Source organism: Setaria italica, chromosome III, assembly GCF_000263155.2.
Source record: "Setaria italica strain Yugu1 chromosome III, Setaria_italica_v2.0, whole genome shotgun sequence".
Lineage (NCBI taxonomy): Eukaryota > Viridiplantae > Streptophyta > Magnoliopsida > Poales > Poaceae > Setaria > Setaria italica.
Window position 1 is genome coordinate 13,998,003 of NC_028452.1, and position 119,096 is coordinate 14,117,098.

The following is a 119,096-nucleotide window of genomic DNA, read 5'->3' on the forward strand; positions in this document are numbered from 1 at the left end:
GTTATTTTTTAGCACGCGTCACATCGAATGTTTAGATACTAATTAGGAGTATTAAAACGTAATCTATTTACAAAACCCATTACATGAATGGAGGCTAAACACAAGACGAATCTATTAAGCCTAATTAGTTCATGATTTGACAATGTGTTGCTAAAGTAAACATTTGCTAATGATGGATTAATTAGGCTTAATAGATTCGTCTCGCCGTTTAGCCTCCACTTATGTAATGGGTTTTGTAAATAGTCTACGTTTAATACTCCTAATTAGTGTCTAAACATTCGATGTGACACGTGCTAAAAATAAGCAAAGGGAACCAAACGTCCCCTAAAAAGGTGTTTTCTCCATCATCCAGATTCCATTCTTTAATTATACAACCACCACAAAGATGTAACTGACACCTTACAACCCATCTCTCCATGTTCTTTTTTTAAGCCAACGCTGGATTTATCACTCTTCCGTAGCTGATCCATTGCCTGGTACCTCTTCCATTTCAAATCGTAGGTCGTTTTAGCTTTTCTACATTCATAGATATAATTATGCACCTAGACATACACTGTATCTACGTGCATAGAAAAAATATACTTAGAAAAAGTTAAAATGATCTACAATTTGGAAATGGATGGAATATATAGCAAGAAGGTATGCATATGCAATTTAACTTCAACCAAAGGTGAAGGTCAATGTTTAGTTGAGAGTTATTGTCTCGGAATCAAAATTACCGAGTTCACGTTGAATGTTTCGAAACTCAAGTAGAAACCGTTTGATCTCGGGACTCAAAACTCCAAATTAACTTTTTATTAGAAAAATAACCATGTATTTTACTCAAACGCCAGTGGGGTGATGGTTGCATTGCTTGACAGCAATTGTTACAGTACCGTCAAGAAATATGCTTGTGTAGTCGATTAACAGCTAGGTACCGTATCAGTATCGCTGACCCGGGAAATCAAGCATGCCACTCAGCCCATCCTGCCGATGCATGACCGGCGGTCGCTCCAGGACGCCAGCGTGAGACAGCAGCGCCCAGAGCTGCGTCATGAACTCGCCGCCCGCGCCGAGCATCTCGGCGTGGATGTCCACGTTGTCCGACGGCGCGAGGAACAGCAGGAACTCCGTCCAGAACTCCGCCAGCACCTCCCACCGCCGCGCGTCGGAGGGCACGGCCCACTTGAGCTGCCCCCACAGCACCGCCGCCCGCTCGATCACGGTGGCGCTCCCTGCACTCTCGTACGTGCCGCCCTCCTGCACGCACGGCAGCTCTGCCGCCTCGATCTGCTCGAGCCTGTGCAGTATGTCGCTCGCCGTCGTGCAGCCGTCGAAGTGGTCCCCCGCCTGCTGCACCGCCGAGTCGAAGATCTGCTCGGCGTTGTTGCTCGGGTCGGGCAGCATCTCCGGCACGAAAGCCACCAGGTAGGCGCAGTAGTTGGACAGCATCGTCGCGGTGAGCCTGTGATGCTCGTCGCCGGCGGTGGCCCGGCCAGCCGGGCGGCCGCCGTCGTAATACCACTCGCAGGCCGTGGTCACGACGTGCCACGCCAGGATCTGGTCGGTGAGCCTGGGGAGCCTGCACGCCCACGCCAGGCGCGGCAGCAGATGATGCTTCCGCAGGGCCCTGACGCCGTTGCTGAGCTGGCAGTGGCTATGCTTCAGCGAGAGGAGCACGGCTCGCCTCACCTCGGGCGGCAGCGGCTTCCTCCGGCCCCGCTTCTGGCCCTGCCGCCGCGGCTCCACCAGGTAGAGCGTCAGCCACGAGAGCAGGTTCCATGGCCGGTGGCGGAACCGCTTCAGGAGCACGTACTGGCCGGCCTTCTCCTCCCAGTACCGGGTCGTCGGCGGCGTGATGCTCTCCTTCCACCAGAGGTGGCTCCGCCGCCGCTTCGACCACGGCCGGCCGTCGCGCACGCACCGGTACACCGTCTTGACGTACCTCCAGTTGGAGGAGAAGCCGGCCACCGCCTGGAACACCTCGAGCCCCGCGGTGATCACGACGACGAGCACCGTGACGGCGCGGTCGAGGTCGCGCACGCCGAGGTGGGGGCGGTGGTAGCCGGGGCCCAGCGTGCCGAAGAAGGCCGTCCACATGGTCAGCCCCGCCACGGCGACGGCGACGCAGATGTACGTCCTGGCCCCCAACAGCACGATGTTCCGGGTGTAGAAGAAGTCGTAGAGGAAGGCGAGCTCCGCCTCGACGACGCGGAACGCGGCGTCGGGGCCGGTGGCGCCGGCGTGGATGAGCCCGATCAGGACAAGGTCGCGCGCCTTGTCGGAGCCGGCCTCCGCGGGAACGTACCCGTAGAACCGCCGCTTCAGCAGCTTGAACAGGGCGAACGCGAGGCAGAAGTCCCTGGCCCTGTCCTTCTCGAAATCGCTGTACGGCTGCTCATCGATCCACCGGTACACCTGGTCGATCGTGACGACCGACATGTCGGTGCTCTGGGAGAGCATGTTATCCCGGGCGTGGCGGACGCCGTCGTGGACGACGGGCTCCATGACCTCCTCGCCGTGGAAGATGTACCTGTACCCTCGCATGGTGGCGGGGTCAGGCGGCTGATCGTCGCCGGAGGTGGAGTCCTCTTCGACGGCCATGTAGTCGGCGACGACCTTGACGGACATGTCGGGGCGGCTGGTCTCGATCATCTCGGCGATCTTGGCGGCCGTCTTGAGCACGTTGAGCGCCCAGAACGCCCAGATGGCGGCCCGGTAGCTGGCGTTGCGGCCGGTGGCGTTGGCGATGAGCCAGAGCACGAGGCCCGTCTGGAGGACGTGCTGCAGCAGCAGCTTCTTGCGCTGGTCGACGTCGCGGCGGCTGTGCACGGGCGCCGAGTAGGCGCTCGCCTGGATGAGGAGCAGCGCGGCCGCCCAGAGCACGAACGCCTCGCCACGGAAGGGCCCGTCCTGGATGATCCCGACGGCGTAGGAGACCACGACGTAGGACATGGAGTAGGCCATCCACATGGCGCCGCGGAGCAGCTTGTCGCTGCTCCGGCGGTTCGCCGAGCCATAGAGCACCAGGACGGCGAGGATCAGCGCGCTCAGGAGCACCACCACCTCCAGCCGAAGCAGGCTTCCCTGCACCGTGCTCAGGCTCTCCCTGATGCCACGTATGGCTGCGCGGCTCACTTCCATGGCGAACTCTAGCCGACTGGCTGATCTTCTTGAAATGGCGGAAGCAGATCATGGAAACTGAAAGCCTTGATCCATGAAGGAAGAAGACGAAAGGGGATTGAAGCAAAAACAAGGAAGAAAAGAAAAGGAATGGAATTGGTGTCCACACCATTTGCAAGATGCTAACATGGCTTCTTTGTGGGTTGTGGCCTTAAGAGGGCTTGTGGCGGTGGCACTCGATGCAAGATAAGAATCTCCCCCAAAGTTTCAAGAAACATTTGGCAGAAACCTTTCTTCCCTCAGAAACCTGTCAGATACCAAAAACAGATCGAATACATTCTTTTTCGAAATGGATTCTTTTTCAAGGTTGTCAGCAGCTGGTAAATTTGCCTATGCACTTTGCTGTTAGAGCGGTGGGGAGAAGCTCCAAAGCTTGGACCGATGAAGCGGTGCCAGGTGAAGAAAAGGATAAATCCCAATCACCAACGTTTGGAGATGAACGTGCAAAAAAGCAGATACCCATTCTCAAAACCAGCACCATGATTTTGTAAAGCTAAAAACTTGAGTGCTCAGGGAGAGCAAGCATACTGTACTGGCATGAGAAGACATGACTGCAATTACCATCGCATTTTCAGAAATCTGAAAGCCCATAATAACCAGCGCGTTGTGGCTAAACAAAAACTTCAGTGGCTGATAGGCAAATACCTCAAAAACTAGATGACTACAATAGTCAAACAATTTCCAAGATTCTGACGCTGATTTACCATTCTAGCATCTCAGCTGAAAGACGAGACAGCTGAAAGACGAGACATGATAGGCAAAGCACAAGCTTGGATCAAGCTGCATAAAGAGTAGGATAGGAGTCAATACTACATACGAGTACATCATAGAGGCACTAGTTCTCTCTGAGTTGAAGCGTCTTCTTATTTAGGCAAATACTTCATTATAACATCACTGGTCTACTGGGCCATATGGAGCTCAAGCTTCACGGCCAGCTCATCCTTTGCTGCACCGACAACCCTGTCCTTGACTTCGCCCTCCTTCATGAACAGGAAGGTTGGCATGGCCTCAACACTGAATTGCTCAGCAATGGCCTGCTTCGAAAATTGACCTTGTTAGGAAAGCAGACAACTGAAGAAACAAGTAAATTGTATTATGTTAATCTGCAACGAATGATAGCAGTTCTACGACCTTCATTTCATCAACATCGACCTTCAGGAAAACAACATTTGAGTTCTTCTTGGCCATCTCAGCGAAAATTGGAGCGATGGTGCGGCATGGCGGGCACCATGATGCGGTAAAGTCGATCACTACCTATTGTTAAGAAAAGTATATTAGCATGCATTTAACTAAAGCGTGTTAATATGGTTTGAGAAGTGATAACACCATTGCTATTCAACATTAAGAAAGGCCTACCTGATTTTGCATTACAAACTGAGATTATTTGTTACGTAATGAGGCAAAATGAGCAATCTGGCCAAATTCTTTATTAAACAGTATACAAGTCTCCTCCGATATCATGGTTTAGCGTTCTTAAGACTTTAACATGCTCGGTTTTACTATACAACTTGAACACGTTATGATATGAGTATAAACAATTCAATCGCGGTAGAATTTAAGCATTAGAAAATCAAGGGATGATTTCACACAAGCGCATGCTTTCATCTCAAAGGGAGTAACAAATGTATCTCTTGTAGATTATAAAACAGTAAAGTACCAATCTGAACTTCTAGAGCAACACGACACATAAAAAATGTTGAAGCAGTTGTAAAAGAAGCTATGGCATATTGCCATCTGCACATCAACCATATTATAAAACACTAATAGGATATAAGTTACAAAACATGAATTTGAAGCTGAAACTGGGATCAGCCATCAATGCAGCAGCCAAAATGCTTTTTTCATTTAAAGAAAAGCAATGAAGGACGCAGCACAATAACCTCAAACAAGAGGGCAACACCCACAAAAGATATTCTGTTGCAGTATCTGCTACTATTTGACTATTTCCATATCTGCTGCTGCCCTACCATCTGCTGTCATCACATTTTCCACCTACCGGAACCATCGAGGTTCGGATTAATAATATTCTAAAATAGAACACGCTATTCCAGGGATAAACTCATCTTTATGGTATAAATAATCCCTAACTCCACAACAAAATAGGGAAATAAAAAAACCCCAAAAGTGCTTCTCAAATCATCCAAACAACTAGATTACGGAGAGACTTTAGCCCAAAAGTACAGGTGGAAACAGCCCCAGCTAAACCCTAGGGTTCGAAATTTTACAGATCGGCATAAACCAAGACAATCCAGTCGGAATACACAATCTACCCAGCACGGATTCTAACATGAACAGAGGTACGGACTGATCCAGCATAATTTCTCGCGGCAACAGAAAAAAGAAAGAAAGAAGAAACAGGTACCAGCTTGTTTTTGCTGATGGCCTCCTCGATCTGGATGCTCCACTCGTCCAGGCTGTGGATCGCAATCACAGAGCCCTCCGCCGGTCCCACCGGTGGCGGCGCCGGCGCCGGCGCCGCCTCAGCACCCGAAGACGCCATCTCTGTCTCGCGCGTACCGCTTGTGTTTCTAACGCGAGGGGTGGACACACTGGACGGACGCGGTTGTTCTGTCTCCCTCTCGGCTTCTCCTCCTCGGCTCGCGTTCCGATAGATATTTGCCCATTAGGGGAATCGAATTTATCCTTTGGGGGCCACATGACGAATATGCCCTTGCGCGCAGAGGGAATTACGATCAGAGGCTCCGTCCAGGCTAGTACGTTCCGAAGACTCCCGGGGCGTCTAACGCTGTCCGATCAGGAACGAACGGTTGGGTGGGCGTGCTCAGGCCAAGCGGCATCATTTTGGATTTTTCAGTGGCACAAGCGTCAGACGAGATGACTCGGTCGGTGCTCGTCGGCTTTGATCAGGCAGCCAGGCTGCTGTTTATAGCCTACGATCATTGGCGTGTTTCCTAGCTGCTTTTTGGATCGTTTGCACACTCGTTGCCGAAAAATAAATCATAAATTAAAAAAATATCTCCGATCTTAATGGAGTAATGCATATATTTTAAACGTGATATATTCAAGAATAAAAATAAAATGAGCTCGTCGTTAGCATTTCTCAGTTCTCGTGGCTGCTAATTTCGTCGGTCCTCACTTTTGCACAGTCGTAGTTGCGAAGACTAAATGGTAAGCAAATATGTAATGGAAAAGTTTATATGACATTGGATATTTGGATGTTGATTGAACCCTTGTTCTGCGACTGTAAATCACCCTAAGGTCCCGTTTGGATCATTGGAATTGAATTCCATCCTAATAATCATAATTTAGACACAAATTAATTAAGCTAATATAATTGTATGTGGAATATAGTTGTATATTATAGTTGGTGATATGGGAGAGATACTTATATGCTGCACTTCTACTATAGAGAAGCGAGTCTAAGAGCGTGCTATAAGAATTGAATTCCATTCTAATAACCATAATCTATAGAATCAATTTCCATCTCCCACCCCATGAATTTAAGATAGGCTTATATCTAAACTTTGGAAAGTTGTGAAATGCTACATTCCAACATAAATTAGCCTACTCCATTAAATAGATTCCAATTCCTTCAAAATGAAGGGACCCAAACGAGGCCTAAAAGGAATCATGCCATACTGAACTTTCCAAATCCATAGACGGAAGCAAAAGCATCGGACGAGGAAAATTTAAATGAGTAGAGAATATGTTCTTTTCGAAAGAGTAGACAATATCTTCATAGGATGGATGTGGCATGGCGGAGTTTTTGAATGAGGTGTTGTTTTAATCCACGTGGTTTACGAATTGGATACTAATGCAAATAGTTCATGATATGAAATTCTCACATTCAGCTAGATTAATTTTTACGATAAATGGGACTCTCTTATCTGAGATTCCGTATTGGCACTTTGGTTTACTAAACGCTTTAACATTTTTTTGGGGGAAAATTCGCATGTTTGGTCTGCGTTTACAAGTGAACCGTTTATATCGTTATAAAAATCCTATCCTGCTTATGAATTTCTGTAGCATAACTCGACAGGCAGATGGAGTGCCCTGCCTCTGCAGTCACAAGCAGCAGCGCACTTTCAAACTAAGTGAAGTACTGACAAAAGGCGTACTGAAATTCAACAGAGACAAGGTAATAATCAGACAATTACATCTCTTCAGTCTTCAATTTCATAGCCTTTCCTGAATACAGGGGAATGAACTCAAATGCAGCCTCCAAACTAAGGCCAAAAATTATCTCTTATAAACCGAAACTACATGTGTATTTGACCCTGCCCGGCGATCAGAAGAGGTACTTGGACAGCACGTACTTGGGGGCAGGCCTCCTGTCCCCGAGCCAGTGCTGCATGTGCACGCCGATGGCGTCCAGGTGCTGCCCGCTCCGGCCGTGGAATCCCACCACCTTCCCCTCCGTCATCGCCGACGAGAAGTAGGCGCCGAACTCATCGCCGAATGGCCCGTACTTGCCCCGGTTGGTGACGAACGTCAGCGACCTCAGGACCCGGGGCCCGTCCTCCCTGCTCGTGTTGTAGTAGCCGTACACGCACGTCAGCACCTCGTGAGGGTAGTCCAGCTTCACCTGCAAAACGCATTCAGAGAAAACGATGTCATGCTACTGAGAAATGTGGCAGCAAGCACTGATCATGTCATGCCTTCGCAAGACCGATGGATGGACAGAGCGTGCTAGGAACTTGATATGGCACTCACCCTGTGGGTTATGTGGCCGCTGTTCCCATGCCTTGCAGACCAGACGGAGTAGCCACTCCGGTCATACTCGACCTGAATCGACCCGATGAAAGCGCCTCTCATAATGTAGATTTGTTTCACCCCGGTGTAGACGCCGTCATCCCATGGCCGGCCTCCCTCCCCGCCCCATGGCCCTGGTCCCATTGGAACCGGTTCTTTCACCATGCCATAAGCAACCTGCAGAGTGGTTCAAATGCCTCGGTCATTGTCTGTTTCAGCTATCTCATCTGCAGAAATGCTGCTGATGGTTCAGTACTTTTTCAAGAACGTGATTCGGAGTTCATGCTTGCAAGAATTTTAGTTACCTCGTCGTTTGTATATGTATTACTCTGCGCTTGAGCAAGCATGTTGTAATGCAGTGATGGACTAGTAGGGGTCGTCGGTCTGCTAACAAATCGCTGTGGTGCTACCTTGCCTTCCTGGACATGAACTCCAATGCCATCGATGTACCACCCCTCCCTGCCATGAAATCCTACTATCCTTCCATTGGTAAAACTTGTGGAGAAGTATGTCCCACTCTCATCCCCATACGGTCCGTATGTTCGCTTGTTTGTGTGGAATGTGAGCGATCTGACCACAGTTGGGCCCATGATTATTGCTGAATCCAAGAACCCGGTTATATGAGTTAACACCTCTGACGGGAAATCGAATACTATCTGCAAGACAAAAGTTTCAGATCACCCAAACTTAATAAACGTTACTGTTCAGCGAAGAACCGGTACTGCAGTCACATTTACCTTGTCAGGTGGAACACCTCCACTGAATCCATGCTTGTTACCCCATACTGCCTGCCCATTTCGATCATACAGCACCTTCATAGAAGAAATTCCCACTGCACGTGTCAAATTAATCTGCCACACACCGGTGTAAACACCATCGTCAAAGATGGTGCCACCACTTCCACCCCAGGGACCATAAGTGTGAGTGCTGTTCATGGCTGCAGCTCCTTTATCTCCATAGTAACTAGGGAAAGAAACCATCTGCAAGGTGAATTTCACTATTTCAGAATTTAATGGTTGTACAATTATCAGGCACATAGCGAATGGGCATCATAATGCAAATATGGTAGGCTAGTTTGCCAAACCTTGTTCCAGACAGCTCCATCACTGTAGTCCGGTGATGGGTTTACATACTGCTGCTTAGGTTCATTGCTAGCATAAACAGCATAGCTGTCGCCTCTATCTCGCACAGCAAGGACCATGTCAGCTCCAGTATCATCCCCAGTGAAGCTGTATCCATTTCTAATGTGTTCACTTGGGAGGCTTCTGGGTGTGGCGGGAGAATTCAATGGATTTGGAAAATGCACTTGCTTCAGATAGAAGCCTATTGAGTTGAGATATGACCCAGACCTTCCATGAAATCCAATGATCTTCCCACTGCTCACTGGAAGTGAGAAAGGCGTCCCATCTTCGGTGCCAAAAGGTCCATACTTTGAACTGTTGCTCTGAAATGTCAGTGACCTTATGATCACTGGAGTCCCACAGACTGATCCATAGTGTCCACTTACAGACACAAGGGCTTCATCTGGAAAATCTAGCTTCACCTGCAGATTATATAAAACATAAAGAATTTTGTTAAACATAAGACCTAAGGACTTCAGCATCAATGAAGAAGAACTTGTCTGAACTAGAATAATGATCAAATTAGGCTTGCAGAGCATAATTTTGGTGGACCTTCAGTAAACCAGTTAACAAAACGGCAAACAAATTTCAAGTAAAGTTCATCGATATTCAAAACTTTATACGGATGTTTATACCTTTAAGAATTAATACCACCAATCAAAGAGATCTCTAGTAGGGTCCTTTTGCAATCAAACTAGAAAAACTACAAATGCTTCAGTGAGGGTTCAGTAAACCACACCTTATCTGCTTGGGAGCTTCCATCAGTACCCCCGTGAGTCTCTGACCAAACTGATCTTCCTTTCAGATCATACTCAATCCTTATAGAGTCAATAGCTGCACCATGGGTGATCACAATCTGGCGTATTGTCGAGTACACACCATCATCCCAAGGATATCCTCCTGTCCCTCCCCAAGGCCCAACCACTATGGGGCTCTTCCCGTTAATGGCTTTGATACTCTAGTAGACATAAATCAGGAAACTTTTGTTAGAACATGATAACTGAAGTTGAATGGTACAACCTCTACGATATATCATGAAACCATTACGTTTTCAACTTTTCAATTCGTTACCAGTGAAGCAAAAATATAGTTATGACGAACCTTTCCAGGGAAGGAAAAAGTAGCAACGAATGCAAGTCATTTTCCAGATTCTAAGATTTCTAAGAAACTCAATTGGTCCAAAAGTGTCCAATTCCAAAATTGGCAAATGAAAACACCAAATGTTTTGTCATGTGCTGTGATCCCTATTCTGCCCAATTGTAGGATGGCATTTCTGAAGGTTCTATGCATGCTTAGAAGTTGATTAACTCATTGTTGACACGCACACATATGCTCATGGAAGCAAACACAGAAATATGCTCACACAAGCTCATGAATAAACAAAAGAATGTACCATTTTTTGTTGCACAAATAGGCTCAAACACTTGAGAGTAAGAGAACTGAGCTTATGCCTTCTACTACTGCCCACCTGCTACTGCGTTGTGGGCTTATTAAGACAAGAAGAAGCACACACCTGCCAATTTATAGGATGACTAGAGCAAAGGATGCCAAGGCCGAACCACACTGGCCACAAACAGGTGCCAGCGTTAACGGTAGAGGAGACCTGAAAGCAACCAAGGGAACTCGATTCTCTGACCTACTGGAGCCAATTCACGCACAAAGGAAGCATGGCCGTGATGCGATTATCAGTCTTTTTTCCAGCCTCTCGTATTCGCCTTTTACTGATCTCCGATACCAGGCCACACCGACCTTGCATGATTCCCTGCAAAACTAGCGATGGGAAATTAAAGAAGCCACATATTTTATGACATCAATCCTGTAATAGAATGCGTTATTCTGCGTGCTGCGTCTGTGGGTGTGCGGTGGAACTCAACTAGCAGAAATTTAACTTGTTGGGTTCTTGATTCCAACTTCGAGAAGGGGGTCGTTTCCTTGCACTTTTTCACTGGGCTCTTGACTTCGTTTCAAGCAGTGGACGCACTGACTAAATGGAAATCAATTTCCTGAACCCCAGTTCTGCATCATGAAATTTCATCAATCTGAACAGAAAGTAGAAAAAAAAAGAAAAGAAAAGGAAACGATAGAAAAGGTTACTCAATCCATCCGGCAATGTGCTTCTCGTTTGCTTCACCTCTCGAAGCGCCGCGGAGTTCCATGCCGTATCGGCCACGAGCGCCGCCCACGCGAAAACGAATTTGGCGGGGAGCACGTTTTCCGCCATACCTGACCTTTATGAACTGGAGTGCACCGCACCCGACTCGTGTGCGCGTTGGCGGTGGGGGAATCGCGGGGAAGACTGGAAGAGGCAGCGAACCACCACCACCAGCGCGCGCGCGCGCGCCGCTCCCCCGAAGCGAAGCGTCGGACGCGACGCCTGACGTGACCGAATCGGGGAGGGTCGCGTCACTCGTTTCACGCTCACCGCCGCACCACGCCACCACCGTCGGCCTCTCAGGTTCGCGGCTGGGCGGGCGGGTTCGCAGCGTTTGGCGCCACCAGCGGCGGCGTATCGAGATCGGAATAAATATATCTCCCCACGGGAGAATGCGATGCCTGCGGCCGCCGCCGCGTCGGCGGCGTCGGTGCGGGCGCGGGAGCGGGCGTGTGGCGTGGAGCAAAACGACGCGGGGGGCTTGGCATCATGGCATGGTTCCTCACTTCCCCTTGCTTCCGCTGATTCCCTTCCCGGCTGCCGGCTTCCCCAACTAGGCAACGAAACTGGAGAAGTGAGGAGACCCATGGCGTCAAAACCATGGTCTGTTTGGGGTTTGAGCTTTGAATTTTACACGATTTTCACGTGAATTTCAGCGTTGCTAATGGATTACAGCATGTAGCTGGGAGATGGATCCCTCGGGGCTTGGGAGGTGTCAAGTGATGCTCAGCGACCGCCAACCGCGGTTGGAGTTGCACAGGTTAGAGAATCCTTTCTCAAGAGTATCTGATTTTAATAAGTTTCCAAGATTCCCACAAGTGATACAGACTTGGCCTATATGCGGACACCAAAGAAAACAGATCATCAACAGGAGCAGCTCGATGTATGGCATAAGCTCCTAGTATTACACAACAATTCCATTTGCTGACGTTTTTCCTCATGATGCATCCTTGTACAACATAACCACAAAGCATCGGGCAAGTACTATTTCTTTATTTATCTGGTCACCAAACTGCGGTATAAATAATCCACGCAGGGGCTCTCTAAATTCATAGGCTAATACAAGTCTGACATGTACAAATCGTGGAATTTCACACCAGAGTATGGTTCACCAATACAGAGCAAATCTGGGCATCTCAGTGCAACCCAGCGGGTGTAGTGTAGAGAAAGAGCATACGGGAATATGGAAGGGCACCTGAAGAAGCCAGCATAGCCTAGACCTACTGCTCGCACAAGAGCTTGCTTGAATCTGTAAATTGTTGGAGTCAGCATATGTGAATGATTAGGATCCATTAAGATACGAATGTCAAAGATATCAATGCTACCTAAATAAAAGCAAGTTTACTTAATCTTTACCTTCCATCCATAATGACTCTATGTTCATTGATCCATCAGTTCCAACAAACCATTCCAAGAGGGAACTTTAGAGAAAGACTGCTTCTTCTTGATTCCTTCAATACCAGAAAAGTTACCATTGGCCTGACATAGTAACAGGTCATTTTCAGTTACAATGTCAATTTCTACAATGTTTTAAATGATTATGCATGGTAAAACAACAAGTATCATAACTGAAAATGAAAGGTGATAAAATAAAGATCCGAACTAACTTAGAAAGATTAGAACAAACGATAACTCAGAGTCGGGTCAGGCCCCAATCACAAGCATGGTAAAAGTTCAAAAAAACTCCGCAAATATCTAGCATACTTACCCTGAGGCACTGGGCACGAACTGTATCGCAAATAGGATAATCATGAGGGCAGCAGTAACGGTTGTCCTTGCAGCAAATTGCATTGTCCAGTCCGCAGCAGCTCCAAGAAAGGCACAAGCCCAAGACGCGCCACGAGCAACAACAGGTGGATCCTTCAGGACAGTAGGTAAGCAGATTGCATTTGGTTGGGCCAGGGCCTGGTGAAGGAGGAGGATTCGGGCTTGTTTTGGTTGGAAATGATGGCATCATGTTTATACCGCAGATACCACTGGAAGCACCAGTGTTTCGATGCATATGCATGTAGCCCTTCATTCCCCACCTTTCACCCCAAGAATTTTTCACAATCCAGTAATCCTTGCCACCTTCGGAACCATAACCCACGATTAACACAGCATGATCAAGAGATGTCGGACATGGACCATCAAAGATACCCTGCATAAGAATATTAGAAGGAAAGTACAATAAATGGTTACTGTTATGCAACACATGTTAGTGAGAGGGGAACCAAATGCTGCCTCTGTACCTGAGAGTATAGCTGAAATGCTCGTGCACTGCCACATATTCCTACACTAACTGGTTGCTGGGCAACAGCCTGGAGCAACAAGTTTTCTTTGTTTGAAGGGACATCAGAGTAACCATCAATTGTCACAACCCGCCTTTTCAGCTGTGATATAAGTAAATGTAACACATGAACATGGCATGGTAAAAGGCATCCAAACAATTTGTGAGGGTAATTTTTTACAACCCCACGTTACCTTGTTCTTGTTACATGTTCCGTCTGCTTGACGATAGGGATAATCATCCTCCGTATCAATTCCACCATTTTTAATCACAAACTTAAAAGCATAATCCATGAGGCCACCACCACAGCCGTTATTATATGACCTGTCACAGTCAATTAGTTCCTGTTCAGAAAGGCTGACCAGTGAGCCCGTCTTGATTTTGTTTATTCCTTCTATAGCACCTGTAGCTGAAAAGCTCCAACAAGCTCCTGAAAAACAAAAGAGACACAATTACTTGCAGAACCAGTGCAATTAGTGATTGGAAATTGGTAGTAAACTGGCATCTTCAACAGAAGGAAACAAAACCTTTTCTCTTTGAGGCAGTCAGGAAGGGAAACCCTACTTTCCAATCATAAAATAAAACCAGTAAATGCTGAAACAAAAACTAGATACAAGGTAGATTATGCAGAAACAGACCAATTTGTGCCAAGCATCACTCCTACTTGTCTGATCCTACTTCTCCCTACATTGTAGAATAAGATCTGAGAAGGTTCTTACAGGGCTCCCATCAGTCGTCTATATTTGCGCTTCCCAATTTTTACCCCAGGCACTCTAACATATCCTAACTTAGAACACTGAATTACTGGAAACATGAGCATTGGTACTTTAGAGAATCTTATGAATACCAAAAAGACCAAATGCGCTCTGAAAACAAAACACACACATCTATTTCAACAACAAGAAAATCCATCGATATAAGCAGTTCTTTAGTGCAAACACCATAAATAGCCACAAGACCTATTGAAGTTCAGTTTAACATCTCATTGGGCCACGATGAAGAATCTCGTATGATTTTTTTTAGCGCGATCTCATACGAAACTAGAGGTGTGACTCTTGATCTCGGATTCACAGAGGGTTAGTTTCAGTTCTGCAGTTCCATCCCAAGCATAGCAAAGCTTGCCGGCTAACTTTGAAACTTGTAGTTGGTACATCGCAACAATCCTATACGCTTAAGGCTAGCTGGTGTTACCTCACTAAGCACAGAAAAGTTTCTGTGCTTCTACAGGATGTGAAAGACCAAAGTTGTGACCGAATTCACCATAGGCAAGCGAACTTTCCGTACTTCTAACTGATCAATTATGCGTAGTGTTTCACTGCACCTAATGACAGAATCGGCTTGCATCAGCATCGACTCCCTTTTACTGTTCAGCTCAGATTCTAGGAATCGAATCTGACTAGCATTAGGAATGGCCATATAGATATTTAACTCACTATGTTAGTGTTAGTACTTCGTTCAACAGTATCCGCAATCGAGCAATAAATCTGACGTGAATAACAGATGGGTTTTGGGAACAGCAATCCAAGCGTAGAGAGGCAGATCGAGGCAGGTTCGCTCACCGCAGCTGCCCTGGTTCTTGACCTTGGTGACGGCCCCTTTCTTCCTCCAGTCGACCGCGTCGGGCACCGCGGCGACGCCGCCGTCGAGTCCCCCGAACACGGGCGCGCCGGCGCTCCGGAGCGTCGCCCCGACCCGCCCGACCGCGAGGCGGCCGAGGCGCGCGGCGCGGAACTCCTCGTGCGTGAGGTCCGCGAAGGCGTTGAGCGCGAGCGTGTAGGACGGGGGCGACCCGCCGACGGCGTTGGCGCGGGCGTTGTGCGCCGCGACGAAGGCCGCGTTGTCCGCGAACACGGCGAGCCGCGCGGCGCGCTCCTCGGGCGTGGCGTAGGCCTTGCCGTGCTCCGCGCACCACGCGTCGAACAGCGCCTCGTGTGCCGACAGGCCCCCGCCAGCGGCGGCTGCTGCCGCGAGCAGCAGCAGCAGCAGGGGGAGGAGGAGGCAGGAGGTGGAGGGCATTTTCGCGATACCCCCTTTCACCTCTGGTTGGGTCCGGGTCAGAGCAGAGTCGAGAGGCGGAGTTTAAGTAGGGTTTGGGGGTTTGGCGAGGATATGGATTGGAACCGGAGAAGGGTGGAGAAGAGAAGGCGGCGGCGAGATCGTCTTGACGAAGACGAAGAAGACTAGCGACAAGGACGGCGAGACTGCGCGAGCGAGCAGTGTGATAGACGTGGGGGGAGGAACACGGGGGCGGGTAGGTTGGGGAACCGCCTCTGTTCGTCTGGGGCCTGCATCAGGCCACGCAGTTCGGTTTCATCGATGGAAAATCGAAATTGGACGGACTCTGCGGACTCGTTCCGAAGAACAAAAATTCCGGTTTCGTGCGAGCAATGCTGTGCCTCAGTGCCTGCGTGACCGTTGAATTTCCTGCCAGAAAAGATCGTGACGGGTTTCTTCCGATCCCAGGTGTCGGTTCCTCCTGTTCCTTCTCTTCCTCTTGCAAAGTGGATGCGGCTCATTGCTCGATAGGTTTAAGTTTACCAAGGAAGGAAAATCGCGGCTAGGCCAGGTGTTTCGGGGTGTTGCTAACAAGGCATGGTCGAGAAAGACCGCGCTGATCGGGCGCTGATCACGCAAAGTGTGGCTTGCGGTGCTCTGGGTGTGAGTTGATCGACGCGCGATGGAACTAAGGGAACACAAGCAATTACGGAGTGCTGACAGGGGCCTTGTGCGTAGGGAGGTAGAGACATCAGACATGTGCGTGCTTGCAGTTGCAGCGGCAGAGTGGAGCACAAGACAGGCCTCGCTGGAAATGGATTGCGCGTCGGCCAGTATCTCGGAAGCATTCCGGTAGCTCTCCAGCCTTCATGGCGTCGGTACAAAGATCTGCGTCTAGTTTTATCACCAAGGAAGCATTGCTTGTAAACAATGGAATATCAAAATTGAAATGACTTACATGAGTAGAAATGGCAAGCCAGCGTGCATGATCAAGAGACATGGTTTTATGTCGGTCTCACCAGGTGGAAGCTTGCAAACAAGTCATGGAATATTCAAGTCTGAATCAAGAATAAGTAGTTGGAGATATGGATTTCAAATGTGTATTGATTATTGATGTCAAAGCAGGACTAAACTCAAAGTGTCAAGGTTTGATGAAGTCAATGCAAGCAAGTGATTAAACAATGAGGGACTAAACGAAGATTGGGCAAGCGACGGTTTGAGCCATGGATTCTTTACTAGGGTGAAGGGGGTATTACTGGGGGGATTTCAAAGGATCAAATTAAGTCTTAGTGAGTGAAGTGACGCAACACATCAAATATGTGTTGAAGGATATAATGGAGTGGCTTAAGGATTGGAGAATATGGTAGTCTTGATTACATTATGTGAAAGACCCTAAGTCACTAGCTTAAGGTGGATATGCTTAAGAGAAAAGAAATGGTTGGAATCCTTGTGAAGTGACATTGAAGAAGAATTCCAATTGTAGAAGTGATGACAAGCTCGAGTAGTTGATATTGTGGTTAATATTTGATATTTAGTATACATATGATGTAGGATGTAACTATGATAACTTTGTCTATGTCTCGGTGCTCAAGTGATATAATCAAGTGCTTACACGAGAGAGACACGTAAACACATCACGAGCATGGGGTTCTTGAGATACTAAGTTTCTTCCAGGCCTGGAGCCTCTATCTAGGACAAGAGGTTGGATTCCTCTAGGTAGGGTTCTCTATCCTGGATCTCCCTTCCAGGCATAGAACTTTTGTCTAGGCCTGGAGGTCGGATTCCTCGAGGCTAGGTTCTCTATCCCTGTTGTTCTCTTGGCCAGAACCTTCAGGGTTTTGTGCATCTTTGGGTCCATTTTGAACACTGTATGTTGGAGGTCCGGAACCTCTAGGGTTTCATGCTTCTTTAAGTTGGGTCATTTTTTAATGTTGTACTGTTGGATGCTGGAACCTTCATGGTCCGCTGTGAATCATGATAGTACATAACAGTTGGATTTTAGCTCGTGTATTGATACCCCCTCACCCTCTCACCCCTTCATTCATTTGTAGCTATAGTAAAAACGAAGAACACTCTTACACGGCCAAAATTGCTCTACCCTCTCTGCATTTGCTTGAGATTTGAGAAGAAAAGTGATGTGGGTTGAGAGATTGGATTGAGTGAAGGTGAGCAAAACTCATCCTTCAGCACTTGAGTTCATAAGTTCATAGCAAGAGATAATTGAAGCATTTGTTACCCTTGGGATTCAATGCCCTAGACAGCTAGGCTACGGATGGCAACGGGTAGGGTAGGGTACGGGTAAAGCATTTACCCACCCGTTAGCATAACCACTTATCTCTATTATACCCGTACCCACCAAACGTAACGGGTAAAAATTCTTACTCGTGCCCATGCCCACCGGGTATTGAACACAAACATGTCAATGAGTTCATATCCAAGAGTACAACAATAATTTGATAGCTAAATAAGTCTCAAACTTCACAATCGCACACATAATGACATAAATAAGCCTGAAATTCTCAACTCTCAAACTATCACACATAAGATCAACACAACCCTTTTCTAGCTTGCCGAGATTCACAACTATTTACGTGACTATGCAAGTGCTTGGTGGAGGTAGGACAACAGGAGACGGGCGGGGGACTGGAGGACTGGTGGCTGCTGAGGAAGTGAGGAACGAGGTCATGAGGATAAGGTTAGGACTTAGGTAACTGGTGGTGTGCTCAGGTTTATATGGGCTTCAACCAAATATTTGTATGGGCTTCTTTAATCCGGGTACCTGTTGGGTACCCCTAGGTAAAATTCCATACCCGTACCCTTACCCCTGAGTAGAATTTCATACCCGTACCCTTACCCATCGGGGTAGGGTACCTGCGGGTACCATACCCATGGGTAAAACTGCCATCCCTAAGCTAGGCGTCGCTCGATGAGCACCCGTGAAAGCATCTAGGCTCCTAATTTGGGTTTTGGTAAATAATGACAACGTTTGTGGACTAACAATTTCATTGGAGATATGCGTATAGGTTAGTCCCGGAGATGAATTGATCTTCAATGGATAGTGTGGTTATAGCTTGGATGAATTCGCATTGGAAAGCTCAAGGTAAAGGTATATGGTAGGGCTTTTCTATTTTACCGGTCAAGAGGTGCTTAGTGGATGATAATTGACCGGGTTAATAGGCTAGATAGCCATACTATCAATAGGGGTCAATTTCATTTGCTTGACAGTTCTATAGCGCCACTTTGCTAAAATAATTGCATTGTATGCATATGGGTTAGTCTCGTTTGGAAAGGTTAGAACGACGGTAAAATATATTTTGGAAAATGGCTAACGCGTTGTGTATAGCTGATGTTGATGGCAGTTAACACGTCAAGTTACGAACCGCAAGCACACGGATCATCGTAGCTTTTCCCTTAGAGTATTCCATCCAAGGTTATCAATCCGTGGATCGGCAGCAAACTAACTAGGGTTTTCCATCTAATCTAACGGATCTATCCTAACATAAAGCATAGATTGCATATTAAGGGTTATCTTGATGTAAAGAGGGATCATAAACACACAAGTTGATCTCATCCACACACACACACACGCACATATAAGATGACACCACCAAAGATAACAAGAGCCTATCGTCTTCTAGTTGTAGTTCTAGCTAGCAAGCACACCATGCATCTCATCGAAAGTAATCTTTAAACTACTACCTCCGGTCAACCTCCCAGAAACCCCCACCTTACACGGAAGAAGACCCCATCACGTTCCCTCCTATTAGCGCAGGCAGTTTACGGGCACGGACATAGATGGGCCTCGATGTCGTTGAGGTTTTATTATAATTAATTTATATTTATACTAATAAAGCACAAGTAGCATTATAGAAACACCTTTAACCAAGGTGGCGGCACACACCAAGTCCTCGATGGACACGTACAAGAGCAACTTACTCCAACATGCGTCGCCACACACAGAGAAGCGAAGGAGACATGTTTGTAGTCCTGATGTCAAGGACGTCGACACCGATGAGCTCTCCGACGGCACGATGATGCCGGAGTAGGCCTCTTTGCTTAGCGCAGAGATTGGGGTAAGGACAAGATGCTTCAATGAAGAACATCTCCGACGAGGTGTGTTGTTGAAGAAGAGTAGTGTTAGAGAGCATGAGGTAGATTCGATGGATCCCCGCAGTGGCTAGTATTGAACCGAACCGATGACAACAGACCACCAGAGTCATGAAGTAGAACTTGGTCTACTGATGGAAGAACCGCTACTTGGAAGTAGACAGCGGAGGTGGGGTGTCTTTTTTTCTGAATCGAGGTGGCGCGTCTTGATGAACTCCATTTGATGGGAGTTAGAAAGTATTTCGATGTTTGGTTGATACCTCTTGTGATGGTAATGATATCCGGTACTACCTCTTGTGATGGTAATGATATGGGTTTGTCCCGCGTTGCATACCTTTTTTTTCTGTGGGAGGGGGGGTAAGGAGAGCCATATAAGATTCCTCATTGCATGATTAGGGAGTTCCCACAATTTACCTTGAATATGTGCATTTGGCATTTAAAGCCAAATTTTGAAATTTGTTCAATGCACAAATTTAGGGGGAGCTCAATATATCATTGGATTCAAAATCTTTTTTTATCAATCTTTTGTAAGCTTTTTGTTGTCATTGATCACAAAAAAGGAAAATTGATAAAGAAATTGAAGGACTAATGAACTTGTTGAGTTTTGGCAAGGCATTTATTGTAAATAACGAAGAAAAAATCATATCAAATGAAGTATGCAAAAGTAAAGAAATGAGAAGCAAATATTAAATTAGAGAAAAGAGACAAAGATGCAAGTGCAAATTGTATTTATTGGTTGTTTGCTTGCATAATCAAAGCATAGTGATAATTGCATGAAGATCTATCAAGATATATACAACATTGAGAAAAGATGATCGATGGCTTAGTAGTTCAAGAAAAAGTTAATGTGGAAGCATGATAAGTTGATCGCTAAACAATATGAAGGCTTTGGAGTTCCCCATGTTAGAATAAAAGCAATTCGCGGAAGCTTAACAAGATCATATTAGCACAAAATGGTTCAACTGAAATAAAATAATCTTTTATGTGTGCATGGCACAGCTTGTCCATTCATATGCAAAATCACCTTGCGCCATGTTTGCTCCTTGCATCTCAAAGATTTCTCTTCTCTCTTCCTTCCTACTTTGCTTGCCCTCTTGATGATTAGAGAACCACTCTCATGTGTATACTGTCATTGCTTTGTTGTAATTTTTATCGGGTCAGTCCAGTACCTTCACCACTCATAGGCACATGAATTTATACACCCACAACCTGGATGCTCAAACGTCACAGCTCACAAGCTAACGCATGGCTTTTCAACTTCGTTTGAGTGGAGAGGTAAGCCATTGTCAAGTCATTAGTTTAAGATCCTGTTTGGATCCCAACTAAACTTTAGCCTGCTAAAATCTAGAACTAAAGTTTAGCTAGCTAAAAAATAGCTAGAATGTGTTTGGACCCCAGCTAAACTTTAGTTGGAGAGGTATTTCTCTATCCTACCCCTTCCTCCCACCTCCCATCAATCTTCTCTCTCCCTTATCCTCCTTCAGTCATCCTGCTCCACGCCTCCACCATAGTCTCCTTCATCGCACGGGTCGAGCGTCGGCGGCCGCGGCCGTGGCCAGAGCTCACGCAGGTGAGCGTGTCGGCGACCGGAGCACAACGCAGGCGGAGCAACGGTGGGCGCGAGGAGGGAGGGGTGGCGGTCGGCCCAAGCCACCCATCCCAGCGAAGCTGCTCCGCCCCTTCTCAGATGTGCGGGTGGCGTAGGAGGAGCTCGCCCATGGAGGCCTCGCCGGGAGTGGGATGCGGCGGCGTGGGGAAGAGGGAGGGGTGGTGGCCGGCCCAGGCTGCCCGTCCCGGCGAAGCTTCCCCGTCCCTCCCTAGATGCGCGGGTGGCATAGTAGGGGCTCGCCCGCAGCTTCCTCGCTGGGAGTGGGATGCGGCGGTGCGGGGAGGAGGGAGGGGTGCGGCGCGGTGAAGGAGAGGAGCATGCGGCGCTCGGCAAGAAAAAGGGGAAAGGGAGGGAGACCGACGAGAGGGAGATGACCGAGTTTTTTATTTTTTAGCCCTTTTTCAAAAGATTCTCACAAATAGGCCCCTAGAGGAAATATTTCGGAAAATAGACCCTGAGCTTGGTGCCAGCATTGGTAGTGCCAAGCATACACGCCTCGGTGCCAGAGCCGCTGACGCCTAGATCCTTGCGCAGGTGATGACCTGGATGCTGACATGGCGAGGCTTGCGCCACCCATCCTGGTGCCGAGCTTGGCACCATAGAGCTTTTTAACATGTACACCCGCCTCCTTCCTGCCCGAGCCTCTTCTTTCTCCTCCCTCTCGGTTTTTCTACCTCCCCATTTAGCCATACATCACAAATCGGCCTATGGGATCTTGGAAACTTTGATTTGCTCCGTGGATCTTCAAGAGCAAGGTATCCTCACTCCTTCATAGTTTTTTTTCATGTCGATTCGGTATATAATAGTCGGATGTTTTAACTTAGGGTTTCACGCAACCGTAGGATGTCAAGGCATGGAAAAGCTAGGAAACCAAGGTAACCTCAGCAATGCACGTTATCATGTTATGGGTTCATTGTTCTGGAACGAATTGGAAACCCTAGGTGTAGGTTTAATGTTAATTGCTTTCGGTTCTTACAACGAAAATAACTAAATTGTAGTTATGGCCGGATGACCAGAAATGCCTTCGACCCATTGCCTCTGCCTAGTGGTGTTCTGCCCATGTGCTTTTGCGGCGATCCTTGCAAGGTAGCCAAGTCCGATGCAGAGGACACGTACAAATTTCAACACGAATTGCACCCAAGTTTTAGTGCGAAGCAAATTATTACAAACCAAAGTACATGCAAACATAAATGCAATATCCATTACATGAGCTTCCTCTTCAACACATCCACCACTCCAAGTCTGCAAACCTTCTCCCCCTTTGCCATCAAGTACGAAAAGAGGCTAGTCATCCTGTGACCCCGGTGGAGGAGGATAATAAGGTTGATGAAGATAGAACTCAGGGGGAGGTGCCGGAGCTGGAAATATGCTATAGAAATGATCATTGAAACACGAGAAGCTGGATGACAAAGTATTGAAGTCATTCTAAAGTTTATGCTGCCACTCCTCAACCTCCGGTGGAGGAGGATAATAAGGTTGATGAAGATAGAACTCAGGGGGAGGTGCCGGAGGTGGAAATATGCTATAGAAATGATCATTGAAACTCGAGAAGCTGGATGACAAAGTATTGAAGTCATTCTAAAGTTTATGCTGCCGCTCCTCAACCTGCTGACGCTGCTCAGTTATGTCTAAGTCACCGAATCTAGCGTCCAAGGTCTCAATATCACTGTGTAGACCCTCCTGAACGTGTTGCAGTCTAGTCATGATGGGTGCATACATAGTAGAGTGGATATGGTGTCCAAAAGCCACAAAATGGTTATCAATTTGCTAATGCACATTCTGTTGCATATTCTGAAAGTTTGTCACCATTTGCTGCCCAAATGCCTCAAGGTGTGAACTGAGCCCCTGCTGCATATGCTGAAAGTTTTCATTCATGTTATGCTGCATGGTGGTGAAGTAAGGGTCAAAATAACCAGCTGGAGGTACCCACTATGGCTGCATTGGGGGAGAAGGAGGAGGCATAGCCTGAGCATCATCACCTTGAGGTGGAGCCTCTCCCATGTATCCCATGTCTCCCTCATCTTAAACTCCTCCCACATTCGGGAAAGGAGTCAAGTCCCTTTCAAGAAAAACTTTATCATTCTTATAAGGCTTGAAGGGAGTGTGAACCACCTCATAATTTTAACACTATTGGAGCCACGAAATCCATCTCCACAGTGCACTTGCGCAGCAACTGGGGGCACATCCACATTGTAAGGAATGTCTCCGGCAACATAAGTAGAAATTTGGAGAAAGAAGGAAAAAAATGGATGTAATGAAGGGGGGTTGCTCCCAATAAGCGTGCGGATAAGACACTCGGATGATTCTGTGTCAACAGGATCTCATGAGGAAGATCTGCCACAGCATCAAGAGTCAGACAAGCATCTCCAACTACCTCATTGGGGGCAAATTCAGCATCAGGAACCGTAGGTGCAACCTCCACATCGATAACAGGTTCCGGGACAGGAGGGTGACCCATTGGTGGGGAAGACCGGCGAGGGATGGGATCAACTAACGTCTGACGCACAACCACGTCCAAAGTTTGGAAGTGGCACTTCATAACCGATCTCAAATACTTCTCCCACTGCTCTGCACACCGAATTAGGATCATCTTCCTTAGAAGGTTGGGAGGGGTACCTAGGTGAAGTACACCCTCCACTACGATGCCATCATCTCCATGGCAATGTAGCTCCTCCCGAGCCCTTGTAACCAACTCACAAAATGAAGACTTCTCATCGAATAACACAGCCACGCTTTGCATTTCAACAAGCTCAACATATCCATAATGATCACTTTCCACGGTACCTCCATGATAGATGCTAACTAGGTTGTCCATCTAGTCCGTACACATAACGACGCACAACTCATTTAGTAAAAGATAAATGAAGCATACTAAATACAAGATCTCTTGTATGAAATAACTAACTACCAAATTCACTATCAAATTCACTACTAACTACTAAGTACTACTAACTAACTATGTAACTATGTATATAACTATTTAACTAACTACCATACTAACTATATAACTTTGTAAAGAAAATTACATACGAAGAAAATTCTTTCTAACTATTCTATCTAACTATCTATCCAACTATTCTATCTATCTAAATTCTACCTATTCTATCTAAATTATATCTATCTAAATTATATCTACATATCTAAATTGTATCTAACTATCCTATATTACCTTGTAGGGGATGGTCGCGGGGAGGCGCGTGGACCCGCGGCGGGCGGGCGGGTGGGCTCGCGCGGGGAGGACCGTCGGGAGGGCGTAGGGAGCGGCGGGCGGGCCTGCGCGGGGAGGACCGTCGGGCAGCCGCGGGGACGAGCAGTGGGAGGGTGGGGAGAAGCGGCGGGCCGGCTGGGAAATTGTGCAATGCGAAACAGAGAAAGGAAACCTCCCGTGCTTGTGTAACCTAGCTTGGCGCCACCCAACCTTGGCGCCAAGATCTATGGCGCCAAGCTTAGCGCCAGCCTCACCATGTCAGCATCCAGGTCATCACCTGCGCAAGGATCTAGGCGCCAGTGGCTCTGGCGCTGAGGCGTGTATGCTTGGCGCCACCAATGCTGGCGTCAAGCTCAGGGTCCATTTTCCGAAATATTTCCTCTAGGAGCCTATTTGTGAGAATCTTTTGAAAAAAAGGCTAAAAACAAAAAAGTCGGGGGAGACGGACAATGAGTTAATGCTGCTTTCTCAACTTTTAGCAAATTTTAGCAACTTTTGGCTAGCTAAAGGCTAAATCACTTTTTGGCTCCAACTAAGATTTAGCTAAGTTTTAGCGGACCCTGTTTAGATTCATAGCAGCTAAATTTTAGCAACTAAAGTTTAGTCGAGGGATCCAAACAGGTTTAAGCAACGCATGCATGATCCTTAGCGCTGCTATCACGTTGCTTTACTGACCTACCAACGTATGCACGAGCAAATTCCTGTGCGAGCTAGATACATTTCACATGCCCAAATATTCTGCATGTTTCTAACCATAGCCATCCGTGTATAACAGTAACACACATTCCTTTTATACGTGCTAACAATTGACCTTTGGGTCTAAAGATAATGCACGTACAAATTTATTTGAAGGGAGAGGAGGGGGTATTGCAACCCAATAATTCTTATTCCTTTAGCCTAGCAACCATCACACAGAGGCCTTCTAATACAGGAATTATATCCTTAGTTACATGGACCACATTTTCATTAATATAATTTAACACCCCAAGAAGTTGCCCAAGGTTGTTTTCAATCATGTAAAGAGAGAGCCGAACAAGACTGCCCATGAGCTTGCTAGTTTAGCTAATAAATGACTACATCACTGTGCGGTAAATTCCGGGGCCTCCTAATGGGCGCGCCAAGAGCCCAAGCAGCCAACGATCCCCGACAACTGTCCAGTCCCTCCGAACTTTTCTTTTTTTTAGAAAGTTTTGAATTCCACAACTTTCTATTTTTAAAATATTATAATTTATACATATAACTTTAACTCATAACTTGTTCCTGACAAAATTCTTGCAGAATAATTCGTTAGAATAACATTTATAGCATACACAACTTATACATATAATTTTTACATACAACTTTTAAAGGACAATTTCGAATTTTCATTTTTAAAAAGTTATAACTTATATACACAACTTATGATATAATTTTTTTTACAACTTGTTAATTGTAGCATAATTTTCATGCAATACATAGTTTATGCGTATAATATTTGCCACAACTTCTACAAGAACGCTTTTAGACATTTTATGCACGTAACTTGTACACAAACACTATAAATTAGTATTAATGGTATGAAAAAATGATTGAATAGAAAGGGAAAAAAGAAAAGAAAAACTCACGCACACCTGCGTGCCTGCCGAATCTCCCGCACGGGGCCCATCGCGCACTCGCGCCGCGGACCGGCGGACGCATCGCGCGCCAGCACCGCTCGCAACGAGCGCGTGCTGGTTCAGCTTCGCGGTAAATTCCCATCCCGCGTTCAACAGCTGGTTGACCAGGATTCTAACTCTACAAACATTTAATAAAGCTTTCTTTATTTGCAAAAAGGAGGTCAAGTTGTGCCATTTGTCATTTTGAGATGTGTGCACGGCTGAAATAGTAAAAAGTTGAGCGCGGAGTACGTCAATTACAAGGACAGACCATTTTGTTTTATTGGAAGCGGGCCACAAAAACGCGCTCAATCAGACTATTCATGTTGTTCTTGTCCTGAAAACAGAGCAGCGGTAGATTTAAGAAGAGTGCAAGAACAGTACTACAGGGCTACAGGCTCCAGCTCACATTTCATGGGCCACGTGGAAATTTAGTTACAGCCGTACGTGGCGTGGTGAATCTGTACGAAAACCACAGGTTCAGTTTGTTTCAGTTGTACAACAAACAAGTTCTTCACGTGTAATCTCCAGGACTAACAATATTGGCTAAGGACTTCAAACATCTTTGCCCCAAAGTGATACTTCTTATTGACACAATCATCAAGGTCCACTTCCATGGTCGGCAACTGATGTCCAGCAGATTTTGAAAGAGTGCAAGATCTACAGCTCGTCCTAAGCATGAAACAAACAATTTATAACGTCAGATACCTCTTTCTTGTATAACTTTGGGCGTTCCAGAATACGAAATGACGATGCTTTGCAACTTACATGGTAGTCGTAGTGCCTATGACGCTGCAAACGAAGAGGACAGAAAGAATATGTCAGCATATGGTTGATAGATAAAGCACTCTACCATATTACTGACACTGACTATGCAGCTATGAACACTTGGCACACAGTTCCGCTAAATTTATTCACTGGAGTGATGAAGTCTAAAATTCTTCACTGGTGTGCCAGCCATGTCTATTATTGCCTTATTATTCGTGCAATCATTTATATTGCCTATCTACAGGGAAGCAAGGACCTACACTCCTACAGCCTGAAACCTTTGGCAGATAATCCTTAAGAAGGCCATGGATAAATTAACAAATACTGAACCACAAACCAAGAGAAGAAGAGCCTATATGACAAGAAGGATCCAGTATATGGCAAAGGGAAGAAATGTACCTTGTATCTATCCCTGAAACGGTCCCTGCCACGGTCCCTATCCCTTTCTCGCCTTCGTCTCTCCCCTTCCTCTCGCGCCCGCCGTGCTTCCTGTGAAAAAGCAACACCGGCTAACTCCGCTCAGGCTCACATTCAGAATTGTTAACAGACAATGGCAACCAGAGTAGGAAGAGGATCAGATTCCATGCTAATTAACCTCTTCTTCTCTAGCCTTCCTCTTCTTTTCAGCTCCTTCAAAGGCCTCCTTTTCAGCCTGCAGTACAGAAATAAAATGAGAACAGTGTTCCCAGGGGGGAGACAGCATGGATCACATGTCGTGTGCCTACCTCCTTATTTGCAGCAAAAGTTTCGTCTACAACATGTCTTGCATAGTCGGGATCATCGCAAATCAAAATGTTGTCAAAAACAGAACCAGCTTTGACCTGTATATCATGGTAGTAGTAAGTTCATATAGGAATCGTGTCATTTGAACAACCAAGGATTGTGATGAGGGTACACGTCTTTGACCAACTACGATATTTGGTACCTGCCAGACTTCAATCCCCACATACTGCAAAGGTTTCAGAACGTATAGGTCTGGGTCATCCTCAAACTCTGCAAAAAGATAGTTCAATTAATTTGGGATCGAGCATGCAAGATTCAGTTCAAAGTCAGATATGCAGTAAAATTACTGTCAGGAGGAGTACATAAAACTGTTATGTGACAAACGGTAGACATAATCTACAAGGCAATATGTAAAGGGCATTACTATCACAAGGTGGAAGATTTGATATATGTCTCTCACCTGGATTGTCAATCCATGGGGTCTTCCACTTTCCTTTGTAGTTAGGATTCTTAATTTTCTGAGAGCAGAAATGCATGAGTACATAACTATTCAAAGAAATAAAAGGTTATGTGAAGGTAACTAGTCAAGAAATAAACCTTCCGCTTCCATGGTCCCTTGTATTCTGGATTAGGTATCATTCTGGGCTTCCATATACCATTGTCGTCATCATCCCATGATTCAGGCTGATTTAGCATAAAAGATAAGTATCATCATCTTGTGTTTGTTTAGTGATGGATGTCTAGAAATTATTGCCACCCACTAGTGAATCATGAAGAGTGACTAGAATGTTTGAAAAGAAAGCAGTAGTTAAAAGCTTGAAAGAGTAAAAATCGAACATTTTTCTATCCTCATTTGTCTCATAATATAAATTGTAAAGGTGTATCATTTGCATACTGATATTCGAATAAGTGCTCTGAAGCATGAAAGTGCCAGTTAAATTGTTAAAACTGAAACGGATTTATATATTTTTAAAAAAAATCAGAACTCAAGTCATGTATACCTTTTTGTCCTTTGGATCAGGTATCTCTTTAGGAATTGAATCATATCCCTGGTCAGCGCAAGTAAAAAGGTTATAGAGAATTATTGATCAAGATAAGTTTAAGACAGGAAATATGACAAAACATACCTCTGGCTTAACTTGATCAGGATCTTCAATATATTCCCTGTCATCCCAATCTTTTGGCTGAAAGAAACAAATGTATGAGGAAAGGCACGTTCAAAATTACTGTATGACAATGCTTTTAACATGCCAGAAAATCCCAAACCTTTTTTGCATTAACATCTTTGATCCTACGAGGAGGAAGGATATCCCAGTCAGTGTACATGCTCCCGAATTCTCTCTCCCGGTTATCAATAAGGAGGCTATAAGTGGCATCAGGTCTGAGAATAAATGTGTAAAAATGTGTCAACTTGTCTGCTTCACATTTTAGCTCTTTCTTGATAGGGTAGTTTTGCCCTTGGTATGAAAGTATGAGATGAAGCTTCTTTTTCTGGTCCCCACATATATCAGGCCCAAACATGAAGCTGCATAGTAAACATCAAGACAGTCAGCAGAAGATAAGACAGACCGAGCAATTACTAACAGTTCAATAGGAAGGCAATGAGGACCCTGTACATTAGTCCCTAGATCATTTCATGGCATGTCCTGCCTAGGCTAGCCTCAAAGTTTTAGATTATCCTCCAACCAATTTTCAGCTGGTACTTGCCAGTAAAGATATTTTCATGATGCTCATTGTCTTTTTGAAGAAAAAAACAGTTTATGTTATGAGATTGAAGCAGGCTAAAACAGTATTTTAATAATTATTGGTAAAGACTGCCCTTGACAACTGTGATAAATTTCAACAGATGACCAAGTTACCATTGGTGATTCTCTAGGCATATACACAAGCTCCTAATGTGGGACCACTACCAGGCTTTACTGAAATTTTTGTTCTGCTTTGAGTTTGAGGTGAAACTGAAAGGTTACAGCTATAGAGTTCATGGATAGACAAAAACACATTTAATATCTGTAATCTTGAATATTCTATGAAGGAACATCATAAACGAAGTGAATTTTTAGGCAAAAAATAGTGAGCAAATTGACCTGTAAGGAGTGTCGCCCCCAAATTTCTTCTGGTTGAGATAGCCAGACATAAGTTTGATGTAAGCACCACCACATTCAATATCCTGCTCAATCTTTAGAGAGTACTGGATCACCAATGTTCGGTTCTTGTTACTAAATTCCGGGAATTTTGCTGATATAGCAAAATGTCTGGCATCCCCAGTTGTCTGTATACCTGAAAAGTGGTTGAAGAATGCAAATAATCATATGATGCATGTATCAAACCATGACAAAACATGGCTATATCTTTTTTTGGTTTAAAAGGTGAGATAATCGATAGAGTATGTTCAAATCTTGAAATGCTCCTATCTCTTTTTTGAAATGTTCATGACAAAATAAAAACAGGGACCAAATGAAACTGGTACAGGCTGAACTCCTGTGATTGAAGTTTTCTATTAAAAAAATGCTAGAAATAACATGAATAGACCCAGGGCGTACCTAGCTGGAAACTGAGTGTTAAAAATACCCACTGTCACTATCAAGTAATAGAACTTCTCTTTGTAAAATACAAAATACTTCAACAAATAAAGGGGGTCATAAGCCCCTTACTACACATAACATAGGTCCACCCATGAATAGACCCTCACCTTTATCATCAGGATCTCCAGAATAGGTTCCCGCTGTGTGGCGGAACGTTCCAGCTTGTCCTTGGCTCTTCTTCCAATCCGATTTCACCCAACGGTGCTCCCACCCATCTGAATGTTACCATTTTGCACAATTTATTAGGCACAAACAAAAAAAAATGCGCCTAAGGACAAGAGATTTGAGCATAGGGGCATCAAATACTGATAAGCCCTTGGATTGCACAAGACATCTCATCAACAGAACCGTAAGTTAACTCACACTCTATCAGGCCCTGTTCTTTGACTCCTGGAGGTTGGAATCTCTCTAGATTAAATTGACACAACTACCAATATAACTCCTGGAGGTTGGAATCTCTCTAGCATACCAAAAGGCACAACTACCAATAACAATCTCTCTAGATTAAATTGACCACTTTTGAAAGCAAAACCATAGGAAAAATAGACGACTCTCTGGACCAACGAGCTGGGATTCTGAATCTCTCGGTGTCAGCAGTAACTGGCGACAGTGACACCAAACTAAACGATCGGATAGCATAAACGAACAACAAATTAACCAGGCACAGTCGCAGTGCCATCGAATCGCCCCCCGAGGACAACCGCCGACACCGAATCGAGCACGCCAATTAGCTAAACCGGAAACAAAATCAACCCGGGTGCAGGCACAGCACAGTACCATCGAATCGCTCCTCGAAGAAGATCTCGCCGGAGGCGAGGAGGAGCAACGACGCGAGGACCAGCGCGCGGTGGAGGAAGGCGCGGCCCATCGCCCCGCCCTCAGCAGCCGCCGCTCACCCCGAGCACCCCACCTGAACGGCAGCGAGCTTTCCCACCACTCCCGGTGGGCAACTGGGAACCGCGAAGGGAATATTTGTAACGCGAACGGGACCGAGAAGGGGCTTAGGTTCACAGTTTATTCACGTAAATGCCACTACCTGCCGCGCCATCTTGCCAAGGGGAATGGCATTCTTGTGGTTATCGTGAAAGGGCGGGCCAGGTTGCTAAAGAGTGGGGAGGTCACTCGCTGGTGGAGACCGGCAGTGCGAAGGCCGGTCCGGTCTTCCGTGGCGGACCGGCCATGTGGGACAGCGACGCGGGCAGGCGACGACGTTGACTTTGTCAAAGTCCACCGTGGACCGCGACTTCCCATCCGAGCTGTGGGCCCCGGAGACCGAGCTGCCGGGTGCCGGCCACTGAGCACGACGTTAACCGCTGAGCCTCGTCATCGGATAGCCATGCAGCGAATCGCCGCTCGCCGGAGCTGCGGCGGCCGCCAGTACCCAGTAGGAGGCCGCCATGTCACCGGGACGACGTGTTGTTGCCAGTGCCACGCTGCATGCTTCACGGCGGAAGAACCATTTTTTGGTCGTCGCGGCTTCAAGTGTCACTCGGACTTAAAAAGATGGTGCACGGTATATTCAGTGGTTGATGTGCTAGTGTTAAGTTCGTCAGAAGTCACGAGTATTTGGCGAATGGAATTGAAAATTGCACGTATGACAAATCACCTGTGATGCCATGCGACAGCTGCATCAACTACCTCAGGTTGTTGTTGGTCAACGGGCACATGGAAATATAAAACTTACAGGTGTTGAACTATAAGAAATTTGATATACAAGTATGTATCCTCTCATGCTTGCTGTTGGGTTTTCTCAAATTCCCCGTTTGCCGATCCTAGGTCTGTTTGGATCCAAATGCTAATGGGTGAAAATGTTAAAATTTAGCATCTTTATGCATTGGCTTATCCAAACAGAAGGGTTAATAGGAGAGCTAAACTTTAGCCCACCCTAAAAAGGTGCAAAAAGCATTAGCTGGTGGGGTAGAGCTAATGGGTACTAATGGCTTGTGAAAGAGAAAAAGGGGAAGGTGAGGATATAAAGGGTAAAAGTGACATTTCATGAATTTTAACTCTATCCATTAGCCATGTCTCCAGCTAATGGGTGGAAGTGTTAAACTAAACTTTAGCAATAGCACAAACAGGCCTCTAATTTGATTTTTTGACAACATGAAGCTACTGCTGTTCATTTCCAAGGGCCAAGGCCATCAAGATCTAGTGGTCTGATCTAATTGACCCCCTAGTCCATAAGCAAAACAATTAGCATTAAACCTGATAAGTGATAACTGCTCTTCTCATATCACATAAGTAGTGGTGCAGCTAGCAAAACATTCCGCAGTAGAAAACAATCAAGGATGTATGGACATGATTCACGAGAAATGAGAATAACATGAGAATCCATTGGAACATCAAATGGAGGCTCACCAGCCATCATATTACTTTCACATAACATTTGTCTCGATCACAGCATTTCTTTAAAACACTCAGAAGTCACCTACAGAAGCTAAATCGAAGGTAGATTGGCAAATCTTTGAAGCAACCAGCGTCGGAACCATAGTCACGATTTCCAAGGCTTAAACCTCCTGCACGCTCAAGCCTGCCAAAAGAAGAGTTAAAAAATCAGTATCTTGCAAAGTGGCCGGGAAATTTCACATCCATGTTTCAACTTGAAACAAAATAAAAATGGGGATACATGGAGGCAGATGCACTGATGCGCACAATAGAACCAAATTTCTGATCTAATCCTTGTCTAATACTTCTTAGCAGAGGGCCTGTCGGGTAGAACAAAATCAAAGAAAGCATGTACAACCTAAGATTTAACTAAACACTCTGTTTAAAGGGGCATGATCAATCATGGAGCACAAAGGCATAATCAGTAGTAGTGACATGAATTCCTACATCACTCCAACAAAGTAAGCTGACATTCACAGGAACCAATGATATTGCAAGGGGGTCTTCTGAGTTATGACTATTGAGGCAAAGAACAGAGGAGCTTTCAGCTAAAAGACCTGAGCAACAACCAGAGTCAATTAGCACGTAAAATAATAGAAATTAAACAGCTCGTGCAAAGTTCATATGATGCGCGCATGTAAAATCTAATGGTTCTCAAATGATGTTCACAATAAACTACATGCGCAACAAAACCAGTAACATGGTCAGAAGTCAGAAATCTGACAGAATGGCTTGCTATTCTGTGAAAAGGTCACTTGTGTAAGCCATGAAACAAAATGTCAATTCCACTAACCCTGGAGACATCTAGATACACACCATGCAGATCAAAATGGGTTTAGCCAATGCCAAATACATAGTGCGATACATACCAGGAGGGAGAGACTGCTTCAGCTTGTTGGCCTTCTCAGTGTCGAACACACACAGTGTGTAGAGGTACTTGGAGCAGCGAACCTTGAACTTGACGGCATCCTTGCTCCTCTTGATCCTCACAGAGCGGGCATCCTTCCTCCTCGCTGTCAGAAGGAAATCCTTGATCTCATGGATTTGCTTCGGCTACCAGCAAAACTAAAAGGTCAGAACCCACCACTTACGACAAAACAAATTACCATTTCTGATCAGCATCACGACATAACTATCATGTAAGAAACTAACCTTTAGGCTAAGCACTTTACTATTAGAATCTAAATTAAAGTTATCCCCAACAGCGTTTACTCAATGGCATTATAAAATTAAATTAATTAAAGGATAAATACCGCAATTCAGTGTATAGCTCCTGTAATAAATTATATAATTCCAAAGTTTAACATTCGGATCTCATAATCGCCTCACTTTTCTTGGGAAGTATTAACTCAATAACAGTTTTGAGTCGCACATAGTTCACTACTGAATTTGATTCCAGCTACACACAGAACCGAAAGATATGTACACGAAGCGCTACAAGCCAGTTAGATCTGAAGATAAGGTATCCGCTTACACAGATAAAAAGCAAATCGACTGTACACTAGTTAAACAGCATGAACAACGAAGGCGTAAAAATTTCGCCCTCTGAATCCTAAAAGATGCTCAGTTCGTCGACCTACCCCCTTGGAGGGCATGAGATACAGTTGGAGTTGGGGAAGGGCATGAGATACAGTTGGAGTTGGGGAGGAGCGGAAATTACCATGATGGCTGCGCTTGAGAGAGGCCACGAACCCTGCAGTCGCAAACCCTAGCTATGCGCAGACGAGACAACGGCGGCGGCAGTGGAGACGTGCTTGGTTTTGTAGCAGCAAGGCGGACACCCTGGCTTTTGTGGGCCGTACATATAGGCCCAGCATTACAAAATTACAACGGCCCAAAGTAGAAATAACGGCCCACCTCTGTCCTGTGGAGGCTTCAGCCTTCAGAAGTAGAGGAATGCTCAACTGAAAATCATATGCAAGAGAAGAACCTAAAAATTAAAATTGATCACATATTCCCTCAGAAAATATCTACCACTTCTGTTCGTTAAAATTGGATCATAGCAAAAATCGTCAGCTTAGTTAATGAAAACCTTTAGATTTCTGTTTTTGGTAAAGCTTGACACATCACCAAAGCATACTCATCGACTATATCAGTGATCATGCTTTTTAAATCAAGGCCCAGCTTATTTTTCGTTCATGCTGTGTGGAGGCAGCTTGATGCCCGAGAGTTACGAGACTGCTAAGTCTCCGAAAGAGAAGAAAAAAGAAACTGACCATATTAATTTGTCCAAAGAGAAGAGGATCAGAGCACAGTCATTGAATCAAAAATGTTCCTTCCAATTTATATCATATCAGATGAATGAAACGAATACAGAGCAAAGCAATACATTTGCCTTTGCGCTTTGTTACATGATCTGTAACAAACAGTTGGAACGATCCCCAATCCGCAAATAAACAAAAAAAAAACTCTCGTTCATGATTTCTGCTTTAGTATCTCCCCAGTCTTCAGGCTCTGCAATGCTGGATCGGAGCAGAATCGGACATGGTAAGTTTGGTAACCTGATCGGCTTCCTCGGCGCCATCGTCGTCGAGCCGGAGCGCAAAGGCAAGCGCGAGCGCGGCCCACTCGAGGACGAAGATGGCGGTGCCAAGCCCGCCGACGAGCTTGAGGATGATCTCACCGTCCTCCTCCCGGACGTAGGAGCGCAGCTCGGCGAGGAAGTCGGCGGTGCGGGTGAAGGCGAGCAGTGCGGCGGCGCCCTGGAAGATGGCGGTGAGGACGGCCCCCGCGGTGTGCGCGGCGTGCGCGCGGCCGGCGCCCGCGCCGCCGTCCGTGAAGGAGCCCGAGCACCCCGCGGCGCCGAAGACGGCGGTGAGCGCGTGGAGGAAGAGGAGGAGCAGGCCGCACGGGGACGGCGCGAGACGGAGCGAGAGCGTGAGGAAGATGCACGCCGACGCGGCGCCCAGCAGCGTGTAGTTGCACAGCAGGAACGCCTTGTGTGCCGCGCGTCCGCCGCCGCACGCCATCGATCACCTCGCGCTTCTGTCGCCGGCTGCTTTCTTGGGTCGGATCGCGATCGGCCACTGCGAGAGAGCAGAGAGATCGAGAGGCAGGGGAGGGAGGGGCGCGAGGGATGGAGTGGATCGGAGAGTGAGGAGGCGAGCATTAATAGAGCGGCGCGCGGCGGGAAGGAGGCTTGGCGACCGTTGGTCGGCGTGGGGTTAACGGCTAGTGCCGGGGAGGAGCCTGTCCGCCTGGCAGTCGCGTGCAACGGAAGCGAAGGGGGGCAACTGGGCAAGGGAGAGAGATCTTGAGAGGCCTTGAGTGCTGATGGGCCTAGAGAGAAAGTACAAGGCCCAACAGGCTGGTCAGGTCAGCCCAGAACAGCCCATGTGCCGGCTTAAGGCAGGCGGCTCCGTGCGCTGCGCCGCCGTTCTCTTCGACGCCGCCTCTCTGTCTGGCCTTTGCCTGGCGCGATTCCTCTCCTCCTGAACAAAATCGGGGCGGCGCGGGGTTTCTAGGGTTTAGTGGCCGGGTGCCGTACTGCCGTGCTGTCAGGTAGCCTCCTCTACTCGTCTTCAGCTTGTTCTCCGCGGCGGCGGCGGCTTGGAGCGGAGCGGAGCGAGAAGATGGTGGCGGCGATTAGGGTGCCCAAGACCAAGCGCGCCAGGCGGGAGCTCCTCAAGCACGCGCCCAAGCTCGTAAGCTTTCATTCTCTGCCCCTCCTCCCACCCCCGTTCTCCTGCGGCTCGCGGCGTGCTGTCGAGGGGCGGGGCCGTATCCAGAGGACTTCTGCAGAATGAGCGCCGCTCAGGGGTTTCACCAAATTAGGCCCCCGCCCTTTTTTTTTTTCCAAATCGTGCAGATTAGTGGTGGCATTCCAGTGAGATATGGCATCAGAGAGTAAACTTAGAAATCTCTCGAGAGAATAGGGATAGCTTCAGAGTTCAGACATAAACTACTATCAGTTCGTAATACCCATCGATGAGGGTGTATATTTCTGCTAATACTTATGTTGTCCGGATATACCTCATCTGATTCATAAAACTTGTGTATGGCAAGCCTCCACACTATGTGGTGCGGCCCTGCTCCTCGCCGTGGGCTGCCACCAGATGACCAAAACCCCTCGCCCTTGTTGTGCGTCCCTCCCCTAACCGGCCGCGCCACTCACCGACACAATTAATGGCTTCCGCAGGCACACTCTTGTCTGCAGGGTGCCCTCACAAGGATGACCGCTGGCTCGATGTGTCGCAAAGACATGATTCAATGTTTGTATTTGGCTCTTCAAAAAAAGATTTGTTGCTACTGGATACTACTAGGGCACCATGTCCTATCAACCACTGCCACGAAACATTGTGGTTGCTCTGCTGCTGCCCTGATGGGTCAGTGTGCAGGGAACCATCTTAGAACAAACAGCACCGATAAGGCAATATTGGGATAACCTTCGGCAATTCTTGTGTTCTGCTCATATCCTGTCTTTACCTTCCTGTATTCTTGTTATCTGTTGCCAGCAATGTAGCTCTATATAATTTAGCAAATCTAGCAGTGGGTCGGCTAACTGGAAAAAGGTGTGAGCTTTTGGTAGAGTGTGCAATTGACTATTCTTTATGCTGAAAATCATGTGGAATTCTTTATGTTAGGTTGCTGCTATAGGTATTAGGAGGTCCTCCATATTTCGAACCTTGTATACTAATAAGACACTGAAAATGGAAATAGCACATATGTTTCTTTGTGACTGAATCTCATATCTGGCTTCTGCTGAAATTTTGACAGGTTGAGACCGGCAAGAAGACGCTGATCCTCCATGGTACCAAGACTAGTGCTGTGTTGAACTCTGTGTTGTCCGATATTTACCACCTGAAGCGTGATAATGCTGTGAAGTACACCAAGAAGAATGACAACATCAGGCCTTTTGAAAGTGGTGGAGAATCTTCTCTGGAGTTTTTCTCCCTCAAGACAGACTGCAGCCTTATAGTGGTGAGTGACATCATTCCGACTAGTTCGTAGTTTGTTATTTGGTGCTCAGTGTGAAAGTTAATGGTTTCCATTGCAAAATGATGTCATACTGTATTTGCTGATGCTGTAAATAATTCATGGTGTGGAGTAGAAGTAGAATAATCTAATGAGCTACACAATGAATTTCTGACAACCTCTGAGAAATCTATATGAAAAAGAGTATGCCATTTTCTATTTCTGTTTTAATGTTCGAGTCTATGTTTTCATATCTTGAACGTGGTGATTTGATGATTTGTCTTAAGCTGACTCCATTGTTTCCAATTGTATTTTGAAATTGTGCTGCAGTATGGTTCTCATTCAAAAAAGAGGCCCAACAATCTGATTTTGGGAAGAACGTATGACCATCACATATATGACCTTGTTGAAGTAGGAGTTGAGAACTACAAATCGATGGAATCTTATGTTTATGATAAGAAGCTGGCACCAAAACTTGGATCAAAGCCTTTCTTTGCCTTCATAGGAGAACACTTTGAGAGCTCTGAGCTGAAGCATTTGAAAGAAGTGCTGCTTGATCTTTTTAGAGGAGAGGTGATCCATTTGTTAATATAACCTGGTATGCAGGACATGGATATTGTCTTGAGCTTCATAATAAACTGTTGCTGTTAAATGCAGGTTGTAGAGAACTTAAACCTTGCGGGTGTAGATCGGATGTATGTGTGCACAGCAATCTCTCCTACTACTGTCTACATGATGCATTGTGCTCTCCGCCTAAAAAGATCAGGCACATCTATTCCTAGAATGGAGCTGGTTGAAGTTGGACCTTCAATGGATCTGGTGGTTAGGAGGCACAGGCTTCCAGTTGAAAGCTTGAAGAAAGAAGCTATGAAGACTGCTGAACATGCTAAGAAGGTATATCTGAATCACTGTTATCTTGTATTGGATATTGCTCGTGAACTTTGGTTCCATTAGCCTTGAACAACCACTGGCCCTTTGTGTTACATTCTCACTGAAATCTTCCTGAGTCACTATCATGAACCTTCTTGCAGGTGAAAAATGTCACCAAGGATCCAGTGCAGGGCAGGTTGGGCAAGGTCTACATGCCAGACCAACAGGTCTGTATCGATTTTTTATTTTTGAACAATAAAAAAGGTCGAGATTGCTTTTGACATGATAACCTGATTCATGGTTTTTACTGAATTCAGGTTGGAAAGTTGACCTTATCGAACGACATTAAGGGACTGAAGAGGGAGCGCCGCGAGGCCAAGAAAAACAAGGAGCACTCAAAGAAGCAAAAGGTCAACCCTGAGTAAAGAACACATAGGTTTGTTTTTTGTCTTGGGTACTGGTCAGACTAAGGACTTCTGCTTGTAACTGTTGCAAGCTGCTGTGTTAGCCAAGTGTAAGCCACTTGCTGTTAGATTGGGTGGTAAATAGTTTAGTGCCATCTTTGTAGGCTAAAGACCTTGGTGGTGACTAGCACAACATTATTGTGCACCAACTCGTTATGCCAGACATAAGCATGGAAATTTTGAGCAATGTTATGTTACAGTCATTCTTACATTTGCTAAGCCCTGATTTCACTGATCTGTGATGATGGATGAGTTTTGCTCTCACGAAATGGATTACATTTCTATCCATGTGGCTGTGAACCTGAAGCTGCTAATGCACAGTTGCGATGGAATCATATTGCCACGCAATCAGTTCTTGCACATGGTCCGGAGTCGTTCAGCAAAATAAAATTTTCAACTAGTAACAAAGCTTTCAATACATCGTATCTCTCTCTGAGGAAGTTCTCAAGCGGGCACGATCTGACTCAAGCGCGGTGCAAGTTGACTTGTATCTAATACCTACTATTGGAACTTGGATCTGAAAACTGTAGATCGGTTTTATTGTTTTTCGCAGGTCCAGGCCTGTTAGATCGATCCTTGTCAACGCCATAACTTTAATAAAAAAAAAGTGTGTGTTGGTGGTAGCCACATCTTATCATTCGGTCGTGTAAATAAAAGATTGTGAGGTAATTCCTTTTAGAAAAAAATGCAAATGTTAACTGAAGTTGTTATTGTTGGTGGTAAACTGGCAACTTTGCACCCAACATAAAAGAAGAGATGACTACATATTTTTGTTTTAACATCAAGTGGGAGTAAACATTTGCTTGTATTTAATTGCCAGGTTCGATACAGCTTTACTCTCTACAATGTTTTGTTTAGCCCTGTTGGGTCGTCAGTGAGCGGAGGGCCATTACTTGTAAAAAAAAAAACTTCTTTTCATAACAGAAAGCCAGCCAAGTTTTCATTGAAAATTCTATGCATTGTTCTTCAGACCAGTTCTCCATACCACTATAACTAGTGCGTATCTTCCCTTGGTTTTCTTCACCGTTGTAGGCTCTAGTTTTGCACCCATGGACCTCACACTTCTCCCCGTCGTCTTCTTCATCCTCTCTTGTCTACTCTCTGACGTGAGCTCTGCCCCATCACGCAACATCACCTCCATGTTTACCCTCGGAGACTCCCACATTGACACCGGCAACGCTCTCATCATGGCGGCTCCGGTGATCCCTGTGTGGATCGACAAGCCCCCTTACGGCGAGACTTTCTTCGGTCACCCCTCCGGCCGCTTCAGCGACGGGAGAGTCATCACCGATTTCATCGGTGAGTAATTCAGCAAAATCTCATTCATTTGCATTGACTATACCACGGTTACTACTTATGTGAAACCTAACCGTCTGACAGTCTGAGCATCACATGCCACGGTTACTACTTGCAGCTGAGACGCTTGGCCTCCCGTTCCTCCCGGCCTACCTGGCCAGCAGCCCGAACGACGTCTCCCAACAAGGCGTGAACTTGGCCGTCGGCGGCGCGACGGCGATCGAGGTCGCCTTCTTCGAGACGAACGGCCTGGTCCCGTTCAAGCTCCTCAACAACTCGCTGGACGTGCAGCTGGGCTGGTTCGAGCAGATCAAGCCATCGGTTTGCGACAACGGCGCATTGGATTGTCTTGGCAAGGCGCTCTTCTTCGTTGGGGAGCTCGGGGTGAACGACTACAACTTCATCTGGATGGCGGGGAAGACCGATGACCAAGTCAAGACGTACGTGCCCAAAGTCGTTGACACCATTTCCATGGCCGTGGAGGTACACCCAATACAATGGTGCAGTAGTACTCCTCTATTCTACCACCATTCCTTCTAGTTTTGGTTGATGAAATTACTCTATTTGACACCACAACAGAGGCTGATCAACGAAGGGGCAGTTTACATCGTGGTGCCGGGCAACCCGCCGACGGGGTGCTCGCCGGCCATCCTCACCTTCCGGTTGAGCCCCAACAAGACGGAGTACGACCACATCGGGTGCCTGCGCGACGTGAACGCCGTCGCCAGGTACCACAACCTGCTGCTCCGCGCGGCCGTGGGCAGCCTCAGGGGCAGGTACCCGCACGCCAGGATCGTCTTCGCCGACTTCTACGACCCCATCATCAGGATCCTCGAGAACCCCGGCCAATTCGGTAACTCTCCTCCGATCCCCTGACTGGCATGTGCGACTGAGGTGTCTGAAATGTGCCGTGCAGGCTTCGCCGGTGACGCTCTGAAGGCGTGCTGCGGCACCGGCGGCGCCTACAACTGGGACCCCAGCGCCTTCTGCGGCATGCCCGGGGTGGCGGCGTGCGAGAACCCGGCGGCGTACGTGAGCTGGGACGGGGTGCACTACACGGAGGCCACCAACCGCTACGTCGCCGAGGGGTGGCTCCGCGGCCCTTACGCTGATCCGCCGATACTCAGCGCTCTTCAGCCGAGACCACACTGATCGTGTGGAAGCTTGCGAATGAGGTTGATGCGAGTGGCAGTTGATTTGTTTATTCGGGTTGGCCCAGTCACCCAATTCAGATGGATGAAAAATGAAAAATCGACGATAACCAAATTATAGATCATTTTGACCTTTCTAGATGCATAGATATTATTATGCATGATATGGGTATATATAAGTACGTAACAAAATCTATGAATCTGATAAATTCAAAACGGAGGGAGTAGCAGTTAGCTGCACAAAAGTTTAACAAATTTCCTGACATTCACTAGCCCATGCATGTTGCTGAGATGCACTCCGTTGCACCCTTTCTTTAGAACACCTAATTAAACACAAGGTGTCAGGCCACCGAAAGCATCGTCGTTCCGTGTTCAGGCCTGTGTCACTATCGGCGCGTACGCTCACACAGGATACCCCCGGTCACTTCTGCGAACGAAACAGCGCGCGCCCCCATCCATCACCCCCAGCTTCCAGTTAGCTCTACTCCGGCCTCCCCGCTCTCGCTTGCTAGGTTTTGTGTGTTTGTAGGAATGGGCGTGCATACGACCTACCGTGTGTTTGGCAAAACTAGCCCGTCCCTGCCGAGCCCGCGTGAGACACGAGATCGTCCTATTTCTTCACAGCAGGGCGCAAAACAAAAACGTGACCCATCCATAATTTGCGTGTTTCATTTCATGGCAAATCAAAAGCAGATTCATTCATATGTTTATTAACTTATTTTATCGGTAAGCTTTCTTGAATGCATCAATGGTTGACGGTTCCGGCCCGGCTGGAAGCTAGTGCTTGATAGTAGCTCTCAGAATGGGCGGATCAGCGTAGGGCCCCTGGAGCCAGCCCTCGGCGACGTACTGGTTCACGGCCTCCGTGAAGTGCACCCCGTCCCAGCTCACGTACGCCGACGGGTCCCGGCACGCCGCCACCCCGGGCATGCCGCACACGGCGCTGGCGTTCCAGTTGTAGTCGCCGCCGGTTCCGCAGCACGCCTTCAGAACGTCGCTGACGACTCCTGCAGCCACCCACATTGCAAAATCATTGTTTCAAGCTACTCATCGGCCATTGTTATTGTGCTCGGTGCTCACACACAGTTAACGCCACCGATCGATGCTTACCGAATTGGTCGGGGTTTTCGAGGATCCTGCGGATCGGTGTGTAGAAGTCGGCGAAGATGATGGTGGCGTGGGGGTGCTTGGCCCTGAGACCAACGACGGCCCGACGGAGCAGCGCGTTGTGGTACCTGACCACGTCGTTGACGTCGCGGAGGCAGCCGATGCGGTCGTAGTCGGCCGCGTTGGGACTCTGGCGCAGGGTGAGGATGGCCGGCGAGCACCCGATCGGCGGGTTCCCCGGCACCACCACGTACGCCGCGCCATTGTTGTTGATGAGCCTCTGCAACCAAGGAAATCTCTCAGCCGATGATCCGCGAGGTAGAAGATGATGAACTCATGGAACGGCGCGGCGTCCGTGAACACCGTACCGAGAACAGGAATGACCTCCACGGCCGAGGCGATGGTCCTGACAACTTTCGGCACGTACGACCGCACCTCGGCCTCGGTCTTGTTCGCCGAGAAGATGAAGGCGTAGTCGTTGACTCCAAACTCCCCGACGATGAAAAGTGATTTGCCGAAACAGCCCCCCGATCCTTGTGCAGCTATCAACGATAATCAGTTTCGTAGCTGTCAACCTCAGTAAACTCTTGTCAGGAAGAGACACGGTGGTCAGTAGCTACCTTCCGTGGCGTTGTTGCAGAGCGACGACCTGAGCTCCTCGAACCAGCCCAGCTGCACGTCCAGCGAGTTGTTGAGGAGCTTGAACGGGACCAGGCCGTTCCTCTCGAAGAAGCCGACGTCGATCGCCGTCGCGCCACCGACGGCGAAGTTTACGCCTTGCGCGATGTCGGAGCTGTTCGACAGGGAAGCTGGGAGGAACGGGAGGCCAAACTCCTCGGCGAAGAAATCTATGGTGACCCTGCCATCGCTGGTGCGCCCGGTGGGGCGGCCGAAGAAGGTCATGCCGTAGGGAGGCTTGTCGATCCACACGGGAATGACGGGAGTCGCCATGATGACGAAGTTGCCGGTGTCGATGTACGAGTCCCCAAAGGCGAACATCGAGGTGAAGTTGGCTGATGATGATGATGAGAAAGAGTTCGCACCGGAGACACGGGCCAGGATGAGGAAGGTGAGGGAGAAGAGAAGCTTCAGCTCCGCCATGGCTGCCACGACCTTGAAGAGAGACGAGACAAGATCCGAACCCACATGATGGCCGGCTATTCATATGAATTGGTAAGTTTGGTCAACTGATCAAGCAGGCAAGGTTGCTTGCTCAAGGCATTCTGTTGCCAAGGATGGAAGTGTGTTAGCGCTGCCGAAAAACAGGAGGCTGATTGCGATTGGTCCAGAGCTCACGATGGCGGTGTAAGGCGTGGGTTTTGACTCTGCTTTCGCCGCCCACAAGCAGTTGTGCTCGAGGTCGAACCATGTGCGTCTTAGGCCGTACTCATTTGGGACCTTCATTAGTTAACTAAATGCCAAATGTCAACGACGTGGCCAGGTACAACTTGCTGCTCCGCGCGGCCTCAGGCAACGCAGCCTGAAATCTGCGATGTGCAGACGTCGTCGCTGACGCTCTGAAAGTGAAGGATTGCTGCGCACCCAGCGGCGCCTACAACTTGGACCCCCAGCCACGGCGTCTTCTCCGCACGCGCGGGGTGGCCGCTCGCAAGGGTCGTCGGCGCACATGTGCTTGGACGGGGACACCACTTCATTCACGGAGACACGGAGACCAGCGACCAGTACCATTCCGGCCCTTGCGCTTATCAGCCGAGGCCTACAACCACGCCGGCCTCACAATTTCTCACGGCTGGTACCACAGCAACAAGCTTAAAAACATCTCCGCGAAAGGCGAACAGGCTCCTCGATTACTGCCACGTGCCACTGCCAGTGCTAAGAAAGGCGAGCAGATTCTAGCTAGGCCACACTGTTTAGGGTTCGAGCAAGCATCGCAAAGGAGCTAGCAGACGCTACGGTTAGAAAGAAACATCTAGTCCACGAGCTCAAACCGCACGGTACACCACTACTTACATCGTCGCGCCAACAAGGGGCGCAGATTTATTGCACGGCGCGCTTACCATCCACCACTGCCGGCGTCACCACCCTTGTTGCTGTTCCATGCATTATCCGCAGCTTTGTCCCAGGAACTGCCACCACCTCCCCCTCCTTGGCTGCCGCTCTCCTCGCCACCTTTCCCCCATGGGCCATCATCATCTTTCTTGGGGGCACCTTCTGAACCACCTCCCCAAGAAGACTTCTCTGCAGCTGCTCCTCCAGACGAATTCCATCTATCTCCATTGCTCTTTCCCCAGGAACCTCCGCCTCCAGCTCCACCACTAGTTGCACCCCATGTGCTAGACTTGTTAACATCACTGCTTGGCTGCCCCAGGATAGAGGGAGATGATCTGTTCTGGCTCCAGGAGTTGTTTGCATCACTCTTTCCTGCCTGGTCTCCACCAGACGTATTCTGCGCTTCCCAGCTGGGCTTGCTTTTCGCAAAACCTTGACCCCCTTCGCCACTTCCTTTGTTTGCATTCCAGTTGGAAGACCAGCCACCTCCTTGACCCCCTTCACCGCTTCCTTTGTTGCCATTCCAGTTGGAAGACCAGCCACCTCCTTGCCCCCCTTCACCGCTTCCATTGTTACCATTCCAGTTTCTGTAACCACCACGGCCACCATTTCCCCTGCCAGAGCCCCAACTGCCACCATCTGCTGACCCAAAGTTGCTGTTACCTTGGTTACGATCACCTCGCCCATAGCAACCTCGGCCTCTTCCTCTGCCAGCATCCAAATCCCTCCTGTTCCATGGCTGTTCAGACCTTTCGCCACCTGATTCATCGTTTCTGTTGCCTCCATTCCACGAGGATCCACCATCCCCAAAATTCCTCCCTCTACCTCTGCCTCGATATCCACGTCCAAATCCACCCCTACTGTTTCCACCATTATCATCACCAAACCTTGGCTTGCTCCACGTGTTTTCCTGGTCTCCCAAAGAGAAATTTGGTTTGCTCCAAGACGATTCCTGATTCCCATCGGAGGAGCCAGCACCCCAGCTATCAATCTTGATATTATCATTACCTCCTTTACTACTCCAGGGATCATCAGCCTTTTCCTCAGATGGGGTGCCCTTTGCCGTAGTGCTCCGGCTACCATTGTTGTCATCAGAACCCACAGTAGAAGGCACCTTGCTTGCCCAAGGATCAGTTTCTTGTTCTTTACCTAAATACAAAAAATAAATAATATAACCTTATCAAGAGACCCAGAAATTATGACTCTGTTGTTCAAATCAAAATGACAAGCAAAGTGCCAATATGCACAGTGTAGTTAATCCCTTGAGTACCTTTGTTTGACCCAATCTTATTTGCCCAGGAATCATTTTGACTTTCTTCACCTACACACAGCAGTGCGAATAAGATCTAAGTACGTCGACAATTGAGTAGAATAAGAATTTTGTTTGGCTTCAACACCGCATTCCCCACTTACCCCCATCGCTGCAGGAGTCTTTTGTCTTGGTGTTCCAGCCACCACTGCTATCCTCAGCACCAGCAGAAGTCATCTTGCTTGCCCAAGTATCGTTCCGTTGTTCTTTGCCTGCAAGTGTAAAACATAATAAAAATAAGCCTAAAGCACAGTAGAAAGCTACAGCTCAAAACACCGAACCGAGGAAGAAAATATGCATGTCTCTGGTTGCTTCTTAATCACCTTCAGTAGAAGCCACCTTGCTTGCCCAAGGATCATCTTGTTCACCTACACACAGAAGTTAAACAAATAAATGTTCTGTAGCATATAATGGACCGCAATAATTAGCATTATTCAATTATAATACTGACAGCTCTCAGCCTGAGGGTCAGTTTGTGGACACCTGGAGCATTAATGGGATGTTTGGTTTGAGGAACCACCTAATCTAGAATGGAATGGTTCATCATGGGGTCATCCCATGAATTTTGTGGGATGAAACCACTACTCACTGTTAAGCTAACCATATGCTTCCAAGGGATGAGGCGGTGCTGGATTAGCAAGCCTATTCCATTCCCCAAACCAATAAAAATGCAAGGAGCAAGAAGGTGATGGTTCACCCCATTTCCTCGACCAAGCTTCCCATAAGCAAAGCAAGATATTTTGTGTTGTTGTTGCCATTTAGACATTGAATAGCGCTTGAAATTTTGAACAGGAAACTAGAGCTAGAAATTAAACAGGTTACTGACCTACAGACGTTTTGTTATCCTCTGAACTATTCCAAGTGGACGGTTTATTTTCACCATATGACTTTGTGCCTCCACTGCTACTCCAGGGCTGGTTACTTGGTGGATTTGTGGCATTCCAGTTATCTCCACCCCAAGAACCTTTATTAGATGTATCTTTATTCCAATCAGAAGAACCTCCGTTTCCCCATTTTTGTCCATCAGCACCATCATTTTCCCTTCCAATCCCGGAATTGCTTCTATCGCCGTTTCTCCAACCATTGTCTCTTCCTCTCCCTCGCCCTCCATATTGCCCCCTCCCTCCTCTTCCCCTTCCCCAGTATCCACCAGAATCTCCAACTTCATTGTCTACATTACTATCAGACCTCCAAGAGGGCCTTCCAGCATTGTCGCCACCCCATGGGCTCTTCCAACTTCCTTGATCAGTTGTGCCATCGGAATCTCCAGATTCACCCCTACCCCTCCCTCGTCCTCGCACAAATCCACGTCCACCTCCGAAGCTTCCATGCCTGCTCCAGCTGTTATTCTGGTCATCTGCCCTAGTTTCCTCTCCCTTGTTCCAGCTTGATGAACCACCGCCGCCAAAAGATTTCGGTTTATCCCAATCACCCAAACCAGCTTGATCTGAAGCTCCTTTTCCTTTGCCCCAACCTCCCTCCTGTGCTTCAGCAACGACAGATGATTTATTCCAGTTAGCAGCAGATGTATCCCAACCTCCTGCACCACCGTTTTTGTCAGAGGATCTAGCCTCATTCAAGCCACCTGCTCCATCACCATTACTGTCCTTTGACTTGCCCCAGGTACCATCCTCAGTGGCAGGCAAAGCAGTATCCCAACCCCCATTGTTGCCCTCAGCTTTAGAAAAATTATCTTTTCCTTGGCCTTCATTTGAATTGCCCAAAGGTTGCCCCCATCCTTGACTGACACCCTCCAACTTATTGTCTGGAGGCATTGTAGCCTTGTCCCAGCTATCTGTTCCTTCCATATCTACTGCTTTAACCTTGTTTCCCCATGGGTCTGCGTCACCTCCAGTTCCCATGTCTGCCACCCTGCAAGCCTCTCCCCAGTTGTCACTCTTTTCACACTCCTTATTGACTGATGTTCGATCCCAAGAGCTGCCAGCAGCATCAGATCCACCAACCCCAGCTTGTTTATCCCACACCTTGCCACTGGAACTTTCCTTTTGAGTGGTACCAGTGTTCAATACTCGAAAAGCTGAAGATGTTGTATTCTTAGCCCATGGATCAGAATCACCATCAGCAGGAGCCACCACTTTCTTACCCCATGGATCCGAATCACCATCAGCAGGAGCCACCACTTTCTTACCCCATGGATCCGAATCACCATCAGAAGGAGCCATCACTTTCTTACCCCATGGATCAGAATCACCATCAGCGGGAGCCACCACTTTCTTACCCCATGGATCGGAATCACCATCAGCAGGAACCACCACTTTCTTACCCCATGGATCGGAATCACCATCAGCAGGAGCCACCACTTTCTTACCCCACGGATCGGAATCACCATCACCAGAAGGCACCACTTTATTACCCCATGGATCAGAATCACTATCGGTTTTCTTACCCCATGGATCAGATTCACCTCCAGCAGAACTTTTCTTACACCATGGATCACTTTCTGATTCTCCACCTGAAAATGCAAACATTCACACTCAGCAAAACTGTAATAACCTCAACACTGATAAATGAACAAACCGATATCATAAACATAAATAAGGATAATAACACCTCGTGTGCCAGCTAAAAAAACAAGTTTATTTTACAAATATTATCATCACAAGAGCCATATTCTATTACCATCTTTTCTGGTTAATGTGGCTCTTGCTGGCTTTCATCTCCAACCTACCTAACTTGTTTGGGACTAAAGCCTTTGTTGTTGTTGTTTACTAGAAACCTGTACTATCAGTGTAAGATAGGAAACTACAGCTGCTTCATAGAATGCAGAAATGAAGAGATGCAATAACCAGCTATTCAACACTGCATGCGAAAAAAGAAAAGATGCAACAATCACCTATTTCAACAAGTTGTGAGCAACCAACTAAACCAACCCCGCAAAAAACAGAAAAAAATATAAACCACATAAGAGATGCACCATTCAGAAAACAAAATAAAAGGCTTGTGGTAAATGTTGATTATATGCCATGACCCTTTTCATCCTCCCAGACCAGTCCAACTCTCAGCAAATTAATGGGCTTGTTGCACTGCTCCTAGTGGCACAGTCAACTAAAGCCACCATTTGCAGATTTCACATAACCAAGCATTTGAACAGATTAAATAAATCAATGCATCTGCCCTATAAAAAGATAATGTGGAAATAAAATTGTGATCAAGAAACAAAAAATGATAATGAAGATCCAAGATGTGAGTAAAGAGACTACAAACTATGTCAACAGAACAACTATTACCTGCATTCTGGGCTGGTAAGGTGGAACTTGAAAAGGGTTGCCATGAGTCACTGCGGCACATCAAACAATTTGGTAAATATAAGGATACGTGCAAACAATAAATTAGTTAAGAGCATCTATTCCTCCAAGTGATGCTCTACATGAGCAAATAGAAATGAGACAGATAATTTAGCATCTTTGTTCTCTACAGAAATTTGGACCAGGCACAAGCAAGAAATTAACAGGGAAATGAGAAGGCAGTGCAAAAGGCAAAATAACTGATACATCAGTAACATCAGAAAGCCCATAAGGAAATATATCTTAAATAATTCATACCACGTGCCACACGAAGACAATCCTTTCTTAACCATGTGAAATCAAGGTAAGACTAAATAAGTACTCCCTCCGTTTTTATTTATAAGGTGCGCACGCATATCAAGATTCAAACTTTGCAATCTTTGACTAATAATTTGACTATTATTTTTTTATTTTTATAATGCAAACTTTATATGGTTGGATTCGTATTCAAATATACTCTACAATGATTATAAGTTTATAACCATAAACAATATAATATAAGATAAATGAATGGTCAAAGTGTTATTTGGAAGACCGTGCCAAGTCATACCGCGCCTTATAAATATAGATGGAGGGAGTATAAAACAAAAGAAATTCAGCTCTACTCACCTTTCAGATGTCATGTAAAACTCCGACCACCAAACAAAGTTGTGATTAAAGGTTACTCCCTCCATTCCAAAATGTAGGCCGTTTTGGCTTTTTTAGATACATAGATTTTGCTATGTATCTAGACATAACCCTATATTTAGGTGCATAGCAAAATCTATGTATCTAGAAAACCCAAAATGACCAACATTTTGGAACAGAGGGAGTACTGTACATCGTTTGTCTTTTTTATGTGCACCTTTCATGAACTAGAACACTAGCAGCATGTGCAGGTACAACAACAGTAGAGATAAGTGAGGAAGCTAATTATTAGCTGTTAAGGAGGACATGTATTGGGTAAAGGGAAGTTCAATAAAGTTCAGGCAGCGTTAGGAAAATAATCAGTATGAAAAGGAAGATGGCGTGCAACCGGTCCAAGACAGCTAGGTGGTATAATCAGCTAGCATAACAGGAAACATGTGATAAGCTGAGACCATGTTAATGTGTAAGTATGGATTAAAATTCTAGTCATGACAGCATTCTCAGGCATCAAAACCCGGCTGTATTATAAATGGATGTCATAATCTAACACCTCTAGTTGCTTTCACGTCCTCTCTAGTTCTGTCATCCCAGAAGCCCAGCCGATATCTATTTCTCTCGTCATGATCACCAATTCCAATAAATCCACGCTGGCTATCTTCGCATGGTATAATGGTAGTTATCCAAATGCGAACCAAGGTTTACAATAGCAGCTCAAAAGGAAGATCAAGGATTGTCAATATTATGTTGTTATGCATTAGACGAGTGCTTTGCTAAACAAAATGCTCCAAATGGTAAAGGATGCTAATATACAAAATTAGGCCACTGCTCCCTTTCAAGGGATGGTGTATTTGTCTTCTTTGGAAGTGAATGGCAGAGCTCATGATTATCTACCAAAAGAAATATCCCAAAAGATTAATATGTCACAGCGCCCTCTCTCTGGTCAAAATTTGTTACTCATCATGCTAAATATATGAAAAGATTGCTAATAGAAGACAATAAAAGGAAAATGACACAGCAACACATAAGGCTACATGCATAATTAGGTTTTCAAGGATTCAACTTGATGGTTGGTGCCCATTTCTAGAAAAAAAAACATCAACAGCAATCCATCTGGTACAGCATGCAATGTTAGATTGAACTTGTCTTTGGTTTTTTTTACAGTTGGTATATGTGCAGTAGCAAGTCCTCCACAGTTAGATTTGGTGGGTGGTAGAGGGTGGATATTCCAAGAAAAAAGAGGATTCTAGATGTAGGAGAAACGAAACATAATAAAATCAAGTCCAAGCTTAGCAATTATGGGTAACCAACAAACTACTCAATTGGATAGGAAGCTGAAAAGGTGAAAAGAATAAAACGAACCTGCCAAAAGATGGCAACCCATTGTCCCATGAAGCCTTGTCTGCTTCTGAACCTAAATTAAGAATAAATGTAAATAAAAATCCCAAAATCTATAGCATCATGCCAGCAGTAAAGAGAACCAAAACTATAATCTTGAACATATGAACATCCTAATTAAGCTTTCCATCAAAAGAAAGTAATTCATTCCTCAACGGAGCAGATGGCTCAGCAGGCAAGCAGCAAAATATTTAGGGGAACATAATTTTTCCCCGTTTACACTGTAGAGACTGATCCAACCAAGTAGGACCCACAACTGTACATATGAAGTATAAGGCTCACACTTACCAAAGAAAGATGTATCTTGACTTCCAAAATTACCAGCTGGAGCACCAGACGAGTTATCCCTGTATGTCATGTAACATACTGAGAAGTTAACAAGAAAGTAATATTATACTGTGATATTATACTGCAATATAGTGAGAAGCTAACATAACGATGATGCAGTTGCATTACACACAACAAAGAAAAGAGAACTAAATCATGCTTCAGTTGCTTACCCCCTGTTAGCTGGGACTGAAAGAAACTCAGCTTGCACTGCACACAACACAGAGGTAAGTCATTACCCAAAGAACAGCTCCAACGATATGCTAAGCTAACTAACCTGTAACAATCTTCAGTAGGGAATCTAGCTTAACAGTCACATCATTTCGAAATATCTTGACTACTCGACAGAGATAGCCCTTCAAAGGGCCCTTCCTAATGCGTAGCATCTGCCCGATAGAGAAAAGTTGTTCTCTGGTGCTCCTGTAAGGCCTCTCAGCTGCATTTTGAAGGAAATCAGAACAATAAACTTGCATTCAGGTAACATAACATAAGAAATCAATAAACACTTACTGTCCCGATGCTCATTTTGCTCATAAGGCTCAGAAAACATGGGAATTGGATTGTCCTGATATATAGAAAGCAAAGTGACACAATGAACATCTCCAATTCATTGACAAGTGGATGCATGTATATACGTACCAAGTTTTCAGTAGTAGAGCTTTCCTTCCGTTTCTTCACATTTTCACATGATCCACATTGAGCACAGAAAAAACCACAGTTCTCGCTTTCACTTTCATTATAAATAAACAGTGTGCCCATGTACAAGTGTTTAACGACACCTTGCTTACCCTGCAAATATATTAATCTATCAACATGTGTGCTAAATGGAAGAAAACACTCTTGTATAACTCCAAAAACACTTATGTTGGAAGTAGAAAGCATGCTATACATTACTGTAATAATAGTGCCATGCATCAAAAATCAGTACAATATAGCAGTACTGATACTACCACGACCAATACTCAGCGCAAGTATCTATGCCAGGTTTTCAAAAAGATTTCAAATGAATTGATTCCTTGATATAAAAACAAAAAAACATGAATTCCAATAGCGCTTGCAAAATGAGAGACAAATAACAGATTACTGTTAGATTGATAGTTAAGTTTCACCTGAAATGGTCCTTCCAGAACATTAACAGTGTCGTTAATAGATATTATCTTCTTCTGACGATCAACAGCTGTAAACATTTTGTCCACACAGCCTTTCTTAATGTCCTGCTTTTTTACTGTCACGGCAGATCCTTCAGGACCACCCTTTAATATCTACACAGAACTAATTCTTCTTAGCCCAAAACAAGGATGTAAAAATGAAGAGTGATTTAAGTTTATTACCCGAAGACCATCTTTCTCAATAGCAATGATTACACCAAAATCTTTTCGCCTGTTCATTATGAAATAAAATATAAGGATGGTATCTGATAGTTAATGGACAATGATTATAACCATACAGCACAGGCTCACCCAAAGAGTACAAGATCATGGAGGTTGAATTCATCATTATCATCATAATTTTCAGTCGAAGTTGAAGCTTTTGATGCTTTGGAAGATTTCGTTTTTGAAGATGGTGACTTAATACCTCGTTCTGCGGGAAGGTTCCTTTTCTTAGGGCCATAGATGCTGGAGACCCAATCCAAGTCATCAGCAGAAGCTCTATTGATTGGACTAGAAGAGAACTTCAGAAGTTCAGTCTCCGTTGGTTGTATCCCCCAGTAAATCAAAGAACTAAGTGCAACCCTTTTATATAGAAAACCATCTTTGAACATCAAACCATCAAGTACTTCAAAAACTTCACCAGTCTGACGATCACGCTTCATTTCAATATGAGGCCTGAAGAACCTACATGACAAATGAGATTATGGAAACAGGGTCAAAGACTAGTTAAAAGTAGTATAAGAAGTTTATCTCATGCGGGACAAGGGAACATCAGATGTAGACGGAAGTCATTACTCTAGTTCTTGGGAGCTGATCAACCGTGGAGCAGGAACTACTGCTTCTTTTAGCGAAATTGCACCACCCTGCAAATACCAAAGTATAACATAAGTTATTAAGCATTCAACAATCAGGCTGTTTCAGTAAAAAGAATGGAAACAGGCAACATCCCCAGAGTTTCAGACATAAATCATCCAGGTTATAAATATATATTAGATCGACTGTAGAAAACATAATATTTGTGTATCTAGTTTCTATGACAAAGATGTGGCTCACAGATTGACACAAAAGCCCCCAGATACTTAAATATACATCCTACTTAAATCATGGCGAGGAACAGAAGAAATTTGAGTAGTTTGGATCAATAAAGAAAGGAATTCAGTTCAACAGTCATTTTTACTGCCAAGTATAAGAGTTTTACATATTTTCTCGAAATAGCATGGAGGTCAACTCTGGGTATGATTTTTATCAGTACTCTTTTCCGTCCATCATCCTCGCTAACAACCTAAAGAGTCACAAGTAGATAGTAATGTAAGAACAAAGAAAATAGAAAATATTTAGAGGGCAGATGCCCACAGAAAGAGAAGCCACAAACAAATTATACCATACCTGTGCTAGATCACCTTTATAGTTTCCATTCTTCATGCGGACCCATGTACCACGGGAAATTTCAAATGGTTTTGTACGGCTTGATAACAAGCTAGGAACTTCAGCTGCAGGAACAGAAATAATTCTGCTTGCATACACACTACAAAACCCTTTGCATGCCTGTAATAAGAGATGCCGATATGGACCGCAAGTCATTTTACAGCCAAAATACAAGCATACATGTAGAGAGATAATAAAATGGAATGAAAGATTCTCTTGACTATTATAAACAGTTTTTAAAAAAAATCAATACAAAGTTCTTCTTTTTCCCAAACTTCCAAGGTATGAATTAGTAAAATTGGAGTGCATGGGAAATGGGAAAAACAAACAAGCAAATAGATGTCACATGCAAAAACTATCAGCGTTTTACAACTCTGATATTACATCCTATATTACAAAACCAGTTGTAGCATAATAAACATAGTGCACTACATGTCGCCCAGCATGTCCTTGCCAACATGAATGCATCTTTCCTCTTGCAGTTCAAGGAACAAATTATGTACCTCTGTAACATCACAGGCCTTCTCCGCTTCAACAAAAACAAACCCTCTTACATGATCCAGTGCAAATGCTGTGATAATTGGCACTTTGGTACCAATTTTTTGCAGATCAACAAACTTCTGCATGAAGCAGAAAGCCATTTGGCGCTCACGCCCGACCTGGAAAGAAGTTAAACAAATCAGCATCTAGCCAACAAATGCTAGTTAAGCAATGTCAAATCAAGTTTTTGTTAATCACAAACCATGCATTTAACCCTCCAAATAGTAGGCTCTTTGAGTGCACCATCCATGGGGAAAATGTCATCATCTTCTCTAGAAAAGTTGCGATCAGCAGCATATCTCACACCATTACTGTATCGTTTCCTGATGAATTCCTCAAGTTCATCGCCGCTAAGCTCCTCTTCCTTTACAAGAAAAGGAAGAGGGTGTGACCTTTCAGCTCTTTTGCTACTGAGATTTTGTGCATGTTCCCCACCGGTAAAGAAACCTGCAGTTGCCATAAACAAGATCACATGAGCAGATGAGCCCAATCCCAACAATCACCAGACAACAAACCTTCAGATAAACTTATACGCAAAGAGTGGGTTAAAATTGACATTGGTGCAAAAGTGCTTACAGAACACACAAACATAGAACATCCAGATAATTGCTACAACATTAGGTCAAGATCCAGATAATTGCTTCACCATTAGGTCAAGATCCAGATATAATTGCTAACAACATTAGGTCAACGTGCAACTAATTTGCTGGAAGGCATCTAACCAGCTAATGACATTGAAAAGATAAAAAAAAAGAATAAAACTCAAGATCGCACATAGAAAAATAAAACAGCAAAAATGGAACAGGCAAACATAACAATCAACTTATAATCTCAATCAAGAAATAATCTTATATCTGAACTACACAATAAAACGACACAAAAGAGCTCATAGATGACTGATTCTGGATATCACATACTTGTAGCTTCTTGACTTCTTTTTTTTCATAAAAGGTACAAACAAAAGACATTGTTGTTGATGTAAAACAGGAAAATCACATACAGGAGCAATTCATTTTGTGCAAAACGTGTTCTGGTAAAAAAAAACTCCAAATATTCTGAATGCTAGTACACACTAAATGCATTTCATCACTGCAGGGGTGTATTGTGACCACATAAAAACAGAACTTTTGGGTAGCAAAGGTCACTCATCACACTTTGCTGAAGGGCAAATTTCCAAACCAAAAACTAGCAAAGGCATCCCAGTTCCCTAACGGGCTCCCAAGCCATCGTTTCAGTATTTCTATTAGCCAGGGATTGTTTGATCCTCGTACAGATTCCTGTCGTTAAGAAGGGGAAAACCCTCCAAAAAAAAAACCCAATCGACACAAATATCAAACCTAGGTATCACCCAGAGAGAGAGGGGTGAGGGAAGAGAAAATATATCCCCAAATAATCGACCCAGAAAATCCACATTGCGCAGAACTAAAGCCCCAGATCGATCCCCCCAACCGAACCAATCCACGCCCCACGCACGACGCTAGCCTCATCTCGGGAACCACGCCGATTCCGACTCACCGTCATCGGGGTCGGAAGCCTCCTCCTCCGACTCGAGCACATCTTCCTCCTCATAGTCGTCGTCTACGCCAGCCGCATCGTCAACGAACTGCTGGACTCCAGCGCGGCGGCGGCGCTTCGCCGCGGAGGACGACGAGGGCCCCGCCCTCGCGTAGCCGTAGCCGTAGCCGTTCCGCCGCTTCCCGCCGGACCCGGATGCGCTGCCGGCGTCAGGGCCAGGGGGGTCGGCCGCCACCTGCTTGCCCTTCCCCTTCACCGCCATGGCGGAGGGAGCAGCGAGTGGAGGAGTGGGGAATGGAAGACGACGTGACTTGCCCGAGGAGGCGGAAGGCTTTAACCACTCACGGCCAGGCCACCTTCCGTTTCCGAGGAGCGGCGTTTGCATATGCCCCCCTAGAGTGACATGAAATTGTTTATTTTCTTGTAGACGTGTTAAGTCTTGGTCACTGGTCAAGTGGTCAGGGCTACGAGCATGCGACCAGTGAGAGAGTTGTCAGGTGTGTGTCAGTGTGCGGCAGCGGCATGCGTTGGGGCGGGGGTGAGAATTGGCGTCTTTTTAAGGGTGCAATTTACAAAGGTGGGAGCGAGCTGGGCCGAACCACAGCTGGACGGAAATGTGATGGGCTGGAATCACTGTAATTATTCATTTTCGGGTTAGTCAAGAAATTGAATGTTGAATCGGTGGAGAAGAAGTGCCTATTTTGTCTTCTTGGACTATTGCACAAATCTAATATTCGCGTGTACGCATGTAGCCATGTAGGTGAACCTCCACGTCTGTACTCGGTTTCAAAAAAAAAATCTAATTTTCCCTACTACGCTATCCAACCATCCAAAACTCGCATGCAACATGCTCCTTTTAAATAGTTTTAGGCTTAATTTTGCTACCAGTTCTTTCTTCCCTTCTCTGGTGATTGCATACCATCCAACACCTTCATCCTACCGTTACATGTTGCTCCGGTACTCCCTCCATCTCAAATTGTAGATGTTTTAATTTTTCTAATGTATAATTTTTACTATGCACTTAGATATAGTGTATGTCTAGATGTATAATGATATCTATGAACTTAGAAAAGTTAAAATAACCTGCAATTTGAAACGGAGGAAGTACCGGTATCGCTCCACCACAGGTAGTACCGCACTCGTCGTCCTACCCATAAACCAAGTTGACTTGCTAGTTGCTACGGGGGAGCTTCCCTGTAAAGCGAGAAGCATGTACCATGAATTCTCTAATATGGGCTCCCTGTAAAGCCAGAAGCACGTGCCATGAATTCTCTAATATGGAGGAGTAAAGTTAGAGGAGCATTATAACTATAACTTTGGATGATTTTTGGCCGCTCCATCGATGGTGGCTCAGAGCACACACCATAGCAATGTAGCTAGAGTACATATGCTATAATGGAACCTGTGCGTCACAACTCCTACAATGATTAAAGTTAGGAGCACTATTCACTAGACACAAAAATCGGTGACTTCCCTTCACGAAGTTAGAGAATCCATGATGGTAAGTCCGTGCGACTTCGATACGTCTATTCCTTTCTCTAACCACATAATTTTTTTTGGTTAAAATTGGGGAAGGGACCTCGCTTGTCTACAAGGTGACTTGTGGCATCCCACGTAACAAAAATTGATTGTCACGACACCAGTGGCAAGTAGAATTTGCTTTTTATTTACATGTCAATGTAGCGATTTTGAATTATTCCATTTTCTTTGCTTCCACTTCAGACCATCTCTAACAGATTGTATATATCTTTCCCAATACCAATAACCTATCATTTGGGAGATTTTGAGATGGGATTAGCCTCCAACAAATTGCCAATCGTTTCTCCAATACCAAATTTTTTTTGGCAACCACGAAAAATGAAACTCCTCTACTCTCTCTACTCTTGATGTAGGAGAATGCAACACTCTCCCCTAACGACAGTTGACCACGGCGTGCGGAAATTTCTATTTTTGCACCAACGACGTTGCTTGGCCATGCAGGACGCCGTCTAGGATAGCTGCACACCCTAAACCCGTCCGAGAGAGAGATCCATGAGCTACCTACCTTTGCCACCGGCGTGCCATGGCCGGTTTGAAGAGCTCCAATGGCTCCCCGTCGCCGCTGCCGAGCTGCCTGCCTGCCTGCCTTCGCCGCGGCGCCATGGAGCTCGAGATCCTCCTGGGGGGATGCTAGCCTTCTCTTGGGGTGGATCTGAGGTGGGAGGAAGGGGAGTGCTGAGAATCGCTGAGATCGGGAGGAGGTAGGGGCAGCGTCACCTCGCGTGCGCCACGACTCGGATGCCGCGCACAATCGAGAGATGGGTCGGGAGGGGATCACGGAACCACAAGAAATGGGGTCGGGAGGAAGTAAAAAGGAAAAAAATAAAGAGACTAGTGACATGCGGGTTCCACCTGTCAAAGAAGGATATTGGAGATTGATTTTTGGTAGTCCACTACACTACAGTAGCGACCTCCAATAACGCAAAAAACAGCTAATGGGGAGGGAGAGAAAAAATATTTTCAAATTTACTCCTCAAACTTTTGATTTTAGCTATCTCTCAACCATCCAAACTTATACTAGAAATTTAAGTGGGAATTGGGATCTGGGGCTAGGGATTTGGGGGTTTTGCGGTTGGTTACCTCCATGGAGGAAACTTCAGGGCGGCTGGCCGGCCAGTGGTGGAGGCGGGAGAGACGGCGACGGAGCGAAGGCAACGAGGGCGCCACCGGAGCCGTGTGGCGGGGGGCCACTAGTGGGCGGTGGAGGTGGCGGGTGCGTTTAGATCTAATGGGTTAGTGTTGGGTGGAGGAGGAGGGTGTCGGCAAAGGAGTTGTTAGCAATGGAGTTGTGTGTCAGGTCATCCGGTGTCGGAGGAAGACAAAACGAGAGGAATAATAAATATGAGTGAGGATCTGAGCAGTTGGATTTAGATCTAACGGTTTCAAAAGGTTGTCGAAGAAAAAACAAATCTTCAGAGGAGATACTTCCAAATAGTTTTATAATACTCTCTCTGTTCCAAATTGTAAGTCGTTTTGTCCTTTTTAAGTGCATAATTTTTCTATGCATTTAGATATAGTGTATGTTTAAATGTATAATAATATTTGTGAATCTAGAAAAGTTAAAACCCATCTATAATTTGGAACGGAGGAAGTAGGAGATAAGCAGTCTCCTCTATTGCTCTTAACCCGCTCCAAAGACGCCTTCTTTTTTTTTTACCATGTTGTAGTTGAATCCTATTAATCCCAGCAGTTCCCCAGACCAGCATGACAGACACACCGTTTTGCTTTCGAGTTTCGACCAAAATCCCGCAACCGCCTCAGTCGCCCCGCCAAGCAAAACCTCCACCGCGTTCCCCTTGCCTTCGCACACCACCCGGTTCTTGGATCCTTTGATCGCTCCTCCGCGCGGCAGCAATGGAGTTCTTCGAGAACGCGCGCTCGGTGCGGCTCAAGAGCCACCTCGGCACGTACCTCTGCGCCGCCGACGACGCGGAGGCCGTCTCCCACGGCTACCGCCGCAACTCCCGCGGCACGGTCTGGACCGTGGAGCCCGTCGGCGACGAGTACGTCCGCCTCCAGGGCCAGCGGGGGCTCTACCTCGGCGCCGACGATCCCGCCGCGGCGCTCGACGCAGCCACGCCCAGCTGCGGGGTCGTCCAGGGCCTGCCGTCCACGCCCAACGACAGCGCCTTCCTCTGGACGCCACGCCGGGAGTTGGGGGAGCGCGGCGCCGGGTGCCTCACGCTTTCCGGGCCACTCGGCCGCCTCCTCCGCGCCAGCTTCGGGGAGACGCCGCGGGACAACGCCGTCACCCTCGACTTCGAGGTCGGACAGGAGGAGAGCACGTGGGTGGTCGAGGTTGTCCCGGCGGAGCAGGCGGCGCCGCCGCCGCCGCCCTGCCGCGCCCAGTCCTGCGACGCTCGGCTGGAGGCGGCCACGGCGATGTTGGACACCGCGTCCAGCGCCTTCGTCAGGTTATACTCCGCCAAGGTATTCGAACAGAAGCGTGATCCTGATTGCTTGCTTCGTTCTTTTCTTGATCTCGCGCTTCCGGTTCTGCCATTGTTTCCATGCGTATTCCCGTTCGTTGATTTCTTCGAGAACGAATTCATCTTGTTGAGTTGCTAAGATTGGTTTCCTGCATAATTACCAGCTAGTTCGTCCAATTAATTTCTTGGGGGCAAAACGAATGCTAACTTCATTGGTTCTTGGATCTTGGGTAATTGAAGCTTGTAAATTTCTTGGGAAAACGGGGGCAGTAATGCAATTATCCCAAACTTATATTGCTCTTGTTCATTCTGTTTCTGAATGAGTTGCATTCTTCTGAATTGGTGTCGTTGAACAGCAACTTGTCATTTCAGCATGGCGATCTTGAGATATCTGGATTTGCATCCAAAGGCTGAGAAACGCGTAATGGTTTTACAGGAATCGAGAACCAAGCTTGAGGAGCCGCCATCGATCGAGGAGCCCCTGCACATGCCGTCGCGGCGCACCATCTTCCACAACACGGCCAGGGAGGACGGCGGAGTGGACGACTTCGACGAGGGGACCTGGAGGTACTTCACGTTCGACGAGCAGAGCCTCGCCGCGCTGCACCGCAGGCTGCAAGAGGAGACCAAGCACAAGGACTTCGTCGTCTGCCGCCGGAGCTGCGGCGCCGCGCCGAGGCTGTTTCCCGTCGTCCTGGACCTGCCCCCCGGCAACAACGAGATGGAGTTTGTACTGGTCTTGGTGCCATCTAGAGGTACTACTACTGCTACTGGGCTCTTGGCATTCCTAGGCTGTTGCCAAACCTTCTGTTCTTGTTTGGTTTCTGAACATATTCTGGGCATTTGCGGAACGATTACTAATGCCGTTCATCACCTGTAATTACAGCGGCAAATGATCTTCAGTGGCCACAGGACGTGAACTGGTGTCATTGCATCAAGGATATGGAGTAATTCGGCAGTTCGGCATAATAAGAACTGAACATTTTTGTACTGTGTAGCCTCTAGAGTTGTTCATAACTGAAACTGAACGTTCTTGTCTCTGAAATTTCAATCACCTAGGGAAGCTCATCTTGGCTTCGTTCTCTTGTTCTCGACACTGTAACGAACGTGTAAATAGCTTGAAACAGACTAGCAGAAAGGTATATGATTTTCTTTTTGAGGTGAATCGTGTGCAGTAATGACCTTGGAGTTTCGTTTATTACCAGCTTTTGTGAGTTGCTCTCTTAGTCAGTTTACCATAGACTGTGTTATGTGCTTTGTTTCTGCATTTTTTGATGCAGTGATGCTAATGTGTCTGTCTCGTCCCATTTAGCATTGCCTTCTGCAATTGCAGTTTAGACATGCTGGAAGGCGAGTCATTTCAGTTCTCATTTCAAGAAGTCAAGAAGCATCAGCTCACAAACCACCAATTGCATATCCCTTACAATTTCGCAACATGCTTCAAAGGAATCTGAACCATGCAGTTTACAACACGAATAAAAACCATGCTACTCCTGAAGGGAACGCTTTGCATCAACCCCAGCTATATGATATCTATCTGTTCTCTATTTCTCACTGTAACAACCACATGTCCACAGCACCCCCCATATATGCACAAAATCTTCCAGGATGGCCTTGACACATTAAAGATAAAAAACCATGCAGAATAATGTATTAACAAGCTATTTGGTCCCTGAAAGTGGCTATCTCCTCAAATACAGGCAGCCGCCTTGATCTGAACGGTGTCCACTCATTCATCACAAGGTCTAGTCTCTCCATGATCTCTTCATGGACACTTAGGCCAACATCGAATGGTGATGAAACACAATTAATTAGATTGAGTTCGTGGAGAAGCTGCTCGGCACGGGCCACCACCTTTTCATCTTCCGATCCAGATCCATAGATTCTGCGTAGCCGAACATCCTCGAGTGCTTGTCTTGCCTCTTCATGCCTACCCTGCTTAATCAGGCACAGCCCAAGGTTGCACGCCCTGTTAGCATCAGGCTCAATAGTTTGTGCCTTGCGGTAAACCAACTCAGCGGCTTCGAAGTTGTTCTGCTGCATGTAAGCCCAACCAAGATTTCCCTGTAACATATACCAGGGAAAAATTTCAGTAAGTTGTCTGTAACTGAAAACTTCATCAACGGACAAATTATCAATCAGTAGGAGCAACATAAGGAGCATTAACCCATACCAAAATGCGAGATGTCTCCTGCTGGATTGAGACCTGGAACTTCTTGCCATGGGACCGTGCTTTCTTCGTTGCTTTCCCATTGAAGGCCTCACCAAGGTATATCATCTTCAGCTTCTGTTTCAGAAGCTCAATTTGTTCCTCAACTTTCCCACATTTCTGAAAGATGTGACGACATCACATTAGAATGCTGGAATCCTTGACCACTTGAGCAATATGTGCAGCAGCAAAGTGTACCTTGTACAGATCGATGAGTAGGTTGTCGAGGGACTCCTGAGCTTGCTTGGAGCAGAGGTGCCTGAAGGATCTGATGGCCTCGATCGCCTCCTCAGAGCGATCCTGCTGCTTCATCACCACGGCCATGTCCTTCAGGGCACTGTCCACCCTATCACCGGAGTTGATCGCCTTCCAGAACCACACAATTGCCAAATCCGGTTGCTTCTCCACAAGCTGATTCATGCATGAAAGTCATTTCACACAATTAGCTAAAGGGATTGTTGGGAACACTACATCAAAGTCTTGCAATAACACTAGCAAGCACAACTTAAGCTGTCTGTAATTAAGTGTTCTAAGTACTTAGATACTAATCGATCATGAAGCATATTATTTATTGGATCAGAATCACTCATCCTGCCAGTTGGACCACTCTCAATTCCTGGTAACCATGTGCCCCAAGCCCAATATAGTACATACGATGATTCATTGAACATCATCTAAGAGACCAAAGTAGAGTTCGAATAAGAACAGTCACAATCAATTTCCATATCAAGCCAAGGAAATCTTGCCAACAAAGTTGCGAACATACGATATTTAGTTTCAACTGACAAACAAAAAAAATGCAAAAAAAAAAAACATCTACTTTTAGGATTATCCAAAAAAGAGAGAGCTACGAACGCATGGGGATGGTTTACGTCAAAACCAGCGTCTAGTGCAAAGGTGAAATGGCTTGGAGAGGATTTGGAGGCGGCCCAATACAATGAAAAATTGAAAAGATGTTTGATTTGACGCACAAATGAACGCTCATGTACTGATGTACATATGCAGACATGACTAGCTACATGAGCAGATGAGCTACTTTTGCTAACTTGCTATGGCCAATTCAGAAAATTGTTGCAATCTGCTCGAGAAAGGATGGGGAGATTTGGCACGAGGAGAGAAAGATGGTAACCTGGAGGTGCTTCGCTCTGACGTACGGGCTGTCACCGGCGGGCACCTTGTGGACGACATGGAAGAGATCCTTCTTCTCCCCGCCAACACCACCTCTCCTCTTGGAAGAAGCCATGGCGGAGCACTCTAGACGGAGGCTGGCTTGGCGAGAGGGGAGGGGAGAGGTCGAGAGGAGGTGGGCGATGAGAACGATCAGAGCCCACGGATAGGCGGTTAGTTTTCGCGGTTTGCGGGATCTGGGGGCAAAGAGGGGGGCCGGAGGAAGATGACGAGGGAGGTGGAGTGAACCTGGACGGGATGGCGTCCGGGTTCCTGGGCGGGGATTGGATGGGGACATGGCGCCCATCCAGCGCGGCTGGTGGGGTTGACGTGTCAGGATCCGAGCCCGGCGCAATGACGTGTGCTCGCGGCGCCTTGAAAGAGAGGCCGAGTTGGCGAGTTGTGACGGACAAGACGGGTCAGTCTTTTATCACACATGAGCATTGAACACGTCCAGTTGCGTTGCGATTTGCTACCTGCAAATCTAGATTTCTTTATCCATTTCCTTTTACAGTTTTACACCCATATTTATAAGTTACTCCGTCTATACTAAATCGTAGATCGTTTTATCGTTTCTAAATTCATGGTGTTTACTGTACACGTGGATATACAGTATGTATATATGCATAATAAAAACTATGTATCTATAAATATTAAAATGATCTATGATTTAGGACTATGCTCAATTCTTTCAGCATGAGGCTGGTCGTATAGTATTCTTTTATAATCTATTTTTGTCATCTCAACTTTTCTTCGTCAACTAGCAAAATTGCCTATGTGCTTGAATTGCACAATAAAAACCATGTGCGCATCAGTGCATGCAAATGACAAAAACACGTAGACAAGTACTATAACATGCAAATGAAGTGAGATGGCGAGTAAATTCCTAATAATAAAACTTAGGGCATAGATGATGCAATCAGGCTCGGAAGAGAAATATGTCCTATTTTTGGGTTCATGAATAAACCCACTTGCATTTCTAATGGTGGTTAGCAGATGAACCGTCACCATCAACTCGGATGTTTTCGCTATAATTAGTAGAGATAATTAGACATGTTCCCCATTGCCGGTGGGCTCTTTCGTCACTATCAGAGCAAGCAAACTGGACGTTAAGGGCTCCTTTGAAACAAAGGGTGTAAAAATGCAGGAATAGGAGAAGTAGGATAGGAATGCAGATGAAAAACGGAGGATTCGAAAACGCAGGAATTCTATGGGGATTATTTGTTTGGATGAGTTATAGGAAAAGTACAAGAACATAGAACCTGAAAGAGAATGATAAAGTACAATAGTTAATCATTATCCGCAGATAAATTACGTGTAGGCCAATTGGAAGAAAAAAAAATCGGAACAGCTATGTAGGCACTGCCTCCTTTGGATGGAGGAAAAACATAGGATTCTAGTTCCTATGGATTTGGTTCCTATAGGTTCATAGGAATGGATTATAGGAAAACTAAAGGAAAAATTCCTTTCCCTTTGATTTCATAGGAAAACCATAGGAAAAAAAATCCACTCAAACCTCTTTGAAAATTTCCTACGCACAAGGAACGAGGACAAGCAAGAGATAAATGGCTGCATGTGGTGGGCACTGGTCACTTGTGCCTAATCATAGAATGCCACATTAATTAATTGAAATTTGCTCTTAAGATTCCTTTAAATCTTCCTGCACCATCCAAACATCCTAACCTTCTACAATTCCTATAGGTTTAATTCCTTTGTTTTTGCATATGCATTCCTATCCTATTCCTATATTTTTCTTATCCCATGTTTTTGAATGTTCCAAAGGAGGTTCCTCGGCGACTCAGCAGTCGTGGTTCATCCAGTCCTCCGGATGCATTCGTTGCCGATATTATATTGAGGTGGTGCTCTGTTCTATACTCTAAATCCTCTTCATCAGTGTATGCTAATGATGAAGGGATGCCTTGATTAGAGGGTGTTTGATAGCTAAAATTTAGCACATACCTCCCAAACACCCCCTTAGACGATCCTACGCGAGCTAGAGAAAAAAAAAGAGATTGAAGTGGATGTTTCCATTCCTGTGAAATTCCTCCAAAATCTGCACTATAGGAAAATTTCCTCTTCTTTTCCTAGGTTTCAATCCTGCATACCAAAGGACTGTACAATACCCATGCCTATGGATCGCTGATTCCTGAGTTTTTCCGATGAAAATCCTCCGTTCCAGAGGAGGCCTTAGTTCGATCCAGCTACAGAAGACCAAACTGGGCCAGGACAGATTGAGCTAAAAAATTCTAGGCAAAGGCTGAGCCCAACGTGAAACATTATTTCTTTTTTTTCGCAAAAAATAAACGAACAGTCTAAGGCCTTAGTGCCAACCTCTACTAGTTGGGCCTGGCATACCTTTTGGGCTCGAAGTAAACCAGCCTTTTTCTCGGTCCAGCCTGACCGCTCGACCCGCAAAATACGCCACGTAAGATGAATTGTTCCTCGGAATTTCTATATAGGCAAAACATGGATGGCCGTTTCAGGTGGCTTGTGTTATTGGGGCAGCCGTTCTGTGAGTGCGAAGTCAGACGACAGCGTTGACTGCTTTGGGATCATCAGCTCGTCTACCACCTTGGTGATCATCTTGCCCCGGAAATATGGCTGACACATTCAGAACACAGTATTTATACGTCAATTCCGACGTCTTTTTTTTTTTGATAATAATGAATTCCGACGTCTTCAGTTGTCCTGTACAAAACCCTTGCGTGATCCTAATTCCACCTGTATTGAATTACTAATCCAATATGGAGTTTTATTTCTTCTGACTCTTATTCTTGAAATTTGGCTCAACTATTTGTACCTCTAGACAATTTCATACAAAAAAATTCAACTAAAAAAATTATAGATCTCGTTAAAACCTACTCCCCCGTCCTAAAATACTATCCGCTTTGGCCTTTCTCGATATATAACTTTTGATATGTATTTAGACGTAGTATGCATCTCATCTGCTAAAACGAATTGTAACTTGGGACGGATGGAGGGAGTATTCTATTATCTCATCTTACAAAATTTGTTTAAAAAATATCCCCAGAGGGTATATACGGGTGCACACCGTACGAGTGAGTTCTTTAACAAAAGATTGGAATAACCCCCATCATCATCTCAAAGTGCGTAGAGCAACAAAGGAAAAGACACCCAGCTGATTCGTAGACGGATCACATGCATCTGCCAGGATATACGCGCCTTTCCAAAGGATCTCTACATCTCCATCAAGACCATCATCCATGCACGACACGGGTTAAAGACGGCCGTATTTGACCGCCGGCCCTTTGCGGCGAGATACATCATATGGGTATCCCGGCGGGTATCCTCCCCAAAGGCTGTGAAAGAAGGAAAGTGCAGGGGCTCTTTTGGAAAAATCTCTCGGAACAAGAGAAAAAAAAAGCACCTGCCACGTACACGCTCAAACAATCAAACGCCATGGCTAAAGCGGGCAAGCCCTTCTGCCTTCTCGTGGTGGCATCATGCATGCGCTGGCCTTCCGGTCTCCATGACCGGCCGCCGGCCGGGCCTGTTGAAAGATGAAAGAGGCAGTGCACCAATGGAAGATTTTATTTTATTCTATTTTTCCTAAAGAAGGATGATAACATACTGTAATGCCGTAGTGATGCAGTGCGAACAACATAAACATGCTGTTCCCTTTTTAAGTATTGATTTACTGATGTAGTAGCAGCTTTGAAACTTGTCTTGACTGTAATGATTTGAGCAGGATGTGCTCTAGTAAGGCGTTTGCACGTGCTGGCTGATGCAATGCAAAACGGGTTAGTCCATTAACCTTAAAAAAACTGCTAACGTACACCTTGAGATAAAAGGAATGGTAAAAACTATTCTTCTGATTGATTGTAGCTAAATCTATCAGGTGATAATTGATGAATATAAAAAGGCAGCCTAGACTACGGTGGATTAGCATATATTTAGGCATTTACTGATACAAGTGCAATTAAATAAAACCAAAACGAATTACAGTGTGTGAGCCGAGACAAAATGCGAGGAGAAATTAAATAAGGAAAGATCTTCTAGCCATTGTGTGATTGAAGGGAAAACGTCATGTGATTCTTTTTCGCTATTGTATCGTTAAGAATTCGATTTCAGCATTCTGAGAAGATAGTGATGGAGATTACTGATGCTAGATCTACAATATATATTAGACATTTTATGTAAAACCGTGTTGGTTTCTTAACGAATCCAGAGAAGTCCCGCTTCCTAATGTGTTGGGATGGCAAATTCCTCTCCAACCAACTTGGGAGCTTTGATCCAATTGGCACAAAGCAGTATGCCTTCTAATTACTTGTCAGCAAGCTAAAGATGCGTCCATCAATCAAAAAAGAGAAAGGAAGGTGAAGAAGTGAAATGATTGTGTGCAAGTACAAATATTACTTGAGAATTCAGTAACTCCTGTATGAACTCATGTGCTTGAATTTTTTTATTTTAATCCTTTTTAATCTAAAATCTATTCTATACTGTAAAGATCGAAAACAATTGAAAATCTTTCTCATCCAAATCGAGACCATCGTACCTTTCGTGGCAGACCCACCTGTCATGTATTTGAGAAACAGGATAGGGTGACCCATGAAAACTGAACGAAGGAAATTATTTCTGCCGTTTTTGGCTGTTTTTTGTCACCACGATGCCCCACGTACCCGCCTGTACCCACCCGACCTCGCCTCGCGTCCCTCCGTGGAATCAGCCAATAATTAATCAAACACTAGTCCATCAACCCGTGCTCCCGCACGGGCTAATATTTTTTAGAAGCTATTGTATTTAAAATTATTTAGAAATTAAACTCTAGCTAATAATCAAAGTTGTTTACCTACTACTCTCTTATTTTTCAATACTTCAACATAATACTTATATAGATATGTATCTATTTTTGTCCAGTTGCGATTGATTTTTAACTAATAATTACTCAATGCACTTTTTCATCCATATTCATATTTTTTCCATTTTGTATCACACCTCCAATCCTTCATACATTATGTTTAGCATACAAATTAATATTTTTCATCGATTCCTAACATACATGTATAAATGGTCTAAATGGTGGCACTCATCATGGGTATATACTTTAACTTAGTATTTTATATTAACAATGATATAAATATGTAATTTAAAATTATATATTAATTTACTTTTTAACATTTATGTATGATGCACATGAAGATAATTAGAATAAGATTTAGGTGTTTACTTTAGGTTATTTTTAATAATGACATACGTGGATAACATAGATAAAATTTTAGAATGATATTTTAAGTTATGCTTTATAATGATGTGTATTAGTAAATTGGATGAAGGTTATGGGGTTACTTTAGATTATTTTTTATAATAGCAGAGCTCGGTGATTGAAATATAGGTTTAGAGCTCATTTTTGAATATTTTTCACAATAATAGTGGTGGGTAACTTTTTAGAAAATATAATAGATCAATGGCTATGATTATTAGAGTTTACAGGATTGGTGTGTGATGTTTTTAATTTTTATGAGAATTTGTCTCTTTTTTCTAGCTTGTCTCGTGGGAACTAATGCGAAGCCTCCAATGGAAAAAAATGAGACTACATTGCTAAAAAACTATTACCATGAGCTAGCTCTCATTGGTTAAATATTCGAACACACAATGCTTATGTAGATATATACTTAATATCTTCATCCAATTGTGATAGATTTTAGTTAGCAATTACTCTATAATATTTTCATCCACATTTATAATCTTTAACTTTTCACTTTGCATCGCAGATATGCGCTTGAATTTGTTTAATGAACCTTAAGTTTGAGATACAATTTTAGCATAGAAATCTATATTCTCATCACTTTATATCCTTATAAATGGTGACACACATCATATATAGACCTTAATTATTATATCGTATACCAATAGTGCAAGATATAGACGATTTAGAATCATATATTGCTGTATATTTTTAATTAAGGTTATTTGATTCAAACGTAGAGTTACCTCATGTTATTTTTAATAATTCCATATGTGGGTAATATAGATGCAAATTTAAGGGGTTTAAATTTTTTAAGTAATAGTGGTAGGCAATTCAGTTGCAAATTAGGGGGTTATTTTAAATATTGTTTATAATGGCAGAAGTGGGTAATTTTGATGAAGATTAGGGGGTTACTTTAGTTTATTTTATATAATAGCAGAGGTGGGTAATTTATATATAGATTTAAGGGGTTACTTTAGGCTATTTTCATAATGGCATAGGTGGGTAATTTTTTAGAAAACGTAATAGATCCAGTGGCTATGATGATTTGAATGTTTGTGAGAATTTCTAGGATTTCTCTCTTTTTCTAGAGTGTCCACCTAGGAATCCTAGGTGGCTTCACCTGGAGGCTTCAAAAGGAGCCTCCAATTAGTAATAGTAAGATTGCCAAGTGTTTATACCCTGGAATTTGCCATGTTACTTTCTGTATGCTTACGTGGCAATCCATGACAGTGAGATGAAGAAGTGCACGTCGATCAAATTATACATAAAGGAAAAGAAACCGATTTTAGATGTTGGTGTGACGCGCCTACATGGCATGACACGTGGGACGTATGACTAAATTGAGCGGCACAAAGAAGTATAGGGACTGAAACGGTCGTTTTTGGTAGTTGAAGGATGATACTAAGCCGTGTTGAGTGTTTGACGACGAGAACAGCTATTCCGTCTAATACTAACCTTTCTCGTTTTCATTAATGAAGCAAATGAAGGTCTTGTCTGATGTGCTGATAGTTATATCTTTACGGGGATTAATATGAAGGGTAGATATTCAACATTAGTTTGGATTAATAAATGATAGGAACCGTGCCTGACAATCTACAATGAAAGATAATCTACAGTATGAATGTTTTGTTCAGCACCCCCAATTGTCCGAAGGCCACACTATATGTTGTACGACACACATCATCTGAATCTTTTCATTAGACTCAATATGAACATAGCACAAGAAATAAATCTATAAGGCTTCTTCAACACACGTGCGTGCTGCACGTGCATTTTACTAGTATTAAAAAAAGTCCAAATCAAATTAATATTCCGAGAAGTAGCCCTTTTGATCGCACCGGTCGCGGCAAGGTATGTGACACGACCATGTTCCTCTGCCGCTCAGAAATCGAGCAATCAAATCAAAGCCAACAAAAGAAGAAGAAGATGGTATTCTTTTTTTGGGGGGGAAATAGGATGACGGAAATGAAGTGGCAATGATCTCACAGTTCTCATCGGAAAACCTGCACGAAACTCGACAAGAATCTAGTAGACTCCGCCAGCTCGCAATGCGGGACGCCATGTGGGCACACACACACTGCCACACTGGAGTACTGGACAGGAGAGAGATAGAGAGAGACCAGAGGCGTCCGCGCGGCCATGTCGAACGGGAAAGAGTCGAAGCGAAGAGAAGCGGCCGTGGGGCATGTCTGGGGGCCCCGCCAGCTTCCAAAGAGAGGACTAGGAGGTGGAGGAGCTCGAAGGAAACGAAGCAGCAGGTCACGTTGGGAAGGCAGCTCCCCGCCCCATGCGTGGTCCTACAAAAGCGCGGCAGATTTGCTTTGAAGTTTGAACTCGCAAAGACAAAGAGCAAAGAACAAAGCTACCATGAAGCAATGGAGAGAGAGAGAGAGGGAGAGAGAGAGAGATTAAAGAAGAGAGAGGAAAGCGAGCAAAGCGTCGAGCAACGAAAGAAGAGAAGCAGCGAAGGAGATAAGAATGTTTACAAAACCAGCCAAGCAGGATCTAGGAGTACATCACGGTCCTGCAGATACCCACCAGGCCACTCACTCACTCCGATCCACGCCACGCAAATTAAAGCCCGCAATCTGAATGCTCATTGGTGCCGGGCGCACTGTGTCTTCCTCATCACCGAGATCATTGATCGCCAGCTAGCTACACTCGGCATCGCTCGTCATCATGCCGCTCTGCTCCGCCCTTCCCTTCCCGGCCACCTCCCGTGCTCTGCTTTTCTGCGCCCCCGACCTCATATAGCTAGGAGCTAGAGCTCCAGCTGATGCTAAGCGCTCAAGGACGGACGCCATTGGTAGCGTCGTCTTGCCCCTGTGAGAGCTCTAGGATCTGCTGCGGTGCTGGGAGGTAGAAGAAGCGAAGAGAGAGAGGGAGCGTTCTCTCTCTCTATATGGGAGCAAGGCCAGGCAGGTCGCCGGGGGATTTGGCGTGCTGCAGCGGGCTGCTACGACTGCTAACGTTCGTCTTCGTGCTCGGAGCTTGCCTTCTGATCGCCATGGCGGCGACGGACGGCGGCGCGAGATTAGGGACGAACAATGCTGCGACAACCATTGGGAAGGGCTCGCCGGCTCAGCATCCCGGCGGTGCGGACGCGTTCCGGAGCAGCGAGAGGAGGATCCCCAAGGGGCCCGACCCTATTCACAACAGGTACCAACCTTGCTGATGACTGCATGCACTTGTCGTTTTAGTTTGCGTGCGTTTTGGCATTTTCTACTTCATACACTTAATAAGCTGCGGTTCCTGACTGCATGAGTTGGTAAACATCTAACTGGTTCCTCCCTCTATCCTAAATTACTATTTATTTTGACTTTTTCTAGATGCATACTAATATATATCTAGGTGCGCAACAGATACTACATCCCTCAAAAACCAAAACGAATAGCAATTTGGGATGGAAGGAGTAGATAAAACATATTGACAACAGAGCTTCCTTTTGTATTCAAATTTATCTTACCGGTGCTCTGCTGAAATAGTTAGTCATACAATGAAGACATGAGCATCGTGTATCTATGACTTATCAGAGAAAAAATGCCTACAATTTGCAAAAAAAGGGAGAAAATGCATATAATTCAATTTTTTTGAAAAAGTAAACAGGTATATGCAATTGAAATGAAGCAACAAATATAATCCTTTGCAGATATATAATCCTCAGCTCGTAGTTCGAGATTTATCTGCTTGTTCCCTTTCTCTTCTGCCGATGCAGAGGAATTCCTAACCCCACATGCCCCCAGCCCCCACATATGTGGCGTGCACATGATAGACACGCCTAGTTTGTTGCACTGAGGCAATTGTTCTTTGGATGCTTCTTTGTAAGTCTCGGGCTTTCGGCAAAGCAAAACTGAAGAACAACAACACGTACAAACTGTACAAGTGTACTTCTGAGCAGAGCAGAGCGGAGCTGCAAAGCAAAGCAAATCATTGCACAAGTCACTTTACTGACAATGAGAAGCACTACGGATAATGCCCGCGCCTAATAAGCTTGTATTAGGCTCGTCGGCTTACTTGTAGTTAACAGTATTAAGTTAATACTCAACCTTCCCTGTTGGAAATGTGTTCCCAGGCGTGCCGGGAAGACGACGATCGAGCCGCGGCGGCGAGGCTAAGCCGTGGGAGGTCAACCACAAGAAGGAGAAAGAGTCGTCGTCTTGGCATGCAGGCATGCAGTTGCGGAAGCTACCTCATCAGGCTAGCCGTGCTGGAGATGAGATTTGTGCAGTGCAGAGAGGTTACTAGCACCCTCCTCCAATGGGGATTTTGGTTTCTGTGGGGGTATGTATAAAGCTGCAATCTACCCTTGCAAGATTTCTGTCTTTTTTCTTTTCTTTTCACCAAGCTTGTGAGTGAGGTGATTGATCGACCGACGTTTTGCATATTCTTCAGAGATTTGATTTGAATCTGTGGTTATTCTACATTTTTTCCCATGTAACCTTCGTTCTTATGCGTGCGTGTAAGAAAAATTCAGAAAACCAAATCTGCCGAATTGGCCAGCATCCTTGTCTAATGTGTCTTGCATGGCCCGGTGGATAGTTCAGCTTGTTCTAGTGTGCAGAGCTCACTCAGTTCTGTGGCTTCGAGTCATGGAATGCATGTAGCCATGGCATGAATCAAGCAGGCATATTCGCCTGGTGCTGCGTGTGAGACATGAATCTAGCTGAAGTAGTAACTGGGAAAGCAAAAGGGGACGAGTGGTACATGCTAAAGCTTAGCATCGATGCGCACGGCCAGTGTTCGTGTTTGTGCGTGTGCGCGTGTGCCCGTGCCGTGCAGTGCTTTCCCCTTTTACTCCTTTTGTTGCAGGCGCGGTTGCTGCTCTCCCATTTTTCTCTCTCTCGCTCTTTTTTTTAAGCGTTCGAGGAGCAAGAAAAAGAAGGGGAAAACACTGCGCGTTCGTTCGAAGCAGCCAGCTTTGTATGGTTCCTAGCACACGAGTACAATGACATGACGCAGCCACGCAGCTGCCTAGCTAGCACTGGCAGGAGTTGTACGTAGCAGGCAAGCAAAGGCAAAGATGTGGTAGAGTTGCGCAACGGCGTGCGGCGCGGCTCCGGCGCCCGGGCGATTCGTTTGGCGCGTCCCCGACAGGGCCGGAAGGCAGCAGATCGCCGCCGCAGATGCGCACACGCGCGACGGCGCGAGGCGGGCGGCGAGGACGCAGAAGGGGGTGGTGGAATTGACCGGGCCACGAGTGACGATGAACGAAGACGGAGCTCCTTTCTTTTTCGCGTAATTTTTTTTTTCTGATGAACGAAGGGAAAATACAAATTATATCAGTTGTTTTGGAGCTATTCTGATCTTGGGCACCTAAAAAAGTTGAAATCTGGAATCTGAATTTATTTTATCGATGCAAATTGGATTTGGATGCAAAGGCTGGATGACGACAGTAGGCGAGCGACACACACCAAGCTCGCCTCGTCGTCAGGAACGGACAGGGCCGGGCTTTTTCGAAAGCTAAATAGGGATCCCAGTACGAATCTCAAATAACGGAAGTCATATAGTTTCCGGACTTTCAGAAGCTACATAGGTTTTCGTTTGATTTCGGCCTTTTATGGTGGGTGGGCTGTGTCGTGCGAGCAAAAGAGCAGTGGGGTTGGGCAGGGCCAGCCCAGCTCCGTCAGCATTCGGGGAATTTTTTTTATTTTTTTATATATATATTTTTGATTTTGCAGAAATATATAGCTAGATGAAAAAATTGCAAAACTAGATTATTGTTGCCGGCCCGGCTGGCGGGAGGGCCTTACCGCCGGCCCCGGCCTTACCACCGGCCCAGCCGGCGACAAGGGTACACCCCTCCATACCACCCTTTCAAAAAATAATAACTAATTCATATTAATTCTAATGGAGATAAACTTGGGCCGGTGACAAGGGTACACCCCTCCACACCACCCTTTCAAAAAATAATAACTAATTCATATTAATTCTGATGGAGATAAACTTTATATAAAACTTGTAGATCTCAATGAGATATACAACTTTTTAGTTAAAATTCTTTTCATTTAATGTCATATTGGTGCTCAAATAATCGACACAAGTTTCAAATCTAAAATTCAATTTTTAGATCTGGGAATTGGGCAGCACACTTTCAAAAAATGATAACTAATTCATATGAGCTCGGATAGAAATAAGCTTTATACAAATATTGTATCCCTCGACAAGATTTACAACTTTGTAGTTCAAATTATTTTCATTTGAAGCTATTTAATTGCTGAAATAATCGACCCAAGTTTCAGATGTAAAAATTGAATTTTAGATCTAAAAGATGAATTTTAGATCTGAAACTTGTGTCGATTATTTGAGCACTAATATTATATTAAATGAAAAAAGTTTTAACTACAAAGATGTAGATCTCGTCGAGATCTACAAGTTTCATATAAAGTTTATCTCCATCCGAGTTGATATGAATTAGTTATGAGTTTTAAAAGTGTGGTGTGGAGGGATGTACCCCTTGTCGCCGGCTGGGCGACAAGGCACTTCCGCGTCCTTCCGCCGGCCGGACCGGTGACAATAGCCTAGTTTTGCAATTTTTTTATTTGACTATATATTTCTGCAAAATGCTAAAATAAAAAATATAAAAATAAAAAAAAGTTCTCATTCGGGGCCACACGGGGCTTCGGTGCTCAGCCCATAAGGCGGCTAAGAAAAGAGAGAGACAGTGCATGCAGGCCCAATGGAGCGACCGGAGCCCACCAACTCTCACGAGTGGCTATCCGCTCGCTGGGGAGTTTGCTGAAACGTCCAACCAAAGTTCGTTTTCCGGCCATGGGAAGAACCGAGGAAGGTTGTCGGCACGCAAAAGAACATTGCAGAAATGCGTGCATGCTCGAGACGAGACTAGTGCATACAAGTGCAAAGTACAAACACATCACTAGTTGTTGTTCTTTCAGGATTCTCACTACAAGTTTTCTAGCATTGCGCGGCTTAATGTTAATGGCAGCAGCTTGCTCGCTTCCCTTGCGATGCCACCGTATAGAATCTTCGGTGAGGCACTGAGGCTCTAGAACAGGATGATAGCCTATCGTCCCGTCACAGCATTGAGCAAAGGTATGCCCACATTTTGAAGCCCAGGAGCGCTATGACATTTGGAGATCGAAATCGTGGCCACATGGCTCGCTCTCATTCAGACTGAATTGCCTACAAGTGACAGCCAGCACTGAGCAGTCCTGGATTATCTTCCTTCACCTTAAACTCCCATTGCATCCCATCACTAAAGTTTTAGAGCCGCTGGTGGCCATCGACATCTCCTCCTGCCCATCTCATCTCCCCGCATCGTTCCTCTCTCAGCAGCCAAGTGGTGCGTGTGGTTACGATTTTGAGTGTTGATCACAGCCGCAAGGTGGAGCTGGCTACTATTTATCTAAGATTTTAAGACATGATACCGGGGGAGCATGACTTTTAGTGTTTTCACCAACCAACTGAGCAATTAATTTATCATTATTCAAAGAAGATCAAGAATATCATGTGAATTAACTATTGTACTTTTTAAAAGAAAAATGTTTGTATTGAAGGATTTTTATCAAGTTTTGATGTGTCATGCGGAACAGCCAGCTCTTGCACGGGGGGTTGTTTGTGTGAAAAATCGAGCATTTCTAATTAACTGCCGGATTATTGGTGGTTGCATCAAAGCCGGGCATGCTAAAAGATCATCAGAAATTAGAGGCCTCCAATGGACATTGTACATAGACCGTACATGACCATCGACGAACATCTCTACGATACGTCGATCAGGGATTTGTCGGTGCCAACCGACGACGATTCTTACTATTCTAACAAGACACTGATACCGATCTGTAATGGTGCTGATATATCATATATACCGGCGTCGTTCTGAGCTAGCTCCACCTCTGACGTCGATACATTCTGCACAAGAGGATCTCAGATGACAGGTTAAACTTAAAGCAACTTGGCGGCCTTCTTTAGCCTACGCGCGGGGCATGCGCCATCGACGAGTTTGATGCTCATGAACTGACCAGCTTGATCTCCCAACGCCTCCCAGCCCCAGTATGCATACACTTCATGCATCATCCTCGTTGCTCAACCAACCAAACTACCAAAGGGCTTGTGGGTGAGGTTCTACGACAGTTTGGACTCAGTTTTCGCTCCGAGCCGCCATCATATATAATGCAGAGGAAGGCAAGAGTATTTATAACCGCTGCTGGTCTGCTGGTGCGTTGAGCCGCCGAGTGAGTTCACGCGCGTTTCGCTTTGGTTCGGTCGGACCTGGTACAAGATACGCTGGCCCAACATTCAGATGTGTTTACTGTAAACGAACATGCGTCGCGATGACACATCTGAATTCAGACTTTTGTGGTGGTAAAAGCAAGAAGAAAAATAGATAAATTTTTTTTATAACATCTCTAATCAACAAAAGAAACTACTGCAACATAAAAAAAATCAACCGATGATAAATTTGGAATCAAACCATGCAGCATCAAAGATCATCCACCGCAACATTTTTTTTTGTTAATTTTGAAACGTCACAAATCCATTATAGACTGAGCTTGTTATAAATCATGCAACATCGTCAAAGGTCAATTGCTGCAACATGTCAGGTATGCAGATCCAATTGACCCTACATGTGAAGGTGCTTATATATACCCACCACGGAGAAGCTCACTACCATTGAGGCCGCTCCCACTGTGTAGGAGTTTGCTACCAGGAGGCTACCCACATCGTAGAGGGTCTGAGTTGGAACTTGAAATAATTTGATCGGTTCTTTGTCATTTGGTCAACATCCATTAGAGCTTCTCCCCCCATTTTCTCTTGACCTCAAACTCCCATTGCACCCCATCCGCAGGAATCATTGTGCCAACGACGCCACTCAACATCTCTGTTTCCCCTCTCATCCTTCCACATTCTTCTCTCAACAAAATGGCATGGGAGGAGGCTTTACAATACAACTTCAAGTGTTTGATATTGCCACATGAAGAAGCTAGCAATTTATTTAGTTGCATGTAGTGAGCATGAACTTAGTTCTTCACCAAACAATCTTCCAATTATCTATCTTGTTCCAAGCGGTAGCTAAATTGTATTAATCAAACAATTCAAGGAAGATCATATCAAGTGCATCACCTGAATACCCCCTCTGTCCAAAAACAAGTTATTTAAGAATTCAAAATTTATCAAAATGTGTCTTTATTCTCTATTTGGTACGTACATCAGTACATGTGCAAGCGGCTGTCAATTAGCATCAAATATGGCTAATAAATAGGGCAACTAATGTCATTTCACATCCTTTTTAATCTGTTCGAGATTTACTAGGATGAATTTCTTTTTGAGATGGAGGGAGTATGTGATTCTACCCATTACATGCCTATAGTTAGTAGTAAGCCATGTCCGTGGAAAAAAGATAAACAATAAAAATAACTTAGAAAGAAGCTCATGAAAAGCAACCTATTTAATTTGGCTCTAAATATATTTTTTTGCCCCTCACCCCCTTCGTAACCAAATGTGCTACACAGCCCCATACTAAGGCCCAAGGCCTTCACCCCTAGTTCCCATTGCATCCCATTCTCAGAGACCACATTGAGGTGTCCATGCCAGTCGATATCTTCTGGCCCTGCTCAGTTTTACTCGTTCTGCTCCCGCGCTTGTAGCAAAATGGTACGGAGGCAACCATTTTCATGTGGTAATCGAGCACACTATATGGATCGACCAGCTATTTATGGGCAGTACATATATCTAGTGAATTATTTTCTCCTTCCGTTCAATTACATATAGGTGGCTAGGACTCTCTTTCTGAAGTATATGACATAGCTCTGGAACTATATATGGTGGCTCGTTCAATTCTCGGAGCTCTCGTACTTTTGAGTTACCAAGCGTGAAAGAGCGCATCTAATTGCTTATGAGTAACTGAGCATGCAATTCAAAGTTATGAGGCCATCTTTATATTGTGCTGGAGCTGATCATGTTGGCAGATAGATGAAATAATGATACGTGCTGTAGTTAATCCGACAGAACTAGCAGCACATCCTGCATGCAGTTAAGTTTTTAGGCGCGAAACCTATGGCACATCCGAGATCAGTTTAGCCTCACTACTAGAGAGGAGGCCATCACCGTCGGTCCATCACCGCCAGTTTTTGACGAAAACCGGTGGTGATAATTTATCACCGTCGGATTTTTACATGATCCAACGGTAAAAAATAAAACCGGCGGTGATAAGTTATCATCACCGCCGTTTCGTAGGTATCACCGTCGGCTCGTAAAACAAAAGATCAAGGTGGACATGTTAGAAGATCTTACTCTTTGTTCATAAGCCGGGATCTTACCTTCCAGTTTCACAAAAGTAAAAAGTGCTACATTGCACCAAGGATTTATATATCGATGCAAGTTTTGCGGCGTCATGCGGAACACAGCTAGCTCTTGATGACCGGGATTGTTCTCCATTCTGTGAAAATATAATTGATCAATCCTAACGATCCGGAAGCTACTACTAACTGGATTACTGAAGGCAGTATCAAAGCTGGACATGCTAAAAGCTTATAAGAAATTCAGAATAATGGCAGAACATTATAGAAGGTCCGCAAAAACCCCATCGGCACTCAAGCGTGCATGTACCATTGCACCTAGAGCTAGGCACCAAGATGTGACATGTGCTTTTGCTTTGCTGATGAACATGTGTGTGGGTGATATTTGTCTAGGATTCATGTATAGGTTCACAAACCTGTGTGTTTTGGCTATTTTCACAAGCGCGAGTGTGCGTACGCTTGCTATTCACAATTCTGAGGTCTGTCTGCACATTGTACATACTAGATCTGAACATGCTGGCCTAATTTGACAAATTAAAATTAAAGCAATAACACGGCCTAATTTGACCACGATTGGTCAGGGTGAAGTTAGGCGGGGACTAGGCGAGCGGCAAACAGATTAATGATGATGTGTGTTGGCCTAAAGTACAGAGTGATTTCCTGCTTCTGCAGTCACAGTGCCACAGATGGGTTAGATCATCGTAGCCTGACCAGCTTGATCACCCAAGCCCTCCCAATCCCAATATTCAGCCACTGCATGTATGCATCATCTTTGTCGCCCCTCAAATCTCCACCCAATCGAGTTTCGCTCTTTGCCACCATCATATATGCAGAGGCAATGCTGGAGTATTTATAGCCGGTTGCTGGTGCGTTGAGTACTGTTGTGGACAACTTCTTCGGCAAGAAGTTCCACCGCAGGAACAAGAGCCCACCTCCTCCAGGAGAGGCTAGTTAGTTAGATTCATATTAGAGATAGAGTCCTAGTTAGTTGGGATTTTTGTAAGCCGGCTCATTGGCGCATTAGATTAGTCTCAAGCAGAAGATAAACCTCAAAGCTAGGGCGAGCATGTTGTTTATCAATATGCTCATTGTGTTCTTAGACAATCAACTAGTCATATCATCTCTAGTATCAGCCTTCTGCCATTCCTCCTACCTGTTCTCCCGAGCCACCACCCTTCCGTCGCAGTTTTTGCCGCCAAACCCACTGCTCCACCGCAACCATGAGTGACCCCTTCGTCACCCAGTCTGTTTTTGAGGACGCCATCGCCAAGATGAACGACATCAGCCAGAAGTTGGACCGGGAGCTTCGCAGCGTCCGCTAGGAACAGGGCCGCCTCTTCTCGTCCATCAGCAACATCCAGACCCAGGTGCTTGAGAAGAACGGCCGCTTTGACCCCTCTGCTTCCTTGTCTGCCGGCGATGGCAAGCACGCGCCGCCACCGCCGGTCCACAAGCTCCGCTTCCCCAAGTATGACAGCACCAAGGATCCCCTGGGCTGGCTTCACAAGTGCGAGTAGTTCTTTCTCTCGCAGGGCACGCCGGAGGACTAGAAGGTCTGGACATCGACATTCTACTTGGAGGGCACCACCAGCCAATGGTACTACCACCTGGAGAAGAATCGCGGCGTCCCTACTTGGCCCACTTTTGTCGAAGGCGTCAACAAGCGGTTTGGGCCCCCGCGTGCAGCAATCCCCTTGGGGAGCTGACCCATCTGCGTCGCACGGGCTCCATCGACAACTACCAGGAGCAATTCCTCAAGCTCTTGGCGCGATGCGAGGGGGTCACCAAGCAACAGCAGATTGATATCTTCACTGCCAACCTTCTCCAACCAATGAGCATCGACGTGGAGATGCATAAGCCCGAGACCCTCGAGGACGCCATGGCGCTTGCCCGTGCCTACGAGCGCCGCACCCAGGTGGTTGATGATGGCGCTCATTCCTTGGTGCGTTCGTCGCGTTCATTGTCACACACTGGCATGTTCCATGCCACCCCAGCCTGGTCTCCATCGAAATCGCTAGCATCAAGCGCTTCATCTACAAAGTTGAGTGCACCGGTCAAGCCTGTTGCTTCGCCAAGCGCGCGCTTCACGCTCCTCACGCCAGTGGAGATGGCACATCACCGCCTCGACAGCTTGTGCTTTAACTGTCCGGTGAAGTTCTCACGCGAACACGCCAAGCAATCTTCCATGAAGGGCATCTATTGGATGGAATTGGAGGGTGATGACGATGTTTTCGATGGCAGGGCCGAGGACGAGCCGACGATCTCCGTCAACGCCATCATTGGCATCCAAACGAGCTCCACCTTACAGCTTGCCACTGTCGTCCACGCCGTCGGCCTCACCACCTTGGTGGATTCGGGATCCACCCATTCGTTCATTGCCGCGGACACTGCCGCCCGGCTTGGGCTCACTCCTGAGGCACGGCTGGGCCTCACCGTCGGCGACCGTGTGCCGTCCATTGGCGTCTGCAGGAACGTCATCGTCCACATTGGCCAGGAGAAGTTCTGCATCAACCTGTTTGTCATCCCGCTCGACGGCTACGAGCTCGTCCTGGGTTGCGAGTGGCTTCGCACTCTGGGACCCATCCTCTGGGACTTCACTCGGTTGTCCATGGCATTCTGGTGCCAGGACCACCGCGTCAAGTGGTTCAGGGTCAATGCCTGGCCTTCTCCACGGCTGGCCCTCACTGGGACCTCCGACTTACTGGCGCTGCTCCTCCAAGAATTCGATGATCTATTCGTGATGCCATCGGGCCTTCCCCCGCTGCGGGCTTTCGACCACCGCATCCACCTTCTGCCAGCGACTCCACTAGTGGCGGTGCGTCCCTACCGCTACCCGCAGCTGTTGAAAGATGAGATCGAGGCCCAATGCCAGGCGATGCTGGAGCAGGGGATCATCAGGGCAAGCACGTCGGCCTTCTCATCGCCGGTGCTACTGGTGCACAAGCGGGATGACACTTGGCATTTCTACATCGATTACTGCACCCTCAACCTCAAGACTGTCCGCGACAAGTTTCCGATTCCGGTGGTGGAGGAGCTCCCGGACGAACTAAAGGGCGCGATCTTCTTCTCCAAGCTCGACCTCCGTAGTGGCTATCACCAAGTTCAGATGCACCCAGAGGATGTCTCGAAGATGGTGTTTTGCACCCACCATGACCACTTTGAGTTCCTAGTGATGCCTTTTGGCCTCACCAATGCACCGTCCATGTTCCAGGCTCTGATGAACGATGTGCTATGGCCGTTCCTCCGCCGCTGCATCCTTGTCTTCTTCAACAACATATTGATCTACAACAAGTCTTGGACAGAGCACCTTCAACACGTTCGTGCCGTTTTCTTTGTCCTGCGCGAGCACAACCTCATCCTCAAGTTGCCCAAGTGCCTCTTCGGTGAGCACCGTGTTCACTACTTGGGCCACATCATCGCCAACAACACCATGGCCATGGATGCAGACAAGATTTCCGCCGTCCAAGCTTGGCCCCTTCCACGCTCCGTCAAGGTGCTCCACGGTTTCCTAGGGCTGACCAGTTACTACCGCTAGTTCATCGCCAATTATGGCGTCTAAAGGAGGCATTCCAGTGGAGTCTGGCAGCGACGGCAGCATTCAAGGCCCTCAAGACCACCCTCACGATGGGCCTAGTGCTGCAGGTCCCTAATTTCGATGAGCCTTTCATAGTGGACTGCGACACTTCTGGATCAGGCTTTGGCACAATTCTGCACCAGGGGGCGGGACCTATCGCGTTCTTCAGCAAGATGGTGGCACCTCAACATGCCAAGCTCGCAGCATATGAGCGGGATCTTATCAGTCTAGTGCAGGCAGTACGGCACTAGCGGTCGTACCTCTGGGCCTGGGAGTTCGTCATCCATGTAGACCATTGCAGCTTGAAGCACCTCCTCGATTAGCGTCTGTCGACAATTCCGCAGCATACATGGGTGAGCAAGTTGTTTGGCTATATTTTCTAGGTAGAGTACAAGTTGGGCAAGCAAAATGTCGCCGCCGATGCCTTGTCACACCACGACAAACATGAGGTGGCCGAATGCGTCCACGCCATCTCCCGGCTAGAATTTGCACTATTTGAGGAGTTCCGGGAGGAGATGTCTTCTTTACCTGAGGTGCTGGCCAAGAAGGAGATCGAGGACGGCACGACAGGTGTGGTGTGTACTTTGGTGGATGGTTTTGTCATGCACTGGGGATGGATCTTCGTGCTCGACTCCTCCGCACTCTGGCCTCAGCTCCTTGCCACGGCCCACGGTGCTGGCCATGAAGGCACCCAGAAGTCGTTGCACTGCCTGCGCGCCTCCTTCTACAACCTGCACGCGCCCAAGTTGGTGCAGGATTATGTCAAGGGCTGTGCCGTGTGTCAGCGCAACAAGATCGAGCATCTTCATCCGACAGGTCTGCTGCAACCATTGGACGTTCCCGAGTCGATTTGGAGTGAGATCGCCATGGATTTTGTTGAAGGTTTCCCCATGGTGGGGGGCTAGTCTGTGGTGCTCACAGTGGTGGACATGTTCTCCAAGATGGCACATTCATCACCTTAGGTCACCCCTACACTACCCTGACAGTGGCTCAGGCTTTCTTCGACGGCATCATCTACCTCCATGGCCTTCCCTGCTCCATTGTCAGTGACCGTGATCCAGTTTTCACCAGTGCCCTGTGGAAGGAGCTCTTCAACCTCATGGGCGTCAACTTGCGCCTCAGCTCCACCTTTCACCCACAGGCGGATGGTCAATCAAAGGTGACCAATCGCGTGCTGGGGGTGTATCTGCGCTGCCTGGCGGGCGATTGTCCTCGCAGCTGGCTGTGCTGGTTGGCTTGGGCAGAATACTACTACAACACGTCCTACCAGTCCGCTCTGCAGTGCACGCCATTTCGGGTGGTGTTTGGCCGGGATCCACCCTCACTGGTGTCCTACCAACCGGGCTTGGCACGTGTGGTGGTGCTTGATAGGCAGCTTTTGCAGCGGGATAAAAAATGAGTTTCTAGCAGAAATCCAGGAATGCCTCCTCCAGGCGCAGGACTACAGGCGCATGACTACAGAAGGCGACGCATGACAAAGCTCACCGAGCGCTGGTGTTTGAGGTGCGCAAATGGGCATGGTTGTGCCTGCATCAATGCTCAGCCGTGGCCATCACTGACAAGTCCAACGCTAAGCTTGCTCCCCGCTTCTATGGACCTTTTCAGGTGGTCAAACGCATTGGTTCGGTGGCATACCGTCTTCGCCTGCCCTCAAAAGCTCGGATCCATGACGTCTTTCATGTGGTCTTTCTGAAGAAGCACCAGGGTCCTGTGCCTAAGCACATCGTCGCTTTGCCGCCCGTGGTTCATGGCCGTGCGGTGCCTACTCCGGAGAAGGTGGTGTGTGCCAAGCTGACGGCCACCTCCTGGGATCTTCTGGTGCAATGGGCAGGTCGTGGAGTTGTTGATGCCACTTGGGATCCACTTCACACCTTCAAGGAGCGCAATCTAGATTTCAAGCTTGAGGACAAGCTTTTCTGTCAGGAGGGCGGAAGTGTTGTGGATAAATTCTTCGGCAAGAAGTTCCACCGCAGGAACAAAGGCCCACCTCCTCTAGGAGAGGCTAGTTAGTTAGATTCATATTAGAGATAGAGTCCTAGTTAGTTGGGATTTTTGTAAGCCGGCTCATTACATAAGAGCCCTGGTGCATTAGATTAGTCTCAAGCAGAAGATAAACCTCAAAGCTCAGAGCCTCCTAGGGAGGGCGAGCAGGTTGTTTATTGATCTGCTCATTGTGTTCTTAGCCAATCAACTATATCGAGTACTTGTCCCGGACCGGGCTGATTTGACTTTCCTAGCTCAGCTGCGCGTGAGGCCATGGTGTGGCTCCGTGTGGGAGTACACGTACCACAGAATTCGACCAAGCACATTTCACATTGTGGAGAGCGTGACTAAGTGAGCATCACGTTTGGAGCAGTAACAACCTCGAAGCTCGATCAGTCTGGGTATGGGCTAGATTCACCGATTAAGTTGGAACATGCATGCGTATAGAAATAATTTTGATCGGTTGTCTACGTCCCTTCATTCGATCATCTTCTTATGTTCACCCTTCACTTCAAATTCCCATTGCATCCCATTCGCATGAATCATTGTGCCAACGGTGCCACTCAACATCTGCCTTGTCCCTCTCATCCCCCAACATTATTCTTCTCTCAGCGATATGGCATGAGAGGCGGCTTTACAATTTCAATTGTTTGGCATTGCCACGGAGTGATGCTAGCTATATATTTAGTCGCATGAATTTAGTTTCTTCACCAACCAATCTGCCAATTATTTATCTTTTCCAAGCGGTAGCTCAATTATTAAAGAGTTCAAAAGATCGAGTGCATCATCTGAATATGTGATTCTAATTACGCGCCTATATAGGCGGTAGTCGGTGCCATGACAATGCAAGTAGGACAGACGGTTCATCTTGATGAAAAAACATGCCAAGGCATATTCGTGAAAAAACTATAAATAACAAAAGGACTTCAAAGGAAATAAAGCTCCCGTGGAATAACATATTTTATTTCGCTCTAAATATATATATATTTTCATTTTGGGCACTCTGTATCCAACTATAACTTTCAGCTATTTTGTGTAGTATCACAAATAATTATACCAAGCCGGTCAAACATGCCACGAACTATTTAGAATGTTAGGCCTACTACCTCAGCGAAGGCGCCGCATCTCCTATACAACACTCTGGCCGGCAGATGCATTGCAGCTACAACTAAAACTGCAACTCGTGCGGAGGCTCCGTTCGACAACTATGGTGTCTGAAGTGTGCCTGATCTTATGCTGGACCATCAGCCTCGAGTGCTGGCCCTAATTGTCTGAGCTCGAGACCTTCCAGATACTTGCTTTATTTATATAATAAATTTATTTTCGGCTTCAAACTTACTTTTTCTGGACATATCAGACTGCAATTATTAAGAAAGTAGGCACAAATTATAATAAGCAACACGTAGCCAAGACATCAAAACATATATTGTTGTACACTAAAAACAACAAACAAGAGTAATTGTGGCCGCACGGCTCATGCATTTTGACTGAGTGCTGTATACCAACGAGCTTGATTGCTCTTTTCGTTCCCTAATAGATCACCAACCGGAACCATTTGAACAGTTCTGATATTCTGACCTTCACCCCGAATTTCCATTGCATCCCATCCCAAAAGGTTATGACACGCTGATGCCGCTTGACATCTCCTTGTCTCCATCCCTCATACATGCATCTCCCCATATTGTTTCTATCAGCCAAAGATACTATGTGGCAAGCTTTTTAGTTCTTCTCCGCATGGATCAGGATCAGAGAAGTTAGCTATTTATAAGATGTGGTACCGGTCGAGTGAGCATGACTTTTAGTTGTTCACCAACCAATAAGATATGATCATGGATATCATCTGAATGAGATATTGTATTTTTTTAAGATATTGTATTTTTTTAAAACGAACCAGGTAGGAGATCTGCTGATTATATTAAAACGAAGAATAAACTCAGACTGAGCAAACAACAAAGAAACAACACCGGCCGGTTGGATTGAGACATCAACCCGCATCGTACCATACCAACACACAACTCAAACTCAACTCAACCACACAATATTGGCTGGTTGGATTGAGACAACAACTGGGTCTCTCTTAACTCTGCCCAGTCGGATTGGGACATCGACATGAGCCTCAACGAAGACTCCGACCGGTCAGATTGGGACATCGACCCGAGCCTCCATGAACTCTGCCTGATCGGATTGGGACGTCGACACGAACCACCACACAACCAACGCCACATGCTGTATCCTCTTTTTTTGTTTTTTTGTTAAAGGAAAGAGAAAGAAAGAAAAAGAAAGAAAGCACCCTCTTGGAAGCAACCATCGCCAAATCAAGCCACCTTGCCGGAAATGCCTGACATCGCCTTCAAGAAGGTCATGACGTCGAAGATGTCGTCGATGCCAGCCCAAACTGAATTGGGTTTTCACCTGCCAGCATCCAAGCCATTGGCCACGGACAGGAGCCAAGGCCCGCGCAAGAGATGCCTGACATCGCCTTCAGAAAGGACATGACGCCAATGGCGCCATTGACGCCGTCCCACGGAGGGATGGGTTTTCACCTACATCGTCACCACGGTGTAAAGAGACGGCTGACGCCACTAGTCCCCCCACCATGGCGCTACTGGTGAGCCTCCACGGTCGCAGCCAATGAGACCACCACAGCGACGCTAGCATACGCTCGAGCAAATCGTTATCGGCCACACCATCGAGGTGCCACCGACACACCGCTGCACAGCACCTTGGAGCCGCCCGCTGCAGGGGTAGGCCGCGACGCCACTGGAGTGACTACCCGCCGCAGGGCCTGGCTGCAGCCCCAGCCGCATCGCCATGGAGCCGCTGGGTGACGCCGCACACCGGCAGCGGGTGCTGCCGTCGCAGCCGGTCCCCGCGCGCCGGCCGCACATGCCGCCATAGCTAGGCATAGTTGTTGCTGCCTGGAGCGCAGCCGCCACGCGCCGGCCGTAGGCACCGCCGCAGCTGAGCCATGCCTTGCACTGGCCACCGTTGTTGCCATAGCCGAGCCATGCCACCCGAGCCGCGGTTGCCAGTGCCGCCGTGGCCGAGCCAATCCGCACGCTCGATGCACGCGCCGCTGTAGCTGGGCTCCACCACTGCCGCAAATCCCCGACCTGCCGAGGCCCCGGGGAAGTAGATCCGGCGGCTGAGGGTGTAGATCCGACCATAGCCAGCGCGAATCCGGCCGTGGACGCTTGGCGACAACTGCCGCCGCCATAGCTGCCACCAAAGAGAGCATGAGGGGGGAGGAAAGTAGAGGACGAGGGTGGTGGAGCCCCACTGTCGCCTTCCTTGCAGCCGTGCGGGCTTCCAGCGACCGCTCGAGCGATGGCAAGGAGGGGAGGCGGCGTTGGAAGGGGGTGGCGGCGCTGACGCTCGGGTTCCGCCTGAGCCGCCCAAGGAGGAGTGACGCGGGGGCCGAATCGTTTTGCGTCTTTCCTAAGCAATCTAGATTAGATATTGTATTTATGCTGTGTTTACGTCGATTAGCTTATTATGCTAAAAAACTGAAAAGTACTGTAGATTGGCAGTAGTTGGTGACATCAGAAGTTTGTAGGAGTAGGACAATAAAGATTAGGACCACCTGCTGGAGTTATTTGCATTTTTTTGACACGCCAACAAAAATTAGAGATACATATGTTATTTATAAACCCTCATGAGTCATCCAGCTCTCTAATTATATCAAGTCATCAAGAAAAGAAACTAGTTCAAGCACCAATCGAATTTGTTTCTCATGCAAAAAAGATTTAAAGTTGGCTTGATAGAATGGAACATCCTACTATTTTTAGGCTAGGATCGTACTGTCAAGTTTCATCACAAAAGTAAAAAAAGTACTAATCCTATGCAAGTTTTGATGCGTCGCGCTGAACGCTTGAGCGGGGATTTTTGCTCCAACAATAAGATTTTCTCCTTTGAGGCCGTTTTTCATATTGATTTGGCAGTAGCGGGACGCAGCAAATCCAGAACATACTCCTAGTGATTGTTTCCTTCCTAGCTGAAATATACCATTCGGATCAATAGAGCATCCTCAATCTTCACATCAGGTTTCCATTGCATCCCATTCCCGGCCGCGTACCCTTGAGGCGCCTATGGTCTACTATGCCACTCGATATCTTCAGGTCCCTCTCATTTATTTTGCCCGTCCGCTGCTCTTACTAGCAGCGAAATGATATATATTAGGCCATTCTTCATGGAGTGCGACGGTGATCAAGCACCAAGAGCGGGGATCCGAAGGGATCTCTTTTTAGAGATTCAGCCTGGGGTTAGTTCGTGCGTAGGGATTCGAGAGGCGTTTAGGGAAATTAGTATATGATTTTGCTAGGAGAGTTTTTAGACATGTTCAGGCCGCTTGGAAGCATAATACCTTACATCCTGTGTGTTGTATTGCTAGAGTTGTCTGTCTTGCTTGTACAAGAGTCAGCCTTTTATAGGCTAAGCCTGGGGGGGGGGGGCTGGTTGGGGTGAGCTGCATCCCAATCCATCCCTTTACATTGCACGTGTGAATGCAGTGGTCCAATGGCCGCCCTCCTTGCTAAAGTTTTTCTAACGCGTTATCCACTTGCCCTGACGCCTTCTTGCCTTGGTACGCACGGCGCCGGAGCACCCTGTCCAAGTCCTCTGTATGTCAATCTTCATATTTTACCATCTTATTTTGGTAATCATTACTTCTCTCAGTCCGGACCCACCATCACAGGTCAGGGGGCGATGAACCTGGCTCCCGGGATCCCTCCTGGGAGGCCTTCTCCTCTTGCCGGGTCTGCGAGGTGGCCCCACCTCCATGCAGGGTTCCTGGGAGGCCTTTGCATCCTCCTGGGACCGCGTTGTGGCCCCACTCTTCTAGCAGAGGGCAGCCGGAGCCAGGCGGGCGCTCTTGACACGAGGGCGGTGTCGTCTGTTGGACGGGATGGGTGAGGCCGTCAGTCCCCGAGGCATCCAAGCGCATCCCATCAACCGTAATGATGGTGTTTTTATGGGGATGGGGTGCCTGCTGACGGCTTACCTCAACTGCCAAGCCTTTCTTTCACCAGGATGCGCCATTGCTTGCTTAGCTTGGAAGCAAACTTTCCCGGGCGACTTCCCGGGAGGCCTCCTCGGCTGCGTCGCGCTCCCTTTGCGTGCGCCTTCAGTGGGTCCCATAATGTGGAGGCGCTATTTCCCGAGCTCTTCCTGGGCTTCGGATTCACAGGGCCCATCTCCTTAATTGGGCTTTGCGCGGTGGAAGCCTCTTTGTGTAGGTGAGTCCCACTCGTAAGTGCCTTCTTGGGGGATCCCGTTCCCTTGACGCTGCGGAGTGATAACGCCACATGGAGTGACTAGCACGTTATTGCTCATGAAGAGATTCTTTTTTACTTTTAATTCTTCACCAACCAACTAATGAATTACTATGGTTGCGAGCAGTGGCTTCATTATCGATAGTGTGTATACGAGGACCTGTGAAAAATGTAAATTTAGGCCCTTCATTTGAGAATCGCCAATACTAGTTTTTTTAAGTCACGAAGGAATTAAGATTTAAGAATATATAGATGAAGTGGAATGGATGGATCATTATCTCAAGAAAATCATGCACAGTACTCCGTTAACGCAGATGGTTACACACATGAGACATGTATGTGCAGTCGCACATTAACCTATATAAACATCGACGTATTCTATCCCTAGCTAGAGCCCCTGCGATCGCAGCTGGTTTCTGGCAGGCCATGCTGAAGGCAGCCTGCACCGGCCTGCGATCGCACTGCCTCATGGCAGCTTTACTGCAATAGAATTGGTGTGGATGCTCCGTTGGCCATCCTTTATATCCGACCTAACCGCCCTACGCCCAGAAAAATCTGACACCAAAGTTCGTCTTGCGTTCCCCGTGCATCCCACTCCCAGAAAACAAAATGACTCGCCATGCTAGCAACACCACTGTATCGGTTAATTCAGTCCTTTTGCGAGCAAGAATTCAGCAAGCTTCTGTGCCAGTCACTAACCAAACTGCTTCCAACAACTGTTCTCATGTGGTGTGGTCATAGCTAAGCTAGGTTATATGAAAACTACTGTACTCACCTATTTATGTTCTAGCAATTCAAGGGCCGATGCATCTGCACGGGCGAGACGCCGGCTCAAACTTCTGTTCTAGCTGCTACGGTTAATGCTTCCCAACCATCGATCCGCCAATATATTACACACAACATTACCATAGTACTAACCATTTATATTTATTGCTGCATGCATGGATGCTGGTAGTACTCGCTAGGGGTTAAAGGATGCAACATGGAAGGCGCATGCAGATGATTGAGCCATAAGTTTTTCTTAGTTGCGGCAAGAGCGTTGCCACAATTTTTCTTAGAAGGAAAGGAATTGGCTCAGTTTTTATATTAGGATAAAATTAGGTCCGAAAACCGAACAAACATATGGTTTACACTTGGAAAAAAAGCCGGCCGGCACAATCCCACAACTAGATGAGTGCCACAGAAGAAGAAAAAAACTTACATGGTTTTCAAAAAGTAGAAACCGGCTGCTGGACATGTAACTAGAAGAGGCATACCAAATACGATTCCTTATGAACAACCCATTCCTTCTGCGCAGTCAAGGCCACACATGGCCCAGAATCCTAGAGAGCCACAAACAGTCAAACAGATCGACCTGCTCAATCTCCCGATGCTTCCCAACCCCAGCTTCCAAGAACTGCATGCGTTCGAACTGCCGGGCAAGGTGGACGGTCGGTCTACATCTCCTCCGATCCTCTCCTACCCTATTTCTCACGTCCCCCCATAATCTGCCAAAGGAAACAGTCGCCCGGCCGATGATGATCAAGGTTACTTCTACGGTAGTTTCAACTCCGAGAGCATTGCTCCGAGCCGCGCAATCATATATATGCATAAGCAAGCTAGCTACTCGAAAGAAAGCATGGAAGGACATTTATGACCGGTTGGGTTCTCAAAATTCACTTCTCCAAGCGTAAAATAGCACAAAACTTTGAATTAATTGCAAACACCCGCGTGCTGCCGCGTTTAGGGGTGCTGAGCGCAAGCTTCTACCATGGTCAAAGCACGAGTCGCACAGCTGTCGGTTGGGCTTAAATTCACCGAACCGGCTGAGCAGGTGTGTAGGAACTAATTTTGATTGGGTCCCTATTAGACCTTCGTCGACCCGTATCAAGATTCTCAGCGGATTCTACCTTCACCTCAAATTCCCATTGCATCCCATTACAAGGAATCGTCGAGCCTATGATGCCACTCAAACACCTCCCTTGTCCCTCTCACTCTGACACAGTCATATTTTTCTCCGCCAAATGGTGGTGTGGCAGGCTTTGCACAATGTATTTTAAAATGTTTGATACTGCCAACAAATTGAAGCTAGCTATTTATGCAGTTGCATGGAATGAGCATCAGCTCAGTTCTTCACCAACCCACAAGCTGCCAATTATTTATCTTGTACCGAGCGGTGGCTCAAGTATTAAGGAGTTCATGGTTTAGAGGACTGCTCCATCACCCCGGGCCATGCCACAGGGTGGAGCGGTTGCCTTTAGAGGATCATGCGTGACACTATGTAGTGCCTATGGTGGGCACTTTAACTGACAAACTGTTGGTGACATCGTTAGGCCGCTTGGGGTCAGATTACCTTTGCGACCGGCCAAAGGTAGAGAGCCCATGTAATTACTCCCCTCTGTCAAGGGCTCTCTACCCTTGTTGTGGAATTACTTTTATAGTACTCTTGGTTAGTTACATCATCTGAGCTTTGAGATTTTATGATTTAATTCATTTGACCTATATCGTAAGGGAGTACAACAAAGATGAACCACTCCATGCTGTCCGAAACTTAAAATGGGGCAAAACTATATAAACCAATAAACCACATTAAGTCATTATTAAATTTAGTTTACTTTGGCTCAAAAACTGTTTTCATTTACTTGCACTCCCTTGAATGCATATGTCATAGACACTGTCAGAAGGCATCCTAATGCATCACTTTGCTCTCTGTTTTTATCTCTCGAGCTACACCAATTGGGTTAGCCATTAACAAAAGAAACCGTATTGGTTAGGCTAACACCAAATGTATATCTGACTAATAAGCAACCATAGTTGCGCTTTGATTTAATATGCCACTACGTACCAAATGAGTCCAAATTAGAGCGTCTCTAACAATGTAGCTAGCTTTCTAGTTATTAGATTGTCCATTCCATTAGTAGACAACCTCTCCAATGCATTAGCCATATAACGTACGTTTTCTCAAAACTAATATGGATCCACATGTATGTAATAATAGAGTAATTTATGTAAAATAGAAAGAATTTTGCTAAAAAGGAAAAGGGTTTCTTTCTAAAGGTAATAAAGTTTTATGTAGACAACCATAATGGCTGAGAAGCTTGATTATATTCTATTTTGTTTTGAAGTAAACATTGTGATATAGAGCCACTTCTCAGCCAGAGAGTCCTTTCCCTTATTTCGTTTCACGAGAGGGGAACAAAATACAGGCACCTTCATAATCAGTTTCCGCTGGTTCTCTGTCAGCTGGACCCCTGAAGCTATTGGAGCTAGAAACAATCAACCTCCAACCTTCACACCAGGTTTATGCTTTTTGTTGCCAATAAACGAGAGAGAGAACAAGAGTGGAGTGTAAGAGCCACAACCCCACACATCATATACCTTCTTTGCTCATACACATGTTTATGCTTTTTGTATAAGATGCAATCGTGCAGCTAACGAGCTGTTTGATTCTAGCTAGTTTGACGAATAAGTGGCGTTTGCTTCTAGCAGACGTGAAGGACGCTGAACGCATGCGTGGCGTCAGTAATAAAAGTTACAGGTAACGGCGCCGCCGCCTCTTCCCTCACCCGCCGCCTGCTGTCGACTACGGCTGCTGGATTGCAGCTGCAAGATATGTCCATGTCACTGCCCGGTCTCATGCAAGAACTCTGCTTCCCCTTATTACTGGAGGCTGGCGCGAAACCGGCGGGCACTTAGGTGCATCTCCCGACCAACACAAGCGCACTGAACACAGAGCAATGCTATCACTGCGTTCAGCTCACATTCCCCATGCATCCCACTCCCAGGCAGACACAACCTGCTCTCCATTTCAACCTAGCAATAAGTTAGCTATGACAAACTAACAGTTACAACGTTCTAATGCTACACATTATTATACTACATGTGAAATTGGTTCACTGGATAGCTGGAAGGGAGCCGGCGAGTTCTTCAGGTCTCCAGCAGATATATTGTGCTTCGAGGGCCAGCTCGTGCATTACTTACGCTAGCTATTAAAATGTACTACTGTACTATATACGGAGTACCATCCAAGTAAATTTTGCTCCACGCAAGGTTGCTAGAGGTTAATTACTAGCTACAAAGGTACAGGACGCCTTTTCAAAAAAAAAAAACAAAGGTACAGGACGGCACATGGTTCATTGAAAAAAAAACACTTGCTCCAAAGGAACAGGATGGCACATGATTCATTGAAAAAGAGTCCTAATGGAAACTGGGATATCCTTGTGGATATTGAGTTCTTTTCACGGTTGTGGTCGAACACGCGCACATGAAAATGACACATTAAAAGCACCGTAAAGCGTCTTCAAAATGCTTTTAACTTGGTAAATGATGTGGCTTGTCAGATTGGTTTTGAATCTGTGTTAACTTTTTTGGCATTACCAATTCCCCCCTAAATAAGTAACAAACTGTAATCGCAGTTGTTCCGTGTAGATTGAACATCTTATTGTCTTGAAGCAAACATTTACTGCTATTTCAGTGCAAGTTTTTATTGGATCACGTTCAACAGAGTTGGTGCTTTACCTTACTAAATTGATTAGTTCCAGCACATTCTTTCAATCATGAACTACCGTACTTGCTTGATTCTTTCTCTTAAAGAGGCTCTACAAGACTACAAGATTACAACATATATTTTATTTGAACGTCAACTAGAATCAAAGTAAAATGTGTTTCGATCCCCCTCTGAGTGTGTTGGTACTCGGTACAACATCACAAACAACATATATAGGCCGGCCGAGACCAAAGGATCGGATCACCTTCCAGATGCATGCAACCAACGTGATATGAATGCTATAACTGCACATTCGGTTTGAGAATTGTAACATAGCCTTCCTCTTAATCTGCAGCATAAATTTCCTAGCGCGCCGAGCTAAGGTTTTTGGAGAAGTAAAATTCCAGTCGCATCGCATTTCCAGTCAACCGCATTGGCCATGGGTTCGTTAGTTTCCTTTCGAAGTTCTAGTTGCCCTCTTCTTCCCCCATCATTCCTTCTTGCAGCTCAATGTTGGTTCCGAGTGAGCATCTTATAAAAATCGGCTGGCATTCAAGCATGTTGGTGCGCATAAAGTGAGTTAATTTTCACCAATCTGGTCCTCCACCAATAATCAGTGTTGTGTGTACCAAACTACTACTTGTTTGCAACCGCAATTTCTTATGTGTGGTCGTAGCTAGACTCGTAGTAGGTTACAGGTAAAATTCCTCAACTATTTATGATCTAGCTAGGTGCTACTGGCGAGAGAAGGCATGAACTTCATAGATCTAGCTGCTATGGTTAGTGCTTCCCAACCACCGCTTAGCCAGTGTCTTACGCACAGCATTACTACAGCACCAACATTGATCATATATCACTATTAAAATAATAAATGTGACAAAATACTCTGTTAAGTGTCCCCTTTATCCTCATCTTATTTAGTCACTAGAGTCAATCATGCATGCTTTCATATCAGGATCTATCATGTTATGGCGCTTACTGGTTCGTATGGACTAAACTTTAGTCCACTGTTTTGGTGCACTTTTAGTCCTAAATACTTGAACAGGTGGACTAAAGTTTGGACTAAAGACTTTAATCCTCTGGTCCACAAAACTAGACTAAACTGAACCCTAGGTGTCCAGGACGCTCCTACCCCTCTCATTTACTGTTGTCCCACCCTCGCGCCCTCCCACCCCCGCCGCCAGCTTCCTCTAGACGGTTCCCTGCACGCTCCACTCCCCGCTCCCGCCGCTTGCTCCCCTCCACGCCGCCGGCCGCTCCCCTCCCCACTCCCACCACTACCACCGCCCCACTTCATCCGTCCCGCCGGTTCCTCTCCTCCCCGCTCTGGCCGTCGCCACCGCCCCTACCCTTCCCCACACCGGATCCACCGCCCCCGCTCCTTCCCATGCCGGATCCACCGCCTCCGCTCCTCCCCACGCCGCCGCACCCGGTCCCACCACCACACCCACCATGGACCACTACCGGGATATCTTCTCTCAGGCTTCTTCATTCGTGGCTACCCGAAGCTTCCACTCTTCTCAGGACGCCGGCGACGAAGACGACTTCGGCCCCTTCACCTTGCCACTGGCCCCCTGCCTCTCCGCTCCCCGCCGCCACATGGAGCACCTTGACCTCAACTCCCAGGCCGACGGCATCCCCAACCTCGGCTCGTACCAGGAGTACCTCCAAGCGGATGATGTTGGAGAAGCTGGCGCTAGGAGAAGAAGTACCTCCAAGGGTCTTTGTTCAACAGTATTTATGGACTTTAGTCCACTTTAGTCCATGGAACCAAATAGGGGTGGGACTAAAGTTTAGTCCATGAACTAAAGGAACCACACACCACCTATATACTTGGAGGAAGCATTGCAGTTGTTAAAGAGAATTGAACTAGATTAAGCAAAGTTAACCAAGCTCAGCTGACACCAAAAATAGCACATACCCTCAGCTCTGCTGCATTAGTTGTGGATTATTATGCCAGATTTAAGCTGTGACTTAGTACATGAGATTGAACAGATGGATGGCAGGACGAAGGAGAACAATGATGAAGAAACTAACAGCTAGCGTGTTTAATTTGTTTGGGACTCCACAATAGGTAAAAAGGGATCTCAAGTGCAACTGGCTTCCTCACTTCCTCCTTGTTGAGTCAATAATAATAAACAAAATTGTTTCTTAACCTTGGCTAATATCAATTCATTTCTCTTGAGCTCCTTTCACCTTTTGTTTTATTGAATGAATAGCCCTTCAAAATTTTCAGATCATTCATGGTAAGCACACACATGGTCATCTTTCGATGGGTAAATATGTAAAGTTGTATGTTGTATGGTGACTTAAATCCTACTTGGATTCAAATGGTGCGTGCTACTAGGACTCGTGGTTCTACTAGAACTTGAGCGTTGAATGCTACTAGGTGATAGGTGTAGGACTCCTACTTGCATGTATAGGGGTCTTGGAGGGACAATATAAACAGGGGTAGAGCCTCTAGGCAGAAATCAAGTCAAAGGTAAACACAAGGTCTCATCCAAGACTTGTGAGGGGCAATTAGGAACGCTCAAAAAGAATAGGCTAGATAGTTCTGTAGCACTAGTTTTTTGTATAGGGCCAGAATCAAAGGGTCCTAAAGGGTCAAGTAGGGTTGTGAGGGAGCGACAATTACTTGTACTGTTTTGGAGCTGTGCTTAAAGAATTTGTAGTCAGCTTCACCAAAATCCTATTTTCTTATCATGGTTGCTTCAACGCCCGTTATCCAAGGTTTTTTACGAGATTTATCTACATTGTTCATGATACGGTGCAAGCTCGTGTTAAGCTCGTGTCGTACTCGCAATATACTTTCAAGATCCGGGGGCTGCTTCGCATAATGAGGGTATCAAATTCTAACACTGTGGCTTGCCAAATCCATTCCAACTGAATATTAGATAACTAATGTTGGAAACAAATTTCAGCAGTAATAAACTTCTAAAATGTCATTGGTATTTGCTCAAGAAAATATGCCCCTAAGGGATATTTTGGAGTCGGCCCAGGCCCCACAGCACTATATATACCTGCTGAGAGGGTGCTTAACGCATCTAATCACACCATTAGCCTAAACACCGATCAATAAAAGTGCTGGAGGGGTTGGAAGCTTGACCTCCACGATCTACGTCGAGTTCAACACAGGTGACGTCAAGGAGGTTGCTGTTCGTCATCAACATCAAGATCTTTACCAACCAGGAGCAACAAGCTCCTGATCTGGTGAAGATTAAGACCTACTTCATCTACATCAACACATCTACCCATACAGATGACATCTACATGGCATCTACAGGCCCTCGTTAGTTTAATCTTAATCACCAAGCCATCATAGATACTTGACTCCTCGATCGACATCATTGTCTTTCTCCTAGCATCCAGCTATCACGTGAAAGCTACAATTTGGTGTCCTGAAAACGCTATCTGAGAAGCAAGCTATTTATTGATATATAGTAGGCTTCAATAGCGCGCTGTGGAAATCTGTATTTCTTCACCAACCTGCTAGCTGTTAATTTTGATGTCTTGTCAGTTCATGAATTATTATCTTGTGCGGACCTGAACAGCACAGCTCAATCATCAAATAGTTCCAAAAGTTTGGGAGGACCACTTAGGTAGGAAGGGAGCCAGGTTATTTAGTCACTGGTCAGTCATGCTTTCTCAGATCAGGGTCAATCATGTTATAATATCTACTTAGACGGTGTTTGGATACGAGGTGTTAAACTTTAACAGTATCACATCGGATGTTCGGATGGTAATTAAGAGAACTAAACGTGAGCTAATTATAAAACTAATTGCAGAACCCTGTGCTAATTCGCGAGACGAATCTATTAAGCCTAATTAATCCATCATTAGCAAATGGTTACTGTAGCACCACATTATCAAATTATGGACTAATTAGGCTTAATAGATTCGTCTCGCGAATTACACTCCATCTGTGCAATTAGTTTTGTAATTAGCCTATATTTAATACTCCTAATTAGCATCCAAACATCCGATGTGACGGGTGTTAAACTTTAACACGTGATTGCCAAACAGGCCCTTAGATGAAGCATTTGCTGTTGTTACAGAGAACCGTGCTGCATATTACAGAGCTGCAACACTTTTATTTAAACACCCTTTTTTCCATTATATACAGAAGAGCAAGAAAGAAACATGATAATAAACATTTTGTCTAGCTACCTGCATTATTTGCACAAGGAGCCATGCATCTTGGCTCACACACGTGACACGTACATATGTTAGGATCTTTTAACCAGTAGTTGGATGGAAATGCGCAGGCGTGTGCATAACATCAGGGGGGCTGAGGAGTTCCTAACCCCCACGTCGCCTTCCTTGGCATCGGGGGCTCCAGCCCAAACCCGCCGCCACTCCCCAAACCCTAGCGCCGCCGGACGCCGGCCGGCGAACGGCGGCAGCGGCGGCGCAAGGCGGGGTCGAAGCCGACCTCGTGTGCTCTCTTCCTTCCTCCCACCCCTCCTCCTCCCCCATTCAAGGTCGCCTTGGTCGCGGGGTCGTTCCTCGTAGCCGGTGGGGGTGGTCTCTAGCCACCATACGCCAAATCCAACCTCCCAGCTCCAAATCCGCGTGCTCCCAGGTGCTGGCGCCGAACTTCGCTGGGCTGTCGCCTTGGGGCCACGGGGGTGCTCCTCGGTGCTAGCGGCGGCGCTGGTCTTCCCGGCAAGCGGCCGACTAGCGGCAGCGGTGGAGGTCCACGGCTGCCGCGTGTACGCTGGCGGTTGGGCCTCCTCCCCACGGCCCGGACGGCGTCCCCGACAACCGCGCGCGGGCATCATGGCCTGTGGCGGCAACAGTCCACGACTGCCGCATGCGCCGGACTTCCTTCCCACGGCCCGGACGGCGTCCCTGGCAGCCGCGCGCTGGCGAGATGGCTTGCGGCGGCGGGCGCGTGCGTTAGCCGTCGGACATCTCCCCTGGGCTTTCGCATTAGGTGTGCGCATTGAAGCGGTTGGCGGTGGTGTGGCCCGTGTCTCAGCCAGTGCAGCAGGCGGCGCTAGGGCTGCTCGGCAAACAGCGGCAGGCTCCCCGGTAGGTGGCCTAGCGCAGGGCGGCGGCGCGGGTTCCCTAGTGGCTGTCAAAGCTCCAATTTTTGGACCCCCCAGTCGTCTTGGTCACCATCGCTGGGGGTCGAAGCCACCGGCCGGCGGTCACGCTATGCTGGATCTACAACTGTCAGGGGAGGTGCCGTGCGCCTCCCTCCAGATCCTAGTGGCCACCGCCGCTTGGTGTCCTGCGCGCCGCGTCCCTCCACCATTCACTTCCCTTCCTTTTCCCCCTCCTCCATGCACCCCAACCTAACTTTGGTCGCTCTTCAAGGACAGTCCGGGGGTGACCTGCTTGCCGCCAGTGCCTCCCGCCCTATCGTTGTGGGTTGCTCGCTCTTCTGTCAATGGTTGTCGCTCATGGGCCCATGCCTCCTCCAGTCGTCTTCTACGCTGGTAGGGATGGGAGGATGGGTCTTCGTCCTCCCCATGGTGCTTTAGATCGCCGCTGCCCAATCGTCGTTGTCGAGTGTTGCTGGGAGGAGGGTGGGTGTAACGACCGACCCCTAAACCTTCCCGAGTTAGTCTTGATCGCAGCCCTTGATCCTAGTCATCTGTCTTGCTTGACCGCGCCTAAGTGCTCAGCTAGCCGCCTGGTCCCGACCCCTGGATCCGACCCCTTCCCGCTTCGCTCCTCTCCCGACCCCGGCGAGCTCAGCCCACCGTCGGATTCTGCTAATCTTCCTCACCCGTCCGATCTATCCACCGGTGGACCCGTGAGATCTTTTCCAGATCCCCCGCGACAGCCGCACTCGAGTTGCATGGCCGCCTCAGAGTCTTCCTGCCGCGTGGCTCGTCTTCTCCGACGCATGCCGCTCAGTTTTGTCTCTGGCAAGCAACCGAGTGGGTTCCCGCGCCCCCTTTCCCCAATGGCAGCGGAAGCCCTCTGCACTCCTTTCTGCAGAGCCTCGCCTCCCGCGCCCATCATCACGCCACCAGATCCCGGCCCCAGAGCTCGATGTTGCCCGTCTTTTCCATCCCTTCAGCCACAGTCGCGCCGCCCGGTCGCCGCTACACGACGATTCCTCCACCACCAACCCCGACCGCGGCCGCGACAGTTCCTTTCCCCCGCTCTGTCAGAAGCCGCCCGACAATCTGTTGTTCCGCGCTCTCCCCCGCGCCCGCGTCCGCCTGTCTTCTCACCTGTGCGCCCTCGATTCTAGCGCCGTTAAACCGGTCGCTTCTATCACCTCTTCCGCACGGTGACGCCCGCTTTCCGCCAAATCTCAACAACCAGTCTACCCGCTCCTACGCCGCCCTGACGGCAGAACGCAATGATCGCTGGCGTCACCCCCGGAGTTCTGCACCACCGCCCTCTTCGCTCAATCGCCGCCCCGGCAGAGCACTCCATTGCCTCTCCCCGGCCTTCGCGTCGCTCCCCTTCTCTCTCTTCCGCGCCGTTTCCTTTCCTCTGCTCCAGCAGCTATAAAAGGAAGGCCCCCGTCGCCGGAGTTCCCTCCGCCCTTGTTGCCTTCAGCCTTCTCTAGCTCCCTGCTCAAGCTCCTAGCGCCACCCACCTAGTTCTTGAGGAGTTCTTCTCTCAGATTTCTCTCTTAGTTTTCTCCAAGTCACCCAGTAGCTTGCTCCTCCGTGCTGCGTAAAAGCTCTCTTGTGATCCTCAAGAAGCAGCGCCGTCGTCGGAGCATTGCTGGTCTTAGCTTCTGTTCAAACCTTAGTCCATCCGCCCAAGTCCGCTTCTTCCCGACCCCACGCTTTCCTTTCAGAAAGAAGGTGAGTTGCCGACCCCAGTCCGCCTCGCCCGACCCCTCTTATCCGCTCGACCTCGGTTCCGTCTCGCCCGATCCTATCTGTTCCGCCGACCCTTATCCGCCTCGCCCGAGGGCTTGGCTGTGATCTTTTTCTTCAACTCGAGGGTGTATGTGTAAAACTTGGGAACCCTTCAGCGCTTGCGTCTAAGGACCCCTAGTTTATCACATCCTCTAGTTCAAGGATCAGACCACTAGTTCCTTTCCTACCCTTACCTCTTGATCATCATCAGCTCTCTCGAACCACCATAACCTCCTGCTCTTTGTCGCAAGTTTCTGGGCTCAGGTGAGCCAGTGTTGCTGCTGAATTAACCGTCTCTGCTAACCCTTGCATTGCATTCGTGTAGAGCTGCACCTCGCCGACGGTTTCTACGAGCTTCACCCGGCGCCAGAAGAAGAAGCTGTAGCCGAGCTCCTGCCCTCCGAAGCCGAAGTCGCCCCCGAAGTCGAGCAGTTCCCGTCCTCCTTGCTTGAAGGCAAGCCCCGGTTGCATGAAAACCTTGAGTGTTTTACCAAACTTGCACATGCCTTCTGTAACATGCTTGTGCATTTACATATAGGAGTTGTGTGAAACCCTAGATGCATGACTCAGTTAACCCATGATCTGAGCACTAGCTGTTGGACCGAGTAGCTGCTTTGCTTAATTAGGAGACGGTAAAAGTCGAGTGATTTCCTGTCACTCGCGAGTTGTAGGAGTTGCATGTTTACTCTCCTGTTATAACTATAAGGACGATGGACGGGGCAGGGTTTGGTAACTTTTTGGTGGTCGGATAGTCGCCCCGTCTGTCTATGAAATCTTGCTAAGGCCCGACAGTGGTGGTGTTCGTGATCAAGTGTTTGAAAGTACTAGCCTCATACTTAGTATGGGATGAGGAAGCCTAGTACCGGATTGAACCTAGACGTGAGCGGTCGCCCCATTGTTCTTGGAACGGAGTTTCCCCTGCTGGTTGTCGCACGTGGTGGCAAGCGTGGTCACAGAACGGCAGAGGCCGGGTCTGTGGAGCTTGCACCAAAGGAAATGGGCCCGACACGGGTTAGAGGATTGATGGGGAAGGCCGACACAGGAAGCGACCCCCAGGTGCGCGGATGTCGTGAGGCTAGGTTCACCATGCATGGTTAAAGAACTCGAATCGATTCGTCTGCCTCTCACAGTTTGAGATTGCTTGATCGCTATGTCACCCTGAGTAAATGAGGAATCTGATGATGGCAATGTTTGTTGTTATATCTACACATCTTGTTTGGTCCTATGAATGCTTAGAATAGGTGGCACAACCTAGACTGGTAAATGAACCTAGAACCGGAGCTAAAACTTGAAAATAGGGTTACTTAGTGCTTTTGGCAAACAAACCCCTCAGCCAAACAGCTTGCATATCTAGAAGGAGGAGTAGTCCTTACTCCTATCGGTTAAGTCTTGTTGAGCTTAGTAGCTCAGCCTTGTTGTGGCTCCTGTTTTTCAGGTGAAGTTGCTGCTCCCGACCCCTCTCTGGTTGGTGCTTGGCCGCCCCAGCTTCCGCCTGGCTGGACGGTCGAGTGGGATCCTTCCTCGGACGGCGAGGAGAGGAGCCAATGATGTCCCGGTTGGCCTCACCAGGGATGTCCGACCCCGACGAAGTCTTCCGCTAGTGTTTCTCTGTTGTTTCTTAAAAACGTGTAAACTCCGATGTTGGTCTTTATGGCCGAACTAAATGGGTAAAACTTGTTCAACTCAGTGGACTTGTTGTATTCTCTGTAACCACTCACCTTCGTGTGGGTTTGCTAAACTCGATCCTGTCTAAGTGGTTAAATCGGATGCAATCCGACGGCACTTCGTATTAACTCGGTTTAGGCAGGAGTGTCGCATGTTAGGCGGCTTAACCCTGCTTAATCAAGCTAATCCGAGGTGGTTCCGCCACAGCGGGCTTCGGCTCCACTCCTCTCCCCCGGTCGTCTTTTGGTCGTCCTGGTCGCCCTTGGTCGTCTTTGGGTCATCGTGATGGTAGTCGCTGGCCTGCGGATGTTCCCCATCATTGTCGCCATGGATTGATCGCTACCATCCCATCAATTTGGTTCTCATCCAGGCCTTGGTGGTCTGCCGTGCGGAGTTGGTTTTGGGGCCTTAGCGAAAGATTTGCCCAGCATCCGCCAATGCCGACAACGGTTGCGTTCTTTAATGTAGCTCACCTAGCTGGGGGTGTTGTTATGGCCACCAAATCCATTTGGTTTTGCCACGTGAAGATTTGGTCTGCTCCTTCGTGGACAGACAGATGATGGCGGCGTTGGCGTCGCTTCCTCCTTGGAGGCATCATCTTGTAGGACATTCTTGCTCTACCTCTGTTGGCTCTGGGTTGTTAGGCAATCCATGATGTGCGTGTGTTCATGGTGTCCTTGTCTCCTGCAGGTTTCAGTCGTTTTAGGTCGTGTTTAGTGTGGTGGTGGTGCTGTGACTTTCTTTTTTTGTTGTTGTGTTTTTGTTCCCAGCCGAAGGTGGTAGTTCTTGTAATTCTACGCTTTGAGATCTCTCCTGAAGTTGCATCGTTGTAACTCTCTTCTTCTTAATGAAAAACATGCTATGCACGTCTTAAAAGGAGGAGGTGCGCCAGTTTGTACTCTCTAGTCTCTGGTTTCGAGAGTCTACTGCTCGTTATTGTGAGGCGCCAACCTTCGCTCAGAGTATTTATGGACACAATATACTCCCTCGATTCTCTTTTGATAGTCATTCAAATTCTCTTTTAATATTCTTATTTCAGTCCAATTATCCATCCACTTATCTCGGGTTTGATGTGTGACCCTTCGTTCTTCCAACTGAGATTGGCTACATGGGTATCAAGAAGTTTAGGTTTTAATGAATCACTTGTTTATGAGGCATGATAAGTAGGATTATAGTAGGATTGTTTTCCTTCATCATTGTGCTAAGAGGAAATAGTACTATCAAAAGAGAATAGAGCGAGCAATGCATACTATTATAGAAAATATTTTTAGCACATGGTAAAACAGCGTTTGTAGGGGCGGGCACGAGACCCGCCGCTGCTTTTCGCAGCTAAAATGACTCATCCACAGGAGTGGTAGCTATTTCTGTTCCTTCCCTTGCTATAAAATGCTTCTCCGGCGCGGCGGCCTACGGCCGGTGGCACTGGTGGCCGGCGCGCGGAGCGGCTAGCCCCACACTTGCAAATGCATTTGCTGGGTCGGATGGAGACCCACTCCTGCAGATGGGTCATTTTTAGCTGCGAAAAGCAGCGGCGGGTCTCGCGCCCGTCCTTACAAACACTGTTTTACCCATCGCTAAAAATATTTACTGTAGTAGCGTGCGGAGCACCTCGTTCGTATCGGCTCAAAGCGCACTGGTTTGGATAGTACATCCATGCTGGTACGGTAGCCGATGCACGTGCACCAGCATGAATGCCAAGTAATCGTGTCAGTGGTTCTCCAGCTTCAGTACGTTCATTAATCCTACCAGGCCACTTTCTACACTGGCACTTTTAGCCTGCCTATTTGTATTTCATGTTTGAGCATGCCTAGCTGGTTTGTGCATGCATGTTTCAGATCATGGTAACATTTCACTAATATGACGACTCTGAGTTTAGGCTTTGTCCGGCGGCTTGGCTTCCTCCCGGCTGATATGGACACATGCATGTGGGAATCGGGCTCTCACTACAGCACACTTGGTCATGAAAAAATTGATAGGTCAAGATGACCCATCAGCCGAGTTAGTTCGATCGGACTGAAGAAGGGTGCGGCCCCCATGCATGCTGGGCTTCTGAGTTTGAAGACTTCATCTTTTGTTTTCTCTTCTTTAAAGACTCTTGCTCCGTTTCTGTATCAATGCATACGCGAGCTGATCTCCTGCTGGTTTTTACTTAAAACGAGGGGGGAAAAAAAGAACCACGACAAACTCATGGCCAGTTGACAATGAGTCGGTGGCTAGCCTAATACTTTTGTCCCACTGCGCAACCTCTGTGTTCTGTGTGTGAGTGTTGGACAAGGTCTGTCAAACAAAGCAGTGCGTGAACGACGTCAAGCAGAGAGAAGCTTCTGCCAATGATATTGCACGACACCACAGCTTCTACCCCGATTAGCGGAGTGGGAATAGAAGCAGATGCAGAGTGCGTGGACCGCTTCTGTCCATCCCGGCACTTTGCAAGTGCTTTTTGTGTCAAAGGCGATTGAGATAGAACGGCGCAGGCTCACTGGGATACAAGATAATAGCGCTAAAGCCAGCATTGCAAGAACAACTTGTCTAGGCTGCAATCCCTATGCATCCCACCCCTAAGACTAACTATACGGCCACCTGCACTTCAGCTTGCTCATAACCTCACGTTCCAATAGACTAACTATAAGAGACCTCATGCTACGAGTGAGTTACAGCTCAAAACTACCTCTATTTATGGGTTGCATATAGGAGTAGGTGTGGCTAGGACGACATCACATTATGAACAGCTAGAATTAGTGCATCACCAAACACCAATCAATATGTATCTTACAATTACGCTAGCAAGTAATTTTCTAGGTACTATCTACATTTAAATCCAAACTAGCTAGTACATCTCAAAGAGATCACGAGATAATCTAAACTACTCCAGAAAATACAAATAGTTTCGATATGCGAATCACGCGTAACCATGAGATCTTTACACCTGAAAAAAGTAGGAAGCTAATTAAGTTTAAATTTACAGTGATTCAGCGAGCTAGCCTACCGCCAGCGTTCAGTTGAGAACGAGTGGAGTTCTCCAACCGTGATGACCCTCTTTACTAGAAGTAACGTGCTCAGTTCCTGGCATGCAGCATTAATTATTACAGAGCTGCAACGCTAGCTATTATTTCAAACAGCTTTTCTAATTATATAGAGCAACAAAACAAAACATAAGAAACACGGCCCCTAAGAGCCCATTAGTTGGTTTTGTGCAGGGATCAGCCCTGGAACTGCAATTATCTTCTCTTGTCTACCCCACTGTGGCACGAGGTCCGGGGAGCGTTTAGAGAGTAACGCAGGCACAACCAGTTGAGGCGGTCGCGATCTCCACCCGCGAGCGAGCGCCACCACCTGCGTTCATGGCTTTCCCCATGCGTCCCACTCTCAGGATATACAGATCATCATACGCCATGCCATACAACTGCTGTCTAGATTAATTATTTATAATCAAACCGGCAAGCTCCTATATATACCACCTGGTACAACGCTAAGATCTCTCTTGGCACATCATGCACATGTCGAAGCAAGCTAGCTACTTATAGGCTAGCTAGGAGCAAGATATGTCTGGTTTCAGGCCCAGCAGTTAAAATGTAAGTAAAGGAGGTGGGCAAGCTTGTACTCTGCTCTGTGATTTCGAGAGTCATTTGCTGCTCATTACTGCTGTCTTTTATTTTTTGAAATAGAATCATTACTACTGTCAGGCTCCCACCTTTTCAGTTATTCATAGAAACAATAATTCGGAAAAAGGAGGGAATGCAAGTCTACTATACCTATCTCGTTGCTTATAGATGGTAGAGGCCCAACGATATGGGGCACATTCTGTTGTCATAACATTACAAGATGATTGCAGAAAATGAATTTGGAAGATGGGTCTTTATCAAAAGGTTGTAATACAGCTCAAACACATAGAATTTGTAGGTACTATTATCAAGATGAAGTTCATTTTTTTTAGGATAACGATGGACATAATCGTCCCAGCGAGAGCGGAGCCAAAGAATCCTATATACAAATAAGAGGTTAAGTAGTAACATTTTTTTACAATGTATAGACGATATACTCGCTCAATTCCAATATAAATCAACTTCTAGAGTTGTTTAAGTCAAATTATTTTAAATTTAATTTGACCAACTTTTTACAGAAGAGTACCAACATCTATGACACCAAATTAGTATATTATCAAAATATATTTTATAATGATGTAATTATATAAATTTGGTGTCATAAATATAATATTGGTGCTCATCTCTATAGGTTCCATCAAACTTAAACTGTTAGATTTGGGATAATGGAAAAATACTTAGGAAACCAAAAAAATTGGACTAATATCATGCAACCAAGGTCGGCAAAGATCATTTTTACAATGCTTTTAAAGTATAAGTGGTACTTGCAGGTACTTTCTTTTTTTATCCTTCTTAAAAAAGAATTAAAAAAATTTACACATAATTAAAAGAATTAAATAAATTTACACATAATTAAAAGAGCATCATAGTAATTTCTCACTATTTTTGGTACTTGGTCCCACCAAGAGCATCATAGTAATTTCTCACTATTTTTGTTACTCGGTCCCCACCAAATTGGTACTTCTTTAAGAATTTCATGGTACTTCCTTTGTTTCCACCGTTCGATTTCGTCGGATGGACGGCTCTTGTTTTTTCAAGCACTCTAGAATTTCTCTTTTATTAAACTCTATCATGCATGATCCATAAGCGATCCGCCGGCCGATTGATATGAAACCAGAATCGACCGAGACTGATCTAATGTAACCAGGACGCGGAAGACATTACAGAACTGGGTGGTGACTCATGAGTCATGAGCACTTAGCGCCGCCCCAGATTAATAAGTGTCGAGTCCATTGTACGGCGCGGCGCCGCGTCTCTTGTTCTACTGGGCGAAGCACCGAGGCTAGAAGAGGCGCAGATGCAGTCATGCAGTGTGTGTGGAGCGTGGACCTCTCCTGACGACCACCATTTGTGTAAGATGGTCCGCAAACCGCAGGTGCTGCCTCCTGTGTCACCGGCAGCGTTGGTACGTAGAACCGGCGCAGGCTCCGTGGGATCTTCCAGCGAAAGACTTCTTTGTCTAGCCTGCATTCCCCGTGCATCCCACTCCCACCCACCAAGAAACAGGTCTTTCTTCCCTATACACCGCCATGGCGCCACCGGCATTTCAACTTGCTCATCACCTCACGTTCCAATAGACAACTAGCTAGAGAAGAGATCTCATGCTACGAATGAGTTACAGATCAAAACTAGCTACCTTTATTTATGGGTTATACGTATGTAGTCTAGTCGTCTGGGAGAACACCTCTAATTAGTGGTTCACCAAACACCAATGCATCTTGTATCTTACAAGTACGCTAGCTAGTAATTTCAGCCTCAGGTACCATTGTCTACATTAAATCTAAACTTGTACATTTTTCAAATAGGCTAGCTAATCCAAACTAGTCTATACCATCCTAATATAGTTTCAACCTGTGACTGACGTGTAACTATGAGATCTTTTTTTTTTGACCGAAAGTAGTGTAACTATGAGATCTTAACACGCCTGAAAGTAGGAAACTGTGTTTAATTTACAGTGACCAAAGCGAGCCTACCGCCTGCCTTCAGTTGAGAAAACGAGTGGAGTTCGCGAATCATGCCAAGTGATTATTCGTACTTGTTGAACCTGCTCAGTCCCTGGCAATGGCATGCAGCATAACAGAGCTGATGCAACGCTATAATCTGAAACTGCCCTTTCAATTTACAGAGAGCAACAAAAAGGAAGCATAAGAAACACTGCTCCTAGCTACCTGCGTGTGTACGAGGGAGCATAAACTGCAAGCACTGTTTCTCTTGTTTGGGTCTACCCCACTGCGCCAAGAGGTCCCTGGAATGCTACCACTAGAAGCTAGAGACTAGAGAGTACGCAGGCACAACCAGTCGAGACGGCCCAATTCAGGCTGATTGCAGCTTGTCGTGCATGGACTGCATGCTAGCTCCACCCGCGAGCATAGCCGGTAGCAGCTCATGCCCCTTGCAGAGCCGACATAATGCTTTTGAGCACTAAGGCATTTGATTTCTCAGTTCGTTGATTTCCCCATGCGTCCCACTCTCACGATATATATACGAATGATCATGTGCCATGCCATTCAAAAGATGTTTAGACTAATTTCTAATCAAACCGACAAGCTCCTATACCACCAGGTACAAGTACAACTAATTAATTAAGATCTCTCATGGCACAGCATACATGTCGAAGCAAGCTGGCTACTTATAGGCTAGCTAGCTAGGAGAAAGATATGTGAGGTATTCATGCCCAGTAGCTCAAAAATTAATTAAGGAGGTGGGCAAGCTTGTACTCTGCTCTGTGGTTCGACAGTCTGCTGCTCATCATTGTCATTGAGGTGCCCAATTTCAGTTCATATATAGACATAATAATTTGAAAAAGGAGTGAGTACAAGTCTACTATATCTATTTAGTTTGTTGTAGATGCAAGAGGCCCAACGATATAGCACATTTTGTCCATAGAATAAAAGAGCTAGGCAAGTTGGGCCTCGAGTGTTATCATTCGTAGGGTAGGGAGTGTTTGGATACGAGGTGCTAAACTTTAGCAGGGTCATATCGGATATTTGGATACTAATTAGAAGGACTAAACATGAGCTAATTACAAAACTAATTGCACAGATGGAGTCTAATTCGCGAGACGAATCTATTAAAGCTAATTAATCCATCATTAGCAAATGGTTACTGTAGCACCACATTGTCAAATCATGGACTAATTAGGCTTAATAGATTCGTCTAGCGAATTAGACTCCATCTATGCAATTAGTTTTGTAATTAGACTATATTTAATACTCCTAATTAGTATCCAAACATCCGATACGACATGTGCTAAAGTTTAGCACGGTATTCCCAAATACCCCCATAGTTCTCAATTTCGAGTTCTCAAGACATTTACAAGATGATTGCAGAAAATGATTTGGAAGATGGGTCATTTAAAAGTGTATTATAACTCAAACGCAACTATTAGCTCATTGTGGACCGAGCCGCAAGAGAAGCCACATGCCTTAAGTGATTCCTCTAGGTTGTTTGGATTAAGGGATCAGGTAACCCATCATCTTCTTAGTCATCACAGTTTTATTTTTCTGAGATATAATGGATTAACCTATCACAACCTAAAATGAATGGGCGACTCCGTATACAAGATGAGATGATTTTCTTTAAAATCATTAACTCCTTCACCAACAATTCCAATCTGTACCACGGACATGTGAAACAATTAATTTAATTGAAAGCTTCATATTTGCTTGCACTCTGCTATGTGGTTTCGAGAGTCTGCTGCTCGTCACTGTCAGGTGCCCACTTTCAGTTATTCATAGACACGATAATTTAGAAAGAAGGGAGTACAGTTACCTATTTCGCTACTTAAGGGGGTGTTTGGGAACACCGTGCTAAACTTTAGCACATGTCACATCGGATGTTTGTATACTAATTAGGAGTATTAAACATAGTCTAATTACAAAACTAATTGCACAGATGGAGTTTAATTCGCGAGACGAATCTATTAAACCTAGTTAGTCCATGATTTGACAATGTGGTGCTACAGTAACCATTTGCTAATGATGGATTAATTAGTCTTAATAGATTCGCTCGCGAATTAGACTCCATCTATGCAATTAGTTTTGTAATTAGCTCATGTTTAGTCTTGTAATTAGCTCATATTTAATCCTTCTAGTATATGAACATCCGATGTGACTGTTAAAGTTTAGCACCTCGTATCCAATCGTACTCAGGTGATATGGCACATGTTAATTAGGCCTCCAACGGGGCACGCTAGCTGACGTTGGATTCCTGCCTGCGTGGACGCTAGCGTGGGAATGGAATAGGATATAAGCTCAACACGCTTCCCGAAGCACACTGGGCCCTACTGCTCTCTCTTCCTCTCCCTCTCGCATGACCGGCCACGGATGAGTGGAAGTTGCCCGCCTGTTGGCTGCTGTACGGTGGAGCCCCACCACGGCGCGATGGCGGTTCCGCTGCTGCGGGCGGTCGGCAGCGGAGTTGCTGGGCAGCGACGCGCAGACGGCCGCGGCGCAGCGGACGGCCGAGACGGCAGCGCGCAGGCGATGCCACGGCGACGCAGCCGGCCGGCGGCGGAGATGCAGGGCAGCGGCGCGCAGGCAAGGCCAAGAAGGGCGCGCGCAGCCTGTGCTCGCCCCGCCGGAGGAGAGGGAGGTCAGGTTCGCGCCATTGATGGAGGGGGGCGAGCTTGCCGCCGCCGCGCAGATGGAGGGCGACGAGGTCGCCATTATATTGTAGCGAAGGCCAGCGCATCTGCGTGAGCTCAGGGGCTCGGCTGCCTGGAGTGGGCGGCTCGCCCACGGAGATGCGTAGCGGCGGGCGGCAGGCAGCCAGCACAGCGGGGCGTCGCCGCGCCGATGGCGGCGGCTCCCCCACGACCTACGTCGAGAAGAAGGGGAAAGGGGGCCGAAAAAATTAATTGCGTGTGGGACCAAGGAGCATGCTATGAGTTAAACCCATGAAGAGGTGGACTCATTTTCCTATCTCTTGCTGACATGGATTCACCACGTAGATCTTTGAGCTAGCAAGTCGACTCAACTGTTGGAGGAGGCCTTAGAACAAGAAAGCCATGTGGAAATGGACCTCGAGTGCTATCATTCATAGTGAGGAAGATAGTTGTCATGGCATTACAAAATGATTGCAGAAAATGATTTGGAAGATAGATCTTTCAAAAGGTTGTATTACAGCTCAGCTCAAACACAGTGAATTTGTAGATACCATTACAAAGTTGAAGCTCAAATAATTTCTAGGATAACAATGAATATAATCCCCAGTGATCGGAGTCAAAGAATCCTATATATACAAATAAGAGGTTAAGTAACATTTTTTACAATTTGTAGATAAACAGTAATCTCTAAACTAATTTAATATATATATATGTATATGTGTACAAGGAGCATATATGGGAGGGGGGCATGGCCCCCCTTAGCTCCCCTACTAGCTAGCTCCGTTCTTACTATTTCATCTTATTAAGATTTGAAGTCTTTTTTGGATCATAATATAGAGTTCTAATTTCACAACTACATTGCTATGGTGGTGCTCTAGCAATGCTGAAGGACTACTTGCGAGATGATCCAAACCATGCTGTTGACTGTGAGGAACCAGCCGAAGCGCTAAAATGGTTATGAAAAATAAGATGGTGGTAGTTAAAGCAAAGGACATAAGAAACAGAATCCACTCCTAGGCGTATATAGACTCTAGTGGGACGTACTCCTCAAGTACCTATTTGACAAAAGATTGCAAGTTGATTGCTGAAAATGATTTGGATGATGGTCTTCCACAAATGTTGTTTTATAACTCAAACACACATAGACTTTTTGGGTATCATTACCAACATGAAGCTTGGTTATTTTTTGTATAGCAATAAAGATAATCCATGGCAATCGGGGATGGAGCCAAGAATCATATGAAAATAATCAATTAGTAATATTTTTTTTAATGCATAGACAAATAGAAATATCTAACCAACTAATTTAACATAGGAAACACATGTGTGCATAATAATTGTCACACTCTAAATTTTTTGAATTTCAGGATGTAATTGGAGAGAACAATTAAACAAAAATTTTCTCATAATTTTAAAATTTTCCAACATTTATTTTTTTTCTTGATAGGAAATTTAGTATAGGAAAACAATTGGTTGTTAATTTGAGTTAAATAAAGTTTTTCTTTTTGTGTTGCATTCATGCATATGCATTCTAGTGTTTCATGAGTGCAAAAATTTCAAAAATGCATTCGGACAATGATTAGGTTTCTCTAAGAATTTTCCTGATTTTTCTGGGATTTATTCTCATTTTTCTAGAGCTAAATACAATTTTTAGAAGGTTCTAAAATTATTTTCATGAGCTCCAAGTATTTTATTTAGACTCCTCGTGTCCCAAACTATCTCTAGGATTTTTCCTAGAATTTTTGGGATTTTCAGAGCATTTTTGGTGGTTTAAATCAATTATCTAGCTTTATCTGTATTATTCTTTACACGGGAAATGATTTCTAAAAAAAAGAGAAAAACTTCTCTATACTAACGGGCCGAGCCTGCAGGCCCGACCCGGCCCAGCAGCTGCACAACTGCGCCGCCGCCGCCAGCCATCCTTGGCTTCCGTGGCAAGGTAGCCGTGCCGCCCTCCTCGTCCCTCGTTCCACGCCTTTGTGGCTACACCGCCTCCGTCTAACGCCTTGCTCGGAGCTCCGCCATTGCGCGTCCCTGAGCCACCTGCGTAGCAGAGCACCACCAGGCCTTCTTCGGTGGATTCGCCACTCCCATCGTTGGAGGAGCCAGGGCGTGTCTCCATGAGCTTCGCCAGGTCGAACCGCACACCCGCCGCCACTTCTCATCGTCTCTTTGCCGCCGGAGGAGCGCCGCCGCATGAAGATCAACGAGCCACCGCCGTCTCTTTTTTTTTGAAATGACACTGGGGGAGGGGGGAATCCCCACCTGAATTTCACTAAAGGGCCTTGGGTAGGCTAAAACTAGTACAAGATTTTCAGCAACATAAAACACGGGTTATAACCAGAGTACAACACGAGGGAGAAGCAAGAAAACACATTCACGCAGACACTTCAAATTGACAAGCCATCAGTCAGGCCGAAAGAACAACCACCGCTCGTCAGCACTGAACAACATACTTGCCAGGTGCGTCGTGGCTATTGCACATCCAGTCCACCTCGCGTAGCTACGCCGTTCCAGTGTCACCCTCCATATGAGAGCCAGGCCAATGGAACGAGGACTGAAGGTGGCAAGAGGTGCGCAAACCAAAACTCACGGACACGATGATCTCCCTTGAAGCTGATGCTAACACCATTCACCGTACCTCCAGACTCCACGTACCTCCATCCAACGCCGTACAAGGGGAGGAAGCCTTGAGGGGAATGGCAATAGAAGTGGAAACACCACCCGGCATAAGATTTGATGGCACCATCAACAAGGAGACAGCCGACGGAGTAGAGGCGTCAGATGGGAAACTTACGGAACCACGACGGAGGTCAACAACCATTAGCTGCTAGAACAAAGAAGTGTATGGGTGATGTAGAACGAGAAGCACCAGAACCATTAGCAGTCATGAGTGGCGGCATGAGGGGATCTCCAAAATGATGTCTTCACCAAAGTGGTGCACATGGCCCCAAATAGGAAGTGGTCTCTCGTCATCGCCTCCAAGTAGGACAATGGCACCCAACGGCGTCATCAATGACACCATTGGTGCAAAACCAGGCTAGGATTTCTCCTAACCAAAATCTCCCAGACCAGCGCAAATGCATCCAAAACATGTGGACAGGGACGCCTTGAAACAACGCCTCCAAGGAGGAAGAACGGCACCTGAGGGTGTCGCCGTTGTCGGCTCAGCACAAAGCCAAGCTTGGATTTCTCCTCGTAATTCCTGGACCACCGGCCATCACTGGATTGGATGATCAAAATATATTTGCACCCAAAGCCCCAATCAAATTTTAGCTTGGGTGCGGCAACGATGCTTCAGGAAGGAAATCCGTCACCGGCACTAGCCATTAAGCTAGTAAGAGCTTTCGCCCAGGCTGGCAAGACCGTACCAACATGGATCCTGCCCACATGGATGCTCGGGCTGTGCGGTCGCCACGGACGGGGTCGGCAGACATGCGGCCGGCACCCCATCCACGGCTGCGCGCGGTGCCCAGACGGCGTTCGCACAAGGCTGAGCTCCACGCACGACCAGCTGGCGGCTCATGGCCCCAAGTTGCCTACCGCCGGCGTTGTGGCCTCTAGGTGCCTGTCGTTGGCCCATAGCCCCGAGATGCCTGCTGCTAGTGCTGTGGCCCCAAACAGCCTGCAACCCTCATGGCCCCAAGCAGCTTGCCGCCGACAGGGCCGATGCTGTGGCCTCCATGGTGGAGCAGCAACAAATCCAACCGCCACGAGCACGGATCCGAGCACTGCACGTATGGATCCGGCCAAGATGCTCCAAGATCTGGTGAAAGGAGAGAGAGATCGATGGGATCTTGAAAGAGAGGATGGGAGCTGCGGGAGATGGGAAGGTGAGAGGAGTGCTCGCAGGGGTGGCCGCTTGGCACCACCTGCTGGCCGCCGCCGCTGTGGTTGCCGTTGCCGGTGGCCAGCAGCAGCAGCAGCTAACACGGCCCTGGGAGGGAGGTGGTTCGGTGGCTAGCAGGCCGTCGTCGAGTCGCCTCGCAAGGAGATGACGTGAGGAAGACGACCGGGTCGACTGCTACTGCCGTCTCTGTCCGCCTTCGGGAGAAATTCCAGTGACCCGTCAGCATTAGCCACAGGTGAGCCGCTCCTCGAGACCCCCTCGCCTCCCTCTCTCGGTTCCCTACCTCACCGCCATCCATCTCCTATCGGAACGCCGCAGATTTGGCCGGCCGAGCCGCTCGATCCGCCGTCGACCATGGGAAGAAGCTCTCAAGCTTTTGCAAGGAAGCCCCTGAAGAATATGTAGTTAGTCCAAGTTTTCTTGTGTCTTGGTTTTTTTGCGGATAAACCCCCGGAAGCCATAGGTCCTTGTAGCTGAGCCCATGGAGCCATGCACCTTTAACAGATCTAACCCTATTCTTTGGCCTTTTTGTGAGCACAATTCCATGTGCCTTGCATATTTTCCTTTCTAGCCCCTGTAATCTATGGTTAATCATGTTTAGATCCCTAGAACCTTGTTTGATCCATAGATCCCGTGTTTCAATTCCGTTTTGATCGATTCAAGTTGCGTTAAGTTCATGATAATATAAACTACACGATAGCGGTGATGTTTTCCATCATGCATGCATTTGAAAGTAAATTTAATGTTAATTTGATTAATACTTGTTAAACATATTTTCTTTAATTAAAAAGCTACTTAGTGTTATACACCGCTTTTCATAATAAACGTTAATTTGATTAATGCTTACTTCATATGCTTTCCTAAATAAAAGCTACATAGGTTATATCTCGGTTTTTCATAATTAAATGTTAATTTGACTAATATGAACATAAATGTGTTTTTAATTATATTTGGGTAGTTCAACCCAAATTATAAAGCTATGCACTTAGATGTTCTCACCTAAGTTATTTCCAAATAAATGTTTAATTTGTATAATTCATACCTACACATTTACAAATAAAATTTGGTTAAGTTTTATTGCGGCTTTTTCAAATAGTAATATAATTTGAGTTCATTCTAACATAAGGTATTTCTCTGAAATAACCTTTACACATGATTTTATTAAGTTAAAATATATCTAGCACATAGTCTTTTGGTTGTTTGATAATAATCTCTCGATAGTTGTGCCTTTTCAACCTACTTTCGTTTTCAGCGTTTCCTTTGTTGTTTGCGTGACCATAGAATCAAGCCCTATCCTTTAGTGCGTTCTTTAAAAGCTTTTATTTTGATTGATGTATTGTTCTTAGTCGTGTTTGTTTGTTTGCTTTGTATGCTTGTGCCAGATGGTTTCGTCGAGTGGAAGGATTGCGGTTCGAAAGCTTTGAAGATTAATAATTTCAAGAGAGTAAAAGCTGAAGACATTAAGAGCAACTATTCTTTGGAGAAAGGCAAGTGTATCCTTGTGCTTTTGTCCCAATAACTTTATTTAATCACTATTGCATATGCTTTGCATTTAATTTGATGGATCCTATTAAGATTTGCCTAGTTTTGTGATCATTCCTTGTTAAACTGGGTTTTACCTTTATGTTGGGTAGCACTGCTTAGTTGCTATATTTAGGTTATGGTGGTTCTAATGAACAATGATGATAAACTTGTTTTATTTATGCTATACCTCTATTTAACTACAAGATCACTCTATTTAATTGGAACATGGAGAACCACCCAGAAAAACAGTGCAACCGTGAGAACCATACCATGGTTTTGGCTAATTAATTAGATGATTCTAATGTTGTGTGGGTAAAACCGATGCTAGTTGGAGGGGAACTCCCTAGTACTACTGGTTGGAGGGCAACTCCCCAGTACTTGCTTCTGGTTGGAGGGTTACTTCCCATGAGTTGTGGTCAGGGGGTTACGCTCCGACGGTAAATCTAATACATATTAGGTGAATCTAAGGTCTCGTAGCGTCCCTATGCGGTTGCACCTTGATAGTATGATGATTACCTGATCAACATGATATTGTTGGGTCTAAAGTTCTTCTGAACTTTTACGTGACGTGTGGTGAAAGTGTACAGCCTCTGCAGAGTGTCTAAAACTGATCGATCAGCCATGTTCATGGTCCAGAGCGGCCTGGACCCTCACATGATAATTGAACTTGAAGATGGATTTAAATCGTGTTTTATATTATGGTTATATTTTTGCCATATGTTTATGACTTATGCTTATGTTAATTGTGGGTTGGTATAAACTTATACCTTAGTAATTAGGTGCTAATAAAATTTGACCAACTAAAACGGCTTATTGCAGTAAACCTGTAAGACTCTCCTTGTTTAAACCTTGCATTCATATTTTTCTCCACACTTGCTGAGTACGACATGTGCTCACACTTGCTATAATCAATGTTGCTTAGAAGAAGAAGCTGCTATGAAGTTGTTTGAAGATGGTACTGAGTTCTAGGCGTACGCAACCCCGGTCAATTGTCTATGAAGTTTGGAGCATTCGTTTACAGGATTAAACTGTAAATCTCTGATATACTCTCTTGTTACGTGATACTGTTGCTGTTATTCACTAATAATGTGACTATATGTATGAACTTGATCCTGACATAGATATAGTTTTGAAACCAGGTTTCACAACAATGTACATGGAGTATTATTGGTCCTCCTACTAGCTCCGCTCTTGCCTGCAGTCCACAACTATTTGATCTCATCCAGATTAGAACTTTGGCATAACTCCACCAGTTTTAGCCCATTGCAGACTGAGCCGCAAGAAAAGCCTCGTACCTTGAGTGATTCCTCTGGGGTTTGGATTAAGGGATCAAGTGACAAATCATCTTCTTAGTCATCACATCTTTTTTTTTAAATATGGTGGATTAACCTATCACCACTTAAAATGATCGGGATAAACTAAAAGAGATGACATGATATATATGATTTTCTTAAAAACCAGTTACTCCTTCACCTATAATTCCAATCTGTATGTCGAACACGTGAAATGATTCAATGCACAACTATGCATGCGTTTGATCGTGTCAGAAAAAAATGAGTTTGATTTGTTATTACCTTTAGACGTATTTCCTTTGAACCGTGGACTCACTTGTGAATCGATCTGAATCATGGGGTTGTTTAGAATTAACTAACACATTAACTCCTATACGAATATATATTCTTCGGCATTCGATTACTCCAATCCATTTTAAAAATTCCGCACAAATGTTAAATTAAATGTATGTATCCATATTACTGGATTAGATCATGCGGAATAATGTTAAATCATTTCTTCTTAAATGTTGAATGCAGATAAAGTAATAATATCATATATCAGGGAACGTATGAATAATAGGGATAAGAAGAAATGAAAGGAACCAAAGGGAAAGAAAAAAAATTATATTCTACCCGGCTTTCGTGGGTCATATCTGGGCACTTCTTCGTTGGTGTGATATACGCGGTTTCGCATCGATGATTTGCTGCTATGCGCTGCTGGTTCGCTCAATGGGATGCATGGCCTATCTAATTGGGAGGGAGAAATAATCGAATGGATTGGAGGAAGGCATAGCTGACGCCTCAAGCAGCGGTACCGGTACAGCGTGGAGAGCGGCCTAATAGGTCGCTGCCGAAGAACCAGTACGTGGGCGCTCTCCGGATCCTTTCGTCAACACAAAAGTCCACTCAAGATAGGCACCTAGCTTGCACGACCCATACAAACCACTTCCATGCTGCCGATCTTGGATGTAATGTGACCACACCGCCGAGACCTAATGAACGCTGGGTACATGAAGAAGCTTGCTACTTATGGGTCACTGTAGGAATGAAGCAACATGACAGTCTAGCTAGTAGCAGCTATAAATAAGATTAGTGCTGCACCAATCTGCGCCAGATCTTAATGTCATATGATGTGTCTACTACTACGTCCATCTAAATAGTTGCTTACAGATGCTAGAGGCCCTACGACAGCAGGGCGAGTCGACGATGGCACAATAATTGTTCATTGGAATAGAAGAGCCACGTGGAAATGCATGGGCCTCGCGAGTAATCATTAATTCATGCAGTAGTTTACACGCCGAGTTCATCAGATGTACCCGCCTTATGCTACGGAACGAGGTATTTATATCTTGGTTTGCACTCATGGTGAGCTACCATGAACATTATAGTGGGCGCTTCCCCCGCCCCCCCCCCCCCCCAATTTTTTTTGGATAAGCGATAATCCCTGGCAGAGTTTGTGCACAACTACTAATTTGATCTCATCAAGATTTGAACTCTGGTGGCATAACTCCACCACCTAACCAAATAAAACCCATCCTTATATCTTAAGACAGATTCATAATTACATTCATGCCATTTAAAATCATAGTGAAAATAATAATACTACTTGAATTATTGAATAACATTTTTTATTTTGATGATGAACTGAATAGAGAGAAATTCCCAACACGCCTCAGTCCCAGTCTCCCATACGATCTCTTAAGAAAATATGTGGCATTCCACATTCCTGCCACCCTCTTCTTCCTCAGTAGCTGATCTCTTGTTGGCAATGAACTTACGCCCTTTTCCGTGTATAAAAAGTAATGCT

General features: G+C 46.3%; 12 protein-coding genes and 2 long non-coding RNA genes across 15 annotated transcripts; 6 read left to right on the forward strand and 8 right to left on the reverse strand.

Moving 5' to 3' along the window:
- Window positions 1–921: 921 nt before the first annotated feature.
- Window positions 922–3,123, reverse strand: LOC101772535. Its single transcript, XM_004963611.1, has one exon. It carries the CDS (start codon window positions 3,121–3,123, stop codon window positions 922–924), a length of 2,202 nt encoding a protein of 733 aa, XP_004963668.1.
- Window positions 3,124–3,738: 615 nt separating this feature from the next.
- On the reverse strand, window positions 3,739–5,760 carry LOC101776171 (thioredoxin H-type). The gene is made up of 3 exons (XM_004961515.3): window positions 5,525–5,760; window positions 4,294–4,416; window positions 3,739–4,196 (listed from the first exon to the last, which is right to left on the reverse strand). Exons 1-3 carry the CDS (start codon window positions 5,660–5,662, stop codon window positions 4,062–4,064), a joined length of 396 nt encoding a protein of 131 aa, XP_004961572.1. The 5' UTR covers window positions 5,663–5,760; the 3' UTR covers window positions 3,739–4,061.
- A 1,502-nt stretch (window positions 5,761–7,262) lies between these two features.
- Window positions 7,263–15,661, reverse strand: LOC101776851 (jacalin-related lectin 3). Its single transcript, XM_022825222.1, has 11 exons — window positions 14,977–15,661; window positions 13,612–13,847; window positions 13,380–13,520; window positions 12,857–13,288; window positions 12,532–12,627; window positions 9,736–9,954; window positions 8,960–9,418; window positions 8,613–8,855; window positions 8,181–8,531; window positions 7,837–8,052; window positions 7,263–7,708 (listed from the first exon to the last, which is right to left on the reverse strand). The coding sequence occupies exons 1-11, from the start codon at window positions 15,431–15,433 to the stop codon at window positions 7,412–7,414; spliced, it is 3,147 nt and encodes a 1,048-aa protein (XP_022680957.1). The 5' UTR covers window positions 15,434–15,661; the 3' UTR covers window positions 7,263–7,411.
- Window positions 10,654–12,076, forward strand: LOC111256675. The gene is made up of 2 exons (XR_002676850.1): window positions 10,654–11,751; window positions 11,831–12,076. It is a non-coding gene; the product is annotated as an uncharacterized LOC111256675 (long non-coding RNA).
- A 10,562-nt stretch (window positions 15,662–26,223) lies between the features above and the next one.
- On the reverse strand, window positions 26,224–30,996 carry LOC101777678 (calreticulin-3). Its single transcript, XM_004961520.3, has 14 exons — window positions 30,821–30,996; window positions 30,151–30,258; window positions 29,546–29,738; window positions 28,728–28,986; window positions 28,589–28,645; window positions 28,463–28,510; window positions 28,059–28,145; window positions 27,922–27,979; window positions 27,664–27,731; window positions 27,464–27,559; window positions 27,334–27,390; window positions 27,138–27,227; window positions 26,739–26,762; window positions 26,224–26,642 (listed from the first exon to the last, which is right to left on the reverse strand). Exons 1-14 carry the CDS (start codon window positions 30,909–30,911, stop codon window positions 26,631–26,633), a joined length of 1,248 nt encoding a protein of 415 aa, XP_004961577.1. The 5' UTR covers window positions 30,912–30,996; the 3' UTR covers window positions 26,224–26,630.
- Window positions 30,997–34,686: 3,690 nt separating this feature from the next.
- LOC101780244 lies at window positions 34,687–35,555 on the reverse strand. The gene has a single exon (XM_004961526.3). It carries the CDS (start codon window positions 35,395–35,397, stop codon window positions 34,876–34,878), a length of 522 nt encoding a protein of 173 aa, XP_004961583.1. The 5' UTR covers window positions 35,398–35,555; the 3' UTR covers window positions 34,687–34,875.
- Window positions 35,556–35,802: 247 nt separating this feature from the next.
- Window positions 35,803–38,911, forward strand: LOC101779832 (ribosome production factor 2 homolog). Its single transcript, XM_004961525.3, has 6 exons — window positions 35,803–36,072; window positions 37,145–37,348; window positions 37,673–37,915; window positions 38,000–38,236; window positions 38,374–38,439; window positions 38,530–38,911. The coding sequence occupies exons 1-6, from the start codon at window positions 36,001–36,003 to the stop codon at window positions 38,635–38,637; spliced, it is 930 nt and encodes a 309-aa protein (XP_004961582.1). The 5' UTR covers window positions 35,803–36,000; the 3' UTR covers window positions 38,638–38,911.
- Window positions 38,912–39,704: 793 nt separating this feature from the next.
- Window positions 39,705–41,253, forward strand: LOC101772940 (GDSL esterase/lipase At2g27360). Its single transcript, XM_004963612.2, has 4 exons — window positions 39,705–39,975; window positions 40,091–40,455; window positions 40,552–40,825; window positions 40,889–41,253. The coding sequence occupies exons 1-4, from the start codon at window positions 39,726–39,728 to the stop codon at window positions 41,122–41,124; spliced, it is 1,125 nt and encodes a 374-aa protein (XP_004963669.1). The 5' UTR covers window positions 39,705–39,725; the 3' UTR covers window positions 41,125–41,253.
- Window positions 41,254–41,774: 521 nt separating this feature from the next.
- LOC101778897 (GDSL esterase/lipase At5g45910) lies at window positions 41,775–43,859 on the reverse strand. 2 transcript variants are annotated; one of them, XM_004961523.3, is made up of 4 exons: window positions 42,851–43,859; window positions 42,615–42,772; window positions 42,234–42,510; window positions 41,775–42,130 (listed from the first exon to the last, which is right to left on the reverse strand). In XM_004961523.3, the coding sequence occupies exons 1-4, from the start codon at window positions 43,329–43,331 to the stop codon at window positions 41,901–41,903; spliced, it is 1,146 nt and encodes a 381-aa protein (XP_004961580.1). In that variant the 5' UTR covers window positions 43,332–43,859; the 3' UTR covers window positions 41,775–41,900. The 2 variants fall into 2 exon arrangements, with proteins under 2 accessions (XP_004961580.1, XP_004961579.1); XM_004961522.3 differs by having other exon boundaries at window positions 41,831–42,130; window positions 42,599–42,772.
- A 155-nt stretch (window positions 43,860–44,014) lies between these two features.
- On the reverse strand, window positions 44,015–56,145 carry LOC101780643 (protein RNA-directed DNA methylation 3). Its single transcript, XM_004961527.3, has 21 exons — window positions 55,835–56,145; window positions 54,522–54,766; window positions 54,283–54,438; window positions 53,741–53,899; window positions 53,553–53,636; window positions 53,150–53,217; window positions 52,664–53,038; window positions 52,535–52,583; window positions 52,313–52,465; window positions 51,843–51,992; window positions 51,714–51,768; window positions 51,481–51,639; window positions 51,377–51,413; window positions 51,165–51,223; window positions 50,841–50,892; window positions 48,798–48,847; window positions 46,376–48,022; window positions 45,873–45,917; window positions 45,654–45,761; window positions 45,511–45,561; window positions 44,015–45,389 (listed from the first exon to the last, which is right to left on the reverse strand). The coding sequence occupies exons 1-21, from the start codon at window positions 56,094–56,096 to the stop codon at window positions 44,245–44,247; spliced, it is 5,109 nt and encodes a 1,702-aa protein (XP_004961584.1). The 5' UTR covers window positions 56,097–56,145; the 3' UTR covers window positions 44,015–44,244.
- Window positions 56,146–59,227: 3,082 nt separating this feature from the next.
- On the forward strand, window positions 59,228–61,140 carry LOC101773354. Its single transcript, XM_022825223.1, has 4 exons — window positions 59,228–59,803; window positions 60,239–60,557; window positions 60,689–60,749; window positions 61,083–61,140. Exons 1-4 carry the CDS (start codon window positions 59,228–59,230, stop codon window positions 61,138–61,140), a joined length of 1,014 nt encoding a protein of 337 aa, XP_022680958.1.
- Window positions 61,141–61,192: 52 nt separating this feature from the next.
- LOC101781046 (protein SULFUR DEFICIENCY-INDUCED 1) lies at window positions 61,193–63,386 on the reverse strand. The gene is made up of 4 exons (XM_004961528.3): window positions 63,141–63,386; window positions 62,210–62,422; window positions 61,976–62,131; window positions 61,193–61,866 (listed from the first exon to the last, which is right to left on the reverse strand). Exons 1-4 carry the CDS (start codon window positions 63,252–63,254, stop codon window positions 61,456–61,458), a joined length of 894 nt encoding a protein of 297 aa, XP_004961585.1. The 5' UTR covers window positions 63,255–63,386; the 3' UTR covers window positions 61,193–61,455.
- Window positions 63,387–79,860: 16,474 nt separating this feature from the next.
- Window positions 79,861–82,175, forward strand: LOC111256735. Its single transcript, XM_022825224.1, has 2 exons — window positions 79,861–79,957; window positions 80,173–82,175. Exons 1-2 carry the CDS (start codon window positions 79,861–79,863, stop codon window positions 82,173–82,175), a joined length of 2,100 nt encoding a protein of 699 aa, XP_022680959.1.
- Window positions 82,176–114,078: 31,903 nt separating this feature from the next.
- LOC111256692 lies at window positions 114,079–117,500 on the forward strand. Its single transcript, XR_002676875.1, has 3 exons — window positions 114,079–114,726; window positions 115,874–117,045; window positions 117,155–117,500. It is a non-coding gene; the product is annotated as an uncharacterized LOC111256692 (long non-coding RNA).
- Window positions 117,501–119,096: the final 1,596 nt, after the last annotated feature.

Bases quoted from the DNA above. Each gene is read 5' to 3' on its own strand.
- LOC101772535 (XM_004963611.1), bottom strand. From the start codon at position 3,123: ATGGAAGTGAGCCGCGCAGCCATACGTGGCATCAGGGAGAGCCTGAGC.
- LOC101776171 (XM_004961515.3), bottom strand. From the start codon at position 5,662: ATGGCGTCTTCGGGTGCTGAGGCGGCGCCGGCGCCGGCGCCGCCACCG. The intron at 4,417-5,524 runs GTACCTGTTTCT...TCTTAACAATAG, and splicing joins CCATCAGCAAAAACAAGCTG to GTAGTGATCGACTTTACCGC. The intron at 4,197-4,293 runs GTCGTAGAACTG...TTTTCGAAGCAG, and splicing joins TCGATGTTGATGAAATGAAG to GCCATTGCTGAGCAATTCAG.
- LOC101776851 (XM_022825222.1), bottom strand. From the start codon at position 15,433: ATGCCCTCCACCTCCTGCCTCCTCCTCCCCCTGCTGCTGCTGCTGCTC. The intron at 13,521-13,611 runs GTAACGTGGGGT...CTTATATCACAG, and splicing joins GAACATGTAACAAGAACAAG to CTGAAAAGGCGGGTTGTGAC. The intron at 8,532-8,612 runs GTAAATGTGACT...TTTGTCTTGCAG, and splicing joins GAGGTGTTCCACCTGACAAG to ATAGTATTCGATTTCCCGTC.
- LOC101777678 (XM_004961520.3), bottom strand. From the start codon at position 30,911: ATGGGCCGCGCCTTCCTCCACCGCGCGCTGGTCCTCGCGTCGTTGCTC. The intron at 28,146-28,462 runs GTATACATGACT...ATGCTAAATCAG, and splicing joins CTGATCCAAAGGACAAAAAG to CCTGAATCATGGGATGATGA. The intron at 27,732-27,921 runs GTGAGAGACATA...ATCTTTTTGCAG, and splicing joins CCCATGGATTGACAATCCAG to AGTTTGAGGATGACCCAGAC.
- LOC101780244 (XM_004961526.3), bottom strand. From the start codon at position 35,397: ATGGCGTGCGGCGGCGGACGCGCGGCACACAAGGCGTTCCTGCTGTGC.
- LOC101779832 (XM_004961525.3), top strand. From the start codon at position 36,001: ATGGTGGCGGCGATTAGGGTGCCCAAGACCAAGCGCGCCAGGCGGGAG. The intron at 36,073-37,144 runs GTAAGCTTTCAT...AAATTTTGACAG, and splicing joins TCAAGCACGCGCCCAAGCTC to GTTGAGACCGGCAAGAAGAC. The intron at 38,440-38,529 runs GTCTGTATCGAT...TACTGAATTCAG, and splicing joins TCTACATGCCAGACCAACAG to GTTGGAAAGTTGACCTTATC.
- LOC101772940 (XM_004963612.2), top strand. From the start codon at position 39,726: ATGGACCTCACACTTCTCCCCGTCGTCTTCTTCATCCTCTCTTGTCTA. The intron at 39,976-40,090 runs GTGAGTAATTCA...TACTACTTGCAG, and splicing joins AGTCATCACCGATTTCATCG to CTGAGACGCTTGGCCTCCCG. The intron at 40,456-40,551 runs GTACACCCAATA...ACACCACAACAG, and splicing joins CCATTTCCATGGCCGTGGAG to AGGCTGATCAACGAAGGGGC.
- LOC101778897 (XM_004961523.3), bottom strand. From the start codon at position 43,331: ATGGCGGAGCTGAAGCTTCTCTTCTCCCTCACCTTCCTCATCCTGGCC. The intron at 42,773-42,850 runs GTAGCTACTGAC...TATCGTTGATAG, and splicing joins CTGCAACAACGCCACGGAAG to CTGCACAAGGATCGGGGGGC. The intron at 42,131-42,233 runs GTAAGCATCGAT...GGGTGGCTGCAG, and splicing joins CGAAAACCCCGACCAATTCG to GAGTCGTCAGCGACGTTCTG.
- LOC101780643 (XM_004961527.3), bottom strand. From the start codon at position 56,096: ATGGCGGTGAAGGGGAAGGGCAAGCAGGTGGCGGCCGACCCCCCTGGC. The intron at 54,439-54,521 runs GTTTGTGATTAA...ACTTCTTTCCAG, and splicing joins TTTGGAGGGTTAAATGCATG to GTCGGGCGTGAGCGCCAAAT. The intron at 51,414-51,480 runs GTTAGTTAGCTT...TGTTGTGTGCAG, and splicing joins CCTACTGAAGATTGTTACAG to TGCAAGCTGAGTTTCTTTCA.
- LOC101773354 (XM_022825223.1), top strand. From the start codon at position 59,228: ATGGAGTTCTTCGAGAACGCGCGCTCGGTGCGGCTCAAGAGCCACCTC. The intron at 60,558-60,688 runs GTACTACTACTG...CTGTAATTACAG, and splicing joins GGTCTTGGTGCCATCTAGAG to CGGCAAATGATCTTCAGTGG. The intron at 60,750-61,082 runs GTAATTCGGCAG...TTTTTGATGCAG, and splicing joins CATTGCATCAAGGATATGGA to TGATGCTAATGTGTCTGTCT.
- LOC101781046 (XM_004961528.3), bottom strand. From the start codon at position 63,254: ATGGCTTCTTCCAAGAGGAGAGGTGGTGTTGGCGGGGAGAAGAAGGAT. The intron at 62,132-62,209 runs GTACACTTTGCT...CACATCTTTCAG, and splicing joins TACTCATCGATCTGTACAAG to AAATGTGGGAAAGTTGAGGA. The intron at 61,867-61,975 runs GTATGGGTTAAT...TATATGTTACAG, and splicing joins AGGAGACATCTCGCATTTTG to GGAAATCTTGGTTGGGCTTA.
- LOC111256735 (XM_022825224.1), top strand. From the start codon at position 79,861: ATGAGTGACCCCTTCGTCACCCAGTCTGTTTTTGAGGACGCCATCGCC. The intron at 79,958-80,172 runs GCTAGGAACAGG...TTTCTCTCGCAG, and splicing joins CCGGGAGCTTCGCAGCGTCC to GGCACGCCGGAGGACTAGAA.